This window comes from Dama dama, chromosome 16 (assembly GCF_033118175.1).
Source record: "Dama dama isolate Ldn47 chromosome 16, ASM3311817v1, whole genome shotgun sequence".
In the NCBI taxonomy this organism is placed as follows: domain Eukaryota; kingdom Metazoa; phylum Chordata; class Mammalia; order Artiodactyla; family Cervidae; genus Dama; species Dama dama.
Window position 1 is genome coordinate 37,314,838 of NC_083696.1, and position 120,313 is coordinate 37,435,150.

The 120,313-nt window shown below is 39.8% G+C and overlaps 1 protein-coding gene and 1 non-coding gene across 3 annotated transcripts; both read right to left on the bottom strand.

Moving 5' to 3' along the window:
* Window positions 1–5,285: 5,285 nt before the first annotated feature.
* Window positions 5,286–83,605, bottom strand: PPP2R2A (protein phosphatase 2 regulatory subunit Balpha). Of its 2 annotated transcripts, XM_061163859.1 has the most exons (11): window positions 83,462–83,601; window positions 83,290–83,364; window positions 81,380–81,454; window positions 34,985–35,082; window positions 23,235–23,400; window positions 16,826–16,938; window positions 15,583–15,760; window positions 13,538–13,702; window positions 12,269–12,438; window positions 10,071–10,162; window positions 5,286–6,968 (listed from the first exon to the last, which is right to left on the bottom strand). In XM_061163859.1, exons 2-11 carry the CDS (start codon window positions 83,294–83,296, stop codon window positions 6,689–6,691), a joined length of 1,344 nt encoding a protein of 447 aa, XP_061019842.1. In that variant the 5' UTR covers window positions 83,297–83,364; window positions 83,462–83,601; the 3' UTR covers window positions 5,286–6,688. The 2 variants fall into 2 exon arrangements, with proteins under 2 accessions (XP_061019842.1, XP_061019841.1); XM_061163858.1 differs by having other exon boundaries at window positions 83,290–83,605.
* Window positions 83,606–94,995: 11,390 nt separating this feature from the next.
* TRNAW-CCA (transfer RNA tryptophan (anticodon CCA)) lies at window positions 94,996–95,068 on the bottom strand. Its single transcript has one exon. It is a non-coding gene; the product is annotated as a tRNA-Trp (tRNA).
* Window positions 95,069–120,313: the final 25,245 nt, after the last annotated feature.

Genomic DNA, 120,313 nt, shown 5'->3' on the forward strand with positions numbered 1-120,313 from the left:
AGTGGATCCTTTCAGGCAGTGCTAAGTAAACTGGGCAGCAAGCGTTTGATCTAGATTGGGGCTAATACATTAACATTTTCGAAGATCCTGTGAGGAAGCAAAATGTCACTTGGAAAACTTCAAATTATGATGGTTCATTCTGCCAACTCTGCTGAGAGATTCAGAGAATAATAAAACAATAATACATTTCAATTCTCAAAAGGGACAGATACTGCAGTTTTCTTTGTAGTGACTCACAGCTAACATGACCCTCAACAGAACAATTTTATATTGTGTTATCTTTCAAATGAGGAGTTTGGTTTAATGAAGTTTGAGTTCCCTTTAAACAATAAAGTAATTCTTTGATGTACAGGTCAAGATTAATTAATGCTAAGAGGGACATTATTTGGTATCTTGAAGTGAACACTTCACCTGTAGTAATTTTTATCTCATAACCTTTAATGAAGTTCAGAATTAGAACAGGAACACCAGTAATAGAAATTAAAATGTATTAAGAAGTAAAAGCATCAAATATAAATATGAACATAAAGTAACTTTTTCTCATTTTAAGCTGGAGAAGACCTAACTATAAATGAACAACTCTTTGGTTTGACTATAAAATAAAAAATTAAAGAAATCCCAGTTTATAGTATTTTGAGCAGATTAAAAAAATGAGTGTTATTAACTGTGCTCCTAAGTGGGACAGTTTATGTAAAATGGACTATTTCCTTGAAGGGAAAACAGCCAAAACTCATTTAAGAATTAATAGATAATTTGGGTAATTTTATGTCTTCAAAAAAAATTAAACTCAGTTAACCTTCTAAAGAGACCCAAATGGCATCACTCATGAATTCTATCCAACACTGAAGGAAGAAATTATATGAATTCTGCCTACAGTCTTTGATAATATAGGTAAGAAGGGAAACTCATTTTATGAGGTCAATACTACACAGACCAGACAATGACATTAAAAGATAAACTATACAATATCCCTCATGAAACCTGAAGCAAAAATACTCAGCAAGATACTAGCAAAAGAATCCAGCAATGCTCTGGGAATGCAAGGCTGGTTCCACAATTAAAAGCCAATGTAATTCACCATGTCAACATAATGAAGAAAAACTACATGATCATTCTTAATAGATACAGAAAAAACATCTGGCAAAATCCAACATCCATTCGTGATTAAGAATGCTCAGAAAACTAGGAGTAAAGGGGAATTTCCTCAGCCTGGTTAAGACTATCTACAAAAACCTACAATTACTAAACTTAATGCTAAAAGACTGCATGCTTGTTCCCCAATATCGGTGATGAAGCAGGTTGTGTCTGGCATCACCACTCTTTTCGCCATCATAATGGAAGGTCTAACCAGTGCAGCAAGACAAGAAATAAAAGGCATTGGAAAGGAAAACTGAAAAGACTGGAAAAAATAAAACATTTATTATAAATAATAATAATCTGCAGACATGGCTATGTAGAAAACTTTAAAGAAATCTACATAAGTAATCTGGCAAAGTGTCAGGATACAAGGTCAATATACAAAAATCAATCATATTTCTAGATATTAGCAATGAACATTTTGGAAATTGAATAAAGTACCATTTATAAAAGCACACAGAGAGAAAACAAGTAAGTACTGATAACATATTTGCGAGATCTGTATGCTAAAATCTAAGAACACTGATAAAAGAAATCAAAGACCTCTATGAATGGAACAATATGCTGCACTCATGGACTGGAGGGCAAATATTAAGATGTCCTCTCTTCCTGAAGTGGTCTATGGATTCAATGCAAATCATTAGCAAAATCCAAGTAGGTGGTTTTGTTCTTGTCAACAGGCTGATTCTAAATTGTATATGGCAAGGCAAAGGATCTAAAATTAGCAAAAGTTTTCAAAAAGAACATAGCTGCATTATTTATGCAAAGCTACCGTGATCATGCAATGTAGTATGAGTGAAAGTTCAGACATATAAACTTAACAGAATAGTTAGTAGACTAATAACTAATAGTTAATAACTAATAGTCAATAGACACTAATAGTGTCTACTGATTTTCAACAAAGGTGCAAAGAAAAATGAACCTTAATCTATATATGGTACATATGATTTTTATATGTAACATATAAAACCCAACTCAAACGGATCACATTCACATCACTAAATGTAAAAACTGAAAACTATTTTCTAAAATATTTAAAAACTTTGTCACCTTGTTAGGCAGATTTCTTAGATATGACACCAAAAGCATAACCCATTAAAGAAATAGTTGAAAAAGTGAACTTTTGTGAAAATTAAGAACTTCTGCTCTTCAAAAAGCTCTGTGAAAAGAAAGACAAGCAAGCCTCATTCTGGGAAGAAATATTTATAAAGCACACGGGTGATAGTCTTGTAGCCAGATTATAGGAGATAATATCTGACTAGAAATATGTAAACACAATTCGGCTTATCATTTTTACCTTTTCTGATTGACAAAAATAAAGCATGAGAGTTTTATCCTTAGTTAGGGGTATATTTGTGACAGAACTTCCATTTTTGGAATGGAAATTTGACAGTATGTACCAAATCATAAATATACCCATATTCTTTAATACAGTAATTTCTAGGAATGTATCCTAAAAATCTTACACACCAAGGCTGGTGTGTATGTTCACTATTCCAATACTTCCACTTGCAAAAATGAAAATAAAAATCTCTCTTGATAATAGGACTAGTTAAGTAATGCATCAGCCACAAATTGAGGCTATTTGGAGGGGAAATCTGGCTTCAAGTACGCCCAGAAGAGAGCCAACAAAAGTACATACAAATATGAATGGGAATTTTCTCTGCATGATTAAATTACTTCTGGGGTATTTTTTTCTTTTTTGTTCTTTCTGAAGAACATGTATTCAGAAGAAAAAAGTTAACTTTTTTTTTTTTAAAGCAATTTAGACATTCCAGAGTTAAGAGCAACATGAAATCCGTCCCCTTTACGGTAGGTACATAAGGATCTGATTTTGCAAGGGGAAGGGGGCAGGCTGAGTAATCTCTGACTGAAAGAAAAGGCAGCTCGTAATTCTGTGTCATTTTTGCTACTTCTCCAGTAAGGCAGACCATGGATGGATAGCAGAGCGGACAGGACACCTGGGTCGCCCCTCAGTCATTCACTCCAGGGTTGTGTTGAATAGTGGTTTTGTTTGGGCATACACACACTTTGGACTTTCCCTTTGTTTGGTTCCCAGTGTAGCTCTTAATAATGAAGCTCTTTTGGTATCTCACTTAGCATTTTCAAAAATACCTCCTAAATGTTGGTCAAGGCTTAACTGGTGCCCCCTAGTGGGAAAGTCCTCAAGTAACTGGCTGCTATTCACATGTTTTTGTTTGCCGAATTCCTTCTTTTGGAGAAAACTATTTTGTAGTGTCTTCTTTTCTATAGGTACTGTGCTAAGGTGGCCTTTTCATATGTATTATTAACTTTAGGCATGCAATTCTTACATAGTAGGTCACATAGTTTAAAACTATTGTGCAATAATCTGTCAGGCAGACAAAACTCAATTTATTATTACACTTAAAACTAACACTTGAGAATCCCAAGATGTTGTAAATTCTCTGAACTTCTGATTAAGACTAAAGACGCCTTGACCTTATATGCATAGTTGTAAGATGAAGCAGAATCAGTTTCCAAGACTTTTTGGAGAGGAGGGGTGTGTAAAAAACCTTTTTAAACCATGGTGTCTCTCTCTCTCTCTCTCACAAACACACAGCTTTAACTATAAACCATCTGAACATATAAGTACCTGAAATAGTAGTGCTCTTGTATACTACAGTAAATGGACTTCATTCTCGATTGCCTGGCACTACCTTTCTTTTCTGAAGGTTGGGGCTTGGTTTTGTTCCTCTGCAAGTACACACTACTATCTCCATTTGAATTTCTCTGTGGCAGAAAGATGCTGAAGCAGTGTCCCTCAGGCAAGGTAATGGCTTAAATTTCACTAAAAATATTTTTATCAGTAACTGTTTAGTTTTCACAAATAATTTTCCAAGAATAAACACATTACTTGTATAAATACTGTTAAAAAAGGTAAGAACCTCAATTTTATTGTTTTCTTTAGGAATGTCTATGACCAGAATAATTCTTACATTTGAGGTTTTTAAAAAATCCTCACTTAATCTGAAAGGAAAAAGTGTGAATGCACTTTTCTATTCCAAAAGTCTAAGGGTTTCACAAAAGAAAGCTTAATATCCAATAGTTACATAAACATGTTTATATAGATACAGAGATTTAGATAATAACTATTGCCCAGCCACTAAAGATCGAGATTAAAAGCATGAAAGTTCTATTATTTTTCAAAAAGGTTAAGACAGAGGGACAGAATATGAATGTCTGTAGGTGTCAAAAGAATGGGAGACTATAAGCAACTTGACAAGACTACGTTTACTCTAAGTATAATTTTTATTAATAAAAAAAAGATTAACCATGACCATGAGTGGCTGGGCTTATAGTTTGCTACATCAAACAAATTAAAAATTGATTCTTAAGAATATTGTTACAGTAATTTATAATAGCATTCCTTTTATAGAGGCATTTTAATTTTTAAGCAATTTTGTTTTTTGTAAATATATGAAACTAACCCTTAGTGTCATGGAGGAAAATCATCATAGCTACTGCTAAATCAAAGAAGAATTTCCGAGAGCTGTCTGACGATGTTTATCTCAACACCTACACCCAAACTTTAGGGAAACAATCTCCCAAAAAGATCTGGAAAACTGCCTGATCAGTGATCAGTGTCTGCTTGTAGCCAGGGAATAGCCCACTTCCAAGTCAAGCATGAAGAATAACACAAAATACAAATGAACCCAAGTAAATTAGGAAAAGTGCCATTATTTTAAGAATTATCAGATATATAATCAAAGTGTTTAAATACAAATTCAGATTTGTTAAGTCCAAAAGATACAGTAATTTGATTACATATAATTTCTCCTGTGTGCTAAAAATGTTAACTTACAGGACACAGTATTTGTATACGTGTAGAGGGGATTACGGTGGAGTCGTTCAATCATTTTTCATTGATGAGAACAGAACAACAAGGTGGTGGACAGATAAGCACTTGGGTCCTCTAAAATTCAAGGCGGTGTTATTACTGCTAAACCAGAACACACTACCATTCTGTTACTATGAATGCCTACTCATTTATCTTTTAAAAATAAAGTCCATCTGTTTTTCCATTAAAGCTTCTGCAAGGTTGACACAAAGGTTCCTTCTACCTGTTAAAATAGGGGTACTCTTCATCTTTGGACAAGGTATCACCATTTAGGGAAAATGTAATCATATACATTACTAAATTTTTATTTGAGGCAGCTGTTGGGAGTCCATTAAGCACTTTTGGAACACTGTACCTTTAAAGTTTGTCTTTAATATTAATTGCTTTGGAAAACCAAAAATAGAAGAAAGACATCTATGGCAAAGTACATTTCATTCAGATTTGACAGCAGTAAAATACATCCCCTCCCCAAAATATTAGTGCAGTGTCAATTTTGTGTATGTAAATCACTTGAGGATAGTTTTGTTATGGTATGACTGAATAACCAAAAAAGTTTTAACTTGGTTAAAAAGTTTGTCTTTGACTTAGTCTTCAGTAATGCAAAAATGAAATTAAGCACTGTAAAAAGTCTTTAAAAATGAAGTTCTACAAATTTGGTTCCCATTTACAACAGTTTTCATTAACAGATAATGAATTAAGTGTAGACACAATGTATCCAGTACCCTTATAACTACAATAAAAAAAATCTCTAGTAGCATGTATATAGATTGTGATATCTTTAGGAATACCAATATATAGTCAAAATATGTTCATACAGAACCAATACCTCTCCTCAATGTAAAAGAACACTTTTTAAAAATAATTAACAAAAATACCAATTAAACAATGGAACCTCATTTCATTTCACTGCGCCCAAAAGTATGACACAAAATATTGGCTTAAAGAGGTAGATTAAAAAGAAAAAGGAAACCAGATTCTCCATTCTTTGTCACTTTTATTCAGTAGTAGTATTTTTTTTTCCTTATTTTCAGTGCCAGACACGGCAAGGAGTGATTACAGCCAACTGTTATTAAAACATTTGTTCGCAACATGTACCCCCTTTACCACTGACCCCAAACTGACTCGTTTGTGTGCTTTCGTTCTTTCCTTTTTATACCACCACCAAGACTGGGTGGAGGGGCAAGGGGAAGAGAGATGAAGGGGAAGAGTCCAGGAGGCCAGAGAGGAGGAATGCTACAAGCCACAGTAAGAATGAGCTGTATTTAATTTAAAAAAGGGGAGGAGGGGTGTACCCCACAAATGATACAGTAATGAGGATACACAATTAAATCCCATAAGCATGACTGAAGGCTTTCACTGTGTTTGACGTCATCACAATGGAAGGCATAAAAAGTGGAGTAAATCAATGTTGACACAGTCCAATCTAGTCCATTAGGCAAGATGGTGCAAGAAGTCATTTAAATTAAAAGTGCCCTACCCTTACCTAAATGGCTAGCAGACATGGAGAACACCACAGGGAGGGATCCACAGAGCTTTCTCCATGTAGCTATGGAAAATGTGTTGTCGAATGGCACATTGTCAAACACTGGAAAAGGGGCGCCACAATGGACCTCTCTCTTTTTTAAGTACGAATGCTAGATTCAACTATCTCAACTAAGCAGGAAGTGGGTTCTTCTGCTAGGAAGGCCAACCCTAATTCACTTTGTCTTGAAATATATACAGATTGTTTGTAGTAGCTACAGCAATGATATTTTCCTTGGGGTGCCAGGCTGTGTGAAGTATTTTCTTGTTGAAGTCTAGGCTGTCAACACTGATTTCATCTTTCTTTCGCTTGCCACTTGCACACACTTTGCGTGGCTTCAGAACCGTGCGAGGTTTATTGTTTTCTCGTGATGCTTCCAGGGTTATGTCTCGCTTTGTGTTCCGGTCAAACATTCTGAAGAAATTATTGTAAGATCCAGTCATGACAACACTGGAAAAGGAGACAGAGCATCCAGTCAAATAAGGAACATGAGTTTTTGGTGAACATTTTGCTGGTGAAATTCTGCCTAATGCTCCAAAGCAAGAGCTACTGCAAGCAGATCTGGGTTTAGGGAGAGGGTTGCTGGCACCAACCCAGAGACCAATCACTGGAATAAACTAGGAATACGCTCCTATCATGACTGCCCAAACTGTCACCAAAGTTGAAAGCATCCTCAAGTAAGGCCTGTAGGTAGTAGTGAATGGTCTTAGTTGAAAACATTTACAACCCCAGTCTATGCAGTCCTCCAGACCAGCCAACTAACAACAAAAAACAAAACTGTGGTATACACTTCTAAAAAAACAATGCTTTATTCTGATTTACATTATAAGCTACTGATGTTCCCAGGACATGTCAGGTTTAGACAATAGCTTCTTATGAATGCTTTTAAGAAATCTGCTTCAAAGAATATAAAACAAGTAGCATATATCATTTTTATTAATTAAAATAAATCACTTAACCTAAACACTAAGTATATTGTAAGCAAGTATTTTTGACAGATATCTTTATAATTTGTATAGTTTAGACTGGCATCCCCTGTTACCTGCATTTGTGAGGTCTTAATGGATTTTAATGGATTCTGACACCTAGTCTATAGCTATTTAAAAGGTGTTGCTAGCCAACATTTCTATGGTATTCTTGCTAAAAATGTATAACCTGAATCTAATCATGAGGGAGTATGAGACAACACTCAAATGAAGGAAAATTCTATACAATGAATGGCCTGTGGTTCTAAAACAAGCTGAGATCATGAAAGACAAGAATGAAGAACTGTTCCCGATTAAAGGAGACAATGAGATGGGACAAAGAGCACAACTGAGAACGTGTGCTATTTACAGGGGTCTGAGCAACTTCACTTTCACTTTGATGCATTGGAGAAGGAAATGGCAACCCACTCCAGTGTTCTTGCCTGGGGAATCCCAGGGATGGGTCGCAGAGTCAGACACGACTGAAGTGACTTAGCAGCAGCAGTGGGTTAGACAGCAGTACTGCACCCATGTGAATTCTTCTGCCTTAGATGCCCGCACAGTCATTATATAGGAGAGCATCTTGCCAAAACAAGTTTTCATGTCAGGGAAACAGAGTTTCCCTGTAACGGAAGATTAAACACACGAAGAACGAGCTGGCGCAGCTGCGCACTGTACCCTGCTCCAGCAGCGCCTTCTGTCTCCCTGACGCCTCAGGGACAGCAGTGGTGTTCAAAGGTGAAGCCTGCTTGCTCCTCCAGGTTTACTGTGGTCAGCCTACTACGTGGCCTCATATAACCACCAGATAAAAATAATTTAAAAAATCAGACAACAGATAAATGTTTCAAGTTCTGTTATCTTCAATAGCACCATGAAACCTGAATCATATCAGGCTTCAGTGATAAAACTATTGTTGAATAAAGTACTCTAATGAATACCTTGAAGGTAGGTTTAGTGATTCCAGAATTATGTTTTCTTTTACTATTGTCTGTTCTCCTGGAACATAATGAATGGTAAATAAATACATGGAACAATAGACTGGTTCCAAATCAGGAAAGGAGTATGTCAAGGCTGTATATTGTCATCCTGCTTATTTAACTTATATGCAGAGTACATCACGTGAAATGCCAGGCTGGATGAAACTCGAAGGTGGAATCAAGATTGCCTGGAGAAATATCAATAACCTCAGATGTGGAGATGACACCACCCTAATGGCAAAAAGCGAAAAAGAACTAAAGAGCCTCTTGATGAAAGTGAAAGAACAGAGTGAAAAAGTTGGCTTAAAACTCAACATTCAGAAAACTAAGATCATGGCATTTGGTCCCATCACTTCATGGCAAATAGGTAAACAATGGAAAGAGTGACAGACTTTATTTTTTTGGACTCCAAAAGCACCACGATGGTGACTGTAGCCATGAAATGAAAGGAGGCTTGGGCTTGCTCCTTGGAAAAAACTATGACCAACCTAGACAGCATATTATAAAGCAAAGACATTACTTTGCTAACAAAGGTCCGTGTAGTCAAACGCTATTGTTTTTCCAGTAGTCACGTATGGATGTGAGAGTTGGAAAGCTGAGTGCCAAAGAATTGATGCTTTGGTGTTGGAGAAGACTCTTGAGAGTCCCTTGGACAACAAGGAGATCAAATCAGTCCATCCTAAAGGAAATCAGTCCTGAATACTCATTGGAAGGACTGATGCTGAAGCTGAAGCTCTAATACTCTGGCCACGTGATGCGAAGAACAGACTCACTGGAAAAGACCCTGATGCTGGGAAAGACTGAAGGTGGGAGGAGAAGGGGATCACAGAGGATGAAGTGGTTGGATGGCATCACCGACTCAATGGACATGAGTTTGAGTAAGTTCTGGGGGTTAAGTGATGGACAGGGAAGCCTGGTATGCTGCAGTCCATGGGGTCACAAAGAGTCGGACATGACTGAGTGACTGAACTGAACTGAATAAATACTGACAACCAAAACTGAAAAGATTAAGATTTATCCTTTGAAATAATGGTACACATTTTGATGACACAGTAAAAAGGAACTGTACTATGGCAAAGCTGTGGATTATAACAAGCCTCATCACTTATGGTAATATCGTTAAAATAATACCTAGAAATTACCTCTTCTCTGCTATGAGGTATTGATGTAGTATTCAGAAAAACTGGTGTGTAAAACTCCAAATGAAGTATCTCCACCTAAATATTTCTAAAAACCAATTTAACAGCAAAGTAACAAACACACTGAAATTTCACCATTTTAACTACTGGTATATTAAAAAGGTGATTGATCTGGTCCATTAAAGGGAAAAATTAAAATTTATATATTAACATTATATCTAGAAGTTTCTGGTGTATTTTCACATTTACTTAGTGAAACACAATATTTAATTTTTATCTCCCAATACTCCTGTAAGATTTCAAGGAAACCATGGGGGAAACGGAGTTGGGAAATGTAATTTATGTCAGTCAAAAAACACATCGGCCGTTAGTAAATGTGGCAATCATACTAGGAGTGAAATAGTAAATTTCTTTCCTCTAATAGAATTCACATTTGAATAAGATGTTCAGTTCAAATTAAAATCAACTTACCTGTCAGATCCATTCCAACAACATTCAAATTTGTCAAATATGCAGTCATTTTCATACAGTGAACAAAGTTTACTTCTGAGGTATTCATGCACCTAGAGGGGGGGGAAATTATTATACACACACACAAACACACACACATATGTGTACTTAGCTTACATCACATGATCTACTGCTCTTGAAAGTGGAAAATGATTTAACAAGTCTATCTTTTTAAGAAGGAATATATAAACACATGGATTGAGTGAAAGTCACTCAGTCGTGTCCAACTCTTTGTGACCCTATGGATTATACCCACCAGGGTCCTCCGTCCATGAAATTCTTCAGATCATATACATACTTTAATCTCATTAAAACTCAATTCTCAAAACAAAAACTCAATTCTCTGAGAAACAGTAAAGGTATTGAGCTCCCCGTTCCACCAATACACATTTTTCTTTCATACAACTGAGAAATATACCCTCCTGGGGATGGCACATTTACTCTTCGTAAGTTTGACTAAAACAGTAGGCCAGAAAATACTAAAACAGTAGGCCAGAAAATATTTAAAATGGCACAGATGAGACACTGATTAAAGAATATAGAGCAATATTTGAATTTTCCAGCACTTGATTTTCTATTGTTGATTAAAAAACATACAATACTGTGGCTTTACTTCCTTTTTAACTACCATTTTGGGGTATAACTAACTGAAGCCTACAGTATCATTAAGTGCATATGTTATACACTGCATGATCCTGCCCTGATCCAGTGATAAATTATATGGTTACTTCACATATGAATCATGGAAATATTTGACACACTTGTTATTACTTACACACAGTATGTGCTCAGTCACTCAATCATGTCCAACTTTCTGTGACCCTGGGACTGTAGTCCACCAGGCTCCTCTGTCTATGGAATTCTCCAGGTAAGAATACTGGAGTGGGTTGCCATTTCCTCCTCCAGGGGATCTTCCCGATCTAAGGACTGAACCTGCATCTCCTGTGGATTCTATATTGGCAGGTGGATTCTTTACACTGAGCCACCTGGGAAGCCCGTTTCTTATATAGTATCCAAAGCTAACGAAAATGGCTGCTTTTTTAAGTTCAATTCTATATTCACTAGTTTTTCACAAAGGGATCAACTAGAAAATAAATTGAAAAAGCATTCTTAGAAATGATACATTTCTGTATTAATATTAGTAAATTACAAAGCAAAGTTCCAAAGTATTTGTTGTGATCATTAGGGAAAAAAAGGAGTCTCTAGCTCACTGTTCTTTTTCATTTAAATGAGAACCTTAAAATGAAGTAATGACAGAAAAGAACAAGTACTTTCTCAAAGCTTAGAATTCTCTAGTCTTTATGAAACAACCTAACATCATTTTAAGTGTCTGTTTTATCTTTAAGTATAATGGAATGATTCAGACCACTCTGTGTGACATTTTAGGTGAAAATCTGTTAACACAGAGGATTTACAACATTTGTGGGTTAGGACCCACAATGAGTACGTGAGGCAAATAGTAATGTTAACATTACCCTTCAATCACATAACCGGTCAGCTAGATGCTTATACAAACTCAGTGGGAGTTGAACCTGCACCTGCTACAGTGAGTATGATGTGACTACTCCAATCACTAAGCCAGGTCAGCACAGGTTAAAAGAAACTGCACCCTGTCCCCGCTGTGCACATCTTCATTCTCTTCTCCAGAATAAAGGGACCCACGGGAGCAGCTTGGCTGACGAGGAGAATCCAGAACTGACATTCTACGACAGATGGGGAGCTCCCAAAGCTGTCTGCTGGGTGCTCACAAGCCCCTCTCCTTCAGCTTAAGACAACAGTTACCAGCCAGTTCACCTGACTGGGCGACACGCCAGGGTTAACCTCTCATTCAGCTAGCACTGTCCACACTCTATCTGGGAGCCTCTAGCAGGCCTGGCCATTCTCCCCGCAGCTCTCCCCAGACACCTTAATTCCATCCTCACTTCAAATGTCAATAACAGTAGGAAAAAAGTTATTATTGAAACAAATTGGTAGCTTTACATTTTAATTGTAAAACTACATAGAAAACACAATCTATAAAAGTAGGTATAAATTTAACATAAGGAAAAGCAGTGCATTCATGGATCTCTGAAGGAAAAAGCCCAATGGTGGACACGCACTTTGTACCGGGATTAACACATATAGGCTATATACTCATTGAAAGAAAGAATTCCAAATACCTGGTATGTTTCCACAGGCCTGTTTTCCATATTTAAGTCCCAAATTTTGACTGACAAATAGTCTCTAGTCATCATATATCGACCACTATGGCTGAATTTTACATCAGAAATTGAAGAGATGATTTCAGAAAAAAAAGACCTGTTACTGGGATCTTCAGGTTCTTCAAACACTAAAAACAAGCACAAAAGGTTGGGACCATCTGTAATTACTCTGGCCTGGACAAAGCATTTACATAAAACATCATTCACAAACTTCCTAGCAGTGAGCTAAAAATGACAGGCTAGTAAAGAACTGGAAAACGTCTCTAAGAACATCTGTAAGACTGTAACCTCCCTGAGAGTGTTTCTTAGGAGAATGAGGATGACCCAACACTGAAACTGAAGAGGCAGAAGCACATTATGCAGCACAGCACGTCCCAGAGTCGCGTGGCTAATCCACCAGAACCAGACTCGGCTGCCACATCTGGCATGTGTCAGGTCTGTGGTCCTACATACACCTCACTGACTTTGCCTGTACCGTCACCACGAGACACAGACCACCTTCGCCATTCCCATGCATACCCAAAGTTTTGAGTGGTCAGGTAAAATTAGTTTGATAAGAAGTATGTTAACAGTCTTCGTAAGTTTTTAAAAAATTCAACATGAAGGTAAGAATAATGCAACCCCTGAATTTCTTAACCTTGTACTCTTCAAACTTAAACGAGTCAAAGAAACCTCTTCTCAGGAAAAACTCTTCCTAGGCAGCCCAAAACAGGAAGGAAGGGGGTGGGGAGAAGAGAGAAGGGAGGCAGGGAAGAGAGGAAATGTTCTACTTGCAGACAGGACTGGGGAACCCAACCCAAGTTCCCAAAGAATAGCACTCTATTAAAGTACATCCACTGGTACTCAACAGACGTACCCCATAGAGAGTCTTCTGTGTTCTTCCAGTAGAACCTGTAAGGTCTCAGGCTGAGTCAGGCAGCTTACCAAAAGGTACAGGAGGTTAAGACTCATGTGCTGTGCTTTGCCGCTCAGTCCTGTCTGACTGGGCAACACCATGGACTGTGGCCTGCCAGGCTCCTCCACCATGGGACTCTCCAGGCAGGAATACTGGAGAGGGTTGCTATGCCCTGCTCCAGGAGATCCCCCCAACCCACTGACTGAGCCCAGATCTCCTGCACTGCAGGTGGATTCTTAGTATACTGTTTGAGTCACCAAGGAAACCTATGTAAATGTAGTTACCATGTCTGAAGACAAACAGGAAATGTTATCATTTGAAAATAAACTTACGTTTAGAATGCCTATCACAGAGGGCGGATGCCCTCATGTCACATAACCGAATTGTTCCTTTACTGCTGCTGTATACAAATGTGTTACAGCTGTTTGGATGGAATTCTGCAGCTGTAATCACCTCTGTCAGCTCTTCCATATTGGCAGGCTTGATATCCACAATATCTGGAGAGCATTTTATTAAGGAATTTCCACTTAAAAGAAAGGTCAAGTATAATTTTATATTTCTCAAATCTGCAGCTCATTCACAGACACACGTATTAATTCTATTTTAGAATGTAGAGGGTTTTTTTCCCCCAAGTATGATATAAATCCCAGAAGACATAAACAAAGATTGATAGGCCATCATCCTAAATATTAAGAACTTACCATATTTCCAAACAAAAGGAAAAATCTGGAAGGCAGCACAACAGGGAAGCTGCACACAAACAATGGAGCTGATTTACTTGATATTAAGAAGGTGCTTAAAAAAAAAAACTCCAATAAGAATACATGCAAATCCAAGAAAATTTTGGAAAAGAACAAAAAAATGGTTGAAAAAAATATGAAAAGTCTACTAAGGACGAAAGAAGCAAATGAAAACAACAAGAGGCCCTTTCTCTGACTAGACCACTAAAGGTAGAGGAAAACAGGCTCTTCTTGTGCATTACAGGCAGACCTTGTTGCTTTGCTTTGCTTTACCGGGCTTCACCTATCAGTTCATTGCACTTCACCTATGATTTACTGCATTTTTTATAAACTGATGTTTTGTGGGAACTGCGCATCAAGCTAGCCTATCAAACACCATTTTCCTAACATCATCAGCTCAAACCTTTACATTATTATTACATTTGTTTCAGTGATCTGTGATCAGCTCAGCTATCTTTGATGTTACTACTATAATTGTTTTGGGGTGCCATGAACTACACACATAAGGTGGTGAATTTAGTCAATTGCTGAAAGGACAACCAAGGGCTTAGAACATTACATAAACTTAGTTGATAAAGCAGTGGCAGGGTTTGAGAGGGCTGATTCCAGTTTTGAAAGAAGTTCCACTGTGGGTGAAATGCTGTCAAACAGCACTGCAGACTACAAAGAAATCATTTATGACAGGAAGAGTCAAAATTGATGTGGCAAACTTCACTGCTGCCTTATTTCAAAGAAAACTGCTACAGCTACCCTAACCTTCAACAATCACCACTCTCATCAGTCAGCGACCTTCAATGAGGCAAGATCCTCCAGCAGCATAAAGCTTATCGCTCACTGAAGGTGCAGGTGATGATCAGCATTTTTCAGCAATATTTTTAAACTAAGGTATACACTTTTTTTTTTTAAGACATAATGCAACTACATACTTTAACAGACTACAATATAGCGCTGACATTTATATGCACTGGGAAACCAAGTAATTCGTGTGACTTAATTTTAGGGCAGTATTCACTTTATTCTTGTGGTCTGCAACTGAATCTGTAGTATCTCTGAGGTATGCTTGCACTGGTAGAGTATGAACTATAGTACAGTGTTAATTTTTCAAATGATATCTATTTGGAAAGATATACATTAATAGCAGTCATGATAATGGCCATTTATCAAGAACTTAAGTACTTAAAAACAAACATGTATATACATTTCGTGTATCTTGTAATCACAGAAAATTTCTAGGAGGATAACATAAACAATGAGAAGTATTTAGACCATCATGCATCATGACTTGTATGAATCCTTTTTCCAACCTTAATGAGATACTTTTATAATTAAAAACACTTTAAAGATAATACTCCGCATATTTGTTTCTGTTACAAGAAAGAGCTATTAAAATTTTTTTTTCTATTTTCATAGGTACAATTAGTTATAATTCCAAGAATCCAATTTTTAAATTGATACATTATACCTTTTATCAAATAATTTCACCCAGTGTTAAATAACTCATACACAAAAAAAGTGCTATAAAATAATAAGCTACTATGTAAGAATCAAAACACACTAAGGAGAGAATGAAGCTAAGTCCAGTATGAGGATAACATGCCTTCTTTACCTAACACCAAAAAAGGAAACCAAACGGATACTAAAACTCCTGTCTGTTATTTCCAGATGCCAAAGATTAATCCGCAAATCATCTGCAGATAAATACGTTTCATAATCACTATTAATAGAAATTGAGTTGATGTGATAGGTATGAGCATTGGCAAATATTCTTCGTGGACTGGCCTCAACCATTAGATCCATGGGCCGAAAGACTGGCACCTGTCAACAAGACATGAAAAAGAAGTGATTACAAAACACTCCCTCCTTTCTACAAGAGGACTGAAGGCTCAGGAGACTTCATTACTCCAGTTTCTGAGGTAACATTAAACAGCATAACACTACACAGATTTAGTTTTATAAAGCAACTGATATTGATTGCTTGAAGTGTTGACATGGGAAGAAAAATGAAAAACAAATATGCCTGCCTTTACAGAGAGCAATACTATCAAAATTTGTAGTTTTTCCTAGTTTCAATCTTTTGTTTGAAAGACTTGCACAGCTAATAAATGTTTATAATTTGCAAAACAGAAAAAGAGACACAGATGTACAGAACAGACTTTTGGACTCTGTGGGAGAAGGCGAGGGTGGGATGTTTCGAGAGAACAGCATCAAAACATGTATATTATCTGTGGTGAAACAGATCACCAGCCCAGGTTGGATGCATGAGACGAGTGCCTGGGCCTGGTGCACTGGGAAGACCCAGAGGGATTGGGTAGAGAGGGAGGTGGAGGGGGGATCGGGATGGGGAATACATGTAAATCCATGGCTGATTCATGTCAATGTATGACAAAAACCACTACAATATTGTAAAGTAATTAGCCTCCAACTAATAAAAATAAATGAAAAATAAATAAATAAATAAAGTGGCTAAAAAGGAAATCAGCCCAAAGCATCAAATTCTTGGTATTTCTCATTGCAACTAGAAGATTTAGTCCATTTTTACTTTTTTGATCTCCAAAAAAGTTAATCTTGAAACTTAACCTTCTAATAGCTGATAACCAAACCATAAGAACAGGAGAGTGTGGTGGCATAGTAAAAAACAAAACAAATCAAAACACAGTCTTGTGTTGAGTCCTGGTTCAGCCCCTGGCCACAGTGAGACTCGTCTGTAGGTCGGGATCTGTTTAAAATTTGAGTCTTTAATGTTGTCTCTGGTTACAGAATCTTGGGAAGCAGCAGAGTGTAATTATTCCTATTCATGTTCTGTTGAGGATCTAGACTATATAATAACAGTACAGAAGACTATTCATTGGAATCAGAATTTTTTTTTTAACATGTACTTACACGTAGTGTCGTGACTGTAGTAGGATCTCTATACCTTCCATCTTCCTCTTTCAAGTTATACCCTTCCGGTCTTTTGTCCCTTTCACTGATTTTCCATAACTTTATTGTTTTATCTGGGGAGAAAATAAAGAAAGTCTTAAAAAATGAGAGATTAACCTTGACAGAAGAAAAACATTTTAATATCTATTTAAACATGTGATTTCATATCTGACCCAAAAGGATCCCAAGAATAAAATCCCTGACCTGACTTAATAAAACACAAACTTTCTACTACCAGGTGAATAAAAGCATCTGTACATATAAAAATAGCACAGAAATAAAAAATCTATGTTAATGGCACTCATTAAATATCATTTAATATTAAAGTCAGGTCACAGCCAGGTCCCTATCCTTCAAAAATTATTATAGCTAGAGGGGGCGGGGGAAACTCGTGTGTGTGTGTGTGTGTGTGTGTGTGTGTGTGTGTGTATGTGTGATTATAGCTAGAGGGGGCGGGGGAAACTCTGTGTGTTTGTCTGTCCATCCCCTGGAGGAGGGCATGGCAAGTATTCTTGCCTGCAGAATCCCCATGGACAGAGCAGCTGGCGGGCTACAGTCCATGGGGTCACAGAGTCGGACACAACTAAGTGACTAAGCACATGCTTAGTCATATGTCTATACATGCGTAACGCTTAATATTAAACTTTTACACAAAAAAGCAAAGTCGCTTAAAATGGCCTAAGTGTCAGCCACTCTGTCATGTCTAGCTCTTTGCCACCCCATGGACTGTACAGCCCACCAGGCTCAGTTCGTCCTAGTTCACGGATTTCTCCGGGCAAGAATACTGGAATGGGTATCCATTCCTTTTCCCAGGCTATCTTTCCGACATAGGGATGGAACCTGGGTCTTCTGCACTGCAGGCAAATTCTCTACCATATGAGCCACCAGGGACTATTTAGAATAAAAATGGTAAGGTTATCTATCTCCCTTGGTCCCACACTTCCTAGCAGATGCTCTCAAAAACTCCACAAACTTCTTAACAGGTTTGGATGGATCTGTTTAAAATCTTTCTTTTCCTCTGTTATATTTGTGATTCAATTCAAGGAAATACAAGGGCCTGAAATTAGTTTACCAATTAAAAGCATACGTCCCCAAGTCCTTCAAGACAAAATTATTCAGGATCGAGAATATATAAAATAGTGTTTTTTACAATAAGCTTTGCCTCCGAAGTAAGTCTAGAGTTAGAGAAAAGTTGCAAAGAGCACTGAGTGTTTCCATATACTCCTCACCCAGTGTTTTCCTAATGTCAGCATACATTTGTTAAAACTAAGAAATTACCATTCCACGTTACCCCATTCGCTAGACTTCAGACTTTACTCTGATTTCATCAGGTTTTCCACCAACGCCTCCTTTCTGTTCCAGGATTCAAACAACACCGTGTGTAGCTGTCAAGTCACCTTAGTTTCTCTGCAACAATTTCTCAGACTTTCTTATTTTTCTTCTTCCTGACAGTTCTGAGAAGCACTGGCAAAGTGTGTGGAATGTCCGTCCACTGGGCATGTCTGTTGTTCCCTCATGATCTGATTGGGATCATGGGGTATCAGAAGAGCTGAGAGTGAAGTAAATGTATGCACAGTACTGACATGACTTCCACTGGTGATCACTTGGTTAGGAAAGAAACTGCCAGGTTCCTCCACTGCACACTTAGTGTCTCCCCCTTGGAAATGAGGCACTAAATCCATCCATGTCTGATAGGACCAGTTACAGTCCGGGCAAGCAGGTGTGTCCATCCACATGTTATTTGGAATTCTCTGTAACAAGCATCCTTTCTCCCCACTTATTTATTTACTCAATCAGCCATCTACATCACGATGGAATCAAGCACATTTATTTAACTCTGTGTGCCCAAGTGGCCTAGTGTAAAGAATCCACTTGCCAACACAGGAGATGCAGGTTCAATCCCCAGGTCAGGAAGATCCCCTTGAGTAGGAAATGGCAACCCACTCCAGTATTCTTGCCTGGAGAATCCCATGGACAGAGGAGGCTGGTTGGCTACAGCCCATGGGGCTGCAAAGAGTCAGACACAACTGAGCATGCATGCCCATTATAAGCTTAAAACTGCACTTACAAAATGCCACATCTTAATGGCCCTTCATAAACAAATGGGTATACCAGAACATGAAAAGCAGTGTATAGAGTACTTTGTAGTGCTCCATCATATAGAGACATGGCAGGACCTCCTCCAGCCTGGCCACCCCCCTGCCCAGTGGAGAAGGGCACGCGTGGTGCCACTGCGGGTGCCCCCGGCAGAGACGACATGTGCACAGAGAACAGCTGCCAGTTTACTGGCTTGTGGCTGACTATTGCATCTGACGCCTATGTAACTGGGGTTTTCAGTTATACGGCAGTTAAGTTGTATGTGTTTTCTATGTGCTATTTGGTTTACATATATTTATATAAATTAGGCAAAGAATGACAAATTTTAAGAGTATTTAACCTGTCCCCAAATCTATCATATAAATGAGCCATGCCTGAATTCTACATTTTGGGAGAAATTATCATCTAAAGATTAAAAGGATGAACCCCCTCCAACACCACCACACACACGTTCCCATGATTTCTTATGGCCTGCTCAAATTCGTCATCCTTATTAAAGATCCAGATAAAGAAATCACAATAAACTTATCAAACACTTCAGATAAGATGTAATTAGTTTGTGGTTCCCAGTAATGTTACAGAAAAAAAAAAAAAGAGAAAGAAAAAGAAAAAAAAAAACTGGGTAAACAGATTTTTTAAACAAATTAAACTTCAGAACAAAAAATTTAAGATAATAAAATCTGTGACTTAGAGAGTGCTAAAAACTTTTAATGGCATAAACAGAAGACCAAGAAGTACTATACAGTATCAGTGCAGTGCTTGTGAATAGGCAGGTTGGGAATTAAAAAAAAACAAAAAAATCAACATTTCTATGCTCTACAGTATTTTTAAAAACTTTTCTTGGCTGTGCTGCTGGGCTTGCAGGTTTGTTGTTTTCTTTTTTTTTAAAGATTTATTTATTTATTTATTTATGGCTACACTGGGCCTTGTTACTGTGAGCAGGCTTTCTCTACTTGCAGCAAGCGCTTGCGGGGGTGGGGGCGAGGCCTACTCTGGTGTGGTGTGCAGGCTTCTCACGGCGCTGGTCTCTCTTGTGGAGCATGGGCTCTGGGGTGCTTTAGCAGTTGCAGCCCACAGGCTCTAGAGCAGAAGCTCAGTAGTTGTGGCACAAGGGCTCAGTTATTCCACAGCATGTGGGATCTTCCTGGACCAGGGAGCGAACTCATGTCTCCTGCACTGGCAGGCAGATTCTTTACCACTGAGCCACCAGGGAAGTCCAGCGGTTACTTTTACCAGGAATTTTGGGCCTGTGGTTGGAGGGACATGAGAATAATCAAACTCCAAAAACCTGCACACAAGAGTATGTACATATACTCATTTTCTGTGAAGAGGGTTATTAGACTCCTCAGAGAGAATTGTTAGAGTCAAAAAGTTAAGAACCACTGCTCTACCTGTTTCCTGACACTGTGAATACTGATATCCAAAGTGTTTCAGAAGCTCAGAGTCCCAGTATTCCCCTCACCACAGGGGGTTAGAACAGGGAAAACAAATGCTACCAAGTTTCCTTTGTAGATGTGTGGCTTTTACATACAATCCAAAAAGCTTCTTATTAATAAGCTGTTCAGACAACCTATTCACAAGTGAACTTTTATCAGTCATATATTCAAAGACACATGGTCAACAGATTTTAGAGCTGGATGTTTTTGCAACATAGAGAAACTGAAGAGAATTCTGAGAAAGGCAAAGGAGGTTAAAGAGAAAGAGAATAAAGTCACTTGAAGAAACATTAAATGAATAAAGTTATAAGAAGATGACTATGAAATTATTTAAGTAAAAACCATCTGGGAAATACTTGCATAGTGATGATCACAGAAAGCCAATGCAAAGATGAAGATTAATTCTGATTACTCAAAGTTGGAACGTTTGCTCCCATTTTCCATCAGTCTCCCCAGTAGTTTTCTAACCTTTCTGTGAGTATAAAGACCCATTACACTATGGAGAGAAAGTACAGATATTATGCTGTCTGTCAGAGAAAACTATACCAGATAATATAGAGATACTGCTCAGATTTAACAGAAGTTAACATTTTTCCTATTTGCCTTCTCTCTTTTCAAAGAATAAAGCTTTTCAGATGCAGCTCAAGTACTACTCCTCCCATCCCTTTTCCTATTCTCAGCACTCCCAGATACTGTGGTATGTAAAATTTTGATACTTGTTACATTCTTCCACATTGGACTCTACTTTTAGCACATAAAATAATACAACTACCATCCCAAAAGCTGTGCTTTACTTAGCATTCATTAACAACAACAAAAAACCCCAAACATGTGCAATGCACTGTGTATTGCCCTTAAAAATAAGCTGTATTACTAATCAATGATTTTTCAAATTTACATACTCCTATTTGGGGAACATGTTTATTCTGTCCACACAAAAACAGTACTTAGACTCACATGACCCTTGACCCAGTCCCTGGAATTTCCAGTGGTCTTTCCTCCCACTGAGCTCTTGCCGAGTTCAGTGTCTAGAAAAGCTGGGCTGATTATATGATGCCTTATTTATTTCAAATCACAGAGGAAACCTGCATGGATGACATGCAGAGATATAAATGAGAACTGAGAGATGAAATGGGGTTTGCTTTCAAATAAGACTGAAAAGGCAGGGTAAGAAGTACCAGCGAAACACAGCTGGGGATGAACTGAGAACTGCTGAAGCTGGGTGTTTGGTATATGGGACTTCATTATGCTACTTAGGCTTGTATTTTAAAAATCCCCCTCTATAAAAAATAAAACAATTTAGCCTGTAAGAAGTGAACTGCCAAAATTACTATGAGCAAACACACCTCCTGAGACATTTATTTCCAAAGCAGAAACACATGCTGCATGCGCGCTTAGTCGCTTCAGTCGTGTCCGACTCTCTGCGACCCTATGGACCATGGTCTACCAGGCTCCTCTGTCCATGGGATTCTCCAGGCAAGAACAGTGGAGTGGGTTGCCATTTCCTTCTCTACAATAATACATATTATTTGATGTCAAAGAACAGTACCTGAAGTGCTATTTGAAAAAACTTAGTTAACTGTACAAATCTAAACTGAACCAAGATTAGAAACCGACGTACAACACGAGTAAACACACAGCCTCCATTTACAATGGTGTAAATTACAAGCTTAAATCATTATCTCTATGTATTTTTCTTTTAATAAGAAGAGAGGAAAATGCAGTTCATGTTATCAGCCAGTGGTATCATTTTGTGGAATGCACTTCCAAGAATTTGACACAGTGGGTGAGAAGGCCTAAGGTGGATGAAGCCAGCACTTAATGTTTTCTACTGTGTCAACCAAGGTCACCTGAGTTTGGATTCTGCAAGTGCTAAAGAATGGTGAGTTCTAGATGCTAATATCTGATTTTACTAATACCAAGAGGATGTGAAAATGGAAGTCTCCCCCAATCCTTGTTCCAGCATCAAGAAGCTTCTAATTTAAATTTTTACAGACTGGCTACCCAAAACACCTGAAGTACTCCTCAACCATGCTAATGACTCTCTCTTAGACCCAAATCCACAGGGATAAGCCAAGTCACAACTCAGGTAAAAATAAGAAGAACAAAAGGAAATGACCCACTTCTTAACCTGTCTTAAAGGACTTTAAATTCTGATAGAGACATTATATAATTCTAACCTTCATTTAGTAACTCTTCCTACAGAAACAAGACAGTATGGCAATGAGGCAACTCCAGTTTGTGTCCTTCTTGAACGAGGATCAAGTAAGACGAGTGCTCTCCTAGAGAGTGTCCTGGAGTGGGGACCGTCCTTTGACAATGTTTTGCATTTACAGTATGAAATATTCTTTGGAGAGTCAGGCACACTTAAAAAGGAAGCAGGAAGGAAATGAACACATACTGAGCACTCACTGTGTACACCAGGAGTCATTGGCTGTACTCACCTCAACCAGGTGGTAACGCAAACCAACGACCCAGAGTGTGCAGACGAGGAGACCTGAGCAGGGTCAGCAACCTGCCCAAGCCTCCTACGCCAAGAAGGAGCAGGAACAGGATCTGACCCAAAGCAAATGTAAATCTCATTCTTTTTACTACAAACTGTGTGTGTACTAAAGAACAAGGACACCTGAGGAGCTCTTTCTGAGAATTTAAAAACTAAAAGAAAATAAAAAAGGAAAGACAAAAAAAGAAGAGTTTACATTCTATATGGGGAAGAAATATTTCCAAATGTCTATCTCCAGAGCCCTCTTAACAATTACTCTTCTTTGAACAGGGGAAAGGAACCCACAGGACATGTGCACACAGCGGGTTTATGAAAAGAAGAAACGTACACTCACCGTTGGTAGACAATAAAAACTGAGCAGCATTTTTCTGGGGCAACCACCTAATTTTGTTGATCTTTTCTTCTATTTCTAAACTTTTCAAGTAGTCAAACTCTGGTTCATGGCTCTGAAAGGTGCTGTAAACATTATATTCTCCTCTGCTATGAGACTGGATTTTGTTCTAAAATGGAAACAAAAATATTTGGACCGGTTGAGAAATATTTCAAATTAATCAAACATTTAACCAGTTCTAACAGACCTTGTATCATCTTATATACAATTCTATTGTTTTTTGTATTTAAAGCTTCCAAGGAATAAATACAAATGCTTGAAAGATAAATCTCTTTACTTAATTAGGCCCAATTTATTAGGAAAAATTATATTAAAATATGGATCCTTTTGACTGCTACTTTACCATTATATATGACATACTTAATAGAGGACTACTGAGCATACATAGCAAGTTTCACCCAAAAAGTAAAGACTGAATAAGAAAAACTCATCAGAAACAGCAGAGAGAAGGGTGAGGCACACCTTCTTTCTCTGCCTTTCTCACGCCTGCCTTCAGGTCATCTCACTGCTGGAAAGCTCTGGAAGAGAAGAGCCCTCATAAGTGCAACGGCACAGTTGACTCCAACCTCCCCCACTCAAGACCACATTTACAGGGCTGTTTTACTCACTGAAACCACATCCAACTCTACTCAGCAACAAACACTAACCCTCCTTAAATTATCTTTCTTAATTATGAGCCTAGCACACACCAATGATTTAGTTCATTTAGCATCAGTGCGAATGCATATAATTTAAGCTATTGGATAGAGCCTACTTGTGAACTTCTTCAGTTAACACTAATACCTTAGCAAAAATGAAAACTGTAACCATTTCCAGAGTTTCACTTATTAATCCATCATCACACAATCAAAAACCTTTCCACCAAAAACATTAAATGTCTAGTTCAAAGAACCAATGTAAAAATAGTTTAAAAGAAAGGCAGTATTTATAATCAACTATTTTAAGTAAATATGAATTAACAAATGAAATGTTTAAGATGAAGTGATACTAAGAACGGCCTGTTGGTCATTATTATTACTCTCCTTATAAAAAGAAAATCTTACTGAATCATTATCTCATAAGCATAGGTTTTAGGTTGTTTTTTCCAGTAGCTTGATTATCTGGATTGATCATTCATGGTCACAGTGGTATTTGGATTAATTATTATTGAGTGCGTTTACCAATACTGAGAATGCAGAACACATCACATAACATAATGCACACTGGGGATATGGAAAGGGTAAAATTCAAACTGAGAATCTTGGTCTCATTGTAATACTCTTACACCAAATCTAATAACCCAACCCATTTAATAGCTATATGCCAATATCTCTTTAGAAGAAATTCCATATATCTTCCACTGAAAATTACTCGGCCTCAAAAAATTTGTCATATTATTCTCCAAGAAAGTTACAATAAACAGCAATTCAATTTTTAATATGAATGCTATTTTTAATGTAAGCAAAAGACTGCAGTACTATGTACACTGGGTCCCAGAGATATACAGAGATTTAATAACACAGAATCTCTGCTTTCAGGTAACTTGTGTATATGAAACTTTAGTCAAAAGTAGAAACTAAAGTCCATATAATTCAGGTAGGCCTGAATTCAGACAAAAATGGAACTGCTGGACAAGGATGGTCTTTTCACTAAATAGTTTTTGGTTAATTGGTTATTCATATATTCAATATAATAAAACAAACCCTGACCCCTACTACACCCACCTTAAGCCACGCATATAAACTGATTCCAGGTGAATCAGGAATATACCTGTAAATGCTTCTAGTACAACACCATCCAAGAGAGCTCTCTGCAACAATGGAAACAGTCCTTATCTGCGCTGTCCAATATGGCAGCCACCAGTCATATGTGGCTGTTGAGCACCAGAAATGTAGCCACTGTGACTAAGGAAGTGAAGTTTACATTTAACTAATTAAATCCTAAATAGCCACATGGAGCTAGTAACTACCGTACTGGAAAGCACAGATCTAAACAATAACGGGAATATACTGTCTTCCTGGACCTCGGGGTAGAGAAGTATTTCTTTTACAGGAAAGAAAACACAGTAAGTCTAGACAAAAACATAGATAAACTGAATTATATTAATAACCTCTACTTATGAGAATATCATTCAGAAAAATAAGATGGTAAGTCACAGAATTGCAGATACTTCCAACAAATACAACTGACAAAGGGTTAATATTCAAAAGGTGCTAAGCCTTTTGTGAGAAAAACAACAGACAATCCAGTAGAAAAAAGTGCAAGAAATTTTAGTAGGTACTTCACAAAAGATGATACCCAATGGCCAACAAACCCATAAAAAGACGCTGAAACTCAGTATTAATCAAGAAAGTACAAATTAAAACTATAACAAGACACCCTCATAATCTCAAAATGTTTAAATTATAAAATCACAAAGCATTGGCAAAGACGTGGAAGAGCCAGAATTTTCACACATTGTTCATGAGAATTAAATGGGCAGAACCACTTTTTACTATTGTTCGGTCGCTCAGTCATGTCCAACTCTTTGCGATCCCATGGACTGCAGCACACCAGGCTTCCCTTATTACTATGTTGTCTTTTTTTTTTTTTTACTTTTTACTATGTTATCTTAACAACTTTTTATTCTTTATAGCTGAAAACTGAACCAACCAAAACATCTGCATCTGTAACAGAATGGATAGATTATGGTACAGAAATACAGAAGACCATAATATAGTAATGAAAGTGAGCAAATTATTACACCAACAAAAACTGAGCAAAAACGCCAGACACAGAATATTTAGTGTAGATTCCAAACAGTTCTAAAACTACAGGCCAAATTAAGTGTTAAAAAACTTATAAGGAGGAAAGAGAAAGGAGTTGCTTGGAAGGGGAATGAGGAGGGTTGATGGAAGTTGGGAAGTTCTGGCTCCTGACTGAGATATCTGCTGCCTGATAATCCACTAGTGTTTTGTGCATCTTTCTGTGTATATTTCAACACAGTTAAAAAAAAAAAAATAGCATACAAATTGTGTAGCCACTTTGAAAACAGTATGGGGGTTTCTCAAAAATATAAATAATAGGGACTTCCCTGGCATCGCAGAGGTTAAGACTATGCTTCCACTGTAAGGGCCATGGGTTCAATCCCTGGTTGGGAACTAAGATCCCATATGCCACATCGAGGGGAAAAAAAAAAAAAAGAACTACTGGGTGATCCAGCAATCTGGGTATAAATCCAAAAGAAGTGAAAAAGGAACCTCAAAAGACATTATTCAGAATAGCTAAGAGGCAGAAATAACCTGAACATTCACTGACGGAAAAATGAATAAAGAAAATGTCGTGGGTAGGTATATGCACACGCATGTGTATACACATATAAATTATTCAGCCTTAAAAAAAAAAAAAAAAAGGAACTCCTGTCATATGCTACAACATGGATGGACCTTAAGGACATTATGCTAAATAAAATAAAGCCGGTCATTAATGATAAGTACTGCACAATTCCACTTATATATATGGATTGTCTAAAGCAGTCAACTTCACAGAAACAGGAGGCAGGACGGTGACCGTCAGGGACTGGAGGGAGGTGGATGGCAGGAAGCCGCTGGTCAGCGGGCACAGAGTCCAGTCACACTGGGGGTCTGCTGCACAGTCGTGTGCATGTGGTTGGCGAGACTCTGCTGCACACATGGGAACTGCTGGGAGTCGAATGCTATACTTAGTGCCACAGATAAACACAGTCCAGCACACAAAAACAAAATGAAAATTACAACAACACATTTAAACAGTTATCTGTGAAGTGAGAGGTGAATGGCAGCACAGCATGCAAATAAAAGTTAATGTGCGCACTACTGCACACCTATGTGCATGTTTACTTAAGTAAAGGGCCTGACTATGATCTCTAGTGGTAGTGTCATGAATTCAAGTATGCCCCTGAGGTTCAACGAAACCAAAACAGAAAACAGCAGTAAAATCCAATGGTGTTAGAGCCAAACAAACATTTGGGACGAGAATTAGAACTTCATTTCTTACACAAAAATAAATTTCAGAGGGAAGAATCAAATGTTTAAAAGTAAATAAAAGAAGCTAAGAGAAAGTACAATAGTGAATTTCTATATAATTCTCAAGTGAAAAGGAGCTTCTAAGTATAAAAGTGAAAGCAAAGAGCAAAGAAAGGTTGACTTTTGACAAGGTAAGAAGAAAAATATTTAAAAGTTTAAAAAAAAAAAGCATACTAGGGAGAAAAGTGCATCATAAGACAAGATTACTACCTTTCATGTGTAAAAAATGTTACTATCTTTTCAAGTCCTTAAAAATAATTAGTAAAAATATTAACACTCTCCCCCTTGAGACATGAAAAGGCCAACAGTTGGTAGCTTAACCTAAAAAATGGTCAGCAAATATATAACTATTCATTGTTAGCACGCAAAATTAAAGAATAATGTTTTGCCTTTAAACAGATGAAGAATTTAAAAAATGATAATGATCACTGCTTTACTGATGAGAATATGGACAAAAATTATACACTACAGGGAGAAGTATAAATTTACACAGCTTTTCTGGAGAATAATCTGTCAATACTTATTGAAAGCCTTAAAAGATGTACTCAACAATTCCACTTCGAAGTATAACCGAATGAAAGACAATGTACGCAAAGCCGTGTTAACACGGGTTATGGGCGCCAAGTCTCTGCACAGCGGGAAGTCCAGGCGTAACTCGTACTTGGTCCGCTACATTGTGGATCCAACCACCCATGGAGATGTGTAGGTTACAGTTAATACAGGTGATCCCTGAACAGCGCAGGACTGCTCTCACATGTGTGTTTTAATAGTGAATACAACTGTACTATGTATCAGGGGACGCAGAGAGTGACCATAAATCATACAGGGATTAACTCCATGTTGTTCAAAGGGTTAACTGTAACGCTTTAAAATGTTATAAAATCTAAAAAGTTCAAGTGCTGATTCAGACTATATAACTACCCAGAATAATTTAGTTCTAAACCATGACACAGAATAAGAGCAAGGCACAGAGCAATTTTAATTACTGGGAATATTAAGAGGTAGACTGAAACTAGGAATTGAGAGGACAGACAGCTGAGCAAGAGAGGTGCTTGGACAAATTAATGGATATGAATGAGGGCTACAGCCCAGGTCTCTACACTCTCAAGGCTTCCAAACTCCAACTTTTCTGTCACTAAACTTGTACAAAGAAAACATCATTCCTTAATGGCTGTTCTTAAAAAGCCTGAGGACCAACTCTTTTCTCATTACTATAAAGGAAACTGATTTTCTTGATTCATACCACTTAGACTCACTACTTAAAGGAGTTAAGACTTGTTTTTCATTGTGAATATTCATCCCAATTTATACCGAATTAGCTTTTTTTTTTAAACCCACTTGACGAGCTGTGCGATCTTAGAAAAGGCGTTTAACTTAAGTCTCAATTCACTTATAAATTTGTAATAAATTGAGATGTAGTAAGTCAGCATAACATCTCTGTTATTTTACTGTGAAGATTAATAAGATTTAGGGAGCTTGGCAGGGAGTGTGGCACATCAACTGTTGTTGCTAAACCCGGGTCAGAAAGGGGAATGCAATGGGCAGGGAATCGGGAGTAACAGCAAGGGCTCTAGAGTAAGAGTTCACGTCTTTGTTAACGGTACGACTTCTGACCAGTAATCCATCTGAGCTTCTCAATTTCTTTATTGGTGAAAGCAGATTGCATTGCCAGGAGTTGCAAATCTAGGGCCCACATACTGCTCAACTCTCAAGAGAACGCTACCCTGTCACCCTAAAACAGCAGGTCTGTTCCTTCACTTTAATAAAAAATACACTAAGCCAAGCCCTTTGTATACATGATATTAAATTCTATTAAAACAATATCGTGTGGCTGAGTCTCATTCTAGCTTTTCCAAATAATTTAGAAAAGGGAATACAAACATATAAACAATACCATCCAACTTTTGAGATAAGCATGCTAAAGGTTTCTTCTAAATCGTGTTAAGTTTTGGGAATACTACATGAAGAACAGAAAAGTGAGACAGAAATCCAAGTAACCAGAAGTGGTAGAAAACAGAAAACAAAGGCTGCATAACAATCCAGAGAAATCAGTTAAGAACAACCTTTCTGTTCACCTTTCTCCTTAAGTCTCTTAAAAATGTTAACCCTCCCCCAACATTTTAGCTTATATGTATCAAAAAGCCTCAGAGAAACCAGAAGGAGGTCTGAGCAATCCAAAGCCAACAGGAAACCAGTTACTTCAACAAGTGCTGACCACCTCCTATGAGCATCCCTAGAAATAAAAGATCCCTTAAAAAGTATGGAACACCAGTCTGACAGCTGCTTGGGCTCTCCCTCCACATTACCATCATCAGAAAGAATATTGCCCCATCCACTTTGATGTCAAAAGCTATTATTTAGGCTGTTACAAAAGCACTGTAGTTTTGCACCTGTTGAACTTTGCCGTTTTGATACTGGAATCAATTCAGTTCAGTCTCTCATCGTGTCAGACATTTTGCAACCCCATGGACTACAGCATGGCAGGCTTCCCTGTCCATCACCAACTCCTGGAGCCTACTCAAACTCACATCCATCAAGTTGGTGATGCCATCCTACCATCTCAGCCTCTGTAGTCCCCCCCTTCTTCTCCTGCCTTAAATCTTTCCCAGCATCAGGGTCTTTTCCAATGAGTCAGTTCTTCACATCTGGTGGCCAAACTACTGGAGCTTCAGCATCAGTCCTTCCAATGAACACTCAGGACTGGCTTCCTTTAGGATTGACTGATTTGATCTCCTAGCAGTCCAAGGGACTCTCAAGAGTCTTCTCAACACCACAGTTTAAAAGCATCAATTCTTCGGCACTCAGCTTTCTTTATGGTTCAACACTCACAACCATACACGACTACTGGAAAAACCATAGGTTTACCTAGACAAACCTCTGTCGGCAAAGTAACGTCTCTGCTTTTTAATATGGTGCTAGGTTTGTCATAGCTTTTCTTCCAAGGAGCAAGCGTCTTTTAATTGCATGGCTGCAGTCACCATCTGCAATGCTTTTGAAGCCCCTCAAAATAAAGTCTGTCACTATTTCCATTGTTTCCCCATCCATTTGCCATGAAGTGATGAGACCAGGTGCCATGATCTTTTTTTAAATGTTGAGTTTTAAGCCAGCTTTTTCACTCTCCTGTTTCACTTTCATCACGAGGCTCTTTAGTTCTTCTTTGCTTTCTGCCATAAGTGTGGTGTCATCTGAGGTTATTGATAGTTCTCCCGGCAATCTTGATTCCAGCTTGTGCTTCATCCAGCCCAGCATTTCGAATGCTGTATACTGCATATAAGTTAAATAAACAGGGTGACAATATACAGCCTTGATGTACTCCTTTTCTGATTTGGAACCAGTCCATTGTTCCGCATCCAGTTCTAATTGTTGCTTCTTGACCTGCATACAGATTTCTCAGGAGGCAGGTCAGGTGGTCTGGTATTCCCATCTCTTTCAGAATTTTCCAGTTTGTTGTGATCTACACAGTCAAAGGCTTTGGTGTAATCAATAAAGCAGAATAGATGTTTTTCTGTAACTCTCTTGTTTTTTCTATGATCCGATGGATGTTGGCAATGTGATCTCTGGTTCCTCTGCCTTTTCTAAATCCAGCGTGAATATCTAGAAGTTCTTGGTTCACGTACTGTTGAAGCCTGACTTGGAGAATTCTGAGCATTACTTTGCTAGCGTGCAAGATGAGTGCAATTGTACGGTAGCTTGAACATTCTATGGCATTGCCTTTCTCTGGGATACATCCGTAAATAAATGTGGTTATGTAATACACTATTTTAACGTGCATTTCTTGCTTTATGTTTTTCTCTGCTAATGACTAAGTGTTTATTTTATATTTATTTTAGACTATGGAAATGATGTCAGACAAAAAGCAAATTTGAGCTATTTTTCTGAGTTCAAAATGGGTCATAAAGAAGCGGAGACAACTCGCAGCATCAACAACACATTGGCCTAGGAACTGCTAACGAATGTACAGTGCAATGGTGGTTCAAGAAGCTCTGCAAACGAGATGAGAGCCTTGAACATGAAGAGAACAGTGGCTGGCCATGGGAAGTTGACAATAAGCAATTAATTCAAAGTCATTATCAAAGTTGATCCTCTTACAACTACATGAGAAGTTGTAGAAAAACCTCCTTAACATGGACCATTCTCTGGTCATTCAGTATTTGAAGCAAACTGAAAGGTGAAAAAGCTCGGTAAGTGGGTAACTTATGAGCTGACCAAAAACAGTTGTTGTGAAGTGTCGTCTTCTCTTATTCTACACAACAACGAACCATTTCTCAATCGGACTGTGACATGCAACAAAAAGAGGGCTGTATACGAAGCACTGGCAGTGCTTGGACCAAGCAGAAGCTCCAAAGCACTTCCCAAAGCCAAACTTGCACCAAGAAAAGGTAATGGTCACTGGTGGTCTACTGTTGGTCTGATCCACTACAGCTTTCTGAATCCTGGTGAAATGATCACACCTGAGAAGCACGCTCAGCAAATCAATGAGACACACCGAGAACTGCAACCCTTGCAGCTGGCACTGATCAACAGAAAGGGCCGATTCTTCTCCACAACACAGGCTTCAGAAGTGGAACAAACTGGGCTACAAAGTTTTGCCCCATCTGCCATGTTCACCTGACCCCTTGCCAACCAACCAACCACTTCTTTAAGCAACTCAACAAGTTTTTGCAGGGAAACTGCTTCCACAATCAGCAGGAGGCAGGCAGAAAATGCTTTCTAAGAGTTCGTCAAATCCTGAAGTATGGACTTTTATACTACAGGAATAAACATACTTATTTGGCAAAAATGTGTTGACTGTAGTGGTTCCTGTTTTGGTTAGTGAATATGTGTATGACCCTAGTTATGATTTAAAATTCATTGTCTGAAACCACAATTACTTTTGTACCAACCTAGTACACACAAGCTGTGAAAATCAGCAAGAGGGGTGCCTTATTTCAGGACACACTACACAGAAACTGGGTGAAACTCCAGTCTGGACTCTGACTGTGTGATGCCTCCTGGAAACTTGATCTACCCTGTGCCTCAATTTCCCTGCATGTCCTGCTGCTATCTCAGAGACTCTGTCAAACAGACAATCATTCAAACATGTTAGTTTAAAACACACACACACACACACACAAACAGGAGAACATGCTACTGAATCACCAGGCTGAAATACACTCGAACCAAATGAAAATCCTGTAAATGAGCACCCGGTTTCTTTGCCTGGGGAACAGATGGACAGGCAGCAAAGTATGCCCGACAAGATGACAGGAAGGGGACCTGCCACGCCTTGAGAGTGAAGTGAGACAGAAAGGCAGGATGAAGCTGTCAAACTCTGATGTGCAAGGTCCACTGCTATCATAGTAAAAAGAGTGGAAACATTTAAGTCTCCAGTCAAGTGAATTTTAGCAAGGAACCCTGCCACTGTAGACATGATAGTTCAAACATCATTGCATTTTGCAAAGAGAACTAGCAGGTTCTAAAACCACTCACTTGTTAAGTGCCAGCATATCCTGGAATGTATGTATAATAGCTGTGGTAGTTAGAAGAAGTTACTGAAATTTAGGGATTCGAGTTCTAATCCCAGGCCTTTGCTATTAAACTCAGCAATATAACTTTATATAAACTTGTGCTGAGATTTATCTAAACATTAGAAAAAGACTATCTCTAAGTTCGCTTCCAATTTTCAAACTCTTAACACTATTTTACAGACATTTAGCTAAGAATTCATAAAATCTAACACTAAATATGTTAGCTACTGATATAAGGCACATACATTTATAATTAACATAGGTACTGAATGTCCTGAAGACAGCATAATATTAGAAGCTCCAGAATAAGGGCTTAAAAAATGTGGAAAATATATTGGGTAAAAGGCATCAAATTAACATTAACAACATCAAGTTTCAAGAAGGAGGCTAATTATCATCTTTATTATTTATCACTAAAAATTACACTGAAATTTACACTAAGTAATTCTCAAAAGACATACTATTAATCTGAGGTTCTAGATAATGGATTTCTGTCTTCAACACTTCCATGCAGTTAAGAATGACAATTTATACTTTTAAATAACATAAAGCCCCCATTAAAAATGTAGGCTCAGAAACCCACAATGTAAAGCCCTTCAAGATGGAAATGCTTGGGAAGCAAACTTAAATTTAAATGTTTTTCTCCAAACACCTTTTGTTTTTAAAACAAAAAAAATACAGAATGCCATTAATTTCAGTAAAAAACAAACCAAACCACAGAAGGGCAAAGAATGTCTACAGGAAATCCAACTCTAACCTCTAAAGAACGTTAACACTCACATTTTGGTGACTTAGCGTAAAAGGCGCAGGAGTGCACCAAGGGGACATGCTGGAGCTCTGGGCTCTGGCTGTGAGTCTGGGTAACCAAGGGATCTCTTATCAATCTGCTTTCTCATTTGGAGATAAAGGTAAACTATAATGATCTGTAAGGCTCTATTTCGACTCCCAACTTTTCCTAGATTGTTATGGTCAAGTTTTTAGCTGCTTGAAAACAGGAACAGAAAACTGATTTTGCCCCCATTTCCCACAAAAACATCCTTTGTCAAGAAAACCTTGAGTCTTATTTTCATATTTCCTTCCAACCAATAAGAAAAATAATAAAAGGAGACATATTTAGTGCTTGTGCACCTTCTAATCAGACACTATTAATCATTTCTTTTAAAATTAAATTACCTACCTCACTGGGTGTTGTGAGGATTAATTCATTAGTGTTTGTAAAGCACTTTGAGATCCTCAGGTCAAAGGCGCTATAGAAGTGCAAAGTAGTAGTATTATTACTAGATTCTTGCTTATTTAAGGAATTTCACAATCCTTTAAAAGCTAACTCTGTGTTATGATTTAGACATCTGTTCATAAAGCCCTGCATTTTATCCACATTACTTTTAACTCTTTTTGAAGATAGTATAGAGACAGGGACAGAATGTTTGGAAGCAAATGATAAATTAACTTTGATCTACAAATGGAGGGGGAGACTAAGGGAAAATCTAGTGTGACAAATTTTGTTTAGTATAAAATTTTAGTGAGAAATCTAGTCAATCAGGTTTAGAAGTGTGCCTATGTTATACACAAAACCAAACCAACCCTACTTTAATCACAGATTCTGCAATGAGAAATCCCTTTCTTCAAAGAGAAAGGAAAACAATTTTCAAATCCACTTTAAAGAGGGGTAACTAACTTGTAAATTACGTACATTACATGTGTACACATGCAACTATCATTTAAAACCTTTATACTTAAATTGCAGTAACTGTATTAGTATAAACTGATTATCAAAATAGTTGAGCAGCTTTTTCCTTTAAACCAGGCTCCCACCCCTAATTACACAAGGCAAATTATACACTGAGAAGAGGTCAAAACAATTTTACTTTATGGAATTTTAGGAGAAAAAAAATGAGGGCCAAGGCTATAAGACCAGTTAAAATCTTGTATAACACACTTCTCACTCTTTTCTCTAACCAAATCCTCTCACAATTAAAACAACACACATATGGACACAGACACACAAAGCTAAAAGAACTAGAGCTATTTATACATTCAATATTCTGCTTGATATACAACAAATTTTTAAAGAAAAATTTGCCAACATCCTCTGATGAGATTCTCCAGCATAAGCTGCAGTCCCAAGAGCCAACTGAAATTTAGATATCAAACTTTAAACACTTACCTCCTGCTCCTGCTGAAAGATGACAACTCTACCACCTTTATCTCCGGTTGCTAGTAACTCTCCAGAATGATTAAATTCTACTGTAGAAATTATATCTGCTGTATAATTGAAACAAACAAAAAAGACATTAGTTCTTCTCTCCCAACTCACGACAGTTTCTTACTAAGAACTCAGCTATGTTTTCCTAATATATTCCAAGTCTATATATCAACCTGCCCTCAGAAATAAAGTAAATCTAAAGTTCTTTCATGAATATTTTGAGTCATTAATATTTGGTTCACTCCTCCCACAAAACCCTCCCTGAAGTAAACCAATGACACTATTTTTGTTTAAAATAGGCACATAACCAACAAAAAGTATCAGTGCTTTATTAATAATTCACTAAATTCATGAATATAAAGAAATAAACAACGCATGAAACATTCCATGATAGCACCATTAAACATTAATAATTATTCTGCTAATTTTTTCTTATATACTTCTGATAAGCTGATATACGCAAACCCAAAGAAAGTCTATAAAATTAAGACAGATATAACTAAAATGGGGAAATTCTTTAAATGCAAAAATAATTTCAGATAGAACTTTTAACAATCATAAATAAATAAATAAATTCAAATCATGGTCTCAAACAAATATTTGTAAATAGAACACACTTATACCAGCAATGCTTTGTGCTATGCACCTTCAAAATGCACAGCTCTTCTTGTGGTTCCCACACACAGACACAGCAGGGGCTACTAGAATCAGTCACGTTACACACGCAAAAGTCAGTGCTAACTTCACAGTCAAGTTCAAATAAAATGATCAGGTTTTTTTCCTTGCTTTTTGACACCAGTCATTTTCCTAAAGAAAAAAACCTAAGTTACAGAATTGGGCATTAAGATAAAGCAATCACACTACACAATTCCCCACTGTTACAAGTTCTTCACTACTAAGCATTATGCTAAATTAGGGAAGATCCCATCAAACGCATGTTACATAAAAAAGCAAACTCTTACTATGGGCGAAGGGTCATTTTCTTGCCAACATTAGCTCACTGTAAGAATTTTAAAAGTGACTTTATATAATAATGAAGAAGGAAATGGCAACCCACTCCAGGATTCTTGCCTGGAAAATCCCATGGATGGAGGATCCTGGTCGGCTACAGTCCATGGGGTCTCAAAGAGTCGGACATGACTGAGTGACTTCACTTCACTTATATGATAAAGAACACTATATACTTTAAATTTTAAAACTTACTGACCAACATAGCACATCAATAAACTGACCAGCACTGCATTTTATCATTTTCATTTCAGTGATTTTTCCGAGTTGAGTCTGATTCTGCAAAGCTTTCTTTGCTTCTTCCATTGTCTAGGTCCAAGGCACTTTATCTTTCTGGAACTCTGAGAACTTACTGAAAGTTATACACACTCACCTAAGGAACTGTACACATTTAAGTACACACAAAAATTTGCATGTAATTTCAAAAGGTCTGGCACCCCATCTCCAGCTTAAAACCTCTGGCCCAGACAACTCACCATGGCTGGTGCTATCAGGAGGAAGGAATAAATCTAGCGTTTACGCTACATGTATATGTAACACCAAGGTGTAAAACTGAATATACTGTACTATTCTATAAAGCCCAACATCAACCAGTACTTAAAAGTCATTCTATTAGGTGCTCTGTATTTACTTCTGTATTGAGTATAATAAGGGATTAAAAGTACACAGTCCTTGCACTAAAGTACATTATAGCACAGTTACAGAGAGGAAGTAAGCAGGGCTAACTATTGGACAGAGCAAATAGCGACATCTTACTTGTAGGTCAGATTCTAAAATTAGGGAATAAGGGGGCAAAAAATTCCCACACACAGTAAAAATTATCTTTAAATTCAAATCCCTCAGACAGGCACCACTTTGGAGACGCAAACTTTCTCCTGTTCTTTTAAGTCCAACTTAGCCAGTTTTCCCTACAGCATTCATACTTTGTATTTCCCATGAAATGAACTAGTTAATTTGGCTACAAAGTCATGCTATACCAAAAACTCCTGACCTCTGGACTCCAGTATATACTCTTGGCTTGGTAAAATGCTCACACTTCATACCAACTCCAGATTCATTCTCCTGTTCACTCAATGGAGTAACAGGAAGTCATATAGGCTGAGGAACCCTAGAAACAACTGACCTAAACAGCAAGAGGCTGACTGTCAGGAAACGACAAGAGCCAAAGATTTACACTATAAGTCAACCCACATCAAATCCTTGAGGGTGGGAAATACAGAGAGAAAGGCAAATAATTTTCTCATTTCAGCTATTTTTAAGGTACTATTGTTCTGTGACTATTTATCTTGCCAAAAGCCAATGAATAAACATAAAATTTCAGAAATAGCTAACTAAGACACTGATGCTTAAGTGAATAGTACAGTGGAATTTTATCTGGGGGAGAGGTACGCAGATTCACGGCTTCCTCACTGATTTTTTTTAACTGCATATTTCAGATAGGTAAGTTATTTTCAGGACTTGTGTGGTGAAATTAAATAGGCACATGCCCAAGTGTTCCTTCCTCATTCCCATCAAATGAAGCAGAAATGACACGCCGTGACTCCTGCAGGCACGGCCGTCCACACGTGAAGTGAGACATAAGCCCCCATTAAACCTCCAAGCGTATGAATGCTTTCAAAGTTGTTCTCAGTTGTAAAATGCCTAGATCTTACAAGGTCTTCTTGGGAATATGACATATAAAAAGGATGAATAACAGCGAGAATAAAATCAAATTCTGCTTTGTAGTCCAAGAGAAATTTATCCAGGAATCCATTAAGGAGTACTCTATGAAAGTGAGCTTTGGGCTGTATGTGCCTCTGCGGCACACTAGCATGCGAGGAAGGGGATATGGGTTTGCAACCACCCAAACCTGAGACCTCCAGCCTGGAGCCCGCACTTGACTCAGAGTGCCATACAAACATTTTTGCTCTCAAGTATGCCCCGATGTGGAAAAGATAAGGAAGCATGGCTCTAAAAATAGTGCTCCCATACTGTGAGTAGCGATACCCAGATGTGACTGGTCAAATACTGCTATCTTGTGTTTTTGAAAATAACAATAACCCTGCTCCTAGAAAATATTCTTCATTGCTCTGATTTCTATACCATTAAAAAAAATTACACAGTAGATGATGGCAGGAATAGCACTGTTCAGCAGAAATCTGTTACCATACAGAGGTCCTGTATCTGCGCTGCTCAGTAAGCCACGTGTGGCTCCTGAATTTTTAAGGTTAGCCATATATGGCTAGGGGCTACTGTGCTGGAGCGCTTAGGTCTAAAACATTACAGAGCAGACACTGACTTTTAAAAGACAAGAATGCTGAAGCTGAGAGAATTCTGAAACTTTAAACAGGTAAAATAAAACTACTGTGTACGCACACACCCAGACTGTTACCTCAAGGAGCAGGCTGAAAATATAAATGTACTTCATGAAAATTCGGATTCCTGGATACTATTTTTAAAACAAAGTATTAATGAAAGCCTGGAAACTTCTGAACACTTTACTCTTGAGATTAAAATAACTATCACATACTTATTTTTTTTGAATCACATACTTTAAAAAGGCAAAGACACTAACCTCACTGTTAGAGTCACGTTACTGCAACTCGAGGCAGGGTCCAGTATAACACATCAACTATGTCTGTTCTCATAAAGGATTCATAAGAATCCTTCCTATGACCAGTACAAATGCTTTTTCACAATGAAAAAAAAAGTGCCTGTTTAATATCATATAAAAGAACACTCAAATACAGTTAATAAAAAGGAAGGACTCCGGATGAGAACATCAGTCAAGGATCCTCTACTGTGCATTATATTAAGTCAACACACAACCATTCTATGCACCTTAAAGACAGGGATCGAAAGGCACAATCTGACTGCTGGTAAGAAAACTTAACCACAGTGTTTTCAACCTTTGATGTGAAATTCTACATAGTATTAATAAAAACCAGGAAATTTATAATGTGTTATATAAAATGGAATTCAATTTCTTCCAACCTTTTTTTCCTAAACCATCAGCATCCAGGTTTCATCCTAAGAAGATGCTATGACTGCTTTCTTTTGGGGGCAAGAATGGTTAACTGGTGGTGGGGGGACGACAACAACGCAATTTCTGGTCTGTCTTTACTTCATCAGGCACACCACACCGTTTCCTTGTTACTCACCTTCTCTATTTCTTATGTACTCTAATCAGTGGAAAAGGACACAGACAGCCAATGGTTAAAAAATACAACACATTCAATATAAAAATCTCGTGATGGAAAATTAATAGACAATATACATGCATAAATGTTAGTAATTAACAATTACTATATATTAAGTGATCAAATTATTATTAGCTCTGACATTCTCTAAATACATCAACTCCTGCACTGTAAGACACTTGATAGGTTACTCAGTGATTTTATAATTCCACTTGAGGACTATAGTTCAAACAAATTATCTGAAGAAACCAATTAAAATTAGCACCAACATGGTTATATGTGAATTACCTACATACAGGCATACTTCATTTACTGCACTTCCCTTTACTGCGCTTCACAGATACTGTGCTTTTAACAAATTGGAGGCAACCCTGTGTAGACAAAGTCTATCAAAGCTATTTTTCCAACAGCATTTACTCTCTTAATATCTCTGTGTCACATTTTGGCAATTGTCTCAATATGCCAAACTTTTTCATTATTATGCTTTTAACAGTGATCTGTGATCAGTGGTTGTAAATAGTACTATTGCAAAAAGACTACAATTCGCTGAAGACTCAGATGGTAGTTAGCATTTTTTTTTTAGCAATAAAGCATTTTTCCAACTACGATATGCACATTTTTGGGGACGTAACTCTATCTCACACTTAGAGACCACAGCACATTGTAAACAACGTTTATATGCGCTGGGAAACAGAAAAATTCATGTGACTCTACTTACTGCAGTCGTCTAGAGCCACACCCTGAATGTCTGAGATGTGCCCATAATGAAATAAACGTATTTCAAACATCCAATAATGAGGAGATATAAAAGCAATCTTAGTACCTAGGTTGGAAAATTATGGCCTGCCAGCTATTTTTGTAAAGAACCTCTTATTGGAACCCAGCCATGCCCATTTGTTTACATATTGTCTTTGGCTGCTTTCAATTGACAACAGCAGGGCTGAATAGTTGGAGACAGACTGAAAATATTTACTATCTGGTCCTTTACAGAAGATGCTTGTCAACCACTACTCAAGTATATTAATACAAATGAGTGCTGCGCTAAGTCGCTCAGTCGTGTCTAACCCTTTGTGACCCCATGAACTGTAGCCCACCAGGCTCCACTGTCCTTTGGATTCTCCAAGCAAGAATAAATGAATGTTAACATTAAAAGAACAAGTATGATTTATGTGGGGACAGAGACCCGATAAACTAATGTCAAAACACACACTATCTACAGAAAGATTCACTATAATATGCCAAGCAGTGTACTAAATGAGCATTTATATATATATATTCTCATTTAATCCTTATAATGCCACTGTGATAGAGACATCACTTTCAATTAACAGAAGAGTGTACAAAAGCACTGAGACATTAAGTAACTTGCCTTTCACACCTCTGTCAAGTGTCAAAGCCAGGAGTCAAATTTAGCAGGTGTGAACAATCGTATGTATAAGGAGGCAGCACAAAATTCTAGAAGTCACTGGATGATGAAGAAATAAATAAGTGTTCAGTTTACTGCTTCTTTTTCGCTGCCAAAATGCCTGTGTTCAATAAAACATTTAAGGTCAAACTACATCGACTTTACACTATTTACTAATGATCTCATTACAATTACTGGTCTGGCCCTACAATAAAACTAAGCATTTTTCTAGCACCTGCTACACTCCAGGGGCTGGGTGATCCAGAGTCTAAATTGTACCCTTTAAAGAGGTTTATAAGCAACATATTATTAAAACAGATAAACAGCTAACCAAGAAATGACTTAGTAAATGTTTAAAAGAACCAAAGAAGGAATATTGTAAGCATTATAAAATGAATTCTAAGACATAAAGACTGAGTAAATATATAAAGAAGCTCCCTTTATTTTAAAAATAAAGGGGAGGAAATCAACTGGAAGAAACTGCTCACACATATGTTTAACATTCTGGATTATACAGTCCCCAAAGTTTCACTTGAAACAGTTAACATAGCATCCATTGAATGCTGACACACCTGATTCTGTTATTTTTGTCAATAGGCTTACTATTTTTTAATTTTTGCTGACTTGGAATTTTTACTGTTAAATATATATATAAATGAAACAGGAATGTGCAGTATTCTCTCAATAAAACTGTCAGGTCAGAAACATTTTACTTAACCCTAAATTCAACTTTATCTTTCTTCCACCCAGAAAACAATGCAAACTGTAACTTATCTCTCAAATTCACCTGCTCACAAAAACTTTACTTCACTCTCCCTGCGCTGTCACTGAGACATCAGTAGTATAAGCCGCCTATAAAAGCAGCTCATATTTATACACTGCTTGCAGGGCACTGTGCTCAATACCCTCAATACGGCTAGTCTTTAAAGCTAAGCAACAGAGAAGAAAATTTAAAAGGTTAATACTCATAAAATAATATAAACATTGTTACAGTAAATAGTTCTAAAAATTCAGGCACATTTGCCTTATGCATCACGAGACAGCATAAATCTCAAGACAAGAGGTTCGAAATATTCACACAGAAAAACATGAAGTTCACAAAAATTCTAGGAATAACCACTGCTTCTTAATATTCTACATTCTGAATATTATCTCAAAAGGGACTGCTCTGGGGAGAAAGGGAGTGTCACCGAAGACTCGCTGCAAGAGCAGCTGCCAGCATGGCCTTCTAGGTATCAAATGAAACTTTCAGGTCTGGAAGAAAACAAGTTTATTAGCAAGTTGGCTATGCTGAATCTTACCTTTCTGCAAATAGTACTTAATTACCCTTAAAACTCTACCAAGGTAATCAGTCTTCTTTCCTTTTTGTTATATTTCAGTAAAAACAAAGAACATTAAAGCTAACTGCATAAACTGTCTCCAAAAAGTACCCAATGAAAACATGAAGTAACTTTTAGCACTTCAAAAAGGTTGAAGTGAAAGAGAAAAATCAAAATTAAAAGTCTGTAATTGGTCTTCTGCTTCTAGCCATGGGGAAGCAAGACAATCTGGATTCAGCCTCTAGCTGGGAATGACTAGAAAATGAACAGAGAGAAAGTTCAAGGGATCTACAGAAATCACTTAGAATCTTTAAAGAGTTTAATACTGATTTGAGGATAGCAGGGTATGGCAACCCACTCCAGTATTCTTGCCTAGAGAATCCCTTGGACAGAGGAGCTTGGCAGGCTGCAGTCCATGGGGTCACAAAGAGTTGGACATGACTGAAGCGACCAAGCATGCATGCATGCACACACGTAATAGTATAACACTCCACAAGGCCTACAAAAGAACTATCCGGAAGCTTACAAGGTCTCAAAATAAACAGAGATCCCACTCAGCCAGAGGAGGCTGGTTGACAATGGTTTAATCGATAATTTGTGTCTGACTCTTGCGACACCATGGACTGCAGTCCCCCAGAATCCTTTGTCCATGGGATTTTCCAGGCAAGAATACTGGTGTGGGTTGCCAATTCCTTCTCCAAGTGATCTTCCTGACCCAAGGATCAAATCCAGGTCTCTTGCATTGCATGCAGTTTCTTTACCAACTGAGCCACCAGCCAGAGTAGAGAAATGTAATTAACAAGGCATCAGGTGGAGTCCTCAGAAGAGTATCACCTCAGAGATCAAGTCAGCGCCAAAGTGAATTCATCCTGACAAAGCTTCACATTGAAGAATTGATCTCAAGTAACTTAATTATGTGCAAGAACAAAACCCAACACTCAACAATGCAAATTCACAATTGTCTGGGGTCTAAAATCATCAGGAACATAAGAAAGCAGGAAAATGTAAGCCATAACCAGAAGAAAAATAAGCCAATAGGAACAGAACCAGAAATGCCGAAAATGACGGATGAATCACTTCTGGAAGACAAGGACCTTAAAATAGCTGTCATAAATACACTTCATATGCTTAAGACAAAGGAATATGTTAAAATGAAAAGTATACTATCTGAAATGAAAGATACATTGAATGTGATTAACAGATTAGATGCTGCAACAGAAAAGATCAAGAACTTGAAGGTCTCATAATAGACTCATAAAAAAAATGATACAGAGGGGAAAAAAAGAACAAAGACTTGCCTTGCAGGAGAAGATCTAGTGTTCCAACATACGTATCACTGCAGTCCCAGGGGAAAAGTTGGGGACTATTTGAAAAAATGACCAGCATGGAAGTGCTCCAGCATGATGACATTACATGCAGAATAATCAAACCAAGGTATACACGCAGCCTTACAAAGGTACACAGTAGTGGCAACTCAATCAATTTCATTAGTCTTGTTTTTAGGATATGACTGCAAAATCATGAAGAATTCCAACATTTCAAAGCATAATATTTCCCTAATTTACAAAGTAAACTTTAGTATATAAACACATGCAAAAAACAAAAATAGAGTTGGGTTTTTAGGCTTAGAAAATAGTTTTTTTCAACACCACAAACATGGCAAAATATTCTAAATAATGCAGACTATGGGATAACTTCTTCTAGTTCAAGACTGTCCTGAAAACTGCCAAATAGCTAGTACAATCAAGCCTATGCCTAGTAAATGCCAATAATGCCTTCACTCATTGGTAAAATTAGATAAAAAAAGAATTCAATAGGACAAGAGTTTATATTATGTTTATATTTATTTGATAAAAGGTATGGTGAAGATGTAGCAGTCATAAATCTTATGCCCAAAGATTGTTACTTTATATATTTCAGGGTTACCAGGAGTAGAAGAGTTGACAATAATTGTCCAGAAGCTGGACAAATCCTTTTCCATGCCTGACAGATTAAAAATAGGTGGGGCAGGAGGCAGGGAAGGGGGGAAAAGAAGGGACAGACACATGAAAAATGTAACTGATACACACACAGAACCTCACGTTTACTGAGAGAGTCCCTTAAGGAATTCTAAAAACCACACTGTCTAAGCACAATAAAATTAGCTAATGATAAGTAACTACTGGTTCTAATCAACTACTTAGTAACCTTAAAACTCTAAGGACAGGGACAAAAATCAGTACTGCAATAAAAATATTTTTGAAGATTTACAGGAACATAAGTATATAAATATTTAAGATAGTATTGTTCTTAAAAAAAAAAAAAAGATACAAGAATCACTATAAAACTAACTTAAAAACTGAAATAAAAAACCTGAAATCCCACCACAAGGAGTAACCACCATAGGTAATAAATGAACAATCTTTTAGCAAACTCATGCAAACTGCAAAAAATGTATCAGATGTATTCATATATGCTATGATTTCTGAAGATCAATTTCAGTAATGAAATTACAATTAAAATTAATTTTACCTTTTTTCTGATCACACAAATAACTACTTTGTAAAATAACTACTTTGTTAAAAAAAAAAAAAGAAAAAGAAAAAAGATAACCATTCACTCTTAACCCCACTTCTGAGAGAATTTCAGTCCAGTATACCCTTCCAAAGTTTGTTCACATGTACTTCCCTCACTTAGTACCAAAAAAAAAAAAAAATCTATTGTACTGAGAAAGAATGTTATCTATAACATATATATTTAAAAAGTTACAAATTATGCTTGATCCTGTTGGTGTAACATAAATCCATCAGAGCATTATGGAATTGGTGACCAGAGCTTAGATAGGGAGACCAGGTACAGATATATTTTCTCATTCACATAACAGTAACAGAAACGAATGGACTAACCTCTACAAAGTAAAAAAAAAAAAAGTAGTGAGGTTAGCACTACACAGTATTCAAATGACTAAACTTTTATTTAAAAACTGACAATGGCTGGTGCTGGTATTGAGTAACTGCAACCCTCCCATATAGCTGGTAGGAATGCAACCCTCTTGGGGGGAAGAAAAAAGTTTTTGAGTACTGCCAAACACAATGCAACCCAGCAATCACTACATACTTACCCAAGTCAAATGAAACTACTATTCATACAAAAAATCTGAATGCAAATGCTTACAGCAACTTTATTTGTAATCACCAAAAACTGGACACAACCCAAATGATTCTCAACTGGTGAATGAATAAACAACATGTGGCATATATCCGTACAATGAAGTACCACTCCACAACGAAAAGGAACAAATTATAGATACAAGCAGTAACATGAATAAAATTCAAAATGCATCATGCTAACAAAAAGAAGCCAGATTCAAAAGGTTGCACACTATATAATTCCATTTACCTGACATTCTGGAAAAGGTACAACTAGAGGGATAGAAGGAGGGTAGAGGCCAACTTCAAGGGGACATGGAACTCTCTGGAGTGACAGAACTGCTTTTTATGTTGACTATGGTAGTGACTATGTTTTTTAATTAAAAGTTGAAGAACTGTACATAAAAGGATAAATTTCACAGGATGTAAATTATACCATAAGAAAACAACAAAATCCTGGAATCTCAGACATGCCATGTGTTTCTTCTGTTTTACTTACAGGTTACAAAATGCTTTCCTGCTCCAAAACCTTCAAGGTCCTCTAAGGATTACAAGATCTGTGAAGTACTGAGTGGCATTCCATCTCCTCCATACTATGAACCCTTCCCTTAAGCATACCAACCTACTTCCTAGGACCACAGCACTCACCACATTCTCCAGTGAAGCTCATGTTTACACCTCCCACATACATACTTATTCCCAGCCTCACTACCTCTTCTTTACCCTGGATACACTGTCTACCTTGCCTGAAATACCTTCCTTCCTCTCCTAGTTCCTTCAGCCCTTCCCTATGTGCCCCATCAGGGGAAGTTTTTTTAAAAAAGTATTAATTCACATTAGAATTCTGGTGAGGTAGAGCTACACCGGATGATTACAATCTACAGGTGTAATAAAAGAAAAATGCGATTTTTATATAAATAAATAGAAGCCAAATGGACTAGGAAAAACACTTGTATTTTTAGAAACAGTTCTTACAATGCAGCAAAACAATTCACAGAAGAATACTAGTAAAACATAAGGAAACAGCCAATCAAATTAAACTAAATACATTTTTTAATAAGACACCATTTTCTATCTCCTAGAGGGAAAATACAAATTGTTCATAAGCCTGCTATTTGCTCTATGTGCTCAGTCACTTTATACTTTTATCTACAATGCAGGTTACCTGCCTACATTGTAGACAAAAGTATAAATTATTACTGTAGAAAGCTATGCCATAATTTATATCAGAAGCCACAAAACATTCATTCCTTTGGAACTTGATCAGTTCCAGAAGTCATTCTACTGAAATAATGCCCCCCAAATTTTTTAATGTATAGTCACTAATGCCTTTATAAATTATTTAAACTGTTAAAGAATATATGAGAAACATCAAATGTTCTTACTCTGCCAATGTCCTTTCACATTTTGCTCTAATCCTCCTCCATATTCACTACAAACTCTGGCTCTTCATTAACCATTACTAGGCAAGAGCAACAAGACACCTGGGGAAACAGTCTCAGCTCTGCTATTAAGTAATAATTTGACTATGAGTAAGTCATTTAATCTTTATGAACTTCAAATTTCTTGTTTGCAAAGAAATATGGATAGATGATCTCTTCAGAGAATGTCTTAGCGCATGTACACAACTCAGATACTTAAAATCAACATATTTAAGGGAGGAAGAAAACAGAATAATGGGTGGAGGAAAATAACAAGCTTTTATTAGGATGCATGAACATCTAATATCTGAAATTAAAGACTGAAAGGACAACCCTTCTGCAAAAGCTGCATAGCTCTACCCAGGACCAGGATCTCTACTGAAGATCACACACTAACAAAAATGGATCCCAGACTTACTTCTTCTTTAATGTGGAACTAATTAACAATAGTGATTTACTTCCAGTCAGTTCTAAGCTACTTGATGGTGAAATAAGAATGGAACCCAGACAATGAAGCTGCTCAGGTCAACGTGCGGAAGCCACTGCTGCCGCAGGGGAAGCACCAGAGATTCTCATGTCATCTGTCATCACACAACTTCAGGAAATGGCATCTTCCTCACTTTTACTCAAAGTCAGAGACTGCTCAATACATATACACAAAGCGGCAAAGTTCCCCATTTTTCCAATGTCACAGAACAAAAGCTGAATAACACAAGAGTTAATTGAGCTGGATCTTTTTGGCTTCTGGAAGTTTATTTTAGCATAATTTCGGATCTACAGAAGACTTGCAAAGACAGTACAGAGTATTCCCATCTACTCTCAGGTGGCTTCTCCCACTGTTTATATCTTACATTACTATGCTACATTTGTCACAAACTAAGGAATTAATACTTGCATGTGATTAACTAAAGTCCACACTTTTGTTCAGATTTCATTTGCTTTTTCCTAGTGTTCTTTTTCAGCTCCAGGATACTGCAATTAGCTTCCTATGGTCTGTGACAATTTATCAGACTTTTCTTGTTTCTGATGACCTTGACAGTTCTGAAGAGTACTAGTTAGGTACCCTGCAGCAAGCATCTCAAGTGAGATTGCAGTGTGTTTTCCTCAAGGCCAGGCTGCAATTATGGGACTTACTGGCAGAAAGATCACAGAGATGAGACACCATTTTTAACACATCATAGCAAGGGGACATGCTACCAGTATGACTTACTGATGATAACCTAGATCATCTGACCAGGTATGGTCTGCAAAGCTTCTCCACCAGTCACTTCACCCTCTTAAGGTACTCCAGAAGGAAATCACTAAAGGGACTGAGTGTACATGCATTAACTAAGCTCCATCTACTTGAGGGGGAGTAGCTAAATTATCTAGAATTCGTCTGGGAAATTTGTCTCTTCCCCCTCATTTATTTAGCCAACCAATCATTTATCAGTAGGAATTTACAGGTATTAATGTCATACTTTGGGTTATAATCTAATAGTATGTAATTTATTGTGCTGCTCAAACTGTTCCAGATTTGGCCACTGAGAACTCTTTCAGGTTGGTTCCTGGGTCCCTTTGACATTTTCCTATTCTTCTGCTTTTTGAGAAATTTTGGAATATTCTTTTTAATGTAAACTTTCAGATAGTCTTAATATCACCACAAATTAAAAATGACTTCTCTTTCATCCTATAGTTACATACTAAATTTTAAGAACTGAACTCTCAATTCTGAAGTATAAACATACTGAAAACAAAAGAAAGATTAGCACCATAACTAACTCTCATCCTTGGAATAAGTGACCATGAGTAAGATTTCTATATGGCCCGGTGGCACAGCAGTGAAGAATTCACCTGCCAACCCAGGAGACACGGATTCAATCCCTGGGTAGGGAAGATCCCCTAGAGGAGGGCATGGCAACCCACTCCAGTATTCTTGCCTGGGAAATCCCATGGACAGAGGAGCCGGGCACGCTACAGTCCATGGGGTCACAAAAGAGTCAGACACGACTTAGTGACTAAACAACAACAAAGATTTATATCCTAGAACAGATTCTCATTTGGTCAGCTGAGGTTCTAGAAGTTAAGAAACTGTGTGTGTTAGCCAACAACCTGGATTTCTTAATTCTAATCTTCAGGTACTGTTTTTTTTTCTTTTCAGATGTTGGGGAGGCGGGGTTAAAACACAGCAGCAAACTACTCTCTGTTACAGTCAGGGGCCTGCTGTCAAAACATTCTGGCACCTTAACAGCACAGAAGTGAATTCTCATTTTGATCCAGTTTCAACAATTAGAGCTCTCATTAAGAAGCATGTTATCTTGTTTGGAATCATGACCAATTTTTACAATCTTTTCTCCTCTATTCATTAAATACAACCTATATGGCAAACACTGGACTTCAGGATTGGCCCCACATAGCTAACTAGAATATAATTCACCCAGATTTCTTCCCAAAGGTAACTAATTCCTCCCCAGTATAAGAAAGTATTTTGTTGGATAACGCAGCCATAAAATGCTAGTTTCTTGATAAAGGGTTGGCAAGCTTTAAGTATAGTTATTTCCCTTCAGACCACTATGATGTTTCTTTATCTCTGTTGACCTCTAGAGGGAGCTCAAAGTTCTTATTATATTTTCCCCTCAAGGTCAGGACACTCCTCCCACAAATTTGATGTGTTCAAAACTTAAGAACATTTTATTTCAGCACTCCGAAGGGAAAGCTAAGTGTGTGCCATCCCCTTAGGACTGCTTGCTTCTCAGGGCTGAGTATGACATGACCTGCTTACCCGCTCCTGGGGTGAGCAGACCCCAACCATTTCTTCCTCTCCCTCCCTGACTCCTCTTTCCTGCCTGGCACTGACTAGGGCAGATCACTACCGTCTGAAAGGCGGTGAGCACTCCTGCTGACACACGACTTTCACTGCTGCAGCCAGTGCACCACCTCCTCCCTCCAGCCAGAGAACGTTAGCACGGAGGACAGGGGAGGCTGCTCCCATCTGCACTCAAGCACTCACCTCCAAGGACTGAGGCACTGTTATCCTAGCACACCTGTACCCCATTCTTGGGGTCACATCTGCAGGGAACTTGGGCAGCAAGTGACCAGATGCCAGATGGTCATTTCCCCACTGTCAAATCACTACTTCTCCTGTCCATATGATCCTGAGGAAGTAACTCAGCACCTTAGACTTAGTTTCCTCATCTTAAAAAGACAACCTCAGAGTTGCTTTCAGGGCTAAACAGCAGTAAATGAAAAGAAATGAGCCTTGAATGAGTCACACAGTAGGCACATTGGTTTTAAAAAAAAAAAAAAAAAAAAAAGACATGGGCTGGGATCTAGGCTTTGTTGCATGAAGCAGAAACAAGAATTTAGCCTTATTCGTTTCTAGACTATTCTGCGGAATCCTAGTCTAAGTAAAAAAGTTCTTCAAATGGTCCAGCATAGCTCCCAGGAGCCTGAGGCTAAAGCCCAAGTTAGGAACAAAGTCCTGCCACTGCCTGGCTTGCTGCTTCTCTGCAGAGACACTTACGAGGCCTCAGGCTGAAGCACAGCTGACCGAGAACAGGATCCAATACTCCTATCTTAGTCCAAACACCCCCTCAATTACACCATGATTTCCAAGAACAACATAAAGTGCTAGCGGCCTACATAATAAGCCTTTCCTCCGCCTCTGCCTCAGTGAACCAGAACATGTTATGAGATAAACTCCATAAAGACCACTGGCTGTCGATGCTCATACAGAACCTACATTGTAAAGCTGCCACGAGAGTCAGGGTCCATAGTGTAATTTCCAGAGATGTGTTCTGGAACCAGTCTCCCTTCTTTTTAACTTGTTCCTGGATAATCTGATATCATGTTTGGATAAAATGGAATGGAACCATACCCTCCTGCAACAAAGAACAGAAAGATAAACAGTTGCTAACACATTTAGTCTACAGGGGTGATCTTAACAAACATGCCCTGGTGTATGAATGTTACATGCAATGTCTGAAAGAAGAGCTCTAAATTGACCATTCTAAACCTAGTTACCATATTCATTAGATGTTCACCAACTTTTAAGGAAGTCATAATTAAGTCCACTAAACAAATCATCTCATTAAGTTGCCTTATCAAAACAGACTCTAGTTCCTCACTGAGATCATACAAATAAGCAGTACTGCACGAAGCCCCTGCATCTTCGCAGGTATGAAGATACTTTTACAACCAGAATGGTTATCTGGTTGCTAATCTCTCTCTGAAATCTTTACAAACTAGGATTATTACAGCCATCTGTAAGAACCAGGAAGGACTTCACTGGACAGGTGTTAGCAGACTCACAACTAGAGCAAATGTGTTTTCTGACAGGATTCCTTCAGCTCACCTACAGACTGGGTATAAAGAGGCAGAATACTTTAGAGAAAGAAGTTAGAGAACTTTATGATAGAAAAAATGTTACAGACTTTATTCCAATGACAAAAGGAAGCCCACTGGGAAGATATGCACCTTAGATTACTCACGGCTGATACAGGCTGGGAATTAGGAGAAGAGTAAGCAGGGGGCAGTCTGGAGACAAACCCAGAGTCATTCCAGAAATCCTGGTATGTGATGACTATGACCCAAGTGAATTAGTATTAGCACAGTAACGATATTATCAAAAGGAGCCAACATTTGAAATTCACTTTATGTTAAGTATTTAATCTTCACAACGAACCTCTCCAACTGGTTATATATCCATTTAAGAAATGAAGAAACTAAAGCATGGAGGCAAAAGAGGGGACAGAAGTCTTCAGACTTTAAAATCCATTTATGAAGTATATAATGCAAGGCTGGATCACTGCTGAAGTGTGGAGAACTGAAGATGAAAGAAGCACAATGTCCTGCTTCTCAAGCTGGCTGAATGTATTAACACTTGCTATCATCAGTAGACAGATATTTACCTTACATTATGTTTTATTTAACAGCATCTATATGGCAAGTCCCCTGAAAAAGAGGAAATGGCAACCCACCCCAATTTTTGCCTGGGAAATCCCTTGGACAGAGAGGAGTCTGGCAAGTTACAAGTTACAGTCCATGAGGTCACAAAGTGTTGGGACACGACTTAGCAACTAAACAACAACATAACTCGTAGATCCAACTTCAGGTAAAAGAAAAATGCTAAAAAATAAAAAAAGAAAAGAAAAATGCTAAGTTCCATTAGCTAAGTTAAAGATTATGTCAAGAATGATTTCATGAAAACTCTTGAACTCAAAGGGATATATCATATTACTAAAAAAAAAAAAAATTTCTCAGAACATTCTTTTTGCTCATCTTTCCTGTCTTAAATCTTTTTCTTCTCAGTTCTAGATTAGTCTGCGCAAGGTGATAATTCCCTGACCTTGTTTTCAATTGTATTTACACTGTAATCATTGTTTCTACTATACTGTTTAAACAATTATAGTCACGTTTCTCAAAAATTTGAAATTAATTTCACGATTCCATTTTCAAATATGCAATTTCTTTCATGGATCTCACTGAAAGAGAATTAAACATTAAAGTTTTTCTCCACTTAGCTGAACAAAAAGTTTATTCCTCTGACAACTGATCTTATTTTTTTTTAAATAAATCTTGTACATTTTTGTTGTTCTGCTCATTCCTTCAACAAATTCTTAACAGTCATTTCTTCATCTAATACATGCTGGACACTCCAGGTTACGCCAGCATTTCTAAGTGCTAGGGATACAGGAGTTCCTAAGACAGCCCAAAAGATCCCCAGTCTCATGGACCATAGATTCTAGAGATGGGGGCATATTATAGAAATAAAAGATATTACAAGCAGAGGACCTAAGTAGAAATGAGTTGATGAGACTAACGCAGAACAAGGTGGTAGAAGAGATGGCACGTTTAACAGATGCCAAACCATATTCAGCCTGTAAGTCAAGGGAGGACTAAGACTTTGTCAAACAGTGATAAGAAGCCACTGAAGAGTTTTAAATTTGTTGTAAAACCCTTATCTGGTTCTTAAGTTATTGAAGTAGCCTAAGCAAGAGATAACGATGGTCTGAACTCAGGTGGCAGCCAGAGAAATGGATGAATTCAGAATACATTCTGAAGACAGCACTGCAAAACTTGCTGAGGTCTCAAAAGAGGTGTCAAAGGATGATTCCAATGTTTTAGTACCGCATCCAACAGAACAGTCAGTGCCGTTTACTGAGGAGACACATACCAGGAAAAGAGTAGGTCTGGAGTAAGAAAGGAGCCCAGAATTCCATTTTCCATCTGTGGTGCTGATTTCGACCAGACACATAAGTGGAAATGTCATCTAGGAAGCTAGACAGATTGGACAGCTTAGGGGAAGGAAAAGGAGATATACATTAGCATATCATCAATTAATAGAGGCATTTAAGGACCAAATGTGATTTCCTAGTGAGCAAGTACAGATAAGAAAACAAGAGGTTCAGCCTAAAGACTGAGCCTTCAGGCTCTCCCATGATTAGCTGAAAAGGAGAAAGCAGAGAGGAAAGAGTACCTAGGTACTACTGGTGAGGTCAGGAGACGTTTCTAGAAGCCAGGTAAGAAAATCTTTCTAAAGGGAGGCAGTAATAGGGACTTCCCTAGCGGTTCAGTGGTTAGGACTCCACGCTGACACTGCAGGGGGCACAGGTCTGATCCCTAGTTGGGGAACTAAGATCCCGTATGCGGCGGTCATAAATAAATAAAGGAGACAGTGATGAACTGTGTCCCAAAGTGCACAGAAATTAAGCAAAGGTTGAGAAATTAAAGTTGGATTTGGTGACATGCAGATTTCTGGGGTGATTTCAACAGAAGTGGCTTCAGTGGATTGGCATCCTTAAAATAAAAGTTATTTTCTGTGGCTTTATTCTACAGTTGTCAGAAGAAGCAGCTCTGGAGCTAAGCTGGAGAGGTTGAAATCAGTGCTCTGACAGCCTGAAATGTGGTTTACAGAGGGCATCCTCTTTATGTCTGACATAGATGAAGATCTCCCCTTACTTTTATTGAATCTATGTCTTGGGTTATTGTGGGAACCAGAGGGTTAAGCAAACACTTAAGCTGACTCACCATGCTCCTGAGCGGCTGACTTCTCAGTGGGCTGGGTGCACTGAGACAGCACTGCTTTTTCCCAAGAAAAGCACTTGAGTGATACACTTTTGAGTCACAAGAAGCCTGCAAAATGCTATTTTGTTGCCCTATGTGAAGGACAGTCTCACCAACCAAAGATTCTCAGGTTACACAGCTTTCCTCTAAGTTCTCTAGATGCCACTCCACTGTTTTTCACCAACACGGCAAAAGTGAGGAAGAGAGCATTTTCATGTCAGAGGCCTAGCTGCTCCCTTGAGCTTCAGCACTCTCTTCTTTCTGATCTTATACCTTTCAATAAAGCCACTGAGTAGGCAGATTTGGATTAAAGGAGGGAACCAGAGAAGGGGCCCCCAAGTTTTTAGTCAGGCAAAATGCTACAGTCTAGCTTTTCACAACTCAGTTTTGGACTATGAAACACAAGCTAAATTAACCTAAGGCTACACTGCTCTCCTTTGTCATTGCCCCTTATGAATACATCTCTTTGTTAAGTCCCATGGGAAAACGGTACGGCCATGTTCAACAAGGTACTCCTGCATAGTTCAACAAGGCTTTCTGATCACAGAAATGTTCTATTCTGCACTGTTCAACATGGTGGCCACTAGCCACACATAGCTATTTACTGAATACTTGAACTGAGTGGAGTGAAACTGAGGGAATAAAATGAATTAAATTTAACAGCTACATGAGGCTAGTGGCTACCACTAACTGAACAGTTCTAGCAGAAAGAAGACAAACTCGATGTCTACCTGATATACCTTCCTTCCTGTCTCAATACTTGTATTATTTATTTCCACACCCTAAAATTTAGAAATCCACTAGGTTATTTCTAGGTGTGGATCCCACTTATTTTGCTTGGTATGCACTTCAGTTACCTGTAAAAGAGTAATATTAACAGGTCCTACCACATGAAAGCTGTGTAGACAATTTTAAATGAGTTTCAACTTGCCCAACACAGGGTATACACTAAGTGCTCAATAAATGTAAAGTATGTCCCTGAACCCTTTTGATCTGTTCTGACTTTTCACTCTGAACTCTCATTCTAAACGGAAATCTATTATTTGTGTTTTTTATATTTGTGTCCACATTATTCATCTTTATTTCCCGAGTTGCAAGAATATTTCTAGAGCCCTGCAGCTACCCGCCTCCGAAGAGTCAATAGGTTAAGAATCGCATATTTCACCAGAGAACTTTTTCTGCTCTCTGATACTTCTTCAAATGCTCATGAGTCTCCTTGAGAATACTAACTAGCTTTTCTTTAAGTTTCAACATTTTCTCTTATTTCTTGCAATAAATCTGTCACCTTTTCTTAGACTGAGTCTATGTCTATCTTCTCGTGTATTTAACTTTAAAGAGAAAGGTCTACGTTTATGCAACACTGGGAACTGTACTGGGTTCAATCAAAAACCATTCAGAAAACCAAATTAAAATCTTTAAGGATGGGGAGATGTTTACATGGTTACTTCCTACATTATTGATAGCTCTCAACTGCTGCCTAACAAATTATCCTCAAATTTAGCCGTTTAAAACAACAAACTGGCATCAAGAACATGGGTGTGCTGGGGGGTGCGCACTGACTCAGGATCTCTCAAAAGGCAGCAATGTGTGAGCCAGGGTCGCTGTCATCTCAAAGCTCGATGCAGGCTGGTGGAAGGAGAATTGGCTCGTAAACCAAGCTCATGCACACGACTGCTGGCAAGCCGTCAGGTCTTCACTGGCTGCTGGCCAGAAACACCAGCTCCTTGCTGCACGAGCTACACAGGGAAGCTCACAAAATGGGAGATGGTTTCCCTCAGAGTAAATGAGCAGCAGTCCAACGTGAAACCCAAAGCCTTTTCATAACCTAACCTTGAAGGTGACATCCCATCACTTCTGCCACACTTGTGGAAGCAAGTCACTACATTCAGCCATGCTCAGGGGAGGGAATGACACACAGGCCATGCGTACCAGGAGGCAGGGTCACTGGGGCCACTTTAGAAGCTATCTGCCACACCTTACCCTTAGTCAGCTTGTCGACCCAGTCATGCGCAGTCGGGAAGCAGGATTACAAAGCCGAGAAGGCGGCATCAGAGCAGGGAGCTCCAGCACTGAGCTTCATGGTCAGTCTCTCTCCTTCAACCACAGGGAGTCAACCCCTCTCCACTTTGTCACGCTCTCCTTGGTAAGAACTGGTCTGTATCACTGCTTTTTTTGTTTTTGTTTTTAAGGAGTACTGTTTAAGTTTACTAAATAAATGAAACAGAATGCAGGGGGTATGTCTGATCAGCTAATATATCCAAGTAGGTGGCTTCCAGATAAGACCATGGTAAGGACACCAGTTAAACAATGTTTATTCCATTTTATTTCTGGGCTCAGCATCTCATCACTTTTCATATTTATCATTCAGCTTTTAATTCAGCTTCAAGTACAAAACATTTCACCAACCAACTGCCCCATGAACCACTTTCAATTCTAGCTTTAGCTACTCGAAGTAGGTCCCTTTACCGCACACCCTAGGAGGGCTTCTCAACCACATAAATGGACCCAAGTCAGCCAGTAAGGACTTTCCTCACTGTTTCTCATCTGCACGGTTTCCTGACAAAATTCTTTGAGTTTTGTTAAGGCACTTCCAGGGTTTCCAAGGAGACGGCACTCTCCCCATTATGCCTGTCGGTCATGTCAGTGTGTCTGTCTGTCTGTTTTAACAATGAGCTTATAGCATCATCTTCCACTGGGTGTCAACAGAGCTATTTGTTTAACTAAAGCACTTTACACACTGTTTCGAAGACTCTGTTTTGATAAATACAACAAGAAATGCTTGTTGATTTTCTGAGTCATATAATTCAATTCCATTGTTGGATAAAACAAAGATTTCAATCTATACCATTTCCCAGGATTTACTCTATGGTAATTTAAGTAACTAAATTTTGCTGATTTCTAAAAAAATGCAGTGTCACCAAACTTAGTCCAGCTTAAGATGTGACTAATTAGAAAACTTAACTTCTCTGGTAGCCCAGCTGGTAAAGAATCCGCCTGCAATGCAGCAGACCCCGATTCAATTCCTGGGTCAGGCAGATCCACTGGTGAAGGCATGAGCTACCTACTCCAGTATTCCTGGGGTTCACTGGTGGCTCGGATGGTAAAGAATCCGCCTGCAATGTGGGAGACCTGAGTTCAACACCTGGGTTGGGAAGATCCCCTCGAGAAGGGAATGGCAACACACTCCAGTATTCTGGCCTGGAGAATTCCAAGAGGGGTTGCAAAGAGTCAGACATGAATAGAAAACTTAGTAAGCACAGAAACACTTTAACAACATCTTTAGCGGAATCACAACACACAGCTGCTCAGTGGGACGAACTAACCAGAAGAGGGCTGCACATACACCCCTGCAGCTCCGTGCCCAGCAGGGGGCACCGAGCTCTGCTGTCTAGTCGCTCAGTCGTGTCCGCCTCTGTGCGACCCATGCAAGCTCACATGGGCTGCAGCATGCCAGGCCTCCCCGCCCCTCACCATCTCCTGAAGTTTGCCCAGGTTCAGTCAAAACACCAACAGTATTCTAACTCACAGACCAAAATACCCATTTTTGGTTTAACAATAAAAAAAGATTTTCCTATACCATATTATTCCTCTTCCCCCATCCTCATTCCCGTGAAGACAATTTATTTGCCCTATTTGCTTACAAAACTAATAGAACAGGAAGAAAACCAACAAAAACTCAAGGGACATCCCTGGCAGTCAAGTTGGTTTAAGACCTTGCCTTCCGATACAGATAGTGCAGGTTCAATCCCTGATTAGGGAGCTAAGATCCCACATGCCTCCTGGCCAAAAAACCAAAAAAACATAAAACACAGAAACAATACTGTAACAAATTCAATAAAGGCTGTAAAAATGATCCACATGAAAAATACTAAAAAAAAAAAAAAAAAAAACCCTCAATCAGATGTCAACAAATTTTTCGATCTGATACTCTGGTATTGGACAACCAGAACTCAGGTTCTTTGTCTGATCAATGTGTGGAAAACATAGTTAAGAAGGAACTTAACACAAATGCCTTAAGTAAACACAAGGCTGCCGCACAGGACCTAACCTACACAAGCAACCATTCTGCACAAACGCAGAAGGTCCTGCGCCCCAGGGTTAGACCCGTATCTCATCTGATCAGATTTCTAGGTGGTTATGTTTTGAGTCAAGCAGAATTTTCAAACATTTTAGCACTTCACTTATTGTTCTGCATCCACCAATGTAATAACTGCCTCAGGCAAGGGCCATCAATGATTTACTTATTGATACAAAAGAGGGAAATAGGGCCCTTTTTTGGCAAGATTTAGCATATACTACATGACCAAGTGATCTGGCCAGAAATGTTTAGCATGGATTTCCTTATGGGAAACAATTGGTGAAATCCAGAAAATGAGGTATTTTATAATAGGCCTTGACTCTTCAAAATTAACTGAATGCTTTTACTGGATCCTGAATTGAAAACAAAGAAAAAAAATTTTTTTAAGGATGATTTTTAAGTCAGCTGGGAAAGTTTAAAAATGCACTGTGTAATAGAGCATTTCTGAATAAATTTCTGCCAAATTTTTTGGGTAACATAATGGTATTGTGGTTGTAAGAGAATATTCTTGTTCTTAAGAGATAAAAGCTGAGTTATTTCGGGGTAAAGCATCATGTTGTTTCTAATTTACCTTCAAAAAAATTTAGAGGCCAAAGTGCAGGTATAGATAAAGCAAATGTGGCAAAATGTAATTTGTGAATATAAATAAAATAAAGAATGGTTATCAAATTTATTTTTCAACTTCTTTATGGGCTTAAAATATTTCAAAACAGAAGATGGAAAAGGAAGGGACTGAGTGAATACAGCAACTCCAGATACATTCTCATACATCACAGCCAAAAAAGGGACTGCTCTCCTCCCTGGGTCTCTTTCTATAATGGGCTGCAAAGCCTCTCAGGGAACCAACCACCCCTCTGGTTCCTGCCCCCAGGAGACAGCACTTCAAATTTCATTGTATAGATCTAATATTATCTATCCGACCTCATTTCACATTTAACTGAGTCCTAAAACTATGAAGCCACCTATAATGGCTAGGAGCGGGTGGGCGGGGGGGGTGGGGGGGGGGGGGTGGGGGTGGCGCAGACTGGCTTTTTCCTAACTAACCAGCATGAAAATCAAGATCTAAGTTGGCGTATTTCCCTCAAACCCTTACTAAACCAGAAAGATAATCTCCCCAATTCTAACCAAGCTATACAGGGCACTCATGACTGGGAAAGACGAAGTCACACCTCTAAAAAATGAGAGGTAGGCCTACTCAACCCCACTTCAAACAAGACACAACCAAAAGTTCTAATTTTAAAGAGATTTAATTTTATTTTAATTTTTAGAAGATTTTAAAATGTTACTACTCTAGAACCTATTCCATTCTGCAAATAATCAACATTTTATCTGACAATGAAAATTACAGTAACATTTTTTAACTTTTTTATGCCTTGAAGAAAATATCTCATGTTAAAGGTGCAGATGAGGTAGGTAGAAGGAAAGAGCACTGAACTAAGGAGACAACAGGCGGGAGTAACACTGCTAAGAATGACAAGCTGTAACAGGCTCACTGACCCTGCAAGTGGCCATTTCCACTCTTCTCTTCTTAGTAACAGAACACCCTAGTACTCCCCATAGCCCCTCACCCATACCCCCAGCAAAACCATGCACACAGTTTTAACAGGAAAGTAGAGATTACATTTCTTGGGCTCTCCTAAGGCCACGTGACCAAGCTCTGAACAATGGGATGTAAGTGTAACATTCCCATGTCACATCCTTAAAAAAAGCTCCGTCTTCTTCTCTGGCTCCCTCGCAAGGAACAAGCACAGATGTGACCCAGACCTGGCCATGCAGACAAGAGCAACACACTGTGGAAAGGGACAAAGACAGAAGGAACCCGGGGTGCTGGATGATCCCTGGGAAAAAGCAGCTCATCCATTTACGACCCCTCTCTACCACCGGTGGCTATGAGAGAAATAAGCTTCCAACTGGGGAGCCGCTGTGTATTTGGGTCTTTTACAGCAGCATGGTCTGTAACAGCTTGTACGACTTGGGGTATTTTTCTGGGTCTCATTTTGTGGAAGTGAAAGTCGCTCAGTCCGACTCTTTGTGACCCCATGAACTAAACAGTCCATGAATTCTCCAGGCCAGAATACTGGAGTGGGCAGCTGTTCCCTTCTCCAGGGGATCTTCCCAACCCAGGGATCAAACCCAGGTCTCCTGCATTGCAGGTGGATTCTTCACCAGTTGAGCCATCAGGGAAGCCGAAGAATACTGGAGTGGGTAGCCTATCCCTTCTCCAGAGGATCTTCCCCATCAGGAATCAATCCAGGGTCTCCTGCATTAAAGGCAGATTCTTTTTTTTTTTTTTTTGTAAGAATCCGCCTGCCAGTGCAAATGTGGATTTGATTCCTGGTGCAGGCAGATTCTTTACCAGCTGAACATTTTACTGGTTCACAAAGCTGATTAGAACGATACAAATGCTATTAACTTCTTTTAGCCGGCTGTATCTTGTTATTAAATAAAAGCACAAATATATACCTTGGGTAAAATAAAAACTGAAGTCTTACAGATATTTGAATAAATGGGATGACATATGAAAACACTGCACAATTTATCTACCCATTCAACAAATAATTACCAAATGCCCACTGAGTGCCAAACACTGTTACATACCTGAGACTACTCAAGATGTTAAGAAAAAAATAGCAGAAATAAAGAAAGGAGTTCACTGCCTCATGCATGAAAATTTTATAAACTTGAGAGGAAGCCTACAATAAAGAAACAAATAGTAAGATTATTTCATGTAATAATATGGGGAAAAGGAGGGGGGAAAAGCAGGCAACACTGAGTACACTTTGGAGTTGGGAGGGGACTCAATTTACGCAGGTGCTGCTGCTGCTGCTAAGTCGCTTCAGTCGTGTCCGACTCTGTGCGACTCCATACATGGCAGCCCACCAGGCTCCTCCATCCCTTGGATTCTCCAGGCAAGAACACTGGAGTGGGTTACCTAAAGCCATGCAAAAATTTAAGATATGCCAGGTTAAAACAGCAAGCTCAAAGCCTTCAACAAGTATAAGACTGTGCACGTTCGTGGAACACAAGGGTGAGATGACAGACAAGATCTCAGAGGCAGGCAGAGGCACCCTACCACTAAGTGAACAAATGTACAGAACTAGATTCAGGGGATGAATGCTCCGGATGAAAAACAGAGAAAAACTATCACTCCCTTAATTCTGTCTTGGTTTCAGGAGTAAGTGATGTTCCCAGGAGAAAATTATGAACTCAGCTGCCCTGCAGTCAGTAACTGACTACAATCTTATCCTATTTACTTTGAGACAAATATTTCAATTAATTAAGTGATCTTGGGAGTTGGGAAAAAAAGTAAAAGTCATCTCTAATAGAGCAAAAGCTTTCTTTTGATATTTTTAAAATGTGATTAACTTTCACATATGACTTTAGTCAACAAATTATTTCACGAGCAGCTACTTCGCATGCAGACACTGCTGCAGGCGCTAAAGGTATCACAATAAATAAAGAACTGGTCCTTGTGGAGTTTAATGTATCAGAATACATTTCAAAGTTTAAAAATGATAATAGTGAATTTTTTAAAACTTCACTCATTTTGGCTGACTCCTTAACATCTAAAATTTGGTTTGAAAACAGTGTATCTTAATTTCTCTTTTTCTGCTGTAGGCTTAGTATATTGAGAATAAAAGGACACAGTGTTAGAATTTAAATCTGAGAAAACAATTAAATCTACCTTTACACTAAAAGAATGAGAAATACTACTGTGAATTCTCCTATTGCAAGACAGAGAAAGTGATTATTAAGTGTCCTGGCACACAGAGGAAATAGACCTATGTTTAATGATCTACCTGTTACATACAGAGATTCAAAACACTTCATTCATCTCTCCCCTTTAGAGCCCACTAAAATGACAATAAATGAATAAAACCAGCTTGAGACACTAAGAACAAAAGAACATGTGGGCAAACAGCAGAAGACAACAACAAATGTGCTAGAAAATGGAAAGACGTAACTTAGCAAATAAAGGAAATTGAAAACTAAGAGCATGCGGAGGGAGTTGCCAAAGAGGCAAGCAGACGGTGCCAGGGGTCAGGAAAAGACAAGAGTGAGACATGAGATTCAAAATAAGGCTGTTGGTTGAAGCATCTACTTAAGATGCAGAGAAGTCTAATTCTCAAGGAGAGAACTAGTTTCTGAAGAAACTGAACCGGAGAAGAAATGGGTTGGGCTGAAGGCCAAGTAACTGAAAGTAAGACCAAGTGAAAGGACACATAGTCAACCGTGAGCTGACCTGCCTGGCTCTCAGAATGTCAGCAGCCAGGCTTAAGACACGACACGCACCGCCCCCCACCCCAACAACTCCCTCTGAACGCGGTTCCTTCTGTTGAGACACTGAGAATCCCCAGTTCATCACCTTACAGTGAGCCCACCAGCTGATTCGCTCTGCCAGTGAACACCGCCCTTCCAATCCCCTGTGAGCATCTCACACAGGATCATCAGATACTGCAGTCTACTAACACAAGAAAAAAAGGATCGCAAAGGAAACAGAATGCCAAGATTAGAATTGATCCTCTCAAAGATACTCCAATCTACAAAACAGAGGTTGCTGAAAAAAGAATACACCACAAAAAGCTTTTAAAAATAATCGGATTTGTAAATACCAGTGAAAGAGTTGGAAACAAAAGTGGGGAACTCTCACAAAAAGAAACAAAATGTAAAGTTGATGGAAAATAGAAGGGGGGGAAACCCACAAAAACTAGAGGATCAATGCAGAAAGTCCAAGATTCACATGTCAGGAGTTCCAGAAAGAATAAGAGAATAAGACAGAGAAGGAAAAAAACACTGAAGAAAATAAATCTACAATTTGAAAGGGGCCAATGAGTACTAGCCTAACTAATGAAAAAGATACACCATGGCACATTGTCCAGAGGCGGAAAAAAATAGTGAACAGAACAGCACCAGATTTCTTAAATGCCACACTGGACTCTTAACAGACAGAAGAAACGCCTTTCAAAGTCTGAGGAAAAGTGACTTCCGATAACTAGGCAAACCCAAAAGTGTGAAAACAGAAAGACGTCCTTTCCAAGCAGGTAAAAACTTCTACCAGTGGAGAAAAAAGAAAAAGCGAAACAAAACATGCCACCCCAAAACTGGAAGATTCAACACAGGAAAGACAAAGGGAACTCCCACAATGGTGATGTGAATATGATAAGAACAAAGAAAAATCCCAAAGGTATGCAATCAACTTAGAAAACACCCTGTCTCAGAGGGACAGAGTTCAAGGAAAAACTGAAACTGGGAGAACATCCTGATGTACTTCGAAATACTATCAGGAAAGCTAGTCTCTTAGAGGATTTGAGGGTGATTCAATGACAGATTCACAGAAAATGAATCACTCCAGACTGAAACAACACTATGGAGAACTCCAGGGGTCAAGGGGAGATAAACGACTGATTATCTGATTCTTTTAGCCACATAGAAAATTATATTGAAAAGCTGCTGAAAGGTCCAGAAAGAAAACAGGGATGGCAGATTGAAACAAACAATAACAAAAAAGGAAAAACATGGTAATTATAAACTCTAGAGAAAACAGTGTCATAACAGCAAAGATATAATTCATCATCTGACAGTGGTAAACAGTATTTATATGGACATAATAACATCTACTTCTGTACTTCTTTCTCATGATTACTCTAACAAATTAACCTTAAATCTGGTGGCTGAACACAACACAAGTTTATTTTCTTACAGTTCTGGAAGCCTGAAGCCCAAAATCAGTTTCACTGGAATAAAGGTATTGGCTGGCTAGCTCCTTCTAGACACTCCAAGAACGAACGTGATTTCTTGCCTTTTGGAAGCTGCTGGAGGTCACCTGCATTCTTTGGCTTGCAATCCTTTCCTCACATCACTCCAATCTCTTGCTTCTGGGGTTGCATCTACTACTTCCTCCTTAGATCCTAATCTCCTCCTCTTTTCCTTACAAGTACCCTTGTGATTATATTCAGGGTCTAGGAGGATAAACCCAAATAACCATCTCATCTCAAAAAATTCTTAATTTAACCACATCTCAAATTCCTTTTTCAAGTAATATTCACTCATTCCCAGGGCTACAAAGTAGGTATCTTCTTTGGGGGAGGGAGGCCATTATTCAGCCTGCTACAACTCTGAATACTGGTGTAAACAGTCATAATGGTACAACAATCCTGAGGAAACAGCAAGAGTGGTAAGGGGCAGAACAGAGCTCAATTCTTAGCGACTATTTACATCTCAGGATGTCTAAAACTGATAAAACAACAACTATATGAGCATACTGTTTAGAAACAGGAAAACAAATACCAGAAAAATCTGCTAAGAGAGTCTGAGAGAAACTCAAGGTGAGGAGGGACAGAAAACTTTTAATCTTCCTCAAAGGCATTGTGAAACTACCAATTTGTTAAATTATATACATAAACTATATGGATAAAATGAAAATCAACCTAAATAAAACTAAGATTAGGTGGCTAGGGAGGGAGAGATCCTGGTAGAGACTGAAAAGGTAACTCAAGGCTAATGAAGCAAACAGAGGAATCACAAACATAAAAATTAAATGATTACTCATTTATACTTATTAAAAATCTGTGTTAGAGGTAATGAACCAACCAATTAAGGAGTTAAGACTTCACTTCTTAAACTCATCCTTTTCACAGAACTGGAAGGCCATCTACTTATAAAAGTAAATCATTAGCAAAAGCAAGACTGTAAGTATAGTAACATCTTAGCCTGAGCTGAACTGCACCTGCAAACACAAACTTAACCCAACAATTATGGATGGCTGAAGCACAGTACTATGATGCAAGCTGTTCTTTTAACACTAGTACAAAGCTCTCCAGGAGGTGTTTATTCATTTATTGAACAAATGTTAACTGATGTGACAAAAGTACAATGGATCTATTCAGTCTGTCACAAATGCTAAGTCAACAAATTAAGTTACTACCCTACCTGTTCTCCTTCCCCTAAAAAAGGCTGTAAACCGCCTGGTCACACAATCTGTAGACCACAGTCCACCAGAGCAGCAGCAGCAACGTGGCCATCACTGGAGCTGGTCACAAACGCAAAACCAAAGGCTCCACCCAGGAAATTCATAAAGCACATAAAGCTTGACATGTACCTGTACTGGGCTAACACCATCCCTTCCGACAACAAAACAGCACACTTTTAAACAGGAATGGAGGAGACAAATAAAGGTGCTCACTGGTATAATAAAACTTTCTCTTCAGACTCGTGTAGAATTTTTTCTGAGTTATACATATATTCATCAGTCTACTCAAGGTTTGCTAAAGGATTCAGATCATCATAGAAACAGCTAAAGAGTGGAGGAAAGAATATTGAGAACAGTTAAACAATATAAAAGAATAATGCACTTACAAAGTTGCCTTCAAAAGCTTTTTAGAACCTCGGTAATTAAAGGGTCAATACTTCTAAGAGGATTTTCCTGATATCACAACCTCAGGTGTCCCAAACTCCACTCTTACATGCTAAGGGAAAATGAACCCAAAGGTGAAGGGCGCTTCTCAGCCTACTGCCTGTTTCAGGTTCCCCCTCACTCCCAACTGTATTCTCCTTCAGAGAAGACGCAGAGTATACAATCAGAGGGAAGACAAAACATGGAGGAACTTGAGATAAATAGGAAAATGAAGCAAAAAAAAAAAAAAAAAAAAAAGGTTTGAAATGTTGTCGCCACACAGTAATTTAGTTAAATTAACAGGCAAAGTGCCAAACCCTCGCCTAACCCAATTCTGATGAAACTAATCTTCCCACTTCTGTGTTTGGATTTTCCAAATTCCTAACCCAACCAAGTTACAGCTGCATTTATGGCAACATATCCTGGTTGAAAGTGTCTATAACCTGCCCCATATTTCAAAACCAATTAGGCTTTTTTTTTTTTTTTTAATTTATGGGCTCAAATAGGCTTTTATTCTTATGTTAATCGCTAACCTGTTAGCATTAAATAACTAAATAACTGCACTTAAATTTTCTGAGCACTTAGTATGTGTCAAACCAAGGACATACATGTGCTTAATCTTCCAAATAACAAAGCAAGTCTAGTAATTATCCCCATTTACAGACAGAAAACACAACAGTAGTTCTCAAATGTTTGGTTTCTTACCCTCTGGCTTTCCTTTGCCTGTCAAAAACAAACAAAACCACTTCTTTTAGAAAGTTTCCCCCATCTACCGTAGACATAAATGATTTCTTCTCTGTGCTTCCATACAACCTTCCTCAGGTATCACATGACGGAGGGGGGCGGGAAGGACAGGGGGGGAGGTAGGGATGCTCATACATATGAAAAAGACAAGCATACCCAAAGAACAACAGACAAAGGACAGGAACAGAATCTACACACTTAAAACATGCGCAAATAAGTGGAAAAGATTTTTCTGAATGGTAGTATTGTGCCAGACATTGTCAACAGGTCAGGAAATGGGCACTCCCATTCACTGGTGGAGAAAGGGAAAATCAACATCATGTTCTACTGAAATTTTATAAAACATATCATTGCGCGCGTGCCAAATTGCTGTAGTTGTGTTTGACTCTTTGTGACCCCATGGACTGTAGCCTGCCAGGCTCCTCATCCATGGGATTCTCCAGGCAAGAACGCTTGATTGGGTGGCCATGTACATACCATCAGCCATTAAAAAAAAGATCACACCTTTTGACTACTAGCTTCTACTGCCAGAAATATGCCCTAAAGTAATAAGATTCCCACAAGGATGTTCATCATAATTTATAATAGCAAAAATTATAAATATGTCCAAATTAAATATATTAGGCATCCCTGGTGGCTCAGAAAGTAAAGAATCTGCCTGCAATGCAGAAGACCTGGGTTCAATCCCTGCGCTGGGAAGATCCACTGGAGGAGGGCATGGCAACCCCACTGCAGTCCTGCCTAGAGAATTCCATGGACTAAGGAGCCCAGCAGGCCACAGGTCACAGGGTCACAGAGTCGGACACAGCCGAGCAACCAAGCACAGCACACAGACAGTCAGACATCATACAGACATTCATCTTCCTGACTGCTAACTGGGGAAAAGCTTACTACATGACTACGCATGCAATGCCGGCTGTGAAAATACATATCCACAGCAGAGAAAGCGCTGTACACTGGAAAAATCCATGCAAAAATGTTAACAGACGTTACCTAAAAAGAGTGAGATAACATGATTTTCTTCATTTACTTACGATGGTTTTGAGGTCAAAAGAACCAGGTTCATCCCCTGGCTCTCCCACTTACCAACTGTGTGACCTTGGTCAAGATACTTTATCTAATCCTTGATTTCCTCATCTACAAAATGAAAATGATAATACCACCCACCCTCGGAGATTAAATGAGACAGTGCATGCAAACTGCTTACACTATAGGTAATCAGCTATGTTTCGTGGGGCTTCCCTGTTGGCTCAGCTGGCAAAGAATCTGCCTGCAATGCAGGAGACCTGGGTTCCATCCCTGGATTGGGAAGATCCCCTGGAGAAGGGAAAGGCTACCCACTCCAGTACTCTGGCCTGGAGAATTCCATGGACTGTATAGTCCATGGGGGCACAAAGAGTCAGACACCACTGAGTGACTTTCACTTTATGTTCCTTGGGCACTTATTTTTTAGAACATATTCAGAAAGAATAAAAATTTGTAACATTAGCATATAACCACATAGCAAGAATTTGATGAAGCTATATTCTCATCAACCTGAGCAGTACACTAACATTAACCAAATTTTGGCATTTTACACCATGTTAACCAAATTCCCAAGAAATTCAGTTAAGAATTAGAGATGATGGATATATGCACTAAAGGACCTATGCATTTACTCAACAGACAGAAAAACACATTAGGAAAAAAAAATTAGGTCCTTGGGAACCAGCCTACTCTATAACATCTAGTGTAAGCCTAATGAAATAATCACCAAAAAGACCAGGTCGGCTTCAGACTCTACCAGGAACAGTAAAATTCAACTAAAAATAGCTCAAGGTCTAATTTAAAAAGCAATAAGACATGGACACCAGGAATCAATAAACCCAAATGTTATTTTTAAAGATACTGATATCTTACAAGCTAATTATTATAAATTTTACTTAGCTATATTTATTAACACACTAATCACATATCTAGATTCACATCTCAAACATGTACAATCTTCTCAGCAACTCTTCAGACTGAATCTACAGAAATCACAGACCAGTTAAAAGAAATGGTAGCTACTTGGGCAATTCATTAGATCCTCTCTAAGCATCCTGCCTACAGACTCTGCCCATCATGGACTTCTGGAATATATTTACCCACTTTAAATCTAAAGTGATGAACATGCTGCATTAACTCAGAAACATGCAAATATTAAATATTTCTGCAATAATAAATGTGAAAGTTGTGACGGTGTATCTGGGACACAGAACCTAGGAGAATAGGTAAGAGGGAGAAATGTATATATACCATATACCTCCTATACTGTGCAGATTTACCATTGTATATATATCTATGTGTATGCAGTGGTGGTGGGAGGTGTTTATATTAAATCCTGGTTAGTAAAACACAAAAATAATTGTCTTACATTTGGTTTGTAAAAAAGATATGCAAACTAGATTTGGTTATTACAGTAGGGAAAGTCAGATGAGGTTCAAAGAACTACCAGTCTTCCCTGAGACCCGGGTTTGATCCCCAGGTTAGGAAGAGTCCCTGGAGGAGGGCATGGCAACCCACTCCAGTGTTCTTGCCTGGAGAATCCCCGACCCAGGGATCGAATAGTAGATGTGCTGTGTGTATGAGAAGTACTACAGAATCAAAGTTTTTTCTTTTGTGAATGGGAGTTTTTTATTGGCTCTAGAAATTTTTTAAGGAAGAGAATCCTACTTTGTTAATTTTTTAGTTTATTTACAATTATTATGTTTCAAATTTAGTGTACATTATAGCAGTTATTACTAAATTTATAGAATTTTGTGACCATCATCACTTTTCCAATTCCAGAATGCTTCCATCATCCCTTAGAGAAATGCTGTATCTACTGGTAGCCACTTCCCTTTCTCCCATCCTTCAAAGCCCTAGCAACCACTAGTTTATTTTCTGTCTCAACATATTTGTCTATTCTGGACATTATGTAAATACAGAACCATGTTACATGTGGGTTCTGTGACTGCTTCTTCACTTAGCATGTTTTCAAAGTTCATCCACATTGCCGCATGTACCAGTCCTTTGTTCCTTTCTATGGCTATACAATGTTCCAGTGTGGCTACAAACTAAAAGATGCTTGCTCCTTGGAAGGAAAGCTATAACAAACCTAGACACACATTAAAAAGCAGAAACCTCACATCACTTCGTCGACAAAGGTCAGTATAATCAAAGCTATGGTTTGCTTCCAGTAGTCATGTATGGATGTGAGAGTTGGACCATAAAGGCTGAGCACCAAAGAACTCATGCTTTCAAACCATGGTGCTGGAGAAAACTCTCAAGAGTCCCCTGGACTGCAAGGAGAGAGCAAACCAGTCAATCCCGAAGGAAATCAACCCTAAATATTCATTGGAAGGACTGATATTGATACTTTGGCTACCTGATGCGAAGAGCCAACTCACTGGAAAAGAAAGACTGAAGGCAAAAGGAAAAGGGGGTGGCAGAGGATGAGATGGTTAGATACGATCACCGACTCAAAGGACATGAATCCGAAGAAACTCTGGGAGATAGCAGAGGACAGAGGAGCCTAGTGTACTGCAGTTCATGGGGTCCCAAAGAGTCGAACACAACTTAGTGACTGAACAACAAAAATCCTGTGCTGGTTTGCGGGGGCCACCATGACAAAATACCACAGGTGGCTCCAACGACAGAAATTTACTGTCTCATAGCTACTGAACAACAACAATAACAATGGCTACATCACCTTTTCTTTATGCATCACCAGTTGGCAGATACCAGCTCTGTTTCCACTTTTTGGCTATTCAGAACAATGTTGCTATAAATATTCATGTACAAGTTTTGTGGACACAAGTTTTCAATTCCCTGAGGTTTATACATAGGAGTAGAATTGCTGGGTTATAGCAAATTGGTGTTTAACTTTTTAAGGAACTGCCAAAATTTCAAATGAAGGTTTTGAAACATAGGATACAAAGGAAAGAGACAAAAGGGCATGTAAACTACCACAAACATCTGTCTGGAGAAATCTTCAGTTTTATTCATTAGTAAATCCAACTCACAACCATTTGTAACCACAAAGACATAGTTATGTCTTAAAAAAGACTTGAGATAATTGTGATTTTTTTGAACAACTAAGTATTGTACTAAACACCATTTCAGTATCAGGCAGAGTAACCTCAACCTGGAAAGTGGGAAATAATTTACTACTCACACCCCAGCATTATCTATAAAACTTTTACATGGGGTTAGTCAAGGATCTCCTGGTAACATGAACAAGTTAATACCAAAGGCCACAGTGTATTATGGAGAATGCTTACTGTAATAAAACTGACCTTTCTTAATATACCTAAAGTGATGGAACCATGTCTTCTATTTCCCTTACATTCTCCAAAATACTGGGCACTCAACAAATACTTTTTGACTGGTGGATGAATAATTAGGGTCTCACCAGAGCACTACTCCCTATGAGAACCAGTGATTTAGATTTAAATAGTATTTTTTAAAAGTGAACCATGGAGAAGCAACATGGGAGCCTTAAAGGCAGACAGAATAGTTTTTCTGACTAACTGATAATCTTAGATTAACATTCCTCAACTTCTTTCAGCTTCAGTGTCCTTCTGTACAAAATGACTATATCTACACCTCAAAGGCTTGTTAATAAATGCAACCTTGGTCATTCCTTATCTACAATTTCATTACAAAGAAATGCAATGTAGTTATCAAATTTTCCTATTATGCTGAAGACTTTGCCTAATTAAAATACACACAAAACAATGTACTGTCTTTATTGTTTTACAGTAATGAAATGTGACATAAAATCCATGAGATTTTCTACGTTTAACCAGAATCTGCAAAACAAATAAAGTGAAACTCTGGTCAAAAACATAGATTTTGCTTAATCTTATCCTGAAATGGCCTATAAAATAACCCAGTTTTTGTCCCCAAACTGTTAATCTGGGATAACAGACTTGTATCACAGCAGTAACAACCTGTATTTTTCAATATTCTCTAATCTGACACTTCCATTTTCTGCTTAGGGCTCTTCCTGTCTACCTCCAACCACTTACAGAAAGTTTAGGACGCCCCTCCCCACAGAACCCCAGGTCTATCTATAAAGAGGTTGGCAGCACACAACAGCTAAGGGGTGGAAACCACCCAAGTGTCTGTCAAAGATGAATGAAAACAAACTGTGGGACACACACACAGGGAATGTGGTTCAGCCTTGAAAAGGAAGGAGATTCTGCCGTAAGCTACAGCATGGGTGAGCCCTGAGGACATGAAATAAGCCAGTCTCAAAAAAACAAATACTGTGATTCCACTGCTATAAAGTATTTGAAGTAATCAAATTCACAGAAAGCAGCCTGATGGACACAGGAGTGAGGGGAGGAGAGAATGGCGAGTTGCTGTTTCAAGGGTCCAGTATTTGTTTTCCAGATGAAGTAGTTCTGGAAACCTGCTTCACAATAATGTGAACACAGTTGGCACCACTGAACTGTACCTTTAAAAATGGCTACAATAGTAAACTTGTGGGCTTTTTTACAGTGCAAAATACATAAAAATATCAAGGTGCTAAAAAATACTTAAAGAAGTTTTGCTGCTAGGAAAAAAATAATTCTCCTTTCAAGGAAAGAAAGAAGACCAGGAGCCATCCCTTCTCTACTACCAAGTCTGATAATAATCATTTTTAATGTTGCATCCCTAGGAAAGGACTTTGACAAGAATTACTGATTGCTTACCACAGCTTGTTTTCTTGAAATACAGCCTTCTCAATCTATTAGCCAATAGCAAATATTGAAGATTCCGCTTATGCTATTTTAAAAACACACCTACTTCAGGCCCACAAGACTCTCACCTTGAGATAAACTGGGCTGCGTGGGGAGGTGGGAGGTGTGTGTGCATGCATGTTTAACACCAAAAAGGTTGTTTCCACTTTCACAGAGCAGACCTGAAATTCTACAATGGCAAGTTCTAAAAGGTAACATTGTTTCAGAAGTCCAAATAATTTTAAAAATGTTCCCACCAATCCCTTTTTAATATACTGAGGAAAATTTAGATTCCTTCTGAATGAAGTATAAGCAAGAAATCAAGTAAAAAATCCAATATATCCTCTAATATTTTTATCCACTGTTAAAAGAGACAACAGCTTTTCAATTAAAAAAAATTAAAATGAGACTACACTAAAGCTGTCAAGTCCAATATCTTAGAAGATTCATCCCTCTAAAATTATATCAGGAGAGTAAGTACGAAAAAGATTCCCAAGAATAATCCTCTTAATAGGCTTATTAAAAACTATCATTCTCATATAAAATATCCTTGACTCCTCCAAATTAACCATATAGACAAATTAGACACAAATTTTTAGATTAAAGCGGGGGTTCTTAAACAGGGTCACTGGTCCATGAGTCCCCTCAAACTGGACAAAAGAGATCATTCAAGGACTTCAGAAAAGAAAATTCCAGTTAATATGTGAGCATTCAGAGAGGAAGTCAACATACAGAAACTAAAATTACAAAAGTCTGACCATGGGACAGTATACACAGAAGCACTCAATAATAAATTGCCAAGAATTCCACATATGTCACAGGCAAAGATCTAGATGACATTTTAATCAACTACAGCTAACATTAAAAATGTCCATATTAGTAAAAAATTAATTGTTTTTTTTTAAATAAGCTCGGTGTTTAAACATGGATGGAAAACTAGTAAAGCTAGTTTTAAAAGTCATACACAGGTTGACAAATTTTTAAAAAGGATAGAAAAATACCCACAAAAATACTGAAAATACTAAGGAGTAAATAGTTGAGACTGCATTCTTAGAATGGAAAACTCAGCAACTATTTAAAAATAGGATTATGTTGTACTTTAAAGCAGAATTTAAAGAAAAACACTGTTCCTTCTCCTTTCCTCTCCCTTAAGAATTGAGAAATAGTTACCATGCCAATTCTGTGCAGCTCTCACAAGGGGAGGAAAAAAAAGAACCACATAAAACTGCTACATGTTGGGTTCAAAATAAAACACAGTGGCAAGGGCACCAACTCATTTCTAATGACCAGGCAGCCAACCCAGAAATGGCAGCAGACTAGGCATTAAGGAATTTTTAATCCTACATTATTAATGATAGTGGACCTCATCAGAGATAGTGACAAAAACCCCTAAAAAACTTTAGGCATATTTAATTTGGTACCTAAACAGCAGCAAGGGAGTAAGCTGAAACAATCTGAAGTTAAAGGAAAGCTTTAAACATTCACGCACAAAAGCAGCACTTTATGATTCTTTCTGTTTGTTCAGGAGACTCATCTAAAGCAAGGGTACAATGAAATTAACAGACTAAACCCACAGTTGTAAGCTATTTCTGGATAGCAGGATTTCCTTACACTATTAAAATCTGAGGACCCCCCCCAAAGGCCTTTTAAAATATTTATTCATTTAAAAATGTAATAAGCAGCCCTACACATTAACAAAGAAGTTACAAAAAGAAAAAGACTATCTCCCCTCCCTCCAAAATTAGTGTGAAGAATGTTTACACTGCTGCAAATCTTTTCAATGTCTCGCTTAACAAAAGATGCTGAGATTCTCTCAACTGCTTCTGCATTCAACATACTACATCATGTTGTGTAAGTTAAATATATGAAGAAATCCAGTCTTACTCAGGTATGTGGTTGGGAAGGCAGGAACAGTTTCCAGGATTTTCAGGTAGTTACAGATATCCCTTTGATACTATCGCAAAACTCAACATGTGACAGTTTCTTAAAGGTTTGTGGAATCTGAAATCATTACTAGTTGTCTGTTATATTAAAATCCAGCCTGGAAGTCGCAACGTCTGAGGCCATGTGCTGCAACTACTGAAGCCAGTACGCCTCAGGCTGGTGCTCCAATAGAAGAGAAGCTACCACAATGAGAAGCCCATGCATCGCAACTAGAGTGGCCCCTGCTCACCACAAAAGCCCAAGCAGCAACAAAGACCCAGCAGAGCCAAAATTCAACAAATAAATAAATAAAATTACATACATTAAAAAAAAACCTAATGCGCTTACACTTCAACTTATGCGTAATTCTTTAACATCACAGGCATTGGCCATTTGAAAAATACTGATTCAGTTATGCAGATCTTCCAAATGTTGACACATTTTATTACACAGTATCAAAAATCACTGTCATTAATATTACTACTGATCTCATCTAAAATATCTGTAAGTATTCAGAAGTTATCAAGTTCAGGAGATGCATGTTTTCCAATACTTTCTGAGTTTTGCTTGGAAACTCAAATTTTATCAAGAGCAACAAACACTGTCCACTGCAATAACAGATTCACTGTTCATTTGCGAAAATGTCTGCCAAATATTCAAGTCTGAATAGTTTGTCAGTATGGGGGCTTCCCTGTTGGCTCAGATGGTAAAGAATCTGACTCCAATGCAAGAGACACAGGAGACGTGGGTTCAATCCCTGGGTCAGGAAGATCCCTGGAGAAGGGCATGGCAATCCACTCTAGTATTCTTGCCTGCAGAATTCCATGGACAGAGGAATTGGGTGGGCTACAGTCCATGGAGTCACAGAGTCAGACATGCCTGAGCAACTAACACACACATAGCTCTTTCTAGTAAAAATAATGTGCCCCAAAAGCAGCTAGTCAGCTCATCCTGAAACTCAAGTAACTGCACTAACGCTTTTCCTCCCACCACTGTCCTCCAGTTTACACTTCAGGTGCACTTTCCATCCTGTTACACAGAACGTCAACACGTGTACTCAAGAATCAAGACTTTCAATAGTAGAGACTTGACAAAATCCATTTTTACTGCTTCATCAAAGACATTCTTAAGTATAGCGAGCATCTTCAAACGGCTGATACATGGCAATTAAGGTAACTGTGGGGGTGCTGGTACCACCCTTTGGTGCCAAGGCCTTAACACATGCCAAGGAGTCAGCAGATCGACCCACCACTGCTTGTGTATCGTTGGTGCAAGCGTCAACATAATGCAAAAGGCAAACAGTGTCTTAGTATGATTATGAAAACAGTTTCAACTTCAGAGACCTTTAGAAAGAGAGGCTGCCAAACCACACCTCAAAATGGAATAAATGACTGCTGTTTTGACAATGCACCAATGTACAAGGACATACATTACATGTCCTAGCTTAAGAATTCCATTTGCAGAAAATTCAGTAAATCTCCAAGTTGGATTTAATTACTTCAAAACAATAATCTACTAGGCATTACAAATTAACTCTAAACCAGTCACATTCCAACAACCTCAAACACATTCACCTTAACTAAAAGGAGTTCAAGTTTTTAAGTAAATAAACTTACATTAGGGAAATCTAAAGTTTTGAGGTGAGAATCCTAGCTCCACCACCTGCTTAAGGACACAGTTAGTAAATTAACCTTTCCGGCCTGTTTCCTGTCTCTGTGGAAAAACAGCAGCATCTATGTATTTCACAGACTAATAATATATATAAAGCACCTAAAACAACACCTGGCACATAATTAAGAGATCTAATTTATATATGACCAGGCCTTTACTTCTCTTTCCTTTTACTAAGGGAGCAACTTGCAGACCTGTGATTACTCAATTTTAATCTCCATTATCACCCAAGAGAAGGGAAAAAAGATGACAGTTGAGGGCATTAGTTAAAATATCTATTTCCAACCCTTTCATTTTCCTATTTAACAACATAAGAAGCTTAAAATAAAGTTTACCTTTCTCCCTGCAACTCAACTAACCTAGGCAAATACAGATGTATAAATACAAATTATATGGCAATCTTTTTTTTTAACTGATTTAATAAAATTAATTCTTTGCTTCAATCTCTCATCATTCTGCTTATTCCACAATTCTCAAGAATTTTAAAGTGTAGTTCACTAAAAGAGAGTACTGAGAAATACCTAAGTGTCATTTTTGTTTTATTTTAGTAGTCTGAGACAATCAACACCATTATTTCGTTTTTCCTTTTTTAAACCAATAAAGGAGTATGAAAAAACTCCTTAGTACCTTAGGAGAAAACAAGGATACTGCCTACTAATAGTGAGAAATAGTCATCCATGTTGTTTAATGGGCAAAGTGACACTATGTGACGGCACTGTATTAGTACCAGACTTCTGTCAACAGTAATGCTAGTGTTAAGAGAAAGAAGTCACGTGTGTTACAAAGTGAAAATATTAAGTAAGACCTTTGCCGCGAGTCATTAAGTTCTGGAATACAACCAATGTGCCAATACTCTAAAATTTGCAAAAAACTAGGTTCTACTAGTTTTTTCTACTAACTGACCCTAGTGCCTAAATCTAACATGCCTACCTGCTCTAAGAAACATAGAATACAAATGATAAGTTCTGTTATACTATAGCACTGAACATGCTGAATGGATTTTAAACTGTGAAATTCTGTGATGCCCCAAAGATTGTTTCTCAAATTTTATTTACTTCATTACTTGGGGAGTATTTAGACTCTCCCACTGCAAATTTTTTTCCCAAGAACTAGTCCACAAGTCTAAGTCCAAAAATAAACAGGAAGTAGTGTTGAAAAGATGCAATGCATTTGTATCCAAGTTTCACCAGCTCATGTAGGAAAATCATACCCTAAAATCATACCCTATGAAAGAAAGTTTAAGATGGTCAAATTTGGAGATAAGAAAAATTACACTTACATTAATGAAAATAATAAAAATTCAGTATTTAATATTCAATATTAAATAGTGAAAATTTGCATTAAAATAATTAAAATAACCATATTGGTTAAATTTTTCTTATTTTTTTTTACTCAAAATTACACACTTCAGATTGCCCACATGTATCTGAATTTTTAACAATCCTATGTTCACAAGTTAAATTTGAACAAATTAATGAATTATGAGAATTGTCACTGCAAAAAATTATTAGGAAAAGTTTCTTACTGTTTCACATTAAAATGATGAACTTGATTTTCAAGTTTGTTGAATCTAGATTTTAAAAACAAAACCAATGATATTTCTGTTACTAAATAATAAGAGCTGGGAAGGAGTCAAGAGATCCACAGCACCAGTCACATGTCAATGTTGAGTGATGGGAGTTCATTACACTATTCCACCTACTTCCTGTAATGTTCAAAATCCCCACTATGAAGTTTTTTTTAAAAAAACATTTTAAAAGAACTAAGCAAATTATAAAACAGGCAATCATTAGCTTCAGGGAAAATAAAGGAATGCACAAGAAGTGAGCAACATCACAGAGCAGTGTTGGCTCAGGAATGAATTATTTGCATCCTCATGACAATGCAAGCACTGATTTCTAATCTGACCATAACATGTGATGTAGCACTGGGGCACGGGGACAAGCACATCAACAGCTAAATCTTCATCTACCAGGGAAGAAAGTCAATCGGAAATGTTTAAAATCAACAAGAAAGAGAAATATCATTTTATTTACCAAACAAAATGTAATTAAGCCCAACGGAATACAGCTAGAAGAAGAGTTCAATGTAACTGCCCTTACGAGAGGGACTAGAGAGGATATGAGACAGAGTGTGGAAGGGACTGTTGTTTTTCATTCTAAACCCTTCAGTACAGTATTGGATTTTTTAGAAACTTTTTTACTGTGAAATCTACCAAATACAGAAAATTAAAATGAATCAATTATTACAAACATCTGTACAACCACCATCCAAGTCAATTCACCATCCCATTTATACATATTCTTTGATTCCACTCATACAGAGTTCAAACACACACACACCGTTCTCTCACTTTGGTAAGTTTTTAGTTGCCTTTAAACACAACTGCCCAGTTTCCTACTGTCCCTTACTCACCATAAATGTTCAAGTAATAACAAGAGCTAAACCCTTATTATGTGCTGGGTTTCTTTTCTAGGAATATTAGCTTATTTAATCATCAAAACAACTTCATAGGACACATTTTACTGTCATCCTCGTTTCACACAAGGAAAAACGGGTACAAAGAGGCTCAGGTACTTGCCCAGGACCACACAGCTATCAAGCAACTGGGCAGTATTCCAACCATGCAGCCTAGCACCGGAGTCTGTGCTCAAACTACTGTCTCATGAGAGAACAGCCGTCAACCAAGGAAAAACTTAAGCAGAAGATACGGTAAAATGCAGCTAAAGCTACCATGAAGGCTAAAATAAAAACTACATGACATGAGACTATGTGAGTGGTAGAGGTTTTAGTGCCTCATCCTTCTCCAAGACAAGCAGCTACATCACAGGTAAACGACTTGAAGTGCCTAAAGAGCACAGGGCACGGAATAAGTACCCCAACAGTGGCTGTAAACGTCCAAGGGCCTACTTGGACCAAAGGACAATAAGAGTATACGATCAAATGTCCAAATTCTGTCTCAGTTCTGAAATGTGACAGTCGGCCAGTCGTGTCTGACTGTTAGCGACCCCATAGACTGTGGTCCTCCAGGCTCCTCCGTCCAGGGGATTCTCCAGGCAAGAATACTGGAGTGGGTAGCCATTCGCTTCTCCAGGGGAATCTTCCCAACCCAGGGATCGAACCTGGGTCCCCCGCATTACAGGCAGATTCTTTACCATATGACCCATCAGGGAAGTCCCCCTGAAATGTTCTGAAATGTACTTAAGGAAAAATCCTGAGTCCTGAGTAACCAAGACCACTGTCGTCTTCTTTTTAAATGAAGGCCCCCAGAGAATCCAACATGTCAACCAACTTAACTTACCAGTAGTAACAATATGAGGCTGTCTCTTTTCTAAGACATCTTTGAGAATTAGTAAGATTAGAGGACCAGAAACAGCAGCAATCACCTAATCCAGTTCTGTTTTCTTAAGGCTAAGCATACTGGAACCCAGAGTGACATATACTAGCCTGTTACTAGGATAGAAACTCACGGTCTCCTCACTTCTTCCTATTATATGGCTATATATGTATCATCAATCCACTTAAAAAGCTGCCAAGTAAAAAGTATGTCTCAATCATCCTATCTTTCACCCATACTTGTCCTCCTTCATAACCCCGTAACAGTACATTTTTATCCCTCCATTCAATAAACACTGAACACCTACCGGGTTCCAGGCTTTGTTCTAAGCACAGCAGTTTTTATGTAGAAAGTCCCACATAGAGGACAAAGATACAGCAGTCCTGCACTAAGCTTACAGTGCAACAGTGAAGGTTGGGGGCACTAAATATTATAGATACAAAGTGCTAAGAAGGAAGATTTTAAATATTTCTGGAAAAGTGAGATGAGTATAAGGGTTACAGATGTGACTTGAAGGATGAATATGATTCTGATAAGAGAAGAGTGGGAGGGGTGTCAGGCATTCCATGGGAAGAACCGCGAGAAACAAAAACAAAACGAAGACCTCAAAATAAGAATGTAAGAACAGTATCCATTCACCTGGATAGTAAAACACACTGGCAAAGAAGCTTAAAGAAGGAGGAGTCACACTGGTGAGAAGTCTCATCTCACATTCTACGCTAAAATATCTGAAGGTAATTCATAATCCTGTGGATACAGTGACCACTAAAAATGTCTAAGGCAAATAAACTTGGGCAGCACTTAAAAAGCAAAACGTTTAACAAGAAGCAAGGAATCATTTAGGAAGTTACAGCAATCCTGATGAGAAATACTGAGAACCTTAACCAAGGTGAAAGTGGGCACGGAAAGAAGATTAAAGCATTACAGAGGTAAAAAGATTCGTGACATGACAGCTGACTGTGTGTAGGAGGAAAAGACAATTTGGAGCCTTTGATGGAAAAGAACTTGGGATGTATCGTTAACAGAAAGCAGGCAAGCCAAAGACTGACCCAGATGTAATCATTTACAGATCACACTCTGAAGCCAGGGGGAAATGTATTAATCTTATTTTATTTCAGAAAAATAAACCTTTTCTTAGTAAAATAAACATATCAAACTATAGTATGCAAACTATAGTATGCAAAAATACCCAAATTAAAGCTTGAAAACTGAGTGTTTTTTATACTTACTACATTTGTATGGACACAGGTACTACAATAAATCATGTTTTTATTAAAATAATACATACCACATTTCAGCAAGTTAAAATGCCAAGAGTGTACTGTGTGTTAAAAGTAACTTAACAACCTCAGATGAAAATTATGTAATGAATCAGTAGCAAAATGCAGCTACTAAGTATTAGCAAAAGAAAACTCTTACTGATCCATCATATATGTCACAAACTATCACTTGGTTCAGTTAGGTTAAGTTTGAAATCATCAATGTCTTCTGATTAAATAAAATTCATGTGGTCTTTGCCTGTTTAACAAGCAAACTATGAACTCCTTCAGGGCAGGGTTTATATTCTAGACACATTGGACCCCTAGCATGTTTAGCAGGCCCCCAGCAGATCTCTGATAAAGGGAATAAATGGAAATCAACAAAGGAATGTTTTTCAAGGATCCAGCACTTTCATAACTTGGTGTGTATTACACAACAGCACAGAACTAATGATCCAATATTTGAGTGCCTACTGTTCAACAGGTAATGGAGTTACAAAATGAGTAACACATGACTCCTCCCTTGAATTTAGGATTTCTTTCTCGGAACAAGCTGGACGCCACAGGCTTCACCAGACAACCTTGATTTGCACTATTTGTATGACCAGGAGTGAGTCTCAACTCCTTTAAGCTTCCAGTTTCTCATCTGCAAAACGGATGAGGATTCAAGAGAAAGAAACGTGACAGACCTGTCTCAAGTGCCACGGAAGCCAGCTGGCTCCCCCACAGGACTCCACAAGCTCTGATCAGGTATTTAATCGGAATGACACTGACACAAGCAAACCCAAGCATTCAACTGGCTCAACACAGGCCATCATCCTAGCATCACCCGGAAAACTGTCAGAACAAACAGCACACTGACAGGAGGTCAGAAACAGGATCTTATCATGAGGACAACACAATCTAGAGAATTTATAAATTTTCATTAAACAAATTTTTGAAAATTAAAAGTACCTATTTTAATTTATCTGAGTTTTAGACAATTCCTACTGTAATTCAAGACACAGAATACTATTAAAATTCATACCTTAATATTTCTGAACAATGATGTAATACAACTACTTTATGAAAAATGTCTCCTCCATCTAAGACCATCTCAAAAGCCATCAAAAATCAAAAATCTTGAAGTTTCAAAATTTGAGAATTCTGAAATATGCTAATAAACAAATCTGGGGGGAAAATAAATACTTAAGCAATTCAACTGATCAAATCCAGTTTCTAAGAATACAGAAGACATGTTCTATATCCATTACACTTGTCTTTTCTTATCCACCTAAATTAATCTTTAAAAGACAATTAAAGGCATCATTAGAGCCAGCACTTCTTCACAGAATACGCCAATTTCAACACCACACTCTCAAAGTAGGCAAGTAAAAAAACAAAACAAAACTAAAAACCCCCCTTAAAAATGAAAGACGCTATCTCTAAAAATACGGTGCATAACCATGAAAATGTATCACCATTTATTGGTACACGAAATTTACACAGCAAAGACACCTTTACCATATGGACCTTAGATTCTTCTTATGACAGTTTTATATACATCATTATCTAGTGCTACTCATTTTAATCAGGAAAAAAATGTTCTCCCACTGCTTGGACAACAAACATAAAACGTCCTTAAACTAATACAGACTCAGCTGCTAGGAAGTCCTTCAGCAACCGAGATTTTGAAAAGATTCTATATCCAAATTCTGCATTATCAAAAGCTCTCTTACCTTCTGCTACATCATCATCTACTGCTCCTTTCACCTGAGAAAAACACCACTGAATATCATTCCCTCCTCCAGCTCCTGGAAAAAGAAAACATACCAATTAAAACTGAGTTCTGTTCATGTTTACTCTCGTAAACACAGCGATGGTATCCACGGTCGGCATGAGACTAACCGCCTGGCAGTTCCCACAGATACAACCACCACCCCAGAGCACTAATTTGGAAAAAGGTTAGTCCCCAATAGTTGGTATTGTGTTCAAAAGAGAGATTCCAGGTTTGAAATATTTATCGTCCATGTACTATCATCACCCCTGTATACGAGTGCAGAACTTTCCTTCCAGTTTTCCTTCCCCTCAAATACAGTAAAAGCCTCACTTCAAGCAAGACCTACCAGAAAAACGTAAATACCAAAAGTCAGAGTTTTTCTTTAAGGGTACAAAAGCCTGTAGAAGAGTTAATAAGGTTAAGCTACCATAAAACACGGAACGAAGAGAAAACTTCAGGAACATTACTGCCTGGGTGAGGAGCAGTGATTCATATGAACCCTATCACCACAGGCGCACATACAGCAAACACAACCTCACCACCCATTTCTTTGCAGTTCATTACCAGCAAATCACTGGCTCCAGACTGAGAGGAAGAGAAACTGAATTGAATGCTCCTGAAGGGACGGCCACAGGAAGCTTGTTTCGCCTCCCCTTCACCTAATCCCTCAGAAGCCCAAGGACCTTGCAAAGAATGAACTCTGCTCATTTGTCATCATCTTGTGCAAAACAAAACAACTGTAATTTCACATAATTATTCAACGAGGCCAAAAAGCAACTTATTCACAGCAAACCCTAAGCCGATCCAACGTGTTAACTTTTTTACAGGTTTAGTGATCTGTCTAAATATTGATGTAAGCACAGAAAACGGGTTTAGTCCCTGAATGTTTCTATTCCACTTTCAAGCACGGAGGAAAATGTCCTGCATCTATCAAGACACTGGATCGAGATCTAGAATTGATTCTACTACATGAAGGACGATATTCAGCAACATCAAAATGTACAAAAATAATCCTCGAAGCAATTGCCTTTCTCCCCCTTCACCTCCATTCCTTGCTAAATATTCCAACCTGGTTTTCTCTCTGCATCTTTTTCCCCCTCCAAGCTTTTACCTAAATCTCTCCTCCGTTGGCTATTTATATCTCTGAACTCCACAACTATTTTAACTAACTCCATGAAACCCTTTTGGGAAAAGGACATCTGCACAAAAGCTAACATGCAAAACCTAAGTTTAAATTACATTTTTCACACAACTTGCTGTATTAGAGGCCTTTACATCTTTGGATGTAAAGGGTAAGAAACCAAAGGGAGAATGGTTCCAGACCCCCCAAAAAATTCAGGCTTAGTCTCAAAAATATACGTACCCACAGTGGAAAGAAATACACTATGTCCCCATTGTATTTTAACTTGTAAAGCACTCTTCCTTCTCGGTGCAAAATAGATTTATTTGTAGAAACACCGGAGAAGGCTTGCAGAAGGGAGAAAAATAGGAATTACCGGAAGGAAGAGCCGCAAAAAAGCCCCCCGGGGGGGCGCGGGGGCGGAGGTTTCTCCCGGCTCCCAGGCCGCAGGGACAAATCGGCGGTCGCCCCCACCCCGCCCCACCCACGCCTTACCCCTCGGCTCGCCGGCACACACCCCACCCCCACCCATGCCCAGGCGCCAGCCCTCATTTTAAAAGCCACTGCGATGCCACAGCGACCACTCGCCTCCCCAGAACCCTCCCCACCCCCACCCCCCCCGACCAATTCCCTGAAATCCGAGGGGCGCCCCGTGGCTCTCCGACAGGCGCAGGCGGTCGCTAGGGGGTGATGGAGGGAGGAGGAAGGAAGCGGTGCCTTGTCAGTGGAGAGGGTGATTTCTCCTTTACCTGCCATGTTGCGCTGCAAATGGTGACCCGGCTGGGTTCCTCGGGGTCTCCGCTTCCTGAACTCACCCCCCTCACCTGGGGATGGGGGGGTAGAGAGGGCGGATGGCGGCGGATGGCACCTGTGGGGGGAGGGGGCAGGGGTCGGGGGAGAAGGAAGGAGGGGCGGGCAGACCAGGCGGCGGGATGGTGGATTTCACTCAGGGGCTTCCCCACTCTTGCTCCTTCTCCAGCGGCGGCGGCGGCGGCGGCGGCGGCTACGACAGCGACGGCGGCGGCAGCGGCAGGGCAGGCGACTCCACTTTCAAAATGGCGCCGGCTGGCCTGGCCAGTGACGTCACCCGGAGGGCGGAGCCGCCGGGCTGGGCCGGAGGGGCGGGGCGGGGCTGTGGAGGGGAGCGGAGGGGGAGGGGCGGGGGAGCTGCCCGGCGGGCTCCTGGCCCCGCCCCTTCCCGCCCCGCCCCGCCCCGCTCCGCCCGCTGCGTCCCAGCGGGCCTGGGCCGAGCGTTTCTGGTCCCTGGCTGTAACCCGCACTGTGCTCGCCCTGTCGGTCCCAGTCCGAGGTCCTGCTGCGCTTCGGTGCCCACACCTTCGCGCTAGTGCCTGCACTCTGGGCAGGCTCAGTGGTCCATTTAACGTGCTCGCTCGTAAGAGTTGATGGGGACCTGTGTCTTTTTAGAGAATACTCGTACTGTATTGCTACTTAAAATAATGACTATCGGGCAGCTCCGAGACCGGTAAAATAAAGGGACGGTGGTGCAGACTCGCTGCTCAGCCAAGGTGAAAGTTCGCGAATCTGAAAAGGACGTGGCTGGGCGGGTGCCATCTGGGTGAATTAAATTACCTTCTCTTGGACCCGGGAACGTAGGCGAGAGCCCTTGATAAGTGAAGGCAGTTGAGAATGGTTTCAAAAAGGAAAACTGAGTTTGCTAGTAGATTATGGTCGAAAAGGTGACCCAGATCTGTTCCGCCAAAAGTGCAGAAACAGTAGTTAAGTGCTGGGCTCTGAAACCACGCAGCAGATTCTGACTCCACGCAGGAAATGAGGGTAACAATCCTACCTTATAGGATTGTTTCAAAGATTAAATGATTTGAGTACGTGATAAACGTGAGCTGCCGGTATTATTAGGTTTGTATTGAAAGCATCTTCAGTGGAGTTAGAAGGTTTAAGGATAAAAATAAACTGGAAACACCCATCAGTCCAGAGAGGATGCGTACTTCTTTAAAAGATGCGCTAATAATACATGCAGCCCCTAAAGACATACACATTACATATCTCAGTCTTTGCAATACTCCTACAGAATAGAGAACCACGATTTCCACATAAAAAACACCTCGAAAAACATCCAGGATTTGACCTTAAGGCAGAAAAGGGTGATAAGGCATTCAGAGACCAAAGGAAAGTTTATGATTGTCTGCACCTCCTCCACATTATTTCCACTTTCTGCGTAATTCTTCTTTTTGGGGGGGCGGAGAGATGGCTGTACTGGGTCTTTCTTGCTGCTGGGACTTTCCTCTAGTTGCGGGAGTGGGGACTACTCTCTAGCCGCCGAGCTTGGGCTTCTCTTTGCTGTGGCTTATCTTGTGGAGCACTAGCTCTAGGGAGCCCTGGGCTTCAGCAGTTGCCGCTCCGGGCTCTAGAGCACAGGCTCAATAGCTGTGGCTCACAGGCTTAGTTGCTCCACGGCATGTGGAATCCTCCCAGACCAGGGATCAAACCTGTGTCTCCTGTTTTGGCAGGCCGACTTTTTACCACTGAGCCACCGGGAAAGCCCAGCTGCCTTATTGTTGATCTGCAGAAGAGTTTGATTGTAAACTGTTAGTCGCTCAGTTGTGCCCGACTCTTTTTTGCAACTCCGTGAACTGTAGCCGTGCCAGGCTCCTCTGTCCATAGGGTTCTCCAGGCAAGATTACTGGAGTGGGTTGCCATTTCCTTCTCCAGGGGAGCTTCCTGACCCAGAGATCAAACCTGGGTCTCCTGCATTGCAGGTGGATTCTTTACCATCTGAGCAAAAAGCAAGTTTCAAAATTCCTCCAGATGGAACAGCTGCAGTGTTGTATTATGTCTCCATTTCTACATTAGTATTTCTCGCTTAACCAATGAACAAACCCAAACTAAAAATCCACCCTGTATAACTTTCAGCTACCTGTAAGATACAAAACTTCAATGCAAAAAAAAAAAAAAGAAAAAAAAAACTTCAATGCAGTGTGTCATCTAGATTGTTTTAGGTACAGTTAATCTTCAGTTCCAGGGTCATTTGTTCCCATTTCTTTGTGATCACTTCTTGGAATTGTGGCAGCTCATGTCCTGGGTATACTCTTGTCATCAAGTAGTTTATGTCTCCACATGGTGTTTGAATATCTATAAGACAGCTCACAGATTATGGCTCAGAATATTATCTATGGCCCTTTGAGAAAGAACTAAAAGTCCTTAATTATGCTTAATGAGTACGTTATTCTTATTTAGTCTCCTTTGATTGTTTTCCTTTGTTTCCCTATTTCTCAGGTCTCTGATTAAATTTATTCTTGACTAAAGTTTCCACAGACAGAAGACAGGTTGAGGACTCAGGAGGGGTTGGGGGGGTGCGGAGGGGGTTCGGGCAGGACCATAGGATCCTGCTCCCTTTCACCTTCAGCTGTGTTGGGCATCCTTCCGAAATAGTCTCATAAAATCTAATGCCCTTCTCTCTTACTTGATTATGTTAGAATCACCTAAATATGTGTCTGTTACTAGACTGAGTTCTGTGAGGGCAGGAGATTTGTTTTAATCATCTCCATATCATCAGCCACATAATTTGTTGGATTGGTGGATGAATGAATACATCTCTCTGGTTTAGGAAGGAAAATGCTGACCTGTTGGCTCCTTACTGCTTTGCTGTTGTTTAGTCACTCAGTCATGTACAACTTTTTTTGTGACCCCATGGTCCGGACTGTGGCTCCTCTGTCCATGAGATTTCCCAGGTATGAATACTCTAGTGGGTTGCCATTTCTTTCTCTAAGGGATCTTCCCTACCCACGGCTCCTGCATGGCAGGTAGATTCTTTACTGCTGAACCACCAGGTCATATTATAAATTGAGTGGGTGTTTTCACTCACCCTTCTTAATCCTGGAAGAAAGAGACATTTTACAAATTATCCTGGTCATGCGAATCTACATTTGTTAGGCAGTAATTGTTTCAATATGTAAGTTGCTTCTAGGTAGTCATCCCCACTACTTCCACTGGTCCTATGTCCCTGAATACATATTACCCAAGAGAATCCCGTAGGGCACCGTTCCCTCACTCACATGAACCACGTACTATTATGCAAGCATTTTTCCACGTGAGCCTGAGCCAGAACATCAACAACTGACCGCATGTAAGATGTACAAGTAATAGTTGCCAGCAGAACTGGGTTTGGCTTAGTTAAACCAAGAGAAAAATTCCCTCTGGGTTTTCCTGAGGTGGTCCTACAAAGACTGTAAGGCCTGGACATGTTTTGCTTACAATCTGAACCGAAGACTTGAAGGACAACCACAATCTCACCAGTAGGACATAGATAACAAGACTTATCTGTGGGTTTTTGCAAGACGGCTTTTTAAAGAATATTATGTGATGAGGGGAGAATCACTTGAAGGTTGTTCTTTTCCTAGGAGTTAGATGAACACAAACCTCCTCCTCAGTAAATAGAAGTGGCATGATTAGGTGCTCCTTTCCTCTAGGCGATTAGGACTTGCGGTGCCTAGGAAAGATCATCAACTCAAAGGAAAGAGGAGAGGTCCCTGGGGATTCCCTGGCTGTCCAGTGGTTAAGATTCCACACTTCCTCTGCAGAGGGCACGGGTCTGATCCCTGGTTGGAAAGATCCTGCATGCCATGCAGTGTGGCCAAAAAATAAATTAAAATGAAAGTGAGAGCTTCCTGATTAGAAAATGATTTGGTTTAGGAACTGTATTCAATATCCTGTGATAAACTATAATGGTAAAAATATGAAAAAGAATGTATATGTGCTTAGCTGAGTCACTTTGCTGTACCACAGAAATTAACACATTAGAAATCAACTATACTTGAATAAAATAAATTTAAGAAAAATAAAATAATATGGTTTAAAATTCTGGCATACCCATCAGGGTCATGCTTTCTGATATGGAGCAGGTTCAGGGACTTTACAGGGAATATTATAAGTGGTGCGTATGTTCAGACTCTCAGTCACGACCGACTCTTTGTGACCCCATGGACTGTAGCCTGCCAGGCTCCTCTGTCATGGAATTCTCCAGGCAAGAATATTGGAGTGGGCTGCAATGTTCTCCTCCAGGGGATCTTTCAGACCCAGGGATCAAACCCCAGTCTCTTATGTCTTCTATATTGCCAGGCAGATTCTTTACCCCTAGCATTACCTGGAAAGCCCATTATAAGCACATGTCAGCATTTTTTACATAATTTCTTAATATTTACAAATTTGGCCTGAAAGACAGTTTCCCAAAACTATTCATTCCACAATATTCACTATGTAGAACTCACTGTCAAGATGCCCTCCAATGTTCATTTTGTCTTTGCTTAGGAACTTCCAATTAACCAAGAACTAAAATCTATTCTATTTTTAGATAGCTATAATCACTGTCATTCTTCCCTATATTATACAGAAATGTATTAATACCTCACTGCAGCTTTATTCTGCAAACTCTGACCCTCCCACAAGGGACCTCTTCAACGTGAACACAAATGTGGTTTAGATACTGGAATAGAACTATGTCTCCCACATTTTCTCTTTTCCACAATAATCAACTTAACTTCTTCAAAGCCTCCTTCCTTGATCCAGATTTGGTCTATGTATCAATGCATTATCTCAGTCAATATCCTCTGTATAAAATCAAATTATTCCAAATGTATCATACAGGGATGCTCAGAAATAAATATAACAATTCAGGCCCGACAATTACCCATTTGAGTAAAACTGTTACCTGCCCTCTTCTGTGCAAACTCTATTTCCCTTAACGGTGCCAGGAGCCCATTGGACTTGATAATCAAATATTGTAATTTGGGGAACTTTCCTGGTGTTTTTTGTTTTTTTTTTTTTCCTGGTGGTTAAGATTAACTTTCCTGGTTAAGATTTTAGCTTCCATTGCAGGGAGTATGGGTTTGATCCCCAGATTGGGGAACTAAGATTCCACAGGCCTCACAGCCAAAAACTAAAACATGAAACAGAAGCCATACTGTAAAAAATTCAGAAAAGACTTAAAAAATAGCCCACATCAAAAAGTCTTTAAAAAAATATTGTGATCTAGGCCCTTTTATATGCATAGGTATTTATACATAGCTCCTTAATCTTTCTTCCTAATGGCTCATTTTTTGGATTGATACGTATTCTCTGGAACATAGCAGGAACTTGATAAATATTTGAATAAACAAATAGAAAGTTTTATCTTTTTCTCCTTCATAAGTGATACCTTAAAAAATATTTTATTTATTTATTTGGCTGCTGCCAGGTCTTGAGGCTCACAGAATTTCTAGCTGTGGCATGTGGGACCGGGGATTGAATCCGGGCCCCCTGCACTGGGAGCTTGGAGACTTATCCTCTGGACTACCAGGGAAGTTCCTATAATTGAGATTTTATTGGTAATAGTTTGGTGATCAATTCATAGAAATGACAAGTAATTTGCACAGAAAGTCTAAAAAGCCATGTAGTTGTAATTCTTTCTAGAGAATTATTCCAAAGATTTTTCAGCTTAAGATTTGGTGGCAAAATGTTTTTTAAAAGAGGATATCAAGGAATTTCCTGGCAGTCCGGTGGTTCAGATCATTTCAGTTCAGTTCAGTTGATCAGTTGTGTCCAACTCTTTGCGACCCCATGGACTGCAGCACGCCAGGCTTCCTTGTCCATCACCAACTCCTGGAGCTTGCTCAAACTCATGTCCATCAAGTCAGTGATGGCCACCCAACCATCTTGTCCTTTGTTGTCCCCTTCTCCTTCTGCCTTCAATCTTTCCCAGCATCAGGGTCTTTTCCAAGGAGTCAGTTCTTCACATCAGGTGGCCAAAGTCCGGTGGTTAGGGCTCCACAATTCTACTGCAGAGGGCATGGGTTTGATCCCTGGTTAGGGAACTAAGATCCCAGCAGCTGCCTGGTGCAGCCAAAAAAAAAAAAGAAAGATTTCAGATATATTGTCTTAAGGCATTTATAAGTTCTTATATCCAGAGCCCTGTTATTTCATGATTATCGGTCACATTACATGCTCAAAAATTTGTACATTACACATTAACAAATTATTAGCAAAAAGTGGACTACCACAACCAAAGATAATATGTCTAACAGGGTAAGCCTCTTAAAAAGAGAGCTTCCAGGCTTCAACTCAAAATATTTTGATTTACTAGGTCTCTTAAGCTTCCACCAACCCCATTTCTGAGTATATATCCAAGGGGAATTAAATTAATTAAAGAATTATCTGTGCTATCAAGTTCATTGTAACATTATTCATAATAGCCAAACTCCAAAACAAATCTTGGAGTCTGTCAACAGAAGAATGAATTTTTAAAATGTGATGTACATATAGGAATATCATTCAGCCTTGAAAAGGAGATCCTGCCGTTGGAAACAACATAGATGAAACTGGAGGGCATTATACTAAGTGAAAAGCCAGATGCAGAAAGCAAATACTGTATGATGTCAATTATAGGTAAATCTAAAACTGTGAGGTCAAACTCACAGAAGCAGAGAGTAGAATGGTGGTTGCCAGGGGCTAGAGGTAAAGAGCAATAGGGAGATGTTAGTCAAAGGGTACAAAGTTGCAGTTATGTAGGATGAATGAGTTCTGGAGATCTGATGTGCAGCATGATGACTACAGTTAATAATACATTTAGGGACTTCCCTAGTGGTCCAGTGGTTAAGCCTCTGCACGTCCATTACAGGGGGCACAGGTATGATCGATTCCTGATCCAGGAACTGCTGTAAGATCCCGGATGCCGTGATCTTGGATGCCATGTTTTGCCGAGACAGTAGATTTCAGATGCGCTCATCACACACACACACACACACACACACACACACACACAAACCCCCCAGTAACTATGTGAGGTGATGGATACATTAATGAGCTAGATTGTAGTAATCATTTCACTCTTTGTGTATAAAATGCCATAGTGAATACCTTACATATATACAGTTTTTATCAGTCACTCAATCCTCTAGGTGAATCTGATGTGCAGTCAAATTTGAGAATCACTGATTTAGTATATCCGCACTTTTGATCAACATGCTATAAAGTGTCTGATGGAAATCATTAACAGCAATGTTGAGGGTCAGGCTGCTTACCGCAGATGTACAGAACAGTGTTCCTCCACCTATTTTCCACCTGTTTTCTATTTTAAGTATTCTATGGGAAAAAAAAGGATTCTATGGTCAAAAATGTTGGGGAACATGAGGTATAAATGGGTTCTTTACTGTGTGACTTTTTAAATATACAGTTGACCCTTGAGCAACACTGGAGTTAGAGGTGCCAACCCTCTGCACAGTTGAAAATCTGCCTTTAGCTTGTAGTCGGCCCTCTGCCAATGCATCTCCTCCCATCTGAGTTTCCGAGCCACGGATTCAACCAATCATAGATTGTGTTGAACTGTAGTATTTACTATTGAAAAAAAAATCTGCCAATTAGTGAAGCTGTGCAGTTCAAACGTGTGTTGTTCAGGGGTCAACAGTACATTGTGAATCTGCAGCAGAAAAGATCTCACATGGAAACATCACCAAACTTAGGGGACAAGAGACTTTGATCCATGAGCCAGAGTTATTTGAGTATAATCATTCAATAGTGAAGTAGCTTAAATGAAGAAGAACCTAAACTCACATTTCTCTGTATTTTCATATAAGTAAAAACATATTTCACTGTTATTCCTTCCTTTTTTTTTTTTTCCTTTTTATCTTGCCCTAAAAATGCTCTGATGTTCCTTCACTCATTGCTGTGGTTGCTTACACTGGCTTTTAAGAGCTGATTGTTAAAATTTTCAGGAATTTTGTGAGCTAGTTGTTAAAAGAAAGAAATACATCCATTATTAAAAATAAATTAGATGGACTTCCCTGGTGATCCAGTGGTTAAGACTCCAAGATTCTACTGTAGGGAGCATGGGTTCAATCCCTGGTCAGGGAACTTAACATCCTGGATGCCTCTTGGAGTGGTCAAAAATAAATAAATAAATAATAAAAACTTACAATTAAATCATGTAAGTTACAAACAATGGTAATAAGTAATAAATATTCAAATTTCATCATTTCCCAATTATTCTACTACATCTTACTACTTATTAGGCTCTTGGGGTTATTTATGTCTGTTGTATTTGTAGGGAACTGGGAACTGGTCTTGATGGGAATATTTACACCCCAGAAATAAGCAAATTCTAGGGTCCCCTCCATCCCACATCAAAAAGTTGGAAAAAGTTGCTAAACATTTACTGGTACATCACTGTCCATTCACTGGGCAGCAGCATTCCTACATAATAAATCTCTATCTGACAGTTATCCTCTGCTTTCCTTCCTAATCAGTGTATTTTTTACCCTAAAGTGTTTCATTGCATTGATGCATTTCAGTTATGATGAGCCTCATCTCCAAAATAAGTCTGAACTTTTTATTTTAAAATTCCAATTTTAGGGTAGTTCCCTGGTGGTCCTGTGGTTAAAACTCTGCGCTCTCACTGCTGGGGTCCTAGGTTCCACCTCTAGTCAGGTAACTAACATCCCACAAGCCACTCCAAGCAGCCAAAAAAAAAAAAAAAAATTTTCAGTTTTAAGATATTTACTGAAACAAGCCTGTGCATTGGGTATGAATCTTTTTCCTATCAAGACGGCAAAATAGGGATGTTTGAACATGTGTGGTCATGAATAAAGATGACTAAACAACATCGAAAGGTATCAATGCTTACAAATTAAAGTTGTTTTTGAGTTGCAATAAAGGTCAATTTGACATTCTTGAAACTGTTACTTATTCATTTCTAACTCTCCTGCCAGTTAGTGTTGCTTCCATAATTTCCCCCAGACATCCATCCATGACCGTGCTCCAATGTTTGATAATGTACTTTAGGACTTACTTAGGTTATTGTTTCTATGCTTCAACCTCAGTTTGGACATCTGTTATATAAAGTTTATTGTTAATATGTTACCTTTATCCTGTCCTATGCATATCTAACTCAGAGCATTCTGTAGTTAAGTCATAAGAAATTCTTGAGTGCTAATTGTTCTTTCGAGCCCTCTGGCAGGAGAATTGGCATTGTCCTTCATCCTTGATAGCTTAGTTGGTAAAGAATCCACCTGCAATGCAGGAGACCCTGGTTTGATTCCTGGGTCAGGTAGATCTGCTAGAGAAGGGATAGGCTACTCACTCCAGTATTCTTGGGTTTCCCTTATGGCTCAGCTGGTAAAGAATCTGCCTGCAATGTGGGAGACCTGGGTTTGATCCCTAGGTTGGGAAGATCCCCTGGAGAAGGGAAAGGCTACCCACTGCAGTATTCTGGCCTGGAGAATTCCATGGACTGTATAGTCCACGGAGTCATAAAAAGTCGGACACGGCTGAGCAACTTTCACTTTCACTTTTCATCCGTCTACCAGATTCATCAACAACACTGATGAAGCAGCTCTTCCACGAGTTCTTTTTAAAAAAATTTTTTTTTTAATTTACTTATTTTTGGCTGTGCTGGCTCTTCATTGTTGCACATGGGCTTTCTCTAGTTGCAGTGAGTGGGGGGGATTATCCTCTAGTTGAGGTATAGGGGCTCTGTAGTTGTGGTGCTCGGGCTTAGCTGCCCGAGTCATGTGGAATCTTCCTGGACCAGGGATTGAACCCCTTGTTCCCTTCATTGGCTGCTGCTGCTGCTCAGTCATTCAGTCGTGTCCGACTCTTTGTGACCCCATGGACTGTAGCCCACCAGGCTCCTCTGTCCGTGGGATATCCCAGGCAAGAATACTGGAGTGGGTTGCCGTTTCCTTCTCCAGGGGATTGTCCTGACCCAAGGATCAAACCCATGTCTCTTGCATCTCCTGCACTGGCAGGCAGATTCTGAACCAATGGACCACCAGCGTAGTCCCTGTGAGTTCTTAATTACACATACTTCCTTACTTACACAAATGCTTAGCCATGGAACACTCAACCCCAAATCCTAGATCTTTGATGTAGGATGAACAGACTTTCTATTCATCAGTTTCACACTATTTAGATATGCTATTGGGTCTGATAAGCTATTGGGTAATTACTGTGGCTCAGACGGGAAAGCGTCTGCCTACAATGTGGGAGACCCAGGTTCAATCCCTGAGTCGGAAAGATCCCCTGGAGAAGGAAAGGGCAACCCACTCCAGTACTCTTTCCTGGAAAATCCCATGGACAAAGGAGCCTGGTAGGCTACAGTCCATGGGGTTGCAAAGAGTTGGACACGACTGAGCAACTTTACTTTCACTTTTCACTTTCATTGGGTCTGATATATTCAAGAACCTGGGGGTTCTCTAATATTGATTACTGGATCCTATTCAACCATATCCAAGTTCAGTTCATGTTGCTTCTAGGCCCTTCAACAACAGTCAGTTTAATTGTCATTTAACCACCCAGAAAATAGCCTTTGATATTGACACACACGTTTGCCAGTGTCCAACCTCAACAGTAGCTCTCCTGAATTCAAACACTGGTCCAACAATGAGTCTGCCTTAAGCACTGAAAGCTCCTGAAGGATGGGGGGCAAGGGTTGCCAGTGCAGGTCTTCCTACGTTCACCATGCAAGTATCTGAGTGAGCTGAAACCCTGCTCATCTCAGCTTTTACCACAATTCAGGTTTCAAACCTCACATTATTATTTATGACAACAAAATCAGCAATAATATCTTTCATTTGAACAGCTTTGCCATGTGCATTATCTCAAAGATGTTCATAAGATAAATGAGGACACCTTGGGGTTCTAAGAGATAAAGGCATTTGTTATTCAATGCTGACAGCTTGTTTGAGGTCACCCAGCTGGTTAGTGGAGAGGCTGGGAGCTGGGAACCAGTTTTGGGCTCTATCCACTCAATCTAGTGTTTCTCCTGTCATCCCTCCCAGTTGCTTATTTCTCTGTTATTTTCCTTGGTATCGTATTTTGTCCAGAACACTTATGGAAGATATGTCCTCAAATACACATACTTTAAAAACAAGCTGAGACTTCCCTGGTGATCTAGTGGTTATGGTCTGTGCTCTCAATACAGGGACCCTGGGTTCGATTCCTGGTCAGAGAATTAGATCCCACATGCCACAGCTAAATTTCTATGTGCTGCAACTAAGACCCAGTTCAGCCAGAAAAAACAAAAAAAAAAAAACAAAAACACACACACAAAAAAAAACACTCAAACTAGAATTGGTCAAGTAAAAATTCCTTGAGGGTAACACATATAAACTCTCTTGTGACCCCCATGGACTATAGCCTGCCAGGTGCCTCTGTCCATGGGATTCTCCAAGCAAGAATTCTGGAGTGGATTGCCATTTCCTCTCCAGAGGATCTTCCCGACCCAGGAATCGAACCTGGGTCTCCTGTATTGCAGGCAAATTCTTTACTAACTGAACTTGGAGGGAAGCCTCAATGCACATAAACTCACCTATGAAGCTCCAAAATAATAGTCTAATATGAGTGTACCTCTCATATTTAGTTATTTGTTTTTTTAATATTTTTTTTTAATTTGACTGCACTGGGTTTTAGCTGTAGGATGCAGGCTCTTAGTTGCGGCACATGGGACCTAGTTCCCTGACCAGGGATCGAACCTGGGCCATCTGCATTGGAAGCTTGGAGTCTTAGCCACTGGACCATCAGGGAGGTTCCCCCTTCATCTTTAGAACAGACTTCCCTCTCGCCCCCTAAAAGCTTATAAACACTTCCACCAACACTTGAAGATGGCTTTAGAGAAAATTGAAAGCTTAATGAATCACATCCAGCTTACACTTAATAGACCTGCAAAACCTCTCTGACATGGTATGTTGGTAGCTTTGCAGGAGAAATTTAAATATAATGACTTCTTAATTTGGAAGGCAATAACGCTACAACAAAAGTTAAACTTCAAAATTGCTTTTGGCAAGGGAAATTAGCTGAGGCACCTCTTTGCACATGCTATTTGAAGCACCCACCTCCACAACCTAACCTCCTCCACCATAGCAAAGTTCACAATCCCCACCAAACTTCAAAAGGAAAAATCTATGGTTCTTTAGAAGGTCACAAGAGGATGCTATCGAGTGCCCCACCTATGTCTGCTGCCAGAGTCCTTTCCAACCTAAGAAGGTTTCCATCCATCTCAAGTACTTGCCTCAACAATTTGGCCTCTTTGATTAAAGAATCAGATTGGATCCCCGGGTTGGAAGATCCCTGGAGAAGAAAATGGCAACCTACTCCAGTATTCTTGCCTGGGAAATTCCATGGACTCCAGAGGACCCTGGTGCCTTACAGTCCATGGGTCGCAAAGAGTCAGACATGATTGAGCTCACACAGACATAAACCCCACTATAGGTTTCCTGGCCCCAGGCAACTCATTCAGGGGAAAATACTGCTTTGTGCCTGGAGGGAGAGGCTGATCAAAATGACGCCATGATAAGGTAGCAATCAGTTCAGTTCAGTTCAGTCACTTAGTTGTGTCTGACTCTTTGCAACCCCATGGACTGCAGCATGCCAGGCTTCCCTGTCCATCACCAACTCCTGGAGTTTACTCAAACTCATGTCCATTGAGTTGGTGATGCCATCCAACCATCTCATCCTCTGATGTCCCATTCTCCTCTTGCCTTCAATCTTTCCCAGCATCAAGGTCTTTTCCAATGAGTCAGTTCTTCACATCAGGTGGCCAAAGTATTGGAGTTTCAGCTTCAGCATCAGTCCTCCCAATGAATATTCAAGACTGATTTCCTTTAGGGTGGACTGGTTGGATCTCCTTGCTGTCCAAGGGGCTCTCAAGAGTCTTCTCCAACGCCACAGTTCAAAAGTATCAATTCTTCTGTGCTCAGCTTTCTTTACGGTCCAACTCTCACATCCATACATGACTACTGGAAAATCCATAGCTTTGACTAGATAGATCTTTGTTGGCAAAGTAATATCTCTGCTTTTTAATACGCTGCTAGGTTGGTCATAACTTTTCTTCCAAGGAGCAAGCATATTTTAATTTCATGGCTGCAGTCACCATCTGCAGTGATTTTGGAGCCCCCCAAAAATAAAGTCTGACACTGTTTCCATTGCTTCCCCATCTGTTTGCCACGAAGTGATGGCACCAGATGCCGTGATCTTAGTTTTCTGGGTGTTGAGTTTTAAGCCAACTTTTTCACTCTCCTCTTTAACTTTCATCAAGAGGCTCTTTAGTTCCTTTTTGCTTTCTGCCATAAGGGTGGTGTCATCTGCATATCCAAGGTAATTGATATTTCTTCTGGAAATCTTGATTCCAGCTTGTGCTTCCTCCAGCCCAGCATTTCTCACGATGTACTCTGCATATAAGTTAAATAAGCAGGGTGACAATATACAGCCTTGACATACTCCTTTCTTGATTTAGAACCAATCCATTGTTCCATGTCCAGTTCTAACTGTTGCTTCTTGACCAGCATACAGATTTCTCAGGAGGCAGGTCAGGTGGTCTGGTATCCCCATCTCTTGAAGAATTTTCCACACTTTATTGTGATCCACACAGTCAAAGGCTTTGGCATAGTCAATAAAGCAGAAATAGATGTTTCTCTGTAACTCTCTTGCTTTTTCGATGATCCAACGGATGTTGGCAATTTGATCTCTGGTTCCTCTGCCTTTTCTAAATCCAGCTTGAACATCTGGAAGTTCATGGTTCGTGTACTATTGAAGCCTGACTTGGAGAATTTTGAGATTACTTTGCTAGTGTGTGAGATGAGTGCAATTGTGCGGTAGTTTGAGCATTCTTTGGCATTGCCTTTCTTTGGGATTGGAATGAAAACTGACCTTTTCCAGTCCTGTGGCCACTGCTCAGTTTTCCAAATTTGCTGGCATATTGAGTGCAGCACTTTCACAGCACCATCTTTTAGGATTTGAAATAGCTCAACTGGAATTCTGTCACCTCCACTAGCTTTGTTCATAGTGATGCTTCCTAAGGCCCACTTGACTTCACACTCCAGGATATCTGGCTCTGGGTGAGTCATCACACCATTGTGATTATCTGGGTCATGAAAATTTTTTTTGTATAGTACTTCTGTTAGTCTGCCACCTCTTCTTAGTATCTTCTGCTTCTGTTAGGTCCATACCATTTCTGTCCTTTATTGTGCCCATCTTTGCATGAAATATTCCCTTGGTATCTCTGATTTTCTTGAAGAGATCTCTAGTCTTTCCCATTCTGTTGTTTTCCTCTATTTCTTTGCATTGATCACTTAGGAAGGCTTTCTTATCTCTCCTTGCTATTCTTTGGAAATCCAATAAAATTGGAAAACAGTGCCACAGATAAAGAATAAATGGGCTTGGGACTTCTCTGGCAGTCCAGTGGTTAAGAATCTGCCTGCTAATGCAGGTGACATAGGTTTGATCCCTGGCCCAGGATGGTCCCGTGTGCCTAGAGGCAACTAAGCTCATAGGACACAAGTACTGCGCCCGAGTCCTAGAGCCCGTGCTCCACAAGAGAAGCCACTGCAATGAGAAGCCCATGCACCACAACTAGAGAGCAGCCTCTGCTCATCGCAACCAGGGAAGGCCTGTGTACAGCCACAAAGACCCAGGGCAGCCCAAAATAAATAACTAGGCTTAAGCTATTTCCATTTAGCAAAAGTACTGTAACAGCCAACTGAGTCAAGAGCACCAGTGCTTGGTAAGTTGCTCATTTAAGATCATTGAATTAACCAGATGTTATGTTAGGAAATCTGAAGGTGAGACAGCAACACCTGGGTGGATGTTGACGTATTGATAACCAAGAGCTAAATATTTTAAAGGGGTTGTGTTGACTGACTCCTGTTCCCAACTGGTCCCAACCATGATGAAAAATGGAGCCCCAAAAGCCAATCTCATGAGTTTTATACTAGCAATTCACTCCATATCAATGCAGTGAGATCATAAAGGCTTACCAAACATCTGAGTCTGGTAACTACATTGGGCCCCTTGGGGGAAAACCCAGGTGGTGCAAGAGAGATATATAATAAGATGGCACTCTGTTCTTGGAAGGTCCCCAAAGGGTAAAAGCCAACAATTTAACCCATGAGAGTTAGCACCTATGGGAAACTGACTGGAGGTCCCACTGATGTTGCCCAAGATTTGGCAGATGTTGAAATCCAGCCCTAACCAAATAGAGCCTCATTGGAAAGAAGGCAGATCTGTTTTTCTTTTCTTTTTTTACCTTTCTAGTATATTTTTATTTTATTTATTTAAAAATATTTTTGGCTGCACTGGGTCTTTGTTGCGGTGCATGGGCTTCCCTAGTTGTGGTCTGTGGGCTTCAGAGTGCACGGCCAGACCTAGTTGTTGCAGTGCTCACGCTCTAGCTGTGGCTCTTGGGTTTAGCTGCCCCACAACATGTGGGATCTCGGTTCCCTGACCCGGGATCAAACCTGTGTCCCCTGCACTGAAAGGCAGATTCTTAACCACTGGACCACCAGGAAAGTCCCAGCTCCATTTTTTAACAAGCAAAAAACTTACAGAAATTGAAGCAGCATCTTCTCAAAAAGAGAACCTCAAAAGAAAAGAAAAGAAAAGAAAACCTCTGGTGGGAAAGAGAACCAGTGCACTCATCTGGGAAGCAACACTGCCTCTCTGGGAAAGAGAAGTCAATTCAGAGAGACTTCATGCAGAGTGAGAGTTTCATAACCATACACTCCACAGGGAAGAAGTGAAGCAGGAGGTACAGGACATACATCTGAGATTTTACTACCAAGGAAGATGTGTTCATGAAACCACTCTCTGATAAGTCCACGTGTTACTGCCTTGGAGTGCTAGGGTCCAGATGAAAGAGGGAAAAAAAGAGCAATAACAGGAGTTACCAGACAGTTTGATTTTTTTTTTAAAACATTTATTTATTTGGCTGAACCAAGTCTTAGAATCTTCGTTCTTTATTTAGTTGCATGGAGCATGCAAACACTTAGTTGTGGCATATATGACCTAGTTCCCTGACTAGGAATCAAACCCTGGCCCCTGCATTGGGAGTATGAAGTCTTAGCCACTGAACCACCACGTAGGTGCCCAGCCAGCTCTTCTTTTGATTGAAAACTTAGTGTTCTCAATGGAAAGAGCTGGCAGATGACTTGAAGGGCATTGAAAAGATACTAACAGCCACTCTCCAGAATTATTGATGGTAGAATTATTAATATGATGACAGATAACATCAAATGACAGATAATGGCAAATGGATTTTAAAGGGAAATAAGTCTAGGTTTGCCTGTTTGTTTTTTACTTTTTCCTTTCAAAAGTGCCTAGGTTTGGATGATAAGGTGTATGGTCACCTTACTAATGAGTTACATTAGCTTTCTCATTCACCAGATCTCTTTCTGTCATAGGAACCCCAATCAGCCTGACATCACAGAAGATGAGGAAACACTGAATTCAGAAGATCTGGGCCCTGTGCCTGATCCTGCCACTCCAAGCTGAGATCTGAGGCAGGGACATCACCAGCTTGGGTTGCTTTCTCATCTATAAAATGAAAGAAATGGAACTTGACTGTCTCAGTGGTCTCATGGATTTCTAAAATTATGACTACAGGAAAAAACTTTCTGTTTTTTGCCTGTTCAATCCCACCTACTCAGTCTTTACCTTACTCTTCACCTCCTACAATGAAAGGAACATCCCTCCTTAGATGTTTCTGCCTTGTCTCTGGACGTCATGCAGATTTAACTGAGTCATCTACCTTTTCAAAATCAGCTTAAAAAAATTTTTTTTGGTCACCACCTCCTCTTTGTCTTTTGCTTTTTCAGTAAAGCATACTCTCATGAGATTGGATGGAGTTCAATAATCCAGCAAAGGTTTTCTTTTGCTTCTTTTTTTTTTTTTTTTTCTGTTATAACTTCTGAGTCAAATGAAGTCTTTTTTAAGTAGAAGTTGAACAATACATTTCTTAGTGACATGAGGTGAAAGACAATTATTAGCTTAAAGAGTATATTGTACCAAACACAGAAAAGGTACAAAGTCCCTGGTGGATCAGTGGTAGAGAATCTGCTTGCCAGTGCAGGCGACACAGAAGATTCAGGTTTGATTCCTGGATTGGGAACATCGCTTGGAGGAGGGAAGGGCAACCCACTCCAGTAATTTTGCCTGGAGAATTCCAAGGACAGAGGAGCCTGGCAGACTACAGTCCATGGGGTTGCAAAGAGTCAGACATAACTTAGCAACTAAATAACACAATTTAGAATAGTAAATATCCTTATATTGGTAGAATACTGCCCCTTTCAAGAATAGACATTGGGAGTCATTGCTCCTGGCTGAAAAAAGTATCACTCACAAGAAAGTAATGTATTTTTTTTCTAGGTCCTCCACTCTGATGAAACAGGGTTAATGCCACCTGGGTGTGTCATGTGAAGCAACAGCATGGCCGGTGCTCAGTGGAAATGAAGCACTTTCAGGAGGAAACAGCAACAACACAGGGCAGCAAATATTGACCTTGTACTTACCAGCAGTGCCAGACAGCGATCTAAGCCCTTGACGCACATTAACTCATGTGTGTTTTCCAACAGTCCTAGGAGGGAGGGACCATCACTGTCATTGTACAGGCAAGAAAATGGAAGCACAGAGAGTATAAGTAACTCGATGAGGTCTCTCAGCTAATAAGAGACAGAAGTGAGATTTAAACATAGATAGTCTGACTCCAGGGTCCATCTTTAACTAGGTGTCACAGAAACATAATGACCGATGAGACTTCCCCAGTGGTCCAGTGGCTAAGATTTTAAGCTCCCAGTGCAAGAGGCCTGGGTTCAATCCCTGGTCAGGGAACTAGACCCCACATGCTGCAACTGCCAGGTCACATGCCACAGCTAAAGATCCCTTATGCTGCAACTTAAAAAAAAAAAAAAATTACCCATACACACTGCAATGAAGATGCTATGTGCTGCAACTAAGATCCGGCACAGCCAAATAAATAAATAAATATTTTTTTAAAGATAGATTGAAAAAATGAAGAAATGATCAATTGAACAACCAATAGCAAAATCTTTTTTGGAAACCTTTCACTGCTGCAAAGCAAGTCATGCTCTTCTTTCTCATGACCACTTTTGCTGGGCTAAAGATTTCTGGGGACAATAATACAACTAAGATGACAACACCGTGGTTGAAGGAACTGGAGTATGAAGCAATGAAGTGTGCTCTTTTTCTATTAATTTACCAAGAATTTCTACTCATCAGTTGCTGCTGAGAACATGACCTTCCTTCTAAGGGCTCATGGAAGACAGGTCTAGGAAGAAAGGCAGATCAATTACCCCACACCTTGAACATGACAAGCAGGCTGCTTTGGTTTGGTGTTGTAGAGTCACCCCCACGCTTCTTTGTCACGGGACTGAATTCCTCTGCAGAAAGCCTGACAGCACAGTCATGATAAGAGTGCCATTTCATACCACCCCCATCCACTGGCACACCATCAATGATTCCACGCTAAATACAGGTCCTACTGGTTACCCAAGTAGCTACCGCCTCCAGGCCGTGCTTGGAGATGTGCTTCACAGCTCACAGGAGGAAGAACTTGGATATTCTCTAGGGTGAACTTCAGGTCCTTTCAGGGAAATTGACTCTTGGGTCAAATCTAAAATATCTGTGAGCTCCATCACGTCACTCCAGCTCCTAAAAATTGACAGAAAGTGCTTCGGTATTCATTCATGTTGCTTTCAGGTTTATTTGGTCAACTGAAGCTTTGCAATGTGGAGTTTCACCGTGAAATCCTGAACTTTCTTCTGCAACTCAATAGCATACGCTGGCTTTATCAATGACGTCTAGGAGGACTCTCTCCAGTATCCCTAAGGACATGCTCTCCTCTGTCACCAGACAGAAAATCCGGGGGAAACTCTGCAGCCAGGTTACTGATCTCATCTGCCTGTGTTGCCTTCAGAAGTCATAGAGCAACACAATGAAAGCACAGGGAAGGGCAGACATGTGACAACCTCAGCCTCCCAGGAGAGTTGAAAACATTTCTGCAAGTGTCAGAAACATAATAGAACTGTCAAAAGTTGACGGAATAGCTTAGGTGTTGTGAAATGTCACAGGTTTTTTGTTGCTGTTGTTCGGTGACAATGTAAAAGCCGCAAGATTTTTCATCCAACTAGAAAAGAAAAATGAAGAAAAACTATAAAGGTGCTGGGATAAGTCAACAGATGATTGTCCCCACGTGGCTGTCACCACATTTGTTTACGTATCTGCTCAAAGGCTTTGCATTTCTACATGCACATCTTTCTGATTCTCCCTCTGGATCGCACTGCTGAGAGATGCTGAATCTCTAGAAGGACTCCTTGGGTTCTAACCCTCAGTTAGTTGGTTTTTTTGGAGGATGTCCTGACTACTCAGTGGGAGAGAATTTGATCCAGTTCAAAATAGACCTGGTTCCCTCCTCCACTCCAGCACTCCCCACCCCCCACTGGTAGTAATGTAACAGATGAAGTCTAAAAATTGACCTGGGAGAGAAAGAGAAGAAACATGTGTGGGGACACAGAAGGGGCCTTTTTGTGATCTGATTAGTCTGTCTCTCAGGTGATGAAGACTAACGTACCAGTGAGTTAACTGGATACCTGGGACATCAATATAAAAGATGTGTTCAACCACCACTGGAGTAGAGTTGAACAATCCCACCCCGTTAGAACAGGTCTCTTACTGAACTGATGAAATATAAATCAGTCCTGCTACCACCAAAGGATAAGGCTTCCCAGTGGTTCAGTGGTAAAGAATCTGCCTCCCAAGGCAGGAGATGAAGGAGACACGGGTTCGATCCTTGGGTCTGGAAGATCCCTGGGAGGAAGATATGGTAACCCACTCCAGTATTCTTGCCTGGAAAATGCTATGGACAAAGGAGCCTGGTGGGCTATAGTCCATGGGATCACAAAGAGTTGGACACAACTTAGCGACTGAGCATGCACACACCACCAAAGGAGAGTGTTTTGTTTGGAGAAAAACAAAACCCTCCGCCCTTATTCTTTTAGCATTTTTGTGGCACATGCATGTAAGGCCCAGATACAACTTTATTCACATCCTCCCCTGGCCTTGAAGGCAGTCAGTTGACAGTTGTCTGAATAATGGATGACACTGTGTTTACCTGGAATGACTTATTTTTATTTAAATTGAAAACTATGCTCTCTGCCTTCTAAGAAGCTATCTGGTTCAGAAATTCAGAAAAAAAGGTCTCATAAATCTATTATTTTGAACACAGAGAGGTATACACTATGTATCTGTTTGTTTTAAAAAATGAACTCCTCTTTAACCCCACTGAATATATTATATAAAAAAAACACATCTGTTTAAAAGGTACATAATCATGAGACTCTGGGAGATGGTGAAGGACAGGGAAGCCTGGGATTCTGCAGTCCATGGGTTCACAAAGAGTCGGACATGACTGAGTGACTGAACAACAGTAAAGCACTAGTTTGCCTAAAGTCCATTTATTTAAATCAGGTTCTATGTTATTCACAGTATATCAGCCTAGTAAACCACTCTGACGACCTGTAGCCTTTTGTTTATTTATTTATTTGGCTGTGTTGGGTTTTAGTTTCAGCACACAGGGGTCTTGTGTTGCAACACACAGACTCTGCAGCTGTGGCTTGAAGGCTTAGTTCCCCTGCAGCATGTGGGGTCTTAGTTCCCTGACCAGGGATCGAACCCAAGTCCCCAGCATTGCAAGGCGGATTCTTAACCACTGGACCACCAGGAAGTCCTGATCTGTAGTTTTTTTTCAAACAGTCAAAATGTTGTATCAAATCATACTACTTGAGAACTGTTAGAAGTACCTGGAATAGTGAGGCTTACACTGTGTCCTGTATGAGTAATCTGGAAAGCTTTTCTCTCTCTCTCTTTTTTTTTTTTTTTATTATTTTCCTCTCTTCTTTTAAACTACTAATTTATAGGTCCTAACTGAGACCTCCTGAATCATTCAGAAATGGAGTCTGGGCATCTGTATCTTTTAAGATACCTTCTTGGGGACTTCCCTGGTGATCCAGTGGCTAAGACTCCATGTTCCCAAATCAGGGGGCCTGAGTTCAACCCCTGATCAGGGAACTAGACCCCACATACTATGACTAAAAGATCCTGTGTGTGGCAACTAAGTCTCAGAGCAGCCAGAAGAAAATCCCATTGTGATTCTTCTATAACCCAACGGAGAACTAGCATTTGAGAACCACAAATTCAATCAATGGACTTTGATGAACCAACCTTACATAGATGACAAATGCAGCCCCGGAAGGTCCCAGGCCTTCTTCTGGTGCCTGTCAGAGGAATGCTTGCTATATGTCAGGTACTGTTCTTTGTGTATAAGCTATATCAGTGGACAGAATAAGACAAAATCTACTAGTTCAATGGTCTGTTCAAATTGTGGACTTAAAATACATTCATAGCCTTCCTGGAGAAGGAAAGGGCAACCCACTCCAATATTCTTGCCTGGGAAATCCTACAGACAGAGGAACTTTGGCTGCAATCCATGTGGTTGCAAAGAGTCATACATGATTGTGTGTGTTGCAACCTCCTTCTCACAAATTATTAGGGATTTTAATTGTATGTGTGGTTAAAGTGTTGTAATTAATAAAATATGCCTATATCATATCACATGCAGAAAAATATTCACAACCTAAAAGTTGAGAATTATGTTTTATTTAGTGAGAATCTTTAGGACTTCAAGCCTAGGAGACAGCATCTCAAGTAACCCTGAAGGCTGCTCTCCAGAGGCAAGGGAAGGAGCCAGGTTATACAGAAATTTTGCAGCAAAGGGCAGGTAGTCTGAACATTAAAAACTTACTGTTAATTAAAGAAAAGTAGATAACTCAAGCTCATAAATTTAGCGCTTTTCTATGTATGGGACTATGCAAGAGTCTGGGCTCACTGAAATCATCCATTTGGTATGCACCTCAGTTCTCTAGGGCCAGTACCCTGTGTTTTTACATCCTGAGCTTCCTCAGGACTCACCATAGGGAGTGGCTGCCGTCTGATGGCAGATATTCTTTCCTTCCTTAGTTCTCTCAGGGCTCACGTGCTCATGTTGGAGGGCTGCAACTGCTGGTCACTGTGACATCCTTTCTACTGATATGGCCGGAAATATTCCATTTCTCAAAAGTTATCATTAGATTATTGCATGTGCTTATGCTCAGTCACTTTAGTCGTGTCTGGCTCTTTTGCAACCCCATGGACTGTAGTACACCAGGCTCCTCTGTCCATGGATTTCCCAGGCAGGAATACTGGAGTGGATTGCCATTTCCTCCTCCAGGGGATCTTCCTGACCCAGGGATCATACCTATGTTTCCTGCACAGCATGTGGATTCTTTACCACTGAGCCACCAGGGAAGCCCCCAACTTATTACATACCCATCATGTATTTTGTTAAGTTCTGGAAATACAAAAATAAAAGAGGCATTGTCTCTGTCTTCAAGAAGCCTTTAGTCTAGTGAGAGACAAGTGTGGGAACACATTATTACAACACAGATAAATTCTGTATAGTAGAGATACACATGAGGCAGGACAAATACAAGTGGAAACAGGGAGGACCAGAAACCATTCTTGCCCATGATGCTTTTTACATCACTCTCTGTTTTTCTGTAGTTTTATGATTCTGTTAGTATAGCAATTAGTTAGTCATTTGAGAGCTGCTAATGAGATATAAGATTGGAATGCTGATTTAAGTTTTCAGTGTCACTAAGGCCTCTATGATTAAACTATAATACAATGGCATGAAATTAATTGCTAAGCTGGAAGGTACTAATAAAAAGTGCCATTAAGGGGTAAGCAAATAGTACTCTGGGTTGGACTAGTAAGTGGAGGGAATGCTAGGTGGGAGGGGAAGGGGAATGGACTTCTTTTTCTTTTTAAGATTTTTTTTTTTTTCATGTGGGACTTTTTTTTTTTTAATTGGATTTGTTACAACATTGCTTCTGCTCTATGCCTCAGTTTTATGACTGCCAGGCTGGTGGGATCCCAGCTCCCCAATCAGGGATCAAACCTGTACCCCTGCACCACCCCAACCACGCCCCATCATTGGAAGATGAAGTCTCTACCATTCGACCACGAGGTTAGTCCCAAGAATGGACTTCTATCTATTCTACTCCCCCGGCACATCTCACCTGCTGCCTTATGAAAACTTCATTCTAACCTTCAAGGCAGTTATTACCAATCAGTGTTGCTGTTTAGTTACTCAGTCACGAGTGAGTCTTTGCAACCCCATGGACTGTGGCCCGCCGGGCTCCTCTCTCCATGGGATTCCCCAGGCAAGGATACTGCAGTGGGTTGCCATCTCCTTCCCCAGGGTTCTTCCTGACCCATGGGCTGAACCCACATCTCCTGTGTCTCCTGCACCGGCCGGTGGGTACTTTACCACCGAGCCACCAATGAAGCTCTGTTATTACCAATATCCCTCCTCTTAGAGAGGAAGATTCGGAGGTTCAGAGAGGCTGAGAAACTTGCCCAAAGTAACATCGCTCCCAAATGACACAGCTGGTATGTAAATTCAGGTCTCCAGGACTCCCAGTGATGGGATTCTACTAGTCCATCTCCCTAGGATCTTGCATTTCCCCAGGTCCCCTTCACTGGTCTCACAAAGCCTTAAGCACGATCCTCTGCGCTGGATTTTTGACGTGCAAGTTGCACTGGCAAGGAACTCAAACCATGCACGGGGCGCCCTGAACCTCTGAGCACGGAGCTTTCTTAGGCGTTAGAGTCATCACCCAGGGTTCAGCCAGAGGAAAGCATTGTTTGAGGAACCAGGCGCCTGCGATGGCCGGGGTGAGATAAGGCTGCTGACGATTGCCGAGAGCCTGCTGCAAGGCCTGCTCCATTCAAGCAGGAAAATGTGTCACTTCCTCCTGACTGCTATATCATTTCTCCGCGGGGGAGGAGGGGAAGGGAACCGAGCCTTGAAAGAATTTAGAATGGGGCCGGGTGGGGTGAGGGGGAAGGCCGGTCGGAGTGGAAGAGTAGGATTTAACCGGCTCTGGCTACACCCTATTTAAAAAAACCTCTGCATATTTTTACTTCTTGGCTCCTTGGCAGCCTACCCTCCTAACTGCGTCTTCATCCTTTTTTTAATTCAGTGCTGGAATCTCAGCGCGGTGACTCCTCCCCCGTCTCCTTCTCATATGCAAAAATCTCACTCCTCTATCTTGGCTGCATTTATTTTTCTGCAAAGCTGAAAACATGGAGAGCTGGCTGAATGCGTTCCCCATCCCCCCGCCGCCCCCACCCCCACATCCCTTCACGGCCCCACCCGAAAGAAATGTACACACACACACACACACACACACACACACACACACACAGCGCCCAGTGCCTGATTCCCACAGAACAGCTCTTTTCAACAGTCCTGCTTTTGCTAACGGCCCTCATGATCTCATTGGAATAGTAATGAAAGGCAAGGAAAAAGTGGGGTTAACGCTCAATCTGTTTGTATTTGCAGAGGAGCTACAGTATTTTAGAGATGGAAGAGCTTATCGTGTTTAACTTTCTTTCTGCGGAGGAGAAAACTGGGGCCCGCAGAGATTAAATGACTTATTCCCAGGCTCACAGCTGGGGAGGAGTGGAGCCCCGGCTGCAGCTTGGGTCCTCGCTGTGGACTTCGCTCGGTTGTTAAGAGATCAGGCGCGAGTCGGTCGGGCAGTTCCAATGCCCACAGCTCCTCTTCCTGTGTAATTCACTACTGCGTGCCTAATTGCACCACTTTGGTGGCATGTCAGGGCCTTCCTTGAACCCTGCTTTAAAGGGTTTTTTCCTCACACATTCTGTGTTTGCTGCTCAGGTGCATTTTCAGTGTTCACAGGAGGTAACTCCTCCAACCTCTCATCCTGAAGTCACTTAGACTTTGGCAACAGCTAAGTTCCCTTATTTGTCCAGCTCCTAATTAGAAAGCCCTTCAGCGTTCCCCCAAACATGTCGGGACCATTTTAATTGGTGAGGTGTGTGTCAGTGCTTCCAAGCGTCCTGGCCAACTTGCATTGTTCACCTTTCAAAGTGGTTCTAGGAGAGAAGCCGGTTCCCTTCCCAGCCCTCGCTCGATACCACACACACCCAACCCACAGGATCAGAAGGGCTTGTGCGAGGAGAATTTCCTGTTCTGCTGACTCATCTCCTGCTACAAGATGGAAGACAAGTTTATGTTTTCTTTTCCAGCTTTTAAAGGGAAATGGGAGTCTTACATGTTTGAGTCGCTTGGAGATGAAGTCCAGCCTAGGCAATGCCTGGCACGTAGTAGGGCTGATTACACCAGCATTGTTGAATAGATTTCTGGTGGCGCAAAGAGTCCTGGTGGCTCAGATGGTAAAGAATCTGCCTGCAATGCAGGAGACGTGGGTTTGATCCCAGGGTGGGAAGATCCCCTGGAGAAGGGAATGGCTAACCCCTCAAGTATTCTTGCCTGGTGATTTCCATGGACAGAGGAACCTGGCGAGCTACAGTCGAAGAGTTGGACACTAACACTTTCATTTCACTTTCAAAGAGCCGACTTAGAGTGGGGAGCCCTTAGGGGAGGGGTGTGAGACTGGCTGGGGGTGGAACAGGGCTAAGAGGCTCTGACCTTCCATTTTGAAGGGAAGCTTTTGACTAATGGCCAAGGGGACAGTTTCAAGAAGGCATTCCTGGGTTGCACTTGTGAATGGGTAACAATGCAGCAGCCAGACTTGGTACCCATATGCTTTTCCACTGAAAACAAAGGCATTCCTCTTTTCTAAGCAAATCTAAATTGAGGGAAGGATGATTCAACTCCTTGTAGGAAACAGCAGGAAATCCGTCAATAGCATTTACATCTGGGAGGCAATTGAGCCAGATTTCTGCCAAACAAGACTGAAATTAAGGGGGAGGGGGGAAAGGATCCTGATAAGATTTGTGCATTTCAGTGTATATTTTACCTGAAAAAAAAAAATGTATATACACACATAATAATGATAATGGAGTAGGGGGTGGGGAGTGATGGATACACGAGGTTCTATTATAATATTGTCTATTTTGTAACATTTGAAATTTTTCATAATAATAATTTAAACACTTGGATCCTAATTTTGGCTCTAATTGTCAACGTTTCTTCATGAGTTTTATTTCTGTACTTCACCATCTTCATCTGTAACATAGGAATAGCTCAGTGTATTGCTTTCTTGGTAAGGATGTTCAGAGTATTGGTGAAATCATGAATAGGAAAGTATTTGGTAAATTATAATGGTCTAAGGAATGTGCTGGTTAGAAAGGATACACGTTTACCATGGTAAAGGTAATCTGTGGACTTGCCTGGTTGTCTAGCCATTAAGACTCTGAGCTTCCACTGCAGTGGGCATAGGTTTGCACCCTGGTCAGGGGTCTAACTGGTGGCTCAGACAGTAAAGAATTTGCCTGCAATGCAGGAGACCCGGGTTTGATCCCTGAGTTGGGAAGATCCCCTAGAGTATGGAAACCTACTCCAGTATTCTTGCCTGGAGAATTCCATGGACAGAGAAGCCTGGCGGGCTACAGTCCGTGGGGTCACAATGAGTCGGACATGACTGAAGCGATTAACACACACACAGGGATCTAACATCTCAACTGCAAAAAATCAAAAATAAAAAACAGAAACACACATGCAAAAAAGCTAATCTGGACACATACCAAAAAAAAAAAAAAAAATTCAAGCCAAACAAAGATAATGTTGAAGATTCTCCCAGTACTTTCCTCCAAAAGCAATTGTTATCATAGAGACCTACAGATATGAAATTTCTATTTTCATATAAAATTTTTAAGGTAACTTGAAACTTCTAGGCCAGGGGATCTCAGATTTTAGGAAAGATTGAATGGAGGAGAAGCCAGAACTGCACCTTTCTCAGCAGCCTCTCAGTGGTACAAGAATCCCATGTGGATCTTGTTGTTGAAACGCAGATGATGAGGATGCAGTAGGTCAGGGGTGGGGCCTGAGAATCTACATGTGTAACCATGTTGATCCAGAGTCATAATTTGAGTGACAAGGCTTTGGACGTTTCTTACTCTTCCTGGAAAACTCCTTAGAAAAAGAGGCTTATTCCAAATACTTACAGTGAAATAGTAAAGCACAGAGATTTAAAGAATCAAAGCATTCCTGGAAAAATGCCCTGAAATAGACACACAGCCCCTCAAAAACACTCCAGACCTGCTCTGGTCCTGAGAACCAGAGAACATGCTTTCAAGGAGGGCAGGTTATTATAACGTCATTTCTTCTGGGCTCTAGACTCCACAGCAAAAATCAAATCCTCTGTGCCCTCCGACAGGGCACCTCCCCCCCCCCCCCCCACCGTAGGTATAAAATCACATTTTCTACCAACATACAGCTCCTAATTTTTTCACTTCACTGCACCCTCTCCAATGGCAACTGATCTCAGAAGGTATTTTGAGCTTTTAGCGTCTGTTTTTTGTGGGTTAAAATTGAACAGAGAAAGTTGACAAATTTAAAATTGGGACTCCTTGTCAGGAGGAAAGAGGTTCATGTGACATATATTTTTTAAAATCTTTTTATTTTGTATTGGAGTATAGCCGATTAACAATGTTCTGATAGTTGCACGTGGACAGCAAAGGGACTCAGCCATGCATACATATACATGTATCCATTCTCTGCTAAACTCCCCTCCTGTCTAGGCTGCCATTTGCCATATATTTTGATTAAAGCTTAGGGAAATATTACAAACAGCACCTCCTGAACATCTATGAAAGAATGCCTATGAAGTAATCCAAAATTATGCCACAGTGGTAGAAAAGTTATTTTTCTCCTAAAAACCCTTTTGTTTTCCCTAAAGAAACGCATTCGATCTTTCCAAAGAACCATGTTTTCCCCCCTCCCTTTTCCCTATTAAATTATTTAAATAAGTCCCTAATGTAAGGTATCGAGCCCCTAATGTACTGAGTTCTAGCCAACTCATTGGAAGAGACCCTGACACTGGGAAAGATTGAAGGCAGGAGGAGAAGGGGGCGACAGAGGATGAGGTAGTTGGGTGACATCACCAACTTAATGGACATGAGTTTGAGCATGTCCGGGAGAGGAACTCCAGGAGATGGTGAAGGACAGGGAAGCCAGGCATGCTGCTGTCCATGGGGTTGCAGAGAGTCAGATACGACTTAGCGACCCAACAACAACTTCCTAGGTGCGCTCCTAAGCACCTGTGTAAATGAACATTGTCTTCTCTCTTGCAATTCTGGCTTTCATCACCTGAATTCACAGGCCCTCAAGGACTTGATTTACCTCCCTGATACCTATTTATAGTACCTCAGATATGACAGAAAACTCCTGATGGAAAGTATTACTTCTTTTCTATTTGAAAAAAAATTTTAATTGTGGTGAAATGCACATAACATAAAATTGACCATTGCAACCATTTTTGAGTACAGTTCAGCACTATGAAATATATTCACATTGTTATGTCATCCATCACCAGGACTTTTTCACCTTGCAAAACTGAAACTCTGTACCTGCTAAAAAAACAACTCCCCATTTCCTCATCCTCCCAGCCCCCAGCAGCTACCATTTTACTTTCTGTTTCTATGCATTTGAATAATCTAGATGCTTCACATAAGTGAACCATACTGTAACTGTCTTTTTCAAACTGGCTTATTTCTCTTAGCATAACGTCCTTAAGGTTTATTCCTTTATTTGGAGTTTCTTAACAAAATGAATACTCATTCATAGAGGTGTTTCAGAACCAGTGTCCTGTCAAGTTTCCTCTTGTCAGATTTTATTTTTGTGAGGATGAGTTTTACCTGAGAGTGTGTGTGTGTGTGTGTGCACGTGTGTGTACGCATGTGCTCACGTGCACGCCTTGTGCCTGTCTGTACGATTTGTTTTATTTTTTCTTGTTGAGGCTGGTATTTCACCATCTGAAAGGCTCTAAGTGATTCATGTCATCTTAGCTCACACTATTCCTGTTAAGTCATGAAGCCTAAATAAATAGATATTTCAGAAACAAGTGAGTCGTTGGCTGAAAGTCAGATAGCTGGGCTATGTTCTGCTTGTGGCTGAATTGTCTCTAGCACGTTTCTAGAGAAGACGAAGTTTTCTTGTAATCCCTGAGTAGGTCTGCTGGGTGTGTTCCGTGGGTGCGTGGCCACTTCTAGCCCTGCTCCCCTCTTGATTTACGAGGGTGTGTGTGACCATGACTATAGGCGGGTATCTATAAGTCACCCAAGGCTTGAGTCCTATGGGTGCTGGGATGTGGCATTATCTCTACAAATAAGGACACATTCGTGTCCCTGGCTTCCTCCCAAATGACCTTAGATTCCTGCCAGAAGGGACTGAGAAAAATGAAGTTCCATCTTCCTGGAAACTGTAGTATTTTTATCACTGTGAGTGCGGATCCTCTGAGCAGGCAAGGCCAGAGGTCTCCCCACCACCACCCCAGGAGACTGCGATGGAGTGGGGAAGGACAAAACCTGATTTCCAGCTCTGGCACTGCCACTCACATCCCAATCACACCAACTGCTGGGCCCCAAAGCCTGGGCCATGCCGGACACTGAGTAGGCACCCAAGAACTACTTTTGTTTTAAGTCTTTATTGAATTCGTTACAATATTATTTCTCTTTTCTGTTTTGTTTTTTTTTTTTTTTTTGTCTCCAGGCATGCGGGGTCTTAGCTTCTCAACCAGGCATCGAACCCTCACTCTCTGCACTGGAAGGTAAAGTCTTAACTTTTGGACCACCAGGGACATCCCTACCTAGGAACTATTTACTAAGAAAATGGAGTGAGTTTTCCCACATGACCTTGACACACCAGCCAACCTCCCTCATCTCTAATTGCCTTTTCTGTAAAACGAAGTAACAGGAGAGCCAGAGCTCTGTTTTCCCTCTCAACCTGACTATTCTTTAATTTGAGAAAGAACTTTCTAAATTTAATCATTATCACTTCTATGTCAGCATGTTCTGGGTAGGGATAAATTCCAAGAGAATGGTTTTTTAAAATTTATTCTCCCAGAGAAGTAAAAAAATTTTTTTCTCCTTAGGGTAACGCTTCGGAGTTGGGGGTTGGGTGGAGAAAAGGAGCAGAATTTTGGAGATTAATCATCAGCCTAGAAGAAGAGTCTAGGCCTGTCACTGCCTTGGGTCACTTTTGGGACAGCAGGAATGTCCTGGTAAGAAACACAAAAAGATGCTCTTAAAAAAAAAAAAGGCTCATTACTAACGTGAGGAATCAATAATCAAACTCTCCAAGTTATCCGACAAGGATAGTATATGCTTATATGCATTTGAAAGACCACCATGCCTTTTACAGTTTACTCAGTATATCTGTTATACAGGAGTTTGATCAGTTTTGTGCTTAAAGCAATTTGTTCTTAGAACAACAACAAAAAACAAAACAAAACAAAACAAAAAAACCCAGAAAAGAAAGAAAAGGAAATCTGTGATCAGCAAGGTTTTTTTCCTCTGTTAAGTCAATTGTTCTGTGAAATGCTGGAAAACTTACAAAGACTGCTGCCTTAGGGCAGGACAATAAGACAGCCTGTTGTGGTCTTATTTTATAGCTGGGACATTTCCGGTGTAGGCAAATTCAGTATAAAATGAAAGTATAATCATAGCGCTGTTCAAAATGATGTTATTTTCACTCTTGGAGAAGGATGTGTAGTTGTCATTAGCAAACTCTGGGAAAGAGACCCTGGAGCTAGAAGTGTAGATACTTGGGAGCTCTAAGTTGAGCTTTATTTTTTTTCTGTATAATTTTCAAGTGCTTTCATTATTTAAAAGGGATAGAAGGAGGCACAGAAATTTGTTGGACAAATACTCAAGAGATTTGGCACAGAGCCTGCATCTGGGGAAGTGGATTGGTGACTGGGAGACTGGAGTCGGGGTTGAAAAAGAGAAACTTAGTTCTCATAATGTACTTTTTCTATTTGAATTTTTCAAAACCACATGCATGTAGTACATTTTCAATTTTTACAAACAGCCATACATTATTACTCAAACTGTCAGATAAAGTTTGGTCTAAAAACAGGGACCAAACCATCAACAGGCTAATACGTAATAGAGCCTAATAAGACAGCAGAGAAAAGTAAAATTGAAAAAGACACTATAGCACAGTGAAAACAACTTTAGCATGGTAGTCAAGAGGGACCCTACTTCTGTCTGGTTTGGTTATTTTTCTTTTCCGATCCTCAGTTTTCCATGGACTAATAGGGAGTTGATTTGGGTCAGTGGTTCGCAAACCTGGTTGTGGATTTTTCTACTACAGTAGAAAATATATAAAACAGATAACCTACAAGGTCCTACTGTATAGCACAGAGGATTATATTCAATATTTTGCAATAACCTGTAAGGAAAAAGAATCTGAAAAAGAATATATATAATTATTATATATAAATATATATATTTGAATCACTTTGTTCTACACCTCAACAACAACAAAAAATATATATATATATTCTTTTATACATATGTAAATGTATCTATGTATGTATATATTTGAATCACTTTGATCTACACCGGAACACCTGAACATCACACAACATTATAAATCAACTATACTTCAATAAATAAACAAATTTTTTAAGAAAAGATAAATAGTTTAAAAAATATTATTGGGAATTCCCTAGTGGTCCATTGGTTAAGACTCAGCACTTTCACAGCAGGGCCCCTGAGTTCAATCCCTGGTCAGGGAACTAAGATCCCACAAGCCATGCATCTCAGCCAAAAACAATAAAAAAAAGTATTGCTTGGATTCCATGCCTAGATTCTGATTTAATTTGTCTGAAGACACTGGTCTGTTAGTGTCTCTCAATTTTTTTTCGTTACTGCATCCCTAAGGAGCCATTTTAAAAATATATTTTCCTAATTTCTCTTTCTTATAGAATTTTCATACCACCAGATATACTGTGCATGTTTATGAACTGTGCATACATTTATGCTTTACATATAAAAAGAGTAAGATTTTTTTTGGCCAGTATTCAGAATTCATGATATAGATGAACTTGGAATTCCCTTGTAAGTTTACCAACAGAATAACTCTGTAAGTTTAACTTATCTGAAATCACAGAAGGGAATAAAAGAGGATACACTACCGTGTAAATTCCATCACCGTCTGCACTGGGGTTTGTTCTCTATTCATGTAACATTCATATTATCCTGTGCCCTATAGAGTTGGACCTGCCTTGGCAGTTCAAGACATTATACCTGGGGCTTCCCCGGATGGCTCAGTGGTAAAAAATCTACCTGCCAATGCAGGAGACGTGGGTTTGATCCCTGGTCTGGGAAGATCCCACATGTTGCAGAGCAATGAAGCCCACGTGCCACAACTTCTGAGCCTATACTCTAGAGCCAGCAAGACACAACCACAGAGCTCACACGCCGCAACTTCGGAAGCCTGTATGCCCAGAGCCCACGCTCAGCAACAGAAGAAGCCACTGCAAGAAGCCCCAGCACTGCAACAAAGGCCCAGCACAGCCAAAAATAAAAATGTATTTTAAAAAGACATTACATTCAATGAAGAAGGAAGGAGGGAGTGGGGAGGAAAATTTTCTGACACTTCTTGGGAAGATCCATCTCACCAGCGGGACATGGGCTAAGCCCTCATGGTGTGCATCCCTGGGCAGAACCGCCCCGCATGTGGTAATCTGCCAACACCGGGAGCGGTCACACAGGCCAGACAGAAACGGAGATCCCAGAATTCCTTGGGAGTGTTGAATTAAAAACCTTTTAAAGACAATTCTACGCCCAAAGCAAGAATGGATAATCTGAATAAAAGATAAAGCAGTCTCCCCACTAGGACTTCACAGCACATGATGTATGCTCCCCGGTCCTAGCCGCCTCCACTGGTACTAGAGTCATTTATAGACATGTTGGTGGGCCTCCTACACATAAAGAGAAAAGTTCAGCTGCTGTCCATTTGATGGGTAAGACCCATAACAGCTCTGTTACTGAGAGTGGAGGAATAACCTCCAATAAATGAGTTAAAAAATTTTTTTTAAATCTATTTTTAATTGGAGGCTAATTACTTTACAATATTGTGTTGGTTTCTACCATATGTCAACATGAATCAGTCATACATATACGTATTAAACCTCCCTCCCCAGTAAATGTTTTAGATTAAGTCCTTTTTAAAAAAATTTGCAGCCACATCACTAGGCATAAAGGACCTTAGCTCCCCGACAAGGGATCAAACCCACACCACCTGCAGTGGAAGGGCAGAGTCTTAACCACTGCACCTCCAGGGAAGTCCCAAGTTTTTTTATTCTAAAGGATCTTTTTACATGTAGACTGGACCCCTCACAATAACATTTGTTTACTTTAACAACAACAATAAAAAAAGTTCATGGAAGTCATTTGTAGATACACAGAGTCTTAACTTTAGAACTCAGGTTTAATCTGAGATGCTTTGGGCTTCCCACATGGCTCAGTTGGTAAAGAATCTGTCTGCCATGCAGGAGACCTGGGTTCAATTCCTGAGTCAGAAAGATCCCCTGAAGAGGAAAACAGCAACCTTCTTGCCTGGGAAATCCCAGGGACAGAAGAGCCTGCTGGGCTACCATACATGGGGTCACAAAAGAGTCAGACACGACTTAGCGACCAAACCATCACCACCAAACTTGTGATGTCATTATTTGCGGACCCTGATCCAGAGTTCTGGGGCTTCCTTCCTTCTGGTAAAGCAGGAACTTTCTGTTCTTCGCCTCATTTTCATCTGAATGCACCTGTGAAACTTTTTTGGTCTAAAGTTGAAGATTCAGGGTCAAAGGAGGGAGTGAGAAGTGGAAGGGAGATGTCAGTCTGTAATAGAAAATTAACAAATAAGCAGCTATGTTAGGGGAAACAGTGACTGAACGCACCCACCCTGGCCTGGCACCATAGTAACCATTCGCATGAGTTGTTTATGCCAAGAGGTCCTGGCAAGGAACACAGAATTAAGAAGCCACTACCAACCAGAAGAAGTCAGAAAAGGTCACGAGGAGATGCCGCATGTCCTACAACCTCTCAGAATCCTCTTTGCTGGCATCTATCTTGACTGAGCAATGCATGCACTACCAGGAAGGACCCTGAGTCAGAATGATTGGCTAGAGGCAGTTCAGACTCTAACCCCATCCCATAAATCCTGAGACTGAGATCGGGGGGTAGAGCAGTCCACCTGGGTTCCCTTACCCAGCCTCTCTGCCCGGGCAGCCCGTTCCAACAAAGTGTCTTGCTTTGTCAGCACGTGTGTCTCCTCAGACAATTCATTTCCAAGAGTTAGACAAAAGCCCACTCTCAGACCCTGGAAGGGGTCTCCTTCCTTCACCGACAGCAGTAATAACACATCTGGAAACATGTTGGCTTGTGTTCCTCCAAGGATCTGACAATACAGTTGATACTGGTAAATCAGTTGGTAAATCAGATAATTTTTATGAAGAACTGAGTAATAATGTCAATGAATCCAAGCTCAGTCAGCTCCCTGCAAGACAGGCCAATAATTGGAGGCCAGGAACAGCAACTTTATTCAGAAAGCTGGGTGTCTGGAAGATGGTGAACTAATGTCCTAGTGAAAGTGAAGTTTCTCTGTCGTGTCTGACTCTTTGCGAACCCATGGACTGTAGCCTACCAGGCTCCTCTGTCCATGATATTTTCCAGGCAAGGGTACTGGAGTGGGGTGCCATTTCCTTCTCCAGGAGATCTTCCCAACCCAGGGATCGAACCCGGGTCTCCCGCAATGCAGGCAGACGCTTTACCATCTGAGTCACTGGGGAAGCCCAATGTCCTAGAGTACCATCTAATCAGGGTCTGGATACCGGTTTAGGAGGTGAGAAAATAAAGTAAAAAGGCCATAAATCTAGGAAAGTATCTCTTGGCTTGGCCAGCATTGGGGCAGGATATGTGCTAATTTCTTCTTTCTGGCAGCCATTCACAGGTGGGCAGGCTAAGAAAGTCTCCCTGTGAGCTGAACAAAGGCATCAGGGCAGGGTTCCTTTAGGCAGGCTTACAGCTTACAGACAGTGCTTAGAGCTAGTGATAAGCTGTAGGCTTACAGCTACAGACAGTGCATCCTTCTAATGATTATAGTAACAAACACAACGAAAAGCAAAGAAGGTCAAACCAGTCAATCTGAAAGGAAATCAATCCCGAATATTCATTGGAAAAACTGATGCTGAAGCTAAGCTACAATACTTTGGCCACCCGGTACAAAGAGCCGACTTGTTGGAAAAGACTCTGATGATGGGAAAGATTGAAGGCAAAAGGAGAAGGGGGTGGCAGAGGATGAGATGGTTAGAGAGCATCACCAACTCAATGGACATGAATCTGAGCAAACTCCGGAAGATGGTGGAGGACAGAGGAACCTGATGAACTGGAGTACATGAGGTCGCAAAGAGTTGGACACAACTTAGCCACTGAACAACAATAAAGTGAAAGAAACAAATCCAACACGGAGTCAGATTTTGCCCTTCCTGCTTACAATAATATAAGGTATCATTAAATAGGAGGTACAGATAATAAGGAATTTAGAGGAGGGAGTGATCCCTGAGATCTTGTGTCAGAGATATTCAGGAATGCGGGGGGTGGAAATACCTGAATATGTATGAAGCAGGAACAAAAGCCTGCTGAAGACTGAAAAGGAACAAAGCTCTCTGGGTTAAATTATTCAAGAGAAGTTTGGAGTGAAGTTTCTTCCATCATAGCTCAATTGGTAAAGAATCTGCCTGCAATGCAGGAGATGCCAGTTCGATTCCTGGGTCAGGAAGATCACCTGGAGAAGGGATAGGCTGCCAACTCCAGTATACTTGGGCTTCCCTTGTGGTTCAGCTGGTAAAGAATCTGCCTGCAATGCAGGAGACCTGGGTTTGATCCCTGGGTTGGGAAGATCCCCTGGAGAAGAGAAAGGCTACCCACTCCAGTGTTCTGGCCTGGAGAATTCCACAGACTGTATAGTCCATGCGGTCTCTCCAGTATTCTGGCCTGGAGAATTCCATGGACTGCATAGTCCATGGGGTCGCAAAGAGTCGGACACGATTACTCGGACACTTTCACTTCTCTGAATTCTGGTCCTTCAATCTGCTGCTTCTGGAGCTGTCCCTCTGCCTAATGGCACAAGTCTAGAAGAAAATGACGTGGTGTTGGCACAAAGATGTGTGTGCTAACTCGCTTCAGTCATATCTCTTTGCAACTCCAAGGACTGTACCCACCAGGCTCCTATGTTCATGGGATTCTCCAGGCAAGAATATTGGAGTGGGTTGCCATTACCTGGTGGCACAAAGGTACCTGGGCTCCTTTTATAGCCTCCTCGTGGAAAGAACTTCTGTGCTCAAAATGAGAATCATTAGTAACTTAAAAATCCAGGAAATGCGACCATTATCCTTGGGCCCAGATGTGACTTCTCCTCTGGCAATGGGGCTTCCCAGGTATTGCTGGTGGTAAAGAATCCACCTGCCAATGCAGGAGATGCAGGAGACGCAGGAGACTTGGGTTCGATCCCTGGGTTGGGAAGATCCCCTGGAGAAGGAAATGGCAATCCACTCCAGTATTCTTGCCTGGGAAATCCCATGGACAGAGAAAACTGTCAGTCTACAGTCCATGGTGTCGCAAGGAGTTGGACATGACAGAAACTGAACAACGACAGCCACTTTCTTTACAATTAGAAGAAAAAATGTTTTTTCTTTAAAGATGAATTCTTTTGGTGGAAGCTTCCTGAGCTATTAAGGCGTGTATTGAATTCGAACCAGGAGGCAGTTTTTCTTTTTAAAGATGGCAAGAACTGGTTAATCAGCAATTTAAAAACTGCAAGTCAGGGTCTTCCTTGATGGTCCAGTGGCTAAGATCCCACGCCCCCAGTGCAGGTCCCATCCCTGGCATGGGAACTATGATCTTGCATGCGGCACAGCATGGCCTAAGAAATGAAAAAGAAAAAACAAATGCCCCCCCCAACTCTACCAAGAGCACACCTTGTCTGGGCTTTCCTGGTCCTGTGACAAGACTGGTGCTGTTGGTCTTAATCCGTTCCTCTACAAGGCTTACCTGTTTGTGGATAAACAATATTGGAGGTGAGATGAGAGAAGGCAATACATGGATCTT

Coding starts and splice junctions, on each gene's coding strand:
- PPP2R2A (XM_061163858.1), bottom strand. Junction 15,761..16,825: donor CTACAGTCACGACACTACGT/GTAAGTACATGT, acceptor TCTTGTTGACAG/GTGCCAGTCTTTCGGCCCAT. Junction 10,163..12,268: donor GGCCTGTGGAAACATACCAG/GTATTTGGAATT, acceptor CCCCCCCTCTAG/GTGCATGAATACCTCAGAAG.